The sequence below is a fragment of the Heptranchias perlo genome, chromosome 5 (assembly GCF_035084215.1).
Source record: "Heptranchias perlo isolate sHepPer1 chromosome 5, sHepPer1.hap1, whole genome shotgun sequence".
Classification (NCBI taxonomy): Eukaryota; Metazoa; Chordata; class Chondrichthyes; order Hexanchiformes; family Hexanchidae; genus Heptranchias; species Heptranchias perlo.
The window spans coordinates 95,049,107-95,193,285 of NC_090329.1; the positions used below are offsets into that span (position 1 = coordinate 95,049,107).

A 144,179-nucleotide genomic window follows, 5' to 3' on the forward strand; every position below is an offset into this window, starting at 1 on the left:
GCAATCTGTACATTCAGTTCGTGGAAGCCCTTCCTGTTGAGGAAATGAGGTTGTCTGTAGGAGTTTGCAAAGCAACACGGGTGCCAACTATAGTACCTTGGACCTTGGGAAAGCCAGCAACTCCCCCCATAAAACTGGATGACCCAAGCTCACTGCTGCCTTGCTGTGATGCCACTGAATTCCCCAGCTCTCCTGTAAAGTGTGTCAATCGCCTGACAAAAGCACGCCCATAATACACCCTGAGTGGATCCCTGGGCCATTAAAGTTGAGTGTTAGTGGGCAAAATTAGAGGAAGGGTTAAATTGCATTTGGAAACTTTCGTTGTGGGGGGGTGGTGTGGGCAGGGGGTTATGGAGGAATCAATTTTGGGGTGGGAATGGGTTCTGCTCCAATTTGCTGTCAAGAAAAAGTGTACTGATTTTACACTGAAAATATGCAAAACAAAAGGCATGGAATTTCCAGACCTCCATGTCTTCCTTAAGTCTTTTAAAATGCACCTGTCTCACTGTTTTTCATTATAATCCTCACTCCTAACATTTCACCAATGTTAACAGCTTCAGATCTAGCTGCGTATATTAATCTCAGGCAGCATACCGAAAAATACAATTTCCTGAAATTCCGCTCAATTTAAAAATTGCATTTTCTTATCTAATTTGAGGAGATTTTCTAGAACGAGCTTCTCTCCGGATTTCGAGCTTTGAACATTGAACTCTTCCTCAGCCCAGTCTCGCCTCCATGGAAGGGCCAATGAAAGAATAAACCTACAAGTTCAATGAGTCAACCAGAGAGGAGAGCAGAGAGCCCGCCTGCCCGCCCGCCTATTGGCGCTGCCCGGGCTGTGACTGGGGTCCGGGGGCCGGTGACTGGCCGCCGCACACATCGATCACCCGGCTCGTGAAAAAGGGGGGCGGTGGTTGTTTTCCTTTTGCGGGTGGTCGTTGGATCGCGTTGTGTCTGACTGAGCTGGTGTGGAGAGCAGCAAGAAACAATGCCCAAAATGGCTCACCAGCGAACACATTTAATGCTGGAGAATTACATTGGAGGGAAATTTGTACCGTGCTCTAGACACATAGATTCCTATGATCCTTCCTCCGGAGATGTGTATTGCAGAGTACCAGACAGTGGTAAGGAGGAGGTGAGACTGGTTCCACTGCAGACCATACATTATGTCTGTCAGCTCATATAAAATTGTAATAAAATAATTTAATTATATTGGCAAATAGGATAAGCCGCCCGAAGTTGGTGGCAAAATGATGTCAGTCTGCTCCAGTGCAGGGGTATAACGTAGTTCAGATATTAACTTGATTATTGATTTTTGTAACATACATGATATTTACTGTATCTTCCCAGGAGGTGTTCAGTCTACTCTATTGCAAAGTATTTAATCTTATATATAATTAAGCATTCAATATTAGCTTAAATAAAACACTATGCTTCAGTTGGTATTGAGGAGGTGGCCTAAGTCCATCCTGTACGGAGTATGTAGCTATTTTTAAATATTAACCTGGTTCTTACAGTAATGGTGTATGCAAAACAATGACTAAGAGGGAGTCTGATCCATTATTAAAGTTTGTATTAAAGAGCTTCTAAAGCATGTTAAGATTGAGGGAACATAAATTACAAATTAAAAGCTACGTCAAAAAATGGTGAGATATTTGCATGATTCTGAGGGAATGATAAGGGGTCTGGGATCCTGTTCCATATAAGAATCTGTTGGCATTATACTCGAGGCATGTCAGTCTCAATGCTGTCATCTGACAGGAGGAAGAAAAGAAAACTAGCTGGTGGGGGGTGGAATCCTTTCTGTGACACTCACACATGCTTTCTGGTGTGTTGATCAAGGAATGGCATTGATAATGTGGCACCATCTACCAGCTAGCTGCACTGTCACCAAGGATAATGTAGATGGAGACCATTAATATGATTGACTAACCCACAACCATAAATCCGAATGTCAGCTTTGATGGTTTTCAGCATTCCTCAGCCAGATTGCTGAGTGAGGTACTGAGTTACAGAGGAAAGGCCTGTTGGACTAGACCTAACCTGCAGTCAGACAAAGGCAAAGTATCATTGATGATAGCGATGGAGAAAGGGGTGACTGATCATTCTGGCCAAAAGGGAGAACTTACTGCTGGAATGATGTGGAGATGCCGGTGATGGACTGGGTGGACAAATGTAAGGAATCTTACATTATAGGTTATGGTCCAACAGTTTTATTTGAAAATCACAAGCTTTCGGAGCTTTCCTCCTTCGTCAGGTGTGTGACGAAGGATGAAAGCTCCGAAAGCTTGTGATTTTCAAATAAAACTGTTGGACTATAACCTGGTGTTGTAAGATTCCTTACATTACTGCTGGAAGGCAGTGGTAGGGATATAAAAGCAAATAATGTTTATTGTAATGTAGGAATGAAGGTCTGGATCGAAACAGTTTAAAATCAGAATTTCTACAGGTGGCGAATTCTTTTTTTATTACTCATTCATGGGATGTGGGCATCGCTGGCACCAGCATTTATTGCCCATCCCTAATTGCCTTTGAGAAGGTGATGGTGAGCCGCCTTCTTGAACTGCTGCAGTCCATACTTCTTGAGGAAGTATGAACTCTTCTGGTACTGCTTAATATCTGTGGTCAGGAAATGCTGCAACACTTACCACATTTACCAATTCTAAAGAAATGCCTTAACTGACTATGGAATATCATGTGATATCACATGGTTTGAGCCATAATTTTGAAAGATTATGGTATTGACAAATAATGTATCTATTTGTGAAATGGTACATAATTTAAACCATATGCTGCATTGATATGCAATGGCTTCTCTTCCTGCTCCTGCACCATTACCTCTGGAGTCCTCCAAGGATCTATCCTTGGCCCCTTCGTATTTCTCATTTACATGCTGCCCCTCGGTGAAAACATCAGGTTCCACATGTACGCTGATGACGCCCAGCTCTACCTCACCACCACCTCTCCTGACCCCTCCACTGCCTCTGATTTGTCACGCTGCTTGTCCAACATCCAGCACTGGATGAACAGAAATTTCCTCCGACTAAATATTGGGAAGGCCGAAGCCATTGTCTTCGGTCCCCGCCACAAACTCTGTTCCATAGCTACTGACTCCATCCCTCTCCCTGGCCACTGTCTGTAGCTGAACCAGACCATTTGCAGCCGTGGCGTTCTATTTGACCCTGAGATGAGCTTCTAACCCCATATCCGTTCCATCACCAGGACCGCCTACTTCCACCTCTGTAACATCGCCTGTCCCCATTCCTGCCTCAGCTCATCTGCTGCTGAAACCCTCATCTATGCTTTTGTTATCTCTAGACTATTCCAATTCTCTCCTAGCCGACCTCCCATCTTCCACCTTCCATAAACTTGAGCTCATCCAAAACTCTGCTGCCCATTTCCTAACTCGCATCAAGTCCCGTTCACCCATCACCCCTGTGCTCGCTGACCTACATTGGCTCACGGTCCACTTCGCCTCAATTTTAAAATTCTCATCCTTGTTTTCAAATCCCTCTGTGGCCTCGTCCTTCCCTATCTTTGTAACCCACTCCAGCCCTTCAATCCTCCAAGATCTCTGCGTTCCTCCAATTCTTGCCTCTTGCGCATCCCCATTTTTATCGCTCCACCATTGTCGGCCGTGCCTTCAGCTGCCTAGGTCTTAAGCTCTAGAATTCCCTCCCAAACCTCTCCGCCTCTCTCTCCCCCTTTTAAGACGCTCCTTAAAACCTACCTCTTTGACCAAGCTTTTGATCACCTGTCCTAATATCTCCTTATGTGGCTCGGTGTCAAATTTTGTTTGATAACGCTCCTGTGAAGCGCTTTGGGACATTTTACTACATTAAAGGCGCTGCATAAATGCAAGTTGTTTTGTTTTGTTGTTGTTGTAAATGAAAGCTGGACATTCAGGATAAAAGAAGATCACACTGGTCAGAAGATTCCAGAAACTCACCAAAAACCACATCTCGTCTTCCACTATGAATTTGAAGTTTATGTGCAGTTTTTTTTATAAAAGGAAACATCGTGGCCATGAGAAAGAAAGATGGGACCAAGAAGTGATTGGCACATAATTTTGATTCCAAGCAACACAAAAACATTCAGATTGTAAACATAATTAAAGTTAAATTAAATTATATTCACTACATAACTGGCATCCTTAAAATGCACATGAATATCTGCAAGAAGTAATGGAATTATTTTCAAGTGTTGAAGTAGTAAGGTGGTTAAAAAGGCATACGGGTTACTTTCCTTTATTAGCCGAGGCATAGAATATGTAGGGAGGTTGTGCTAGAACTGTATAAAACACTGTTAGGCCACAGCTTGAGTACTGCGTACAGTTCTGGTCACCACATTACAGGAAAGATATGATTGCACTAGAGAGGGTACAGAGGAGATTTACGAGGATGTTGCCAGGGCTGGAGAATTTTAGCTATGAGAAAAGATTTGATAGGCTGGGGTTGTTTTCTTTGGAACAAAGGAGGCTGAGGGGAGATTTAATTGAGGTACATAAAATTATGACGGGACTAGATAGAGTGAATAGGGAGGACCTATTTACCTTAGCAGAGGGGTAAGTGACCAGTGGGGAATAGATTTGAAGTAATTGGTAGAAGGATTAGAGGGGAGCTGAGGAGAAATTTTTTCACCCAGAGGGTGGTGGGGGTCTGGAACTCACTGCCTGAAAAGGTGGTAGAGGCAGAAACCCTCAACTCATTTAAAAAGTACTAGGATGTGCACTTGAAGTGCCGTAACCTACAGGGCTACGGACCAAGTGCTGGAAAGTGGGATTAAGCTGGATAGCTGTTTTTCTGCCGGCACGGACACGATGGGGCGAAAGGCCTTCTGTGCTGTAACTTTCTATGATTCTATACCATATAAGTCAGTATCTGATAATAGCTAAAAATATGAGCCATATTTATGTAGCCATAACATCAATTGTGAGGGAGTTAAATGCTAACATTTGAATGGCAGACTGTGGTCACACTGAGTGCATGTTTTTATTTACAGATTTCACATGCCATTGGCAGAACAGCTTTGGGAGAAATCCTCAATGAAGCTGCTGTTCACAGGGTCAGGATAGCCCTGTGCATTGGCACCAAATGATGCTCAAGCATTCCTCTCAAGGTGTCCTATGGCTGACTGTATGGCGGTCAGAGTGGTGACATCCTGGTGGGTGAAGAAATTTAATAGAGAATTATAGGTTGTGTGGATTACAATGGCCAGAGAAATGCACAGTGTAACAACCAGACTGCATGGTAATGCTGGACAGTTTGTAAAGTACTTGTGCTTCCACATCTATGCTGCACAGTGGCTACTATGTGTATCCAGCCTCTAACATTTCTAAGTGCTCCCTCCTACTTGTGGTGGGGGATGAGTCAGCACCTATAAACACTGGCCTCTGTGTCATGTGTAGGACCTGGGGCGGATGCCTTCAAAGAAGAGATTGCCTCCCCCCACATGACTGTAGAGTCCCAGTTTGTTCAGCCTCTATGGCTTCCTCAGCCAAATAAGCTGTCCTTGCATTTATGAGAAAGTTGACTGTTGAAATTAGGCAGATATTAAAAACTGATTATGGGCAAGAACATTTACATGTAGTTTGAAGGTGTTGTATATGTTTCAAAATGAATGCTTTAGAATGTTTAATCCTAAAAACTGAGACTATAGTGCCAGACTAATAGAACATAGGATTTGAGCAAACAATATAACACTCACTGGAATCACAGGATGTGTGAGGTTCACAATTCACGAGGTACAATACTGCAGACACCCTTTGTTTTGGCCTTGCTCTGATCTGTTTTGGCATGTCACAGTATCGAATTGTAGGGGTTTCTTTATTTAAAAGTGACCTTTTTTGTCTAGTGCTAAATGGTAAATCATAAATGCATTTTTTGCAGTTTGAAAACTTTTTGATTTTTTGGCAATAATTTAGAAACCAGAATGATTACATTCAATAATGGCCACAGTTTTTGTGTCTGGTAATACACATTGTCATTCTGTAAATTATTCTACAAGGCGACATAAAGCTATTGAAGAGAATTCAGGTTTCACAGAGTGTCTGTCATGGGAGCCATTTTTCTCTATTTACTGACTGTATGAAGTGGAGAAAATTTGTCATTTGTATAAGTTAAGTATCTTCATTCTGATAGTTGAGGGGGCCATTGTGAGTTATTGCAGCTAAATTCTGATTGAATGTCTTATTTTGCCAGATGGTAAATTTTATGCAGCCATGGTTGATGATTTGTTGAAGAATACGGACAGATTGCTTCCTCTGAAACCAATGGAAAATTTTGTTAGGTGTATTTCTGCCAGAATCCCAGATGATATTTCCAATGTTTGCCAGGGATTGCAAGGCCTAATTAGTGCAATTATACTACATATCTTGCAATCTTTGCAAAGTGATTTCTGCTTCAGAGCAATGAGAGATCATAGTATAGCTGCAGCCAGACCACTGTCAGATCAGTATTTGGCAGAGTATGAGAGCACCAGGAGAAGGCAGGTTTGAACTGCTTGAACTTTGCACCAGTTGCAGTACAACTGCAATTGGTGCACAACCAACTTAAACTTTAAAATTGAAGCAAAAAGGATCCCAGCAGTCTGTTGATCCACATTTAAGTTTTCAATGTCAGAAAAGAGCTGAGTGTCTCCTCACTGTCTTCTAAGATTAGAAATTTAACAGGCATTCGGAGACTGTGAATGCAGTTATGTACACATGTACAGAGCCCTGCCTTTCATTGACTGGAGAGTGGTGTAAGCTGGCAGTATAACTCTGATGTCCCTCACACACTTTAAAAGCAGGTGTTAGTGTCAAAAGGTACCTGCAGTATAACTGCAGAATAATTTACAACAACAACAAATTGCATTTATATAGTGCCTTTAACATGGAAAAATATTCCAAAATGCTTTATATAGGCATAATCAGACAAAAATAGATGTTAAGCCAAAGAAGGAGAATTTAGGACGGAGGAGTGACCAAAAGGTAGGTTTCAAGAAGACTTTTAAAGAAAGAGATGGAGGTGGAGGGGGTTTATGGTTTTGCATGGTATTGAGTCTAAACGGCTGAAGGCATGGCCACCAGTGTGGGGTGGAAGGATTAGGGTTGAACAAGAGACCGGAGATGGAGGAACAGAGTGTGGGGAGGGGGCTTGTAGGGCTGGAGGAGGTTGCAGAGATTGAAAGAGAATAAAAGGATTTAAACACGTGGATGAGAATTTAAAATTGGATGTGTTGGACTGAGAGCCCATACAGGTCAGCAAAGATATGAATGTTGGGTGACTGGGACTTGGTGCGAGTTAAGATATGGGCAGCAGAGCTTTGGATGAGCTGAAGTTTACGGAGAGTGGAGGATGGGAGATTTCAGTAACCGTGATCGTTCTGAATAAGTAAGAGATCTTTTTAAGTAAAAATAAGCATTTAAACTACTTGGGTTACTGTTGGTTGTCCATGGGGGAGGAGGTGAACTGGGTGGCTTGAGCAAGCAAATGCATCTGTGATTTGCATCACACATTTGAAGTTATATTTAATTTAAATTTGCAATGACCTCAATGGCAGCTTGAAACAATTTTGGCGCAGGAAACCAAATGGGATTGTGACCTTTCTAAGCACTGGCAGTGCCTTGCCTGGAGTGGAGTTTGGCTGTAGGTCTGCCTTCTGCATGTGATGTAACTCTGTGTCACAGCTTCAGAGCCCCCACAGGCACCGCCCCTTGGAAGAATGTGAGCCTCCGCCTGAAAATTGATGGGTAGGTGCAGAGTGTTTGTGGTGCAGCCTGACCGGCCTGGCATGTCCTCTTATTCCTCCAAAAAATAGGTATAAGAGAATTCCAGTGGAAAGCCTGTTATGGAACTAATAAAGGATTAGAAAACGGCAGCACCATAGCAATTGTCAAAAAGGCTCTTCACAGGCTTCAGTGGCAACAGGAAAATAATTTTTTAAAAAATCAAGAGATAAGCTTCAGCAATAGTCTGATAGTGTGGCAAACTTACTACTTGATGGCAGTAAGTTGAACTGAATTTCCTATGGAGCTAAGCACCTAGAATACTTAAACTTACATAGGTGGACAAATGAAACCGTGTCAAATAGGAAGAAGTAATAAAAAATCATGTGAATGATGTCATGATGGCATTCATTTACATGCCTTCATCTGTAAACTGCCAGATGCCTCTTGGAGTCAGCAAAAATTCAATCGGAGAATCGGACGGGGGCATACATGGGCAGAGGGCCTGACTCCGATTTCTAATTAGGTTTTCCTGATTCACAGGTGTAAGTTGTGCAAACCCAATCGAAAAATTTAGGTTAAGAAGCAGAACTTTGAAGAGCTCCACATGTCCTGGTGAATTGGGGACACTTATTGAGATTCAAAATGGCAGAGTGTACATTTTGTTATCCAGTTCATCATATACAATACACTGTTTAGAAAAACGGGGTCTCATTGATCTAGGTTCTCTCAAGTGATCTGAAGCAATTGACTAATTGAAGATTGTTAAAATAACTTTAGAAAATGCACACTGAAGAAGTGGAGTGTGTTTGAATTCTTGTGACTTGGTTTGTTGTTTTAAACTAATTTTCTTTGAAAGGTGGATGCTGCTGTAAATGCCGCCAAAGATGCTTTCCCTGCATGGTCAGCGAAGAGTCCTGTGCAGCGTTCCCAGATACTTCATAAACTGGCAGATCTGATAGAGGCTCACCTGGAGGAATTTGCTCAAGCGGAATCAAAGGATCAAGGTAGTGGAAGCGCCTGATTGCTTCTGTGAGCACGTTGAGGATTTGACAGTGGGAGAGATGAGGCTAGGACACTATCTGGTAGCATCTGTACAACCACAGTTAGATGAGTTGGTGCAAATATTAACAGGTGGGAAGCAGATAGTGTATCTGCTGATAAGGCAGCTAATACCTCATGGGAAATTTCTGAACTCATCTAGACTCAGCTGAAAACACTGCTGCTTGCCATGCAATCTTCAGCTACTATGCAACCTAAGCTTTTGTTTGATTGTACAAACTCTTATTATTGAAGCCAAGAATGTAAGAAGACTAGAACAAGACTAGGGGCTCTAAATTGGGCCGCATGGCGTCCGTTGTGTAGGCGCTATTCGGACTCCTAAGGACCCAAAATGGTGTCCGGAATGTGCGCGCACGCTTCTGGTTGATTTAAAGGGAGAGATGCGATTATGGAACTCAATGCTCCGGCCAACGTACTGTCTTAACCTCGCACAGCTGAACAGGTCTTAAACAGCTTCGAGGACCCCCCACTAGCGCTATTTAAAGGGATCCTGCAGGATTTACAGGTTAGTTACTGGATTATTCTCCATTAATAATGGAAAATAAGGAAATGGCGGATGAATTGAACAGATATTTTGCGTCCGTCTTCACTGTAGAGGATACAAATAACATGCCAGAAATAATTGTGAATCAAGAGGTGAAAGGGAGGGAGGAACTTAAAACATTTACAATCACCAGGGAAAGGGTTTTGAAAAAAATATTAGAACTAAAAGCTGACAAGTCCCCAGATCCTGACGGACTTCATCCTAGGGTCTTAAAAGAAGTGGCTGCAGAGATAGTAGATGCATCGGTATAAATTTTCCAAAATTCCCTAGATTCTGGAAGGGTCCCATCAGATTGGAAAATAGCGAATGTAACTCCTCTATTCAAGAAAGGAGGGAGACAGAAAGCAGGAAACTACAGGCCAGTTAGCTTAACATCTGTCATAGGGAAAATGCTGGAATCTATTATTAAGGAGGTTATAGCAGGGCACTTAGAAAATCTCCATGCAATCAGGCAGAGTCAACACGGCTTTGTAAAAGGGAAATTGTGTTTGGCTAATTTATTAGAGTTCTTTGAGGAAGTAACAAGCAACGTGGATAAAGGGGATCCTGCGGATGCCGTGTACTTGGATTTCCAGAAGGCATTTGACAAGGTGCCACATCAAAGGCTACTACACAAAATAAGAGCTCATGGTGTAGGGGGTAACATATTATCATGGATAAAGGATTGGTTAGCTAACAGGAAACAGAGAGTAGGCATAAATGGGTCATTTTCAGGTTGGCAAGATGTAACGAGTGGAGTGCCACAGGGATCACTATTTGAGGCTGGGGCCTCAACTATTTACAATCTATATCAATGACTTGGATGAAGGGACTGAATGTATGGTTGTTAAATTTGCTGATGACACAAAGGTAGGTAGGAAAGTAAGTTGTGAAGAGGACATAAGGAGTCTGCAAAGGGATATAGATAGGTTAAGTGAGTGGGCAAAAATTTGGCAGATGGAGTATAATGTGGGAAAATGTGAACTTGTCCACTTTGGCAGGAGGGATAGAAAAGCAGTATATCATTTTAATGGAGAGAGATTGCAGAATTCTGAGGTACAGAGTTCTGTGTGTCCTAGTACATGAATCACAAAAAGTTAGTATACAGGTACAGCAAGAGATTAGGAAGGCAAATGGAATGTTGTCATTTATTACAAGGGGAATGGAATATAAAAGTAGAGATGTTTTGCCACAGTTGTACAGGGCATTGGTGAGACCACATCTAGAATACTGTGCGCAGTTTTGGTCTCCTTATTTAAGAAAGGACATCATTGCTTTGGAGGCAGTTCAGGGAAGGTTCACTTGACTGACTCCTGGGATGTGGGGGTTATCTTATGAGGAAAGGTTGGACAAGTTGGGCCTGTATACACTGGAGTTTAGAAGAATGAGAGGTGATATTATTGAAACATATAAGATCCTGAGGGGACTAGAAGGGATAGATGCTGAGAGGATGTTTCCCCTTGTGGGAGAGACTAGAACTAGGGGCCACAGTTTAAAAATAAGGGGCCTCCCATTTAAGACTGAGATGAGGAGAAATTTTTTCTCTCAGAGGGTCCTGTATCTGTGGAACTCCCCTTCCTCAGAGAGTGGTGGAGGCAGGGTCATTGAATACTTTTAAGGCTGAGTTAGATAGATTCCTGATTAACAAGGGAGTCAAAGGTTATAGTAGGTAGACGGGAAAGTAGGGTTGAGGTCACAATCAGATCAGCCATGATCTTATCAAATGGCAGAGCAGGCTCGAGGGGCCGAATGGCTTACTCCTGCTCTTAATTCATATGTTCGTATGTTATTGCTTCTGGCTGATGATGCATTTCTACCTGTTTTTGGAGGTCTCCTATAATTGAACACCAGGACTAGGGGACATAGCCTAACATTTAGAGTCAGGACTTGCAGGAGTGAAGTTAGGAAACGCTTCTACACGCAAAGGGTGGGAGGAGTTTGGAGTGCTCTTCCGCAAACGGCGGTTGATGCTAGCTCAATTGTTAATTTTAAATCTGAGATTGATAGATTTTTGTTAACCAAAGATATTAAGGGATATGGGGCTAAGGCGGGTATATGGAGTTAGGTCACTGATCAACCATGATCTCATTGAATGGCGGAACAGGCTCGAGGGGCTAAATGGCCTACTCCTGTTCCTATCTTCCTCGAATAAAATTTCAGTACTGTGCAGGGAATGGCTGGCTAGCTGACAGGCAACAGCAAGGGCACTGGTGGAGTGGCAGGGATGGGACAGGAATGCTGTCACCCTGAGAGAGGACAGCAGGTTCATGTTCCGTGGAGCCACTGCCACTTGCTGCCTCCTGTTATTCGCCACCTTTTCCTGCAAGGTGTTTGGATGATGTGGCTGTCATGGTTGGATAGCTGCCAGTATGTGTGACCTGTGAGTTGTGCGGCTTGCAACAGTGGTAATGTGTGATGGTGAGAGGAAGCATCTATTGGAGTTTGTTAGTATGTGGAAAACCTTTTCTCAGACGATGAAATAGATTGAGTAGAATCCATAATAAAGCAAGGTGTAAATGAGGACTGATTTTGAGGAAAGAAGCATTGCTTAATTTAGTTCTGACAAATAACTGATGTGAGAGTAGGAAAATAATTGGAAAATAGTAATCACAGCATATGTAGGTTTAATTTAAGAATAAAAAAGGATAATGAACAGCCAAAGGTAAAGATGCTTGACTGGAAAAAGGCAATGTTCATTGAGATAAGAAGGGACCTGGCCCAGATTAAGGAGACAGAAAAGTTAGCAAACAAGATGATGGATCAGCAGTGGGAAATATTCAAATATGAGATGGATAGAAGAGGAAACTGAGATGTGGACAGATATTTCACAAATGGTAAAATTGGCTCAGTGATAATTTGAAAGAATGGGACTGATGTGGAGGAAGGCCTTTACTGTTTCCATATTTTTAATGTTACCTTTTATCTATTTTTTGTCTGTGTGCAGCAATTCATGTGCAGAGTTAACTGTCACTGAGGCTATGGGAAATCTGCAACTTGCCTATTGGTACCAACATACAATGTTTTCACATGTTTTTGTATTGCCAGCATTATCTGTGTTCAATTTGTGAGACATCTGTTCACATTGCAATTACCTCCAGCTACACCCTGTCATGCAAACATATCCTATGGGTATTTTACTTTTAACAAAGGAAATGCTGCATATTGGAGCAATGTTTGATTTAAGCATAATTTATGGGTCATTTACAAACTGAGAATGAGAAATGGCTATTTAGCCTACCTAGCTCAGCCTGTCCATAATCAGGACCCAGAGATTATGTTTTTCTAATTTTGTTCCTTTTCCTCTCCTGGAAGCATTGACTCCTTACGACGGTATGATTCTGTGTCATTTGTCATCCTCTGGTACCTCACCCAGGTAGCTGTTCTACATGTGTGGGCCTAGACAGCAAGTCTCAGCAGGTTACCCAGCTATAGGAAGCATCATGGCTGAGCCTGGTACTGCCCACAGGGATACACTTCTGGCAGGGGGTACAGGAGGCACTGGATAATGATCAGAAGTGCAAACTGTGCATGACGTATCCCTCCCTAAGCCAGAAGCATTCATGCCAATTGTAATGCCCCTGCTGCTGCTCTGGCTGTGATCAGCCAACATAGAGCAGACTGAATGTGGGAGTTTCTTGGTCTGCGTGGCTGAACCACAGACAATTTACATCTCCCTCCTGGCCTGGCTAAGACTTGACTTATTTGCTTTCTTTGCCTTTAAATGCTTCAACTAAGCAAACCTTCATTCACTCCATTTGGTGGCTGTCTGTTTTAATGATGAATAAATGGAACAGTTGAGTAACTTTAACAGCGAAAGACCTAGAGCCAAGGCCTATAGTGCAGGACACCACTGAGATTGAAAAAAAAGAGATGTGAGCTAAATATGGAGGTAATGAGATAAGTCAGATAGTAATGATTAGGTGATGCACAGGCTGCTCTTCATGTTATGGTAGCAATTGACTTTGGGTCGGTGTTTGTTGTGTGATTGGGTGAAAGTAGAATCGGGAGGAGTAACTGGAACCCAAACATTCTACTCCCTCAAAAAAAGGACAAGGTAATTGACATAAATTGAACAAGGTAATTGACATAAATGTCTCAATAATAGAGTCAAGTTTCGTTTGCTACTCAGAAACAGGAGCCAAAAATGGACATATAGGGGTAAATTTTAACCCCATGAACGGGTGGGTTTGGGGCGGTTGGAAAGGTAAAAATCGTAAAAAAATAAAACCAGATCCCAACCCACCTCTAACCCGCCCACTTCCGGTTTTAACGGAGGCGACTCGAGAGGTGGGTGACCAATCCGCTCTCAGGAGGTGGGTCAGTCAGTGAAATCTTTTAAGGAGGCTGAGGGCCTCCATTTTGACAGGTTTTTTGATTTTTAAATCCTGGGGGCTGGGATTCCTGGACCCTCTGCTTCACGTCTCGTGAGAGGAGGCGAGAAGGCCCAGATCAACAGGTAAGGGCCTTTATTGCACTGCCTGTGGGCCCGGAGGAGCAGGAATGTTTCCTCCAGGCCCAACAAGCTTCCTGCCGCGATCCCACACGTGCGATCGACTGCCCCACCCCTACCCCAAACAATGTGCGACCGACCCCCCCCCCCCCCCCGCCACCAACGGTGTCAGACCGACCCCACCCGCCACGATGTCCGACCGACACCCCCCCCCGCCACAATGTCCGACCGACCCCCCCCGCCACGATGTCCGACCGACCCCCCCCCGCCACGATGTCCGACCGACCCCCCCCGCCACGATGTCCGACCGACCCCCCCCGCCACGATGTCCGACCGACCCCCCCCGCCACGATGTCCGACCGACCCCCCCGCCACGATGTCCGACCGACCCCCCCGCCACGATGTCCGACCGACCCCCCCCGCCACGATGTCCGACCGACCCCCCCCGCCACGATGTCCGACCGACCCCCCCCGCCACGATGTCCGACCGACCCCCCCGCCACGATGTCCGACCGACCCCCCCCCCCGCCACGATGTCCGACCGACCCCCCTCACGATGTCCGACCTCCCACCCAACTTCCCCGCTCCCGCAACGCCCGACCTCCCCCCCACTCCAGGACGATATCCGATCAACCTCCCACCCCACGATGTCCGCCTCCCCCTCGATGTCCGACTGACCAGCCCCCCACGATATCAGACCAATATCCCCCTCCCCCATTGGATGTCTGACCGACATCCCCCCACCCCACGATATCTGACCGACATCCCCCACCCCTAGGATATCTGACCGACATCCCCCCACCCCACGATATCTGACCGACATCCCCCACCCCAAGGATGTCTGACCGACAACCCCTCCCGTGATGTCCGACCGACCCCTCCCACCCCATGATGTCCGCCTCCCCCTCGATGTCCGACCAACCAGCCCCCCCATGATGTCAGACCAATATCCCCCCCCCATTGGATGTCTGACCGACATCCGCCCACCCCACGATGTCCGACTGACCCCAACGCCCCCCCCCCCCCCCGGGTGTCTGACCTCCCCCACATACAATGACTGACCTACCCCTTCACGATGACCGACCTCCCCCACCCCCCACGATGTCCGACCTCCCCCACCCCCCACGATGTCCGACCTCCTTCCCCCCCACGATGTCCGACCTCCCCCCCCACCCCACGATGTCCGACCTCCCCCACCCCCCACGATGTCCGACTTGCTCCCCCCCCACGATGTCCGACCTCCCCCCCCACCCCACGATGTCCGACCTCCCCCCCCACCCCACGATGTCCGACCTCCCCCCCACCCCACGCTGTCCGACCTCCCCCCCACCCCACGATGTCCGACCTCCCCCACCCCCCACGATGTCCGACCTCCCCCCCCCACCCCACGATGTCCGACCTCCCCCACCCCCCACGATGTCTGACCTCCTCCCCCCCCACGATGTCCGAACTCCTCCCCCCCCCACGATGTCCGACCTCCCGAACCCCCCACGATGTCCGACCTCCCCCACCCCTCACGATGTCCGACCTCCTCCCCCCCCACGATGTCCGACCTCCCCCCCCACCCCACGATGTCCGACCTCCCCCACCCCCCACGATGTCCGACCTCCCCCACCCCCCACGATGTCCGACCTCCCCCACCCCCCACGATGTCCGACCTCCCCCACCCCCCACGATGTCCGACCTCCCCCACCCCCCACGATGTCCGACTTGCTCCCCCCCCACGATGTCTGACCTCCCCCACCCCCCATGATGTCCGACCTCCCCCACCCCCCACGATGTCCGACCTCCCCCCCCACCCCACGATGTCCGACCTCCCCCACCCCCCACGATGTCCGACTTGCTCCCCCCCCACGATGTCCGACCTCCCCCACCCCCCACGATGTCCGACCTCCCCCACCCCCCACGATGTCTGACCTCCTCCCCCCCCACGATGTCCGAACTCCTCCCCCCCCCCACGATGTCCGACCTCCCCCACCCCCCACGATGTCCGACCTCCCCCACCCCTCACGATGTCCGACCTCCTCCCCCCCCACGATGTCCGACCTCCCCCCCCACCCCACGATGTCCGACCTCCCCCACCCCCCACGATGTCCGACCTCCCCCACCCCCCACGATGTCCGACTTGCTCCCCCCCCACGATGTCCGACCTCCCCCACCCCCCACGATGTCCGACCTCCCCCACCCCCCACGATGTCTGACCTCCTCCCCCCCCACGATGTCCGAACTCCTCCCCCCCCCACGATGTCCGACCTCCCCCACCCCCCACGATGTCCGACTTCCTCCCCCCCCACGATGTCCGACCTCCTCCCCCCCCCACGATGTCCGACCTCCTCCCCCCCCCCCCCCCCCACGATGTCCGACCTCCTCCCCCCCCCCCCACGATGTCCGACCTCCTCCCCCCCCCCCCCCACGATGTCCGACCTCCCCCCACGATGTCCGACCTCCCTCCCCGCGATGTCCGACCTCCCCCCTGCCACGACGATGTCCGACCTCCCGCACCCATTATGATGTCCGACCCACCCACCTCCCCCCCCCCCCCCCCGCCCTCTTCCCGGCTCCCCATTAAAATTTACCCCTACCTCTCAGTTCTGGTATCATCCCAGTGAATCTTTTTTGCACCCTCTTCAATGCCTCTTTATCCTTTCTATAATATGGAGACCGGAACTGTTCGCAGTACTCCAATGTGGTCTAACCAAGGTTCTATACAAGTTTAACATAACTTATCTGCTTTTCAATTCTATCCCTCTAGAATTGAATCCCAGTGTTTGATTTGCCCTTTTTTTGTGGCCTTATTAACCTGCATCACCACTTTTAGTGATTTGTGTATCTGTACCTCTAGATGCCTTTGCTCCTCTTATTTAGACTTATTATCCAAGCAGTATGTGGCCTCCTTATTCTTCCTACCAAAATGCACCACCTCACACTTACCTATATTGAAATTCATTTGCCAATTACACCAATTGCCCATTCTGCCAGTTTATTAATGTCCTCTTGCATTTTGACGCATTCTTCCTTTGTATTAACCAAACCCCCCAATTTGATGTCGTCCGCAACTTTTAAAATTGTACTTCCGATTCCTGAATCCAAATCGTTAATGTAAATTGTGAACAACAGTGGTCCCAGCACTGATCCCTGTGGAACACCACTTCCCACCTTTTGCCAGTCTGAGTAGCTACTGTTAATCCTTACTCTCTGTTTTCTGTTTTATAACCAACTTGCTATCCATTCTGCTCCCTGTCCCCTGACACCACATGCTCTGACCTTAGTCATGAGTCTACTATGTGGTACCTTATCGAAGGCCTTTTGAAAATCCAAATACATTACATCTACTTCATTACCCTTGACTATTCTTCAAAGAATGTAATAAGGTTGGTCAAGCATGACTTTCCCTTCTGATATCCATGCTGACTGTTCTTTATTATATTTTCGTTCTCAAGATATTTTTCTGTTACCTCTTTGATTAAAGATTCCATTATCTTACCTACCACTGACGTTAAGCTAACTGGTCTATAATTCCCTGGACTTGTTCTGTCTCCCTTTTTAAATATAGGAATCACATTAGCTGTCTGCCAGTCCTCTGGCACTATTCCCTTTTCTAGTGAATTTTTATATATATGTAATAGGGCCTCTGCTATCTCCTCCCTCACGTCTTTTAATATTCGCGGATGCAACTTGACCGGACCAGGAGTTTTATCCTCCCTAAGTTTGATCAGTTTATCAATTATCTTCCCCCTTTCTATCTTAAATGTTTGTATTTCTTTTTTGATCTCTTCTTCTAATGTCATGTCCACCCTTTTAGTCTCCCTGGTAATTGCTGAGGTGAAGTAAATATTCAATATTTTGCTGTCATTACCTGTGATTATCTTGTGGATCCCATAGTGGCCCTATCCCTATTCTGATTTTTCTTTTGTTATTTATGTGTTTGTAGAATACTTTATTCCTTTTTATATGCCTTGCTAATTTAATGTCAGTTTCTCTTTACATGTAAAGGGGAACTGAAATTAAATTGTCCAGGAATATAAAAAGGAATAAAGTATTTTACAGATAATTTAATTTTGTAGTTCCTCTTTGCTTTCCTAATTTTTTTGACTTCTTTCCAAACCTCTTATTCCCTTTTGTCACCCTCTCCTTTATTGTCTATGTACTTAGAGTATGCCTTTATCTTTAGTTTCAATTTTATCCTTACCTCTTTATTCATCCGTGGTGTTTCATTATTGGCTAGTTTGTTCTTGCTTTTCAGAGGAAAATATTCCTCCTAAACTCTGTTGATAACCGTTTTAAATATTTCCCACTGCTGTTCTATTTCTTTGTCTGTCAACATTTTTTTCCAGTTTACTTGCGCTAGTTCCACTCTCATCCCCTCAAAATTAGCTTTTTCCCAATCTATTACTTTGGTCTTTGTCTACTTATGTCTTTCTCAATCATTATTTTAAATCTTACTATGTTATGATCACTATTGCCTAGATGTTCCTCCACACTTACTTCTCTTATCTGCTCTGGTTCATTTCCCAATCCAGCAGTGGTTCCTCTCTTGTTGGGCTTCTCACATATGGGTAAAAAAGGAATCATGTACACACTGTAAAAACTCCATTCCCTTTTCTCCTTCCTCTGTCTCTTCTTTCCAGTTTATTTGGGGGGGTAATTGAAATCTCCCATGATTATTATTCTTTTTTTTACTCATTTCATAGATTTGTCTACATATTTCTTCTTCCACTTCCCTTCCACTATTAGGTGGTCTGTAGAATATACCTATTAACACGATCGATTCCTTCTTATCCTTTGTCTCAATCCATATGGATTCTGTTTCTATCTTAATGTTACTTATGTCCCTTTTTTCTATTGCCATTATGTTTCTCTAATTAGTACAGCTACCCCACTCCCTTCTTCCTTTCCTAACCTCTCTATATACATTATATCCTGCAATATTTAACTGCCAGTCCTGTTCCTTATGTAGCCATGTTTCAGTTATCCCTACCACTCCTGGCTCCTCGCTATGAATTATTGCCTCCAGTTCCCCAGTTTTGTCTCGGGATTACTATCCGAGCAACGTGCTAATTGGCATAGGGATAAACAGATCAGGAAGGTGAATGTGTGGCTGAAAGACTGGTGCAGGAAGGAGGGGTTCCATTTCATGGGACAGTAGCACCAGTACTGGGACAGGAAGGAACTGTACTGCTGGGACAGGCTCCACCTGAACCGGAATGGGACCAGTGTCCCAGCGGAAAGGATAAGTAGAGCTGTTGATAGGTCTTTAAACTAGTTTTGTTTTGGATGCACATTGCTGTACAGGCAATTTAATTTGTTTTTAGTAATTGTTCCCCTCCCTTTATTATTATCAATCATTTTGTGTTTATGTTCTATAACTGTATTTGTTCCCTGACTGTTTATGTTACCCTTATTCCTTATCTTGGTCTGACCTTTACTCTCATTTCCTATTTCTTTTTTCTCCAGACTTCTGTTATCTTCCCCAGATCCCTTCCCCCATCTTACTTGTTTAAAGTCCCATCGACAGCCCCATTTATCCTTTCCGCTGGGACAGTGGTCCCATTCCGGTTCGGGTGGAGCCTGTCCCAGCAGTACAGTTCCTTCCTGTCCCAGTACTGGTGCTCCTGTCCCATGAAATGGAACCCCTCCTTCCTGCACCAGTCTTTCAGCCACACATTCACCTTCCTGATCTGTTTATCCCTATGCCAATTAGCACGTTGCTCAGATAGTAATCCCGAGATTGCCACCTGTGAGGTCCTGTTTTTTTAATTTAGTTCCTAACTTCTGATATTCCCTTAGCAGGATGTCCTCCCTTTTCTTCCCTATGTCATTAGTCCCAACATGGACCACAACAACTGGATCTTCCCCCTCCCTTTCCAAGTTCCTCTCTAGTTGCCCCGAGAAATCCTTTAACTTTGCACCAGGTAGGCAACACACCCGTCTGGACTCTCAGTCGCGACTGCAGAGGACGCTATCTATCCCCCTAATTATCGGATCCCCTTTGACTACAACCTTTCTATTCTGCTCTTCACTCCCTTGGACTACCTCCTGCGCCACGTTGCCATGGTTGGCATTCTGGCTGTCCTCCCCGCAGCCTGCATCCTTATCCTCACAGGTAACAAGTACATTGTGCCTGTTGACAGGACCAGTGTCTGCGGGACCTCCTTCTCTATCTCCCCTTGGTTCCCTCTACTCTGCTGACTAACAGTCACATTCTCCCCTTCTTGTACCTATGCTTTCCTCCGAGGTGTGACTGTACACTGGTGAAAACTACCCAAAAATTCATCCCCCTCCCTTATGTGTCTCTAACTCCCACTTCTGCACTGCCGTTTCTAGTTTTTATTTATTCGTATTAATTTAGTTCTAGATATAATACATTTACTTGCGATCTAGATTATATTTAGCAAATGGATTTAGCTTGATTTCAGATTAATTTGTAGCTAATTAGCCTTGTTTATTAACTTCTTTATTTTATTTCCTTAACTCCTATTTATTAATTTTACATACCAGATTTTAATTTCATGAAACTCAGAACCCTTTAATGTTAGTATCCTCTATTTAGTTACTTTTGATTTTAACCCCTTAGATATGATTAATTAATTAAACATTTTTGCTTGAGTATATAATAAAGTAAATACTTAGCTCAGTTACGTAGTAAATTACTTATTTATATTATGGCCCAGGCCTTACTTACTCTGTAATGGCGTCCATCCCAACCGCCGTCGAATCCATCGGAGCAAGTTCGCGAATGTGCACGTGCGTATTAAAATCCCGAAATCACGAACTTGATCTGATTGGTTCTACGTCGTTTTGACAATCCTAAATTAAAGGGCCAACTACATCACAATCAATACAATCAAACACAATCACCAAACAATCGTAAACTTACCCATCTGCCCAGCTGGAACGAAGATACTTACGCTACGAGAAGGTACACTTCAAAATTCCAGCCCTGCACTACTTTTTAAAGGCGTGGAGGCTTATAATGACTGCAAAACAACAAAAAATTAAATTTTAAATATGTGGAATGTCTAATTATTCCTATTTTAATATTTTTTGATCATTAAAAAAATGTATTAAATAAAAAATTTATTTTTTAAAACTTTTTTAATTCCTGTATGTTTCAGTACACTATAAATCCTTTCCTTGTCATTTTATAATAAGGTATTATGTTAAATTTTTATTTAGACTAACATAAGGAATGTCACTTTAAATGAAAGAGTATTACTTGCCTGCTTGTGGGCGGGGCTTCCATTCTCAGTCTTTGCATGCGCACATGGCCTGCGCTGAACTCGGAGCATACTACTGGAGAAGATTTCAAAATTAAGCAAATGGTCGTCGTGGCCGAGTATATTTGTATTTTTTATCCGCAGGATGTGCGGAGAGCCCTGCCATGCCGGTCGGAGCAAGTTCCGGCCCAATAAATTAAAAACTTTGATGTAATTCCTCGGGCTTTGCTGCTCCTCTGACGTCACATTTTCAGATTTTTCCCTGTGTTCGTTTTACAGTGCTCCGCTTGGCCGCTTCTCCCGAGCTTTATTTTCCGCTCGGCTGCTTCTCCTGCGCTTTGTGCTCCACTCAGCTGCTTCTCCCGCTCTTTACGCTCCGCTTGGCTGCTTCTCCTGCGCTTTATGGTCTGCTCGGCCACTTCTCCCGCGCTCTACTACGGGGCCCAAACTGCTTGTCCGTTCCAGTAGAATCCCACTGTAACTCCAGGGGAGGTCAGGGACTCCCTTACAGTTGTCATATAAATGACATTTTGAGCTCTGCCCCAAGAGTTACAATTTCAATAATTCTTGTAAGTGGGATTTTCTCCCCACAGTCTGGAACTTGCATCTTTTCAGTAATCTACTTTTTGCAGAGATATGTATCCCAAGGATTGATATTACTCCATTATTTTGGAAGAACTCCTAACCAGTTTGAACTGCAGCTTTTAATCTCTTAATTCTCTTAATCTCTTAATTCTTTTGAAGCAGAGATCTTCAGACAAACTTAATATTAAATCACCTATAAAATTGACAAAATATATATATATAAATACACACAGGGCTAGTCAGAATTCACACTATATACAGAAGCAAAGTGATATTTCTATATTTTTTTGGTTGGTTGAGTGTCTGACGTGCAGTCACCATGCTTAAGAGTCTCCAAGGCAAGTTACTGCAAAATCCATAAAAATAGAGTTTATGTTTGCATAATGTAGAGTACACACATTTCCTCATGAAGGACAAAGCCCACTTACCTAAATCCAAAGAGCTTAGGCATACATTGGCAAGAGATCTCCAAATGTGGAGTTTAACCAGCTACAACTGTGTAGCTTTTGAACAAAAAGCACTGGGACATTTTCTGCTGCCAGATTAATCCAAAAGAAAACAGTGCTGTTGTGGTAGAAAACTTGTTTTATTAACACATTGCAACAATAAAGTGCCAGTAATTCAACCAACACAGAGATATTTGGAAATCTGATGTCAGATGGACAGAAATCTGATGACCTCCTGGCATCCTAGGGTCAAAGGCCTCAGTTTGAAAACGTTTGCATTAATGAACCAGACTGGCTGGTCAATCATCAACAGTGCCCTGGAGTACTGCCGGCTTGCTTGGCTCAGGTATCAGATTATTGAGTCTGCTATGGAGGGTTACTCCATTCCAATCTTCCACTGCCAGGCATGATATGTTGGAGACATCTAGGATCCAAAGAGACTCCACCTCCTCTTGAAAGAGAATAGTCACTAGTGGATCATTAAATAGTTGATAAGTACAAGGGTTTGAGCTGTCGCTAAGAGGATAGCAGATGCTGGGATTTCCTCACTAGCAGTATGGTGAAATGTGTAAGTACATTGGCACCATCCCCCAGTCAAAATTAGCATGGATACACACCACACCCCATTGTATAGTGGTTCCACCAGTTGGAGGTGAAGAGCTTCACTAGCAAATGCTTGGTTATGTGCAACCCATTCAGGGTAAAGAAAGAGAGAACTTAAATTTAAATAGTGCCTTGTAATGTCTCAGTGGATGTCGTATATGTGGATTTTCAAAAGGCTTTTGATAAGGTGCCACATAAAAGGTTGTTGCACAAGATAAGGGCTCATGGGGTTGGGGGTAACATATTAGCATGGATAGAGGATTGGTTAACAGACAGAAAACAGAGAGCAGGGATAAACGGGTCATTTTCAGGTTGGCAGGCTGTAACTAGTGGGGTGCTGCAAGGATTGGTGCTTGGGCCTCAGCTATTTACAATCTATATTAATGACTTAGATGAAGGGACCGAGTGTAATGTATCCAAGTTTGCTGACAATACAAAGCTAAGTGGGAAAGTAAACTGTGAGGAGGACACAGAGTCTGCAAAAGGATACAGACAGGTTAAGTGAGTGGGCAAGAAGGTGGCAGATGGAGTATAATGTGGGGAAATGTGAGGTTATTCACTTTGGTAGGAAGAATAGAAAAACAGAATATTTTTTAAATGGTGAGAAACTTAAATGTTGGTGTTCAGAGAGACTTGGATCTTGCCTATGACTGTGGAGATTCATGCACAATTAACAAGTCTCCATTAATGAAACAAACCACAATGCACTAAAAAAAAAGCCTTGTATGTGTAGAATATAGAAGTTTTAGACATTTTCAGTGTGTCATGTTAACAGATATAGGGCACGTACCAGGATTCTCTGAAAGTGCTTCTGTTGGGCGAGGCTCCACACAGGAAGTGCGGTTTCATAAAACGTGCACAATTAAATAATTTCATAAATATTACTTTTTCCCTTTACAAATTTCAGGCAAAACAATAACTGCAGCCAGAAGCATGGAAATACCTCGGGCAGCTTCTAATTTCCGTTTCTTTGCCTCATCTATCCTCCACCACACAACTGAATGCACAGAGATGGATCATCTGGGCTGTACAAACTTCACCATACGGACTCCAGTGGGAGTAGGTGAGGTAACAAAGATTAAATACTAAAGGTCTATAATGTTCTTTTTATTATATATAATTTTAAATTATTTTTGTGAAAATGTACTTAAGTATTTTATTGAGCTGGTGATAACGGCAAGCATGCTTTTCAAGAAATTCTGTCATTTGAAAGAAAATTGAAGACAACAGCATTTCTGCAGCGCTGTTAAGGCTTTATAAATAGGGAGTCATCAAACAAGTTGGTGAGCAATCTCCTTCATCCCACTGCCCAGACTAATGAAAATATTACAATGGAAACTACCCTGTAAATGTAGTAGGATAAAAGGGGTTACTTCCTCTAGGGCAGTTTTGCATTCCTCAAAGAATGGAATTGTTCCCTGGCTTATAACGGGTAGAATTTTGCCTCATTTCTGTTTGTGTTTTCTAGTTATTTTTATGCAGTTACCGTATGGGAATGTGTGTAAATATCCTGCAAGTAGCCACCAGCCAATTTGATTTAACAATTGAAATGACCACGTACTGAATGACTGCACCGTGGTCAACTAGGAGATTATACTTCGGTGAAAAAGGACGAGTGATGTTGATGTCCTCGGTAGATCCTAGATGTGGAACGTCTACAAGAACTGCTGGGGTTCGCTGCTGCTTTCATTTTGATAAGTCCTTTCACAACTGTGATTCATATCCTAAGCTGATACTAAATGAGGACAAAGCAAGTGGTGGTTTGCAGCAGTTTATGAAGTGATTGCTGCTCTCATGCGGAACTGAAAATAACCCAAACTTCACTGCTGTATGCAGATGGATTCCCAGCAGTGGTTATAGTGAAGGGACTCCTCTCACTAAAACAGATCCACCACTGCCTTTTCACTACACTCAGGAGTTAAATAAAAATGTAACTCTCCTTTGCAGTGTACATGAGCGTAAAGAGGGAATGGTTTTATTAAAGAGGGAATGGTTTTATAGGATTAAAGGCAGACTCAGCTGTGATGGGTCCTATGATGAACAGACTGCCATCATTCACTGTCCAGAGTCAAAGATGAAGAATTGCACGTAGGTGAGTTATAAGAGGATGGTTACTATATGGAACACTTCAGCAAGCACATCTTTAGGTGAGGTGTAAGAGGAGAAAATTAGGGGGAGAAAATTAAGATCAAAAGGTGGCATGATGGCACAATGTAACAGAGCACCAATGTATGGCACTATGCAGTGGGAATCAATGTGTAAGCACCAGTCATTCCCACAGCGCTGAGTTCCCAATCTCAGCTGTGTCACTGTGGGGAAATGTCGAGTGGGAAATTGGGTAAATTCTTCTCCACAAAGATAGAGTGAAAATTTTTAGGCTAATTTCATACACTTCCCCATGGCCAGTTTTGGATGGGCATTAGTAGAGGTCTGGGATCGGGGCACCTTCCTGCCCTCTTACTTACAAATGTACGAATTAAGGCCATTCGGCCCCTCGAGCCTGCTCTGCCATTTGATAAGATCATGGCTGATCTGATTGTGACCTCAACCCTACTTTCCCATCTATCGACTATAACCTTTGACTCTCTCGTTAATCAGGAATCTATCTAACTCAGCCTTAAAAATATTCAATGACCCTGCCTCCACCACTCTCTGGGGAAGGGAGTTCCACAGACTCACGACCCTCTGAGTGAAAAAAATTCTCCTCAACTCTGCCTTAAATGGGAGACCCGTTGGGCACTAAATTGGGCCGTGTAGCGCCCGTTGTTTCGGCGCTACACAGCCCCTCCGGCATCCAAGATGGCGTCTTGGATGTGCACGCACATTTCCTGCGTGCGCCAGACCCCATCTCGCTAACCCCGAACGCTGGAAGCATGTAAAGTTGGGAGAAAATGGCTGCAATCAGTGTGCAATGCTGATTTGAAGTGATACACACAATTTTGGACCTTAACACTCAACTCAACGCACTGTCTTATCCCCGACCATCTAAACGTTTCTAACAGTGCCTGAAGGACCCCCCCCCCCCCCCCCCCACACCGGCGCTATTTAAAGGGCCATGCAGGTGTTGCAGGTTAGTTGCTGGATTATAGCTTCTGGCTGCTGGAGGGGTAGGAAGTGTTTTTTGAAGCTCCCTATTCTTATTCAGAGTTCCTACACTATTTTTGAGAGTGCTTTGGCAGGTATTGCCTTACGGGTTGGGAAACTCCAACCCTGGCAACCATGGGCGGTCTGCTAGGGCTCCCGTTGGGCATTGAGCATGACTGAGAGCATGCAGAGAGGTCACGCCTAGCAGGTCAAGCTGCGAGGAGGCGGAGGATGAGGAGGCGCAGGGCACTGAGCAGGAGGCCCTACCCAATGAGGGCCTTCAGGGATCAATTCTCTTACTTCAACCTGACCGAGGAGGATTTCATCTGACGCCTGAGGTTCACCAAGGAAGCCGTCACCAAGATCTGTCAATTGGTGCGGCCACAACTGCAGCCTCAGAGCAGGGCGAGGACAGCATTGCCTGTGGCTCTGAAGGTAACCGTGGCGCTGAATTTCTACGTCTCAGGAGCATTTCAGGCCTCTGCTGGCGACATGTGCAACATCTCGCAGTATGCAGTGCACTGCTGCATAAGGGAGGTCACAGACGCACTGTACCAGATGAGGAACAGGTTCATCACCTTTCTTCTCGACAGAGACAATCAGAACGAGCGAGCAAGGGGGTTCGCCCGCATTGCTGGCTTCCCCATGGTGCAGGGTGCCATGGACTGCACATCAACTCGGCCGTCTTCGTCAACCGAAAAGGCTTCCACTCCCTCACCGTGCAGCTGGTGTGCGACCACACGCATCACATCTTGGAGGTCGATGTCCGCTATCCTGGGAGCAGTCACGACGCCTTCATCATGCGGCAGTCCAACGTGCCAGCTATCTTTCATCCGACTCGGCAAGTCAAAGGCTGGCTACTGGGCGACAAGGGCTATCCTCTCACGACGTGACTCATGACTCCGTTCAGGAATCCACGCACACGTGCACAGCAGGCCGAGAATGAGAGGCATGCTGCCACACGCAACATTGTGGAGCACACCATAGGCCTCCTCAAACAACGCTTCTGCTGCCTAGACTGGTCTGGAGGAGCCCTGCAGTACTCCCCTGAGTGGGTGGGCAGAATCATGGTATGCTGCATGCTGCACAACCTCACCATCATGAGGGGACCAGCCTTTGCCACCAATGATCGGAAAAGACCCTGAGCCAGAGGTGGAGGAGGAGGAGGCTGAGGAGGAAGAGGCGGAGGTGCTGAGGAGGAGCAGGAGGAGGGGGTGGAGCCGGAAGAGGAAGTGGAGGAGGACGCAAGGGTGCAGCAGCAACCACACGCCTTGTCTGCAAGGGCTCTGCGTGCTCGCCTGATCCGTGCCCGCTATCAATAATGTGAACTCCATCCCCCAACTCACCAACACTCCTACATTCCCCACCCTCCCACAAGACAATCAAATCGCCCTCCATCAGATTGAACATTGGTGTCCCTCTCAGCTCAGTGCATGAATAAAAACCAGCACCAAATGCCAAATCAAACTCTCATTTATGGATTAATAAGTGAAAATATGCAAACATAACAGAACTATTCACCCTTGTGCATTCCCTTAGTGCCTGTTGTTCGTGTGCCTTTACCTATCCTAGTGCTCCTATGAGGTGCTTCCCCAGTGGCTGGAGCATGGGTGGTGGGAGGCTGCTGGCTTTCAATGGAGGAACGTCCAGATGGCCTTGGAGGACGACCTTGAGCAGCTCTGGGCCTGGAGGGCCCGGCTTCAGACTGCACCATCTCAGCAGGGGCTGCAGCAGTCTGGCCTGGCTGGCCAACAGGCAACAACAGGGACACTGGTGGAGTGGCAGGGGTGGGAGCAGGAATGCTGTTGTCCTGAGCGAGGATAGCAGGTCCGACTGCCATGCGCCACTGCCACTCTCCCAGGGCGGCGCCTCAGCACTCCTGGTGATTGGCTGGAGAACGGATTGCTGGAGTGCTGTGATACCCTGGGAGCCTCGTTCCACAGTGGTCCCCAGAGTCATGATAGCAGCAGTCTGAGCTGCAAATGCAGCAGTCAGACCTCGGATGGCAGATGTTTGTGCTGCAATGGATGCTGTGACATCAGTCATCAGACGCTGCATCATGGTGGGTTCCACAGGTGCGCTGATGGAGGTGACCACCCGTTCCATATTGGAAAGGATGGGCTCCAAGCTCTGCGCACAGCCCTGTGCCAAGTTGGAGCTGGACTCCTCCATGCCCCTTCTCATTATGCACAGGCTTTCGGGCAGGCTTTCGGGGTGTACGCCCATCAGCCGTCTTCTGTAGCCTGGCCCATCAAAGTCCTCATCTGACTCCTCTGGAGCAGAACTAGTGAGTGACCTCGCCCTCCGGTGAGCTGACACCTATGGTATCCGTTCCCTCCGCCCCAGCTCCTGCGCGCTTGTGCTCGGTGTCTCACCAGGTGCAGATCCCTCCTCTAACCTAACCTCTAAAGGTCACGCAGTGTCGGTCTCTAAGCTGGTGGGAGCAAGTGTCAGATCGAGTGACGGTGTGGCTTCAGTGTCCTCCTCCTCCTCCTCCTGCTCCTCGTGTGCCACCACGTGTTCTTGGGTATCTGCAATGACAAAGGGAAACAGATTGAGTTGTGGAGTGGGAGAGGAGCAAGTAAGAGGTGAGTGCTGGCAGCATGTGCAGCACATGAGTCAAAAATGATTATGGGTGGAGGGAGATGTGGAAAAGGAGAAGGATCATTAGATGTGCAGAGACCCCTTTGACCGGGACCTCCAGTGTGGCACGTTGTAACGGCTGCAGCGACAGCCCGCCCAATGATCCTGAGCACCGTCTCCTCTAGGGGGGTGAGACCGTGTAGACGTGCCCGTCCAGCCTCAGGTCCCTCCTGCTGGCGGGTGTTATACGCCACCTTCTCCTGCAAGACAGAGGACATTGTGTCAGTGAGTGTCCTGCAAGGTGTGTGGGTGATGTGCCTGTCATGGTCGAATGGCTGCCAGTTTGTGTGACTTGAGTGGTGGTTGTGTGGCCTGCAATTGTGGTATTATGTGCGTGTGAGATGCAGCATTGCGTGTGGATGGGCAGTGTTTGTTGGTGGGTGGGTGGATGACGGGAGGTGTCATGCATGGAGTATTGGTGCAGTTGGTAGGATGTGCCACTTGATATTTGCATTCACTCACCTTGATCACTTGTGTCAAGTCATTAAATTTCTTGCGGCACTGCACCCACGTGCGTGCTGCAATGCTCCTCGCATTCACCTCCTGTGCCACGGCCTGCTAACGCCTACGCAGCTGTAGTCTAGACGGTCTCCGGCCACCCTGCGGGTACATGGCGGCCCTCCTCTGGTCCACCCCTTCCACCAGGGCCTCCAGAGCATCATCTGAGAATCTTGGTGCCCGCTCTCTTGCTGGTGCAGCTACTCGTGATGCCATTCTCCCTTCTCCTTCTAGGCTGTGTATCTGCCATTAGAAATGTGCCTGCACCTTTAAGTAGTGCAGGCAGCTGATGACGTGCGCTGGCCACGCCCCACTTTCAACATCCTCATTCTCCGTGCAGCCTCTCAGCAGCGAGGGCTGCGTTTGCTGCACGGAGATTTCAGGGTAAATAGCAGGCAGCACGAAATTCATGTGCTGCCTGCGGAGGGTCCGTTAGGCGCGGGGTGGTAGCATCGCGCTACCATTGCTCAGAACAGACCCTTATCCAATTTTTCCCCCCTTATTTTTAAACTGTGTCCCCTAGTTCCAGTCTCTCCCACAAGGGGAATCATCATCTCAGCATCTACCCCTTCAAGTCCCCACAGGATCTTATAAGGCCCAACTTGTCCAACCTTTCCTCATAAGGTAACCCCCTCATCCCAGGAATCAGTCGAGTGAACCTTCTCTGAACCGTTTCTAAAGCAATTATGTCCTTTCTTAAATAAGGAGACCAAAACTGCACACAGTATCCTAGATGTGGTCTCACCAATGCCCTGTACAACTGTAGCAAAACATCTCTACTTTTATATTCCATTCCCCTTGCAATAAATGACAACATTCCATCTGCCTTCCTAATCACTTGCTGTACCTGCATACTAACTTTTTGTGATTCAAGTACTAGGACACCCAGATCCCTCTGTACCTCAGAGTTCAGCAATCTCTCTCCATTAAAATAATATACTGCTTTTCCATTCCTCCTGCCAAAGTGGACAAGTTCACATTTTCCCACATTGTACTCCATCTGCCAAATTTTTGCCCACTCGCTTAACCTATCTATATCCCTTTGCAGACTCCTTATGTCCTCTTCACAACTTACTTTCCTACCTACCTTTGTGTCATCAGCAAATTTAACAACCATACATTCAGTCCCTTCACCCAAGTCATTGATATAGATTGTAAATAGTTGAGGCCCCAGCACTAATCCCTGTGGCACTCCACTCGTTACATCTTGCCAACCTGAAAATGACCCATTTATGCCTACTCTCTGTTTCCTGTTAGCTAACCAATCCTTTATCCATGATAATATGTTTCCCCCTACACCATGAGCTCTTATTTTGTGTAGTAGCCTTTGATGTGGCACCTTGTCAAAAGCCTTCTGGAAATCCAAGTACACAACATCTGCAGGATCCCCTTTATCCACGTTGCTTGTTACTTCCTCAAAGAACTCTAATAAATTAGTCAAACACAATGGACATGGATGGTACATAGCGCAGAAAGAACTAATTGGAGAAAGGAGAGAAAATAAGTCTTTGGAATATTGTCGTGGGATACGAGTGTACAAACACTTTGTATAAAATTCCTTTATCTGCTATTTTAATCAAATCATTAAGCTGTTTATGTGCCTCGCAACATTAGGGATGATTTTCTGATTTTGTGCACCTGACACAGAGCATTGCATGCTGGAACCCCATATTGGAATATTGAGAATGGAGGATCGCGAGCCCATTACACAGCCCACCTGAGTTTCAATCCATTAAGAGCAAATCAGACTGAGTAATGGGTGCATGATCCTCCCCGTCCGGTATGGAACATAGGAACAGGAATAAGCCATTCAGCCCCTTGAGCCTTTTTCGCCATTCCATTAGATCATGGCTGATTTGTACTTCAACTCTATCCGCCTTTGCTCCATATCCCTCGATGCCCTTATCTAACAAAAAACGGTCAATTTCTGTCGTGAAAACTTCAATTGACCCAGCATCCATTTCCTTTTGGGGGAGAGACTTGCAGATTTCCACTACCCTTTGTGTGAAAAAGTGCTTCCTAATTTCACTCCTAAATGGCCTAGCTCTAATTTTTAGTTTTGGATTCTCTAGCAGAGGAAATACCATCTCTGTATGTATTCTATTGAATCCTAGGTCCCAATAATTTCTATAAATGTGAAGCAAAAGTTGTCCCAGTACAGACCCTTAGGACATATCACTACCCATTTCCTGCCAATCTGAAAAACATTCATTAACTTCTACTCTTTACTTTATGTCCCCTTTCACTTTCACCCTTCCAAAACCTTTCAGAACCTCGAAAACCTGTATTGAATCCCCCTTTAATCTTCTCTCTTCCAATGAAAAAGTTCCAATTTTTCAAGTTTTCTTCATAACTATAACATCTCATTCCTGGGTATCATTCTAGTGAATTTTCACTGTAGCCTTTCCATTGTTCTGATATTCTTCCTATAATGGACTCCCCAGAACTGACCACAGTGCTCCAACTGTGGCCTAACCAATACCGTGTGCAAATTTAACATCATCTTGTTCTTATATTCAGTGTCCCTCTATATGAAACCTAGGATCCTATTTGCCTCTTAATGGACCTTTCTATCTGTATTCCTACCTTTAAAAATCAATTTATCCGAAATCTTCAACCTCTCTGTTCTTCTACTTTGTTAAGAATCTTACCATTAAGAGTATACTTCCTTTCCTCAACTACTGGAGGCTGCAGCTTCCCTTAGGGTGTCTAGGGTGGACGCTGCTATTAATGGGAAGCAGGTGTTTTTTGCCCAGGGCCAGAGGATAATCTGGATTCACCACGCTGTCTCCATAATGTACAAAAGATTTCTCTGTATTGGATTACTTCTGCCACCCATCTGTCCACTCTGCTAACCTATCTATATCCACCTACATTCTTCCTCACAGGCTGTCATTCGCCTAATTTGGAATCATAATCAAACTTCGATATAATTCCTCTGGTGCTTATGTCCCAATAATTTATATAAATGTAAAACAAAAGATGTCCCAGCACAGATCCTTAGGATATATCATTACCCACTTTCTGCCAATCTGAAAAACATTCATCTACTTTTGCTCTTTACCTTATGTCCCCTACCCATCTCTTTATCCACACAGCTACATATTCTATAATAGCATGTGCCTTAAATTTTGTGATGAGTCTTTTACGTGGCACATTGCAAATGTTTTCTGAAAATCCATATATACATCTACCACATTTCCTTTATCTATATACACTCAGTGATTTCCTCAAAAAAATCGAGTTAAAATAGTCAAGTATGAGCTTTCTCTTGAATATTTATTTTCAGTAGTGGCTCGTCCATATCCTTTGCAGGTACTTCTGCAGTCCCACTTTCATCTTCCTCTGTTAAATATTGAAAAGGTGGGGGGAGAGAAATGAGATGCAAAGCATTAAGAGACTGAGAAAAAACACAGTCTTCCCATCTCATCACTGATAATCTAAAACAGCATAGAGCACCAGTCTTCGGATTTTAGGTAGGGTTATATGTGTCACAGTGGGCAACCATTGAACGGGTATTGATTAGTGTGAGCGTATCGGCACCCAATGTGGTGTCCCTGAGTTTTCGAATGAGGCTGGTCCTGGTTTTTAACTTTTCACAAGCCTTTTCCCGATGATCTTTAAAAGTCCAGTTTCTGTGCAAGGTTACACCCAGTATTTTGGATAGGGCTCATTTTGGATTCATTGGCCACAAAATATAATATTAAATGGTTTCTTGGTGGCTTTGTTCAGGTGAAAGGCTGTAACCAAGATTTAGGAGGTGTTGGGACAGAGCTACCAGTATTGAAAGTATTCTGCCAATAACTTCAGGTCGATAGCAAGGGTTTCGCTTATGGTGGTGAGGTCTTTTACCTTGTGTCGCAAGGGCAATGCCATCAGCATAAATAAACTTACATGAAATTGTGTCAGGTAAGTCATTAATGTGGAATAGTGAGGGATTCAGCACAGATCCTTGAGGTAAACCACCATTGAGGAGCTGGACGACATTCTCCACGTGGCGCTCTTGTTACGTGTTACTGATTAATGCAACAAATGTCCTCAAAAGTCTACCAGACGTCAGGTTGTTGAGCATCCGGTATGATTAGCAACGTCACATCTGTCAAAAGTACAGTTAAGGGGATCACAAACTTCTAAAAATGTTGCACAGATGCCTCAGTAATGTAGCATGTTGGTGTTCTAAAGGTGCTGTGTGAAGTAGTGGGCAGCACACATTCCCTTTCCAGGTTCCAGAAAGCCATTGGGGAAGGCACTGAATGGATGTGAGGTGCTTCCCCACAGAACAGGAAAGAATATCAAGGCGAGTTATCCCAGAATGCTCCTAGCAACTGGATACAGAGTAGCAGTTGCAGAAACCTGAGAGCTACCAGCCCCATAGCCACCAAATGGCACGAGGAATAGGGAATTTAGTGAAAGAGAAAAAGGATCATCAAAAAACAGGAGATTCAAAATAAAAATATAACTATATTATAGGCAGTAATATTACCAACTTTGTGAGTTTAATGCCCATGCTGGAGCATTGTGAGGGACTTTTATTTTTTCTTGCCAGCTACGATTTCACATAATGCGGATTGACTAATGTTAATTCTTTACTCTGCCTCTTTAGCTGGCCTCATCAGTCCCTGGAATTTACCACTGTACCTCTTGACCTGGAAGATAGCTCCAGCCATCGCCACGGGTAACACCGTAGTTGCCAAACCCAGTGAATTGACGTCAGTCACCGCTTGGATGATGTGCAAGCTCTTGGATGAAGCAGGTACAGCGAAGCTAACTGATAGATGCGGAATATCTTTGTTGTAACTCCTTTTGCAACTTTTCTTTGAAGAACAATTTGACTGTTCATGGTTACACTCAGATAATTGCTCATTCTTTGCATAAGGTACATTTTGCTTATTGCTGTGGTCAGAATCACTGTGATTTTTAGCTCTGTGTGGTTGCCAAAGGATTGTTACACTGCTTTGAATTGTGGGTAACATGATGTAGTTGGGAGATGTTGCTGCTTCTATAAAGCCCATCTTGATAACGTTACTTTCATGAAAATATCAGTGATTGCCACTCAGATTTTGTTTCCTTTACACAAATATCAGGCAAACTAAATTCCTGCTGCAGAGCATCACTGAACTGTTCCAAAGTAAAATGGCTTATTCTATACCTGATTGCTATTTAGAAATGATTTCCTTCCTTTCTCCTAGGCATTCCACCTGGTGTAGTGAACATAGTGTTTGGGACCGGTCCAAGGGCTGGGGAGGCAATTGTCTCTCATCCCGATGTGCCACTGATATCCTTCACTGGGAGCACAATCACTGCTCAGCACATTCGAGAGAAGAGTGCTCCATACTGTAAGAAGCTCTCCCTGGAGCTGGGAGGGAAGAACCCAGCCATTATCTTTGATGATGCAAACCTTGATGAATGCATTCCAACCACTGTGCGATCCAGCTTTACTAACCAGGTAGAAAGTTTACTGAAATGCAGGCACCAAATCATCCCATGTACAGCAGCTGTGTTTAAAGGTTAAGCACTTATGAAAAGGCCTTGCTCTGAATGAGTTCAGACCATTTTATGGTTGTCCTCCATTGAGGGAAGTTTATCTTCACTTTCTATTTATAAGATTTTTTTTCACTTGTTCTGAGGATGTGGACAACAATGGTAAGGCCAGATTTATTGCTTATCCACCCTTTTCTAGTTATCCTGACAACTGAGTGGTTTGCTATGCTAATTCAGAGGACATTAAAAGGTCAACCACAGAATGTGGGACTGGAATCACTTGTAGGCCAGATCAGGTAAAGGTGTTAGCTTGCTTTCCCTGAAGGACATTAATTAACCAATTGTGTTTCTGTAACAATAGTAATTTTTCTGGTGATTGCCTACACCAGATTTAGTGAAGTCACTTAAATAAGTTGTCACAGTAGGAACTGAATTATGGCTTGCTAGTCCAGTACTATCACCATAACTACTACCCTACCCACTACATACAATACAAAAGAAAACCCATTACACCGTAACAGGGAGAATGACAGATAAAACTACTCACAGTGTAATAACTATAGCAATAAGAAAACCAAACCCTGGAATCATGGACAGAAAAGGTTCAGTGTCTCCTGGATGAAAGCCCTGTACTGCTACTGAAGACAGTGCACTATCTGTATCAAGGTCAGTAAAAGCAGCAAGTCTGAAAGCAACTTGATAACATAGGAAGGGATCCATACTAACCCACCACAGACCATCAAACTACTGTTACAAATAGATAAGAACTGGGGGTGCAACTTGTGTGAGGTGGTGTTACTTCCCACTCTCTGTAGGAAGTCAGAAAACCACACCCTGCTCACAGTCTTATGCTCACAGGCATGCAAGTGTCAAATATGTTCTTAGTTAAGGGAAGATAAAACACTAATGTTGATATATTCTGATCATAGAGGGCAAGGGAAATCTCCATAAGGCTCGTCCTTATCCAGCACTGAGCTTGGTAAACAAACTGTCAAGTACTTTACACATGAGCACTTTAATCAGAATGAATGGATAACAACAGCCACTTGCATTTACATAGTGCCTTTAACATAGTAAAAACATCCCAAGGTACTTTTTTTTTATTCGTTCATGGGATGTGGGCGTCGCTGGCGAGGCCGGCATTTATTGTCCATCCCTAATTGCCCTTGAGAAGGTGGTGGTGAGCCGCCTCCTTGAACCGCTGCAGTCCGTGTGGTGAAGGTTCTCCCACAGTGCTGTTAGGAAGGGAGTTCCAGGATTTTTACCCAGCGATGATGAAGGAACGGCGACATATTTCCAAGACGGGATGGTGTGTGACTTGGAGGGGAACGTGCAGGTGGTGTTGTTCCCATGTGCCTGCTGCTCTTGTCCTTCTAGGTGGTAGAGGTCGTGGGTTTGGGAGATGCTGTCGAAGAAGCCTTGGCGAGTTGTTGCAGTGCATCCTGTGAATGGTACACACTGCAGCCACTGTGCGCCGGTGGTGAAGGGAGTGAATGTTTTGGGTGGTGGATGGGGTGCCAATCAAGCGGGCTGCTTTATCTTGGATGGTGTCGAGCTTCTTGAGTGTTGTTGGAGCTGCACTCATCCAGGCAAGTGGAGAGTATTCCATCACACTCCTGACTTGTGCCTTGTAGATGGTGGAAAGGCTTTGGGGAGTCAGGAGGTGAGTCACTCGCCACCGAATTCCCAGCCTCTGACCTGCTCTCGTAGCCACAGTATTTATATGGCTGGTCCAGTTAAGCTTCTGGTCAATGGTGACTCCCAGGATGTTGATGGTGGGGGATTCAGCGATGTTAATGCCGTTGAATGTCAAGGGGAGGTGGTTAGACTATCTCTTGTTGGAGATGGTCATTGCCTGGCACTTATCTGGCACGAATGTTACTTGCCACTTATGAGCCCAAGTCTGGATGTTGTCCAGGTCTTGCTGCATGCGGGCTCGGACTGCTTCATTATTTGAGGGGTTGCGAATGGAACTGAACACTGTGCAATCATCAGCGAACATCCCCATTTCTGACCTTATGATGGAGGGTAGGTCATTGAAGCAGCTGAAGATGGTTGGGCCTAGGACACTGCCCTGAGGAACTCCTGCAGCAATGTCCTGGGGCTGAGATGATTGTCCTCCAACAACCACTACCATCTTCCTTTGTGATAGGTATGACTCCAGCCACAGGAGCGTTTTCCCTCTGATTCCCATTGACTTCAATTTTATTAGGGCTCCTTGATGCCACACTCGGTCAAATGCTGCCTTGATGTCAAGGGCAGTCACTCTCACCTCACCTCTGGAATTCAGCTCTTTTGTCCATGTTTGAACCAAGGCTGTAATGAGGTCTGGAGCCGAGTGGTCCTGGCGGAACCCAAACTGAGCATCGGTGAGCAGGTTATTGGTGAGTAAGTGCCGCTTGATAGCACTGTCGACGACACCTTCCATCACTTTGCTGATGATTGAGAGTAGACTGATGGGGCAGTAATTGGCCGGATTGGATTTGTCCTGCTTTTTGTGGACAGGACATAACTGGGCAATTTTCCACATTGTCGGGTAGATGCCAGTGTTGTAGCTGTACTGGAACAGCTTGGCTAGAGGCGCAGCAAGTTCTGGAGCACAGGTCTTCAGCACTACAGCCGGGATGTTGTCGGGGCCCATAGCCTTTGCTGTATCCAGTGCACTCAGCCGTTTCTTGATATCACGTGGAGTGAATCGAATTGGCTGAAGACTGGCTTCTGTGATGGTGGGGATATCGGGAGGAGGCCGAGATGGATCATCCACTCGGCATTTCTGGCTGAAGACGGTTGCAAACGCTTCAGCCTTGTCTTTTGCACTCACGTGCTGGACTCCGCCATCATTGAGGATGGGGATGTTTGCAGAGCCTCCTCCTCCCATTAGTTGTTTAATTGTCCACCACCATTCACGACTGGATGTGGCAGGACTGCAGAGCTTTGATCTGGTCCGTTGGTTGTGGAATCGCTTAGCTTTGTCTATAGCATGTTGCTTCCGTTGTTTAGTGTGCATGTAGTCCTGAGTTGTAGCTTCACCAGGTTGGCACCTCATTTTTAGGTACGCCTGGTGCTGCTCCTGGCATACTCTTCTACACTCCTCATTGAACAAGGGTTGATCCCCTGGCTTGTTGGTAATGGTAGAGTGAGGAATATGCCAGGCCATGACATTACAGATTGTGCTGGAATACAATTCTGCTGCTGCTGATGGCTCACAGCGCCTCATGGATGCCCAGTTTTGAGCTGCTAGATCTGTTCTGAATCTATCCCATTTAGCACGGTGGTAGTGCCACACAACACGTTAGATGGTGTCCTCATTGTGAAGACGGGACTTCGTCTCCACGATGACTGTGCGGTGGTCACTCCTACCAATACTGTCATGGACAGATGAATTTGCAACAGGTAGATTGGTAAGGACGAGGTCAAGTAAGTTTTTCCCTCGTGTTGGTTCGCTCACCACCTGCCGCAGGCCCAGTCTGGCAGCTATGTCCTTCAGGACTCGGCCAGCTCGGTCAGTAGTGCTGCTACCGAGCCACTCTTGGTGATGGACATTGAAGTCCCCCACTCAGAGTACATTTTGTGCCCTTGATGCCCTCAGTGCTTCCTCCAAGTGGTGCTCAACGTGGAGGAGAACTGATTCACAGGACTGTTATCAGACAAAATTTGACACAGAGTCACAAAAGGAGATATTAGGACAGGTGAAAAGAGGCAGGTTTTAAGGAGTGACTTGAAGCAGGAGAGAGGCGTCGAGGTTCAGGGAGGGAATTTCAGAGCTTAGAGCGTAGGCAGTTAAAGGCACGACCGCCAATGGTGGAGGGATGAAAATCAGGGATGTGCGAGAGGCCAGAATTGGAGGAACACAGATATCTCAGAGGGTTGTAGGGCTGGAAGAGTTTACAGAGATAGAGATAGGGAGGGACGAGGTCATGGAGGGATTTGAACACAGGGATAGATAAAGGAGCTTTTTCTTTTGAGATGTGGAAGTGGTGGTCTTGTCATGTTTTTGCAGAAATTATAGCTTTGAACAAAAAAATAAAAGTACGTTGTTACTATTTTTGATTTTTAAAAATATTTATTGGCACTGCACAAGACTTAGATTTGAGATTCTTAAAGTGGAAAGAATATTTAAAAAACAATGAGTGTATTCCCACAATGCCTAAGTAAAAAAAAATCATTAAAATATTCCTAATTGGTTTAAATTTCCTACTCCAACAAAGCCCTGCCATTTTGGGTCTTCCTCACACTTTAATATCATAGATGGGGAGAACTGCCTGGGCTGGATTCTCCTCTCCGGGCGGAGTATTCTCTTCTCCGGGTGTGGGACTTCTGCACGACAAGCTCCTGGTGGGATTCCCACTGCCAAGAGGGAGCTGGCCAGTTACTTGGAAAAAAAATGTTTATGATTGTAATTTCTCTGCATATATAAGTACTGGTGCTGCTGTAGTGAGCCCATCGTTGCAGTACCAGAAGAAGCTTTTAAAAGGGCCTTGAAGATTGGCAAATTGTAGGCTCTGGTAGAGACCAAAGCCTACTAAAGAAAGTAAGTGGGGGTGAAATTTGAAGGAGAGGAAGTCTATACAAGGCCTTGGAGGGGACCTGAGGGCCGTTACCATGGTTTCCCAGAGTCTATTGCCATCTTCCACATAGTGGCCCTGAGAAGTGGCAGGAAGTGGGGCCGACACCACTATTTGAATGCAGCGGGTAGGGAAAGAGTGATCACTGGTGGTCCTGCTGGGGGTGGGTTATGGAGGCAAATGCAAGTTGGACAGTGTCTACATTCATTTGAAAGGGAACACTTCTTTGGACCAGATTGTGTGAGCCAGCCAATTTGTTTTTCTGGTCAAGCAGCCCTAGATTACCTTCCAGGCTGATACAAAGTTATAAGCCCCTTGAGGATGGAGACAGCTGCTCCCCATCAGTGATGTCTCCAGAGGGTCTCTGGACGGACGTAGACCCAAAATGGCAGGTCTCCTTTGGGGTAGGAAATTCAACATCTTTTTAAACTTGGAATAAAAATGTTTATGATTGTATTTTCTCTGCACATATAAGTTGTGGGAGTACCTTGTACAATACATTCCTCCTAGACATTTCTTCCTCCGTAATAAGTTTAGACCTTTAATCTATGGATTAATTATTCTTGTGTCCTAGCATTGCCAGTGCTGAACAATATAACTTGATGACTGAATATCCCTAACTACATTATACTGATCCACCTGAGATTCCATGGCACTTTATTGAAAATGTTTCTTTAGAGACATGACTGTTTAATGTGAGCCTGACTTTTATGTCCTTCTACTGAAATTATCACTATTAAACGAAAGCTGTGTTTTATGTACTAAGTTTTCAGATGATTAAAATTTTTAATTCTCTCTCTTCCCCCCCCTCCCCCCACTCCCTATTTATTACCTAGAATAGAGTGCAGCTGAAGAATTTTTCTCTTTCAACAGGGTGAAGTCTGCCTGTGTACGAGCAGAATTTTTGTGCAGAAGAATATTTACAATGAGTTTTTGGAGAAGTTTGTGGAGGGTGCCAGAAAATGGAAGGTTGGGATTCCTTCTGACCCATCTGCTAACATGGGCGCTCTTATTAGCAAAGAGCATCTAGAGAAGGTTCGTATGCACCATTACATGCTGGGGTTTTAATTAAATAGCAAAGTGATTTAACAAAAATACATTTCTTGAAAAATTTAATTTCCTATTTTTGATCATTGATGAATTAATCAAAAAAATAAATATTGTCCTTCAGCAAAAACATGCCTTCTATTTAAGTTGCTTTTTTTAAAAGCATGCCCCTTGAATTTGCCTGGGCCTTCTGGTGTACTTCCTGTCTACTCTTGTGGAAGTGCAGTGGAATTCCCTGGAAATGGGCCAGAACCTGGATCCCGGCCATTGTTAGAAGTTTCCACGTTGGCTTGTCTAAGGTGGAACCTCTGTCTGGCCCATGGTCGCTGCATCTGTGGAGGAGGGGCTGGGCTTTCCCTATGCTGGGAGTTTCCGCTTCCTGGACGTCAGTGGGTCCCAGCATGAGATTGGAGATTTGTACACCCAGTCAGATGAAGTGTACTGGCCTCCCAGAAGGAAATAAATGGACTCCACCTGTATGGGGGGTTCCCAGGACAGGGAAGAGGCCTAGACCCATGAAGTAAAATATTTATTGGGCCACTTACAAAGGAGACTGTAGGGCACCAGAGTTTCCGGACTCTGTGGGCTCGATAACTCAGTTGGCAAAGACTGAGCCACATAGACCACAAAGGCTCAGGTTTGATCCCTGTTCTGTGCTAAATCAACAGATCTAACCCTGTGTGGCAGGAAGCAAGAAGCAAGCTGCAATTGACCTCATTACCTGTGGGCTAGGGAGAGGAAAATATCAACCATGGTATCTGCAGCCAAACACTATTCAGTGACACCTGCTGGAAAGTGCACATGTGGGGAAGTTGGGTGAGGATAGGATCGGCACAGATGCAATACAATATTGGAGAATGTGAGGTTATGCACTTTGGCGGGAAAAATCAGAGAGTAAGTTATTATCTTAATGGCGAGAAACTGGAAAGTACTGCAGTACAAAGGGATCTGGGGGTCCTAGTGCAAGAAAATCAAAAAGTTAGTTTGCAGGTGCAGCAGGTGATCAAAAAGGCCAACGGAATGTTGGCTTTTATTGCTAGGGGGATAGAATATAAAAACAGGGAGGTATTGCTGCAGTTATATAAGGTATTGGTGAGACCGCACCTGGAATACTGCATACAGTTTTGGTCTCCATTCTTGCTCTCGAGGCAGTACAAAGAAGGTTCACTCGGTTAATCCCGGGGATGAGGGGGCGGACATATGAGGAGAGGTTGAGTAAATTGGGACTCTACTCATTGGAGTTCAGAAGAATGAGAGGCGATCTTATTGAAACATATAAGATTGTGAAGGGGCTTGATCGGTTGGATGTGGTAAGGATATTCCCAAGGATGGGTGAAACTAGAACTAGGGGGCATAATCTTAGAATAAGGGGCTGCTCTTTCAAAACTGAGATGAGGAGAAACTTCTTCACTCAGAGGGTGGTAGGTCTGTGGAATTTGCTGCCCCAGGAAGCTGTGGAAGCTACATCATTAAATAAATTTAAAACAGAAATAGACAGTTTCCTAGAAGTAAAGGGAATTAGGGGTTACGGGGAGTGGGCAGGAAATTGGACATTAATTTAGATTTGAGGTTAGGATCAGATCAGCCATGATCTTATTGAATGGCGGAGCAGGCTCGAGGGGCCGATTGGCCTACTCCTGCTCCTATTTCTTATGTTCTTATGTTCTTATACCACGGCTAAATAGGTTGCTGTCACACTGTTTGGGCTCACACTAAGACTGACCAGTCGGTGAGGTACCAGAGAGTGAAATTATACCCCAGCTTGTGTCAGCGCTTTGCAACATTGCTCACCTCTTCCCTTACCTCATTCCACTGTTGCCAACACCCTAATCCAATGCATTTGTCACCTCAAGGCCTGACTTCTTCAATGCTCTCCTTGCAGGGCCCTCGAGCTTCACTCAACACAGACTCCCAACTCGTCCAAATGTCCACCCCTCACATCCTATTCTGTACTAAGTCCCATTATCCTATCGCTTCTGTCCACTTCTAGCCCCATTGCCTAGTATTAAATTCAAAATGTTCAACCCTGTTTACAAATCCCTCTATTCAATCGCCCCCATACCTTTGCGACCATCTTTGCTCTGCTGTTCCAGCTCTGGCCTCCTTTACATTCCTCCTTTCCTCCACTCCACCTTCAGTGGCAGAGCCTTCAGCCGTTTTGGCCCTATACATTGGAACTCTCTCCCATACCCTTCCACCTTGCTACCTCTCCCTGCCTTCAGAAGCCTCCTGAAAACCTGCTTCTTTGATCATGCCGTCCACCTAAACTTCTACTACTACTTCTTGCCCTTGTGAAACATCTTTGGAACATTTTACTGTGTCAAAAGCACTACATAGTTTCGTAGTAGGTACGGCACAGGAGGAGGCCATTCGGCCCATTGTGCCTGTGCCGGCTCTTTGAAAGAGCTATCCAATTAGCCCCATTCCCCTGCTTTTTCCCCTAGCCCTGTAAATTTTTTCTCTTCAAGTATTTATCCAATGCCCTTTTAAACGTTTTTATTGAATCTGCTTCCGACACTCTTTCAGGCAGTGCATTCCAGATCATTACAACTCGCTGCGTAAAAAAATGTTCCCTCACATCGCCTCTGGCTCTTTTGCCGATCACCTTAAATCTGTGTCCTCTGGTTACCGACCCTTCTGTCACTGGAAACAGTTTCTCCTGATTCACTCTGTCAAAACCGTTCATGATTTTGAACACTTCTATCAAATCTCTCCTTAACCTTCTCTGTTCTAAAGAAAACGACCCCAGCCTCTCCAGTCTCTCCACATAACTGAAGTCCCTCGTCCCTGACACAATTCTAGTAAATCTTTTCTGCACCCTCTCTAAGGCCTTGATATCCTTCCTAAAGTGTGGTGCTCAGAATTGAACACAATACTCCAGCTGAGGCCTAACCTGTGTTTTATAAAGGTTTAGCATAACTTCCTTGCTTTTGTACTCTATGGGCATGATTTTAACTCGGAAAAACGGGTGGGTTGGGGGTGGGGGGGGCAGTAAAAATTTTAAAGATCTAAAACCCACCTCCAATCTGCCCATTTCCGGTTTTAACGGAGGCGGGATGAGGGGCGGGCCAACCAAACTGCTCTCAGGAGGCGGGTTGGTCACTAAAAGCTTTCAAGAAGGCTGCGGGCCTCCATTTTAACAGATTTTTTGTTTGGGGGCTGGGATTCTCGGGCCTTCTACTTCACGCCATGTGAGAGGAGGCGAGAAGGCCCAAAACTGCAGGTAAGTGCCTTTACAGCACAGCCTGTGGGCCCGGAGGAGCAGGAGAGCTTCCCCCAGGCCCAACAAGCCCTACCTGCAGCAACCCTACAAACGCGATCACCGACCACCTCCCCACGATCTTTGACCCCCCCACGATCTGCAAATCCCCCCCACGATCTGCGAACCCCCTCACCACGATCTCCGAATGCCCCCACGATCTCCGAACCCCCCCCACGATCTCTGACCTCCTCCACGATCCCTGACCCCCCCCCACACCATCTCCGACCCTCCCTCCCACCATCTTCGACCCCCCCCCAACCATCTCCGAACCCCCCCCCACCATCCCCGACCCTCCCCCCACCCCCCGAAATCGAAATTACATCAAAATTATAAGGATGTCTGGGAAACCCATACTTTTGGGTTTCCCGCCAGGAATTCCACCCCCCACCCTTCCCGGCTCCCCGATAAAATCATGCCCTATGCCTCTATTAATAAAGCCCAGGATCCCATAAGCTTTTTTAACAGCCTTCTCAACTTGTCCTGCCACCTTCAAAGATTTGCACCCCCAGGACTCTCTGTACCTGCACCCACTTGCAACTTACATACTTGCAAGTTGTTATTGATTATGTTTAACAGTAGGTTTTACTGGATGATTTGTATATCAATAATGAAATGAGTCCTTTTGACAATAATAATGAATCCACTGTTTTCCTGAACAGGTAAAGGGCTATGTCGATCTAGCCAAGAATGAAGGAGCTAAAATTCTCTGTGGAGAAGGAATTGATTCCTTGGAAATTCCCAATAAAAACAAAACGGGCTATTTTCTATTGCCCACAGTAATCACAGAAGTAAAGGATGGCTCACGCTGTATGCAAGAGGAGATCTTTGGTCCAGTGACCTGTGTAGTACCCTTTGAAACTGAAGAAGAGGTCATCCAACGAGCAAATAATGTTAAGTATGGCTTGGCTGCTACCGTGTGGTCACGAGATGTAGGCCGGATACATCGGGTTGCCAAGAAGCTTCATACCGGAATGGTATGGACCAATTGCTGGCTTATTCGTGACCTGAATTTGCCATTTGGTGGCATGAAAGCCTCTGGCGTTGGCAGGGAAGGGGCCAAAGACTCATTTGAGTTTTTCACAGAGGTCAAAACCATTACTATAAAACACTGATTCTTCACACATAATGAGTGAGTGATATATTAACTTTAAATAATTAAAAAAGAATTGTTTTAAATGCAAAAAAAATTTATAGGAACAAATTATTTAAATTATATCCATCAGTTGTAATTGTGTGGAATGGAGTGCCATTCAGGATGCTTAGTGATGGTAGACTGCCTCACCTGGGGAGATGGGGAGAGAAACAATCGCCATGCCTCAAGTGTGTGGCCATCCCATGAGTTGAGCACAGAGCAACACTGACATCAAAGTCTTCAAGAAGTGCATGGTCTCCAAGAGGATAAGCTGACATCTTCTTGCTCTCCGAGCCACCTCAAGGGGACAGACAGGGATGGATCAGGGGAAGAAATGCCATTAAACAATAATTCATATCTAATAGTAATGTTTTATCAGAGTGATGTTACTGTGATTCTTCAGGAGCAAATACAGCCTTATAATTGTGTTGTACTAGTGAGGTACTGATCTGCAGTATTGTCAAAACATTGTGATGAGAGGCAAAGCCTTAAAAATATGTCATATAGTTTATCAGCTGAACACCTTTCATCTGAATATGTTAAAATATAAAATGTAATTTTGAAAAATAAATTGAATTATGAATTATATTGTCCTGATTTCATTTAATTTATTACATTAAAGGTGCTATATAAATGCAAGTTGTTAATTTAAGTTGCCCAGTAAGGTGACTGAGAATAAACTCTGATGGGTGGCACAGTGGTCAGTACATTGTCCTTTCAATTTTGATATGATAACTGAAGTGATAAAAGACTGATGTGATATGATAAAAGACTTGTGCCTCTGCTGACAATGGTCCCCGAAACAAAACGAGTTTGGGCTTTCTTGACTCTATTCCTTGTACGCAGGTTTGCAACTATGTCCTGTCAGCAGAAATTAGTCTGTTTCTGCACCCAGGGCTATTCTTGCTGGGTAGTGAGACTATTTATTTACATTAGTCATTGGCAAGAATCTGGCATTTTGCCTTGAAGTTATGGTTCCTCCCACTGGTGGGTGAGTGCTCTGACATCTGGCCTAGTGCTCTCCCTGCGCCTGCATGGTGAGGCCCGAGGAGCTCCCGATATTGGGTCTCAGACCTCATCAACATCAAGCCGGTGCAAACAGACAGCCGGGGAAGAGTAAATGAAGATTTGGCCTCTGCTAGCCTTGCAACGAGGGCCTGGAGATCAGAGGTCGGAAAGGCGGAGCGGAGGCATAGGATTGGGAGATAGGTGGCTGTTGAGGGGGATCAAAAGACGTACTTGGGGGAACGGTGGTCAAAGCAGTGGTCTGCATTCTTTAAATGCCACTCTTCCAGGCTCCACATTCAGGTAAGTAAATTTCAAGAATTAACCTTTTTGGTAGCAGGTGGACCCATGGTCTGGCTTTATTGTGTGCAGCCTGCAATAGTGCCGGCTGCCTCGGAACAAGCCAATCTTGCAGGGGGGGCCTCAAACAGGTATTAGGCCCCTTATTTGCATATGCAAAGGGCCTAACACCTGTTTCAGGCGTGGACACTGTAGGACATTTTATTTTCCTTTCCCAATATGACAGACAGCGCACTTTTGGCTGTAAATGCTTGCGTGCTTTCTGCCCGCCATGTTGTGGGTTTAGTAGACCAGATAGTGCCCAAAAAGTGGGGGCTGTGCGGCTGAATTTATAGGCCTTTGAATAGTGATAATGACTTTCTTGGGTTACTCTGGAAACCATTCTAAAACTAAGTGCAGAAAATCAGGGAGCAAATTATCTATCTAATGATATCTCCTCGATTTATATGAAATACCCACATTGGGCTAAATGCTCCCGTGGGAACAGAATGCAGGCAAAAGTTGCCACTATAAGTTGTTAATGCTGTGGTAAGCTTTCTGCAGGTATGTAGATGGATTGTGTGCTGATTATAATTACAGCTTAAGCTCTTTTCAATCTATATTCTGTAGCTGCTTATATGAGCAATTGTGTATACCTACGGTATGCATAAGAATTATTAAAGTTTTTTTGTTGCCAATTTAATAAGTCGTTTTCATTTCCCAGCTCTCTTTATAAGTCAAAATATGGGAGAAAATCTGGGGGAGAAAAACGATCCCTAAAAAACCTAAGTAAATTTGGAGAGAGTCAGTAAAAATCGGTATTAATTTGAGACATTGCTAAAACTAAAGAAGACAAAGGACTGAAAAAAGACACAGTTAAGCTAAGTGACAACCCATAATTATTTACACAGTTCATGGACACCATTTTTATGGCACTCAATAAAAGCTATTTTTAAAATACCCTGTTTAATTATTACTTCCTTAACATAAGATCAAATCTAATGAGCACTGCCATCTGACGCTTTGCCAAATAATTGGGGTTTGCTATATAGCAGCAATAAAAATACATGAAGGATTCTGAAAATTCTATATCTGATGGGACGCACTTGGAGCAGCCGTAAATATGTTTCACCTTGCAATAAATCCAGACTTGATGCACTCTCACCTCTGAGTCAGAAGGTCGTGAGTTCAAGCACCACTCCAGAAACTTGACCATCTAATCTAGGCTGACACCAGCGCAGTACCGAGGGAGCGCTGCTGGAGGCACAAGGGATACCCGCTACACACGTGGCGCATGACATCCCTCTTCAACCTCACTATAATTCCTTGAGTAATTCCTTGAAAGCCCCAATATGTTTGCTTCACCAATCTGAGCAATACAGGTATAATAAAAGCCAAGGGATTATCAAGATCATTATTGAGCACACCATAGGGATGCTGAAGCAGAGGTTCAGGTATCTCGACAAGTCTGGGGGTTCCCAACAATATGGCCCACAAAGAACCTTGCGTCATAGCGGTGTGCTGCACCTTGCACAACCTCGCCATGCAGAGTGGCCCGCATTTGGAGGAGGTACAACAGCAGCGGTCCTCATCGGCCAAGGAAGACCAGGAGAAGGCGAGGAAACAGGAGAAAAAGGAGGGACACCTCAATGCTTTGCGGTAAGTGATATCAGAGATGAGTTAATTGCTCAGTGATTCTAGTAACATGCTCGTTTCCCTGCTCTGAAAACTTACGCAGAGCCCGTACGCATTAACAGTCCTTGTTACATCCTTCACCACTCCCTTAATCTTGCATTAAAGAACATTGAAACCATTCAGGCAGCTTCTATATCAATGAAATACTGACAATACAGACTCAGAAGCTGTTAAAAAATCGCACTGCAGACCAAAGTGCCAAATGTGATAAAGGTGATTAATTTAATGCCAAACATAATAATTGCCTTCCAGACATTTCTCACCCAAGTGTCAATGCATGGTGGCTTTCTTATAAGAAAGTTTCCTAACTCTACTACTCCTACAATGTTTTCCCCCAGTGGCCTCAGCAAAACTGCTGGAAGGTTGCTGTTCCTCATCTGGGGACCCTTGACATGCTCGTGGCCAGTGACTTCTGGGCGCTCAAGCCTGTGAGGGTCCAGCTTCAGACCGTTGCACCTTGGCTGCTGCCGGTGCTGTCCGGCCCAACTGGGTATTTGTTACCATGGTGGGTATTGGTTGAGGGAGTGGTGAAGGAGCAGACATGCTGACATCCTGAGAGAGGGCAAAACGTATTGCTCCCATTGCGCCACTGCCGCTCCCGTGGGGCTGGGGCTCATCCCCTTCACTGAACTGTAGGAAAACAGACTGCAGAAGATGAGTGATTCCTTGAAAGCCCCTATATGTTTGCTCCACCAATCTGTCCAAGATGTCTGCCATTCCAATCTGTCCAAGATGTCTGCCATTCGAGGACTTCATTTCCACATCGTTCACCTGAGGAAGGAGGTAGCCTCCGAAAGCTTGTGAATTTAAAATAAAATTGCTGGACTATAACTTGGTGTTGTAAAATTGTTTACAATTCCAAAACAGAGCACAGGGTTGAGCCCAGAGCCTGCGTGACAGTAGTTTGAGTTTCCACCAAAGCTGCAAAGTCTGGTGACACTGGGCTCAATTTTGAAAGGGCGGTGGGATGGCAGCGAGGGGGGGGGGTCAATGGGAACGCAGCAAACCTGGATAATAAAAACTTACCATTGCCCACGCGGTCGTGAGTTAATTGGTGGCCCTTAACGTGGCTTCCGGGTTTGCAGTCCGAAAGCTGCGGAGTGGGCGGACTGCGCACCCACATGACAGGCTGTCAGCTGAAGCGTCTAGATTTAAAGGGCCATTGCTCCAATGGCTTTTTTTGGAGCAAAGACCAAGAACACACAATATGGAGCAGCACAGGGGCAAGGCTGCTCCAAGATTTAATGACGCCTCACTCCAGGTGCTACTGGCCGGGGTGTGGAGGAGGAGGAGGGAAATTTTTTTACCTGCTTGACAGGAGGAAGTGGCCTGCCTCTGCTACCAAGAAGGCCTGGCTTGAGGTGGCAGAGGAGGTCACCAGCAGCAGCAACATATCCCGCACCTGGGTCTAGTTCTGGAAGCACTTCAATGATCTAACTAGGTCAGCCAAAGTGAGTACACTTATTGATTCTCCTACATTCCGTGTTCCACATCACTGCATCCCACCCCCCAACTCATTCTGCACTGCTGAGATTACTCCATCACATCACTCCTCACACCCACTTAAGGCTCATCCTCAACTTACCTTCACTTCCTCAGCACTTCCTCACCTCCCGATTTGTGACCCCACCACTACCACTCACCCCAATCCTCATCCAATGTGATGTCTCTGTCTCATACTCACCCTCTGATGCACCTCTTTCATGGGCAGCCTCACCCAAAGCAATGCATTCCTCAGCTGACGACCTCACTATCACTCACTCACATCTGTACTTTCTCCCCTTGTAGGAAAAGAGAGCTCAGAATGCACACGAAAGGGTGAGGACTGGAGGGGGGCCACGGGAAATAGTGGGCCTCACAGATGCGGAGGAGGAGGCCCTGGAGATCAGATCCTCGAGTGCCTGTCCATCCGGGACGCTGAGACTGGCACCCCACAAACGTTTGGTGACACAACTTTAACATTCATCACACACAACATGAATTGAGGTTAACAATGATTGGCATGTTGAACACCTCAGTATGGCCATTGCAACATGACGCATCTGTCATGATGCTTAATATTGCCTTCTGTTCTCTTACAGGCCATTCAACGACCGTAGTGACGGCAGAGCGCGATTCCTCAGAGGAGCTCCAGGCCTCTGAGGGTGCACCATCACAGTGTAGCAAGCCATCCACCAGCACAGATACTCACATCTCACTGGGTCCTAGTAGTCAGTTAGTTGGGTTGGCACCTGGTGAGTCGCCACGCACAAGTGAGCATGAGCAGACACTGGTAGCAGGGGCAGCTGTGGAGAGTCCGCCTCAGTGGGTGCACTCCTCTCCAGGCTCTGCTCAGCTAGGCGCAGATGCTGAACCCTGGGGGCCATCCTTTAAAAAGAGAATGATCGAGGGACAGCAGCACATTTGCAAGGTACTGGAACAGGTGCCACGCACACTCTCCACAATAGCGCAGAGGATGGAGGAGTCCAACTCCTGCAATAGTGGAATGGTGGCACAGGTACGGGAGGGAATCTCTGAGATAGTGTCACAGGGACGTGAGCAACTGTCTGAGATAGTGTCGCACATAACTGCTGAAATGTCTGAGATAGTGTTGCAGGTAAGTGCGGGAATGTCTGTGATGCAGAGAAGGCTAGCCCCTATTGAGCTTCAAGCACGGCTCACAAATGAGTCCATTCAGGCCCTGACAACGGTCATTCAGACTCAGGGTCTTTGGAGGGACCCTCACGGGCTCCAAAACCCAGAGAGCGTAGGCTGAAAGCAGCTAAGCAGTCCAGCCATGGACAGGAGCAACCTGTCACTACCTCTGCTGCAGCCACAGGGGACGCACCACGTAGAATAGAAAGGCTAAGGATTTGTGATCATGAAGGGTGTGCACAAGGGTTTCTGACAGACTGTCATGTTTTTCAATTATATTTGGTTTTTGTTAAGGTCACATTAAATGTCATCATTCTCATCACTATGGCCACGTCTTGCCCATTCTTGACTGGCTTTTGTGATAGCGCCCTTTCACGTGCTTCACCATGAACGGCAACACTTGATGCCACCCAGTGGGTCACTTTACAGTGGGTGTATGTGTAGTTGCAGGACTGTTTTGTGCAGTGAGTGGAGGGGGAGGTGGGCTGGTGTTGGTGCTTCTTTCCAGGTGGTGTGAGGACTGGACTCTTCTCACTTTCTGATCTTACGAGAACCGTTCACATATGAGAGACTCCCTGGCCTCACGAGCAGCCAGGTGAGCCACTGCTCTGCCCATGGGTTCATCCTCCTCCTCCTGCTCCTGCTCCTGCTCCTCCTCAATGTGAATGGTAGATGTGGATGAGGGGATGGGGCCTCCTCAACCGGTACCCCTCTCTTTTGCGCCATGTTGTACAGGACACAACACACTACTATAATTTGACCCACTCTCGCTGGTGCGTATTGAAGCGCTACCCCAGAATGACCGAGGCACTGAAATCACATCCTCAGCAGTCCTATCGCATGTTCAATTATAGACCTGGTGGCGATGTGACTGTCGTTGTATCGATGCTCTTCCTCTCTGATGGGGATCCTCAGAGGTGTCATGAGCCGTGTGTGCAGGGGATATCCTTTGTCTCCGAGGAGCCAACTCTTAAGGGTGTTTGGTGTGTGGAAGAGGCCCAGGATGTCGGATTCCCTCAGAATGAAGGAATCATTGCAGCTGCCAGGGAATCTGGCGCACACGTGAAGAAATCTTTTGCGGTGGTCACAAACGAGCTGAGTGTTGATGGACTGATACCCCTTTCTGTTGATGATCAGTCCTGGCTCGTGTGGATGTGCTCGTATTGCTATATGCATGCAGTCGATTGCACCCTGTACACGTGGGAAGCCAGCCACAGAGTGGAATTCCACTGCCCTCTCCGTCTGGCTGAGGTCGTCCATGGGGAAGTTGACGTATTGCGAGGCTCTGCGAAACAAGCCGTTTGGTGACTTGCCTTATGCACTTGTGGGCAGACAACTGAGAGACCCCAGTGATGTCACTGGTGGCATCCTGGAATGATCCGGAGGTGAAGAAATTGAGGGCGGTGGTCACTTTAACTGCAATGGGTAATGGGATACCGCCAGGCCCAGCCGGGAGCAGCTCGGCATGAAGGAGGCTGCAGATGTCTGCAACCACCTGGCGACTCACTCTCAGCCTCCGAATGCACTGCTCCTCAGAGAGGTCCAGGAAGCTGAGCCTCGGTCTGTAGACCCTCTGATGAGGGTAGTGCCTCCTGCGATGTCGCTCCCTCTGATGTTCCCCTCTGTGCTCTTGTGCAGGTCCCTGTGGCACAGCACTGTGTTGTGGAGCTGCAAGTGGCGGAAGTTCACACCGTGCCTGGCGAGGATGGTGATGTTCCTCGTCCTCGGATGTACTGGTGAATGCAGCCATCACGCCCCCCCATCCTGATGGTGTCAGTTTGAGGGGGTCCGAACAATTCTGAGTGTGAACCAAGAATTTTCAGTCTAAACACAAAGATCTCCCAGCCAAAAGTTTGTCTGAGAGAACTGAGTGCCCTGCTGCAATAACTCACCTTTTATCCCCATCTGTCAAACAGGGATTTAAATGTCCTAATGGCTGCCGGCTGAAACACGACTCCTTCACCATGGAGTGTTTCACACAGGATGGGAAACACGCTGAGGCAGAATGAAAATCCTTTCCCTGCCTCAATCACCATAAAATTAAGTACTTTAACAACTTTAACTATCTTAATGACTGCTTTAAATATCAGAGCCGGTGGGACTTCTGGATTCCTAAAGTGCGCACACACAGATGCATCTGCGTGAAAGGCAGAAGTCGGCAGGTTGGAGCCAACTTTCTTTCCCGCTCTGGATTTTCCCGATTTTTGTTGCCCCCCCTGCCCCCAACGCACCCAGACTTCCATTTCAAAATTGAGGCCACTGTCTCCCTTTGTGAGGGATCGTCTGCAGCATTCTTAGAGGTGGCCACACCCTCAATGGTAGACTGCAGGGTGTTGATGCCATTAAAGATGACACCACACAGGCTGGAAGCAGACTCCTCCATACATTCAGCCATAGTGCTGAATCTTCTTGGCAGGCCTTCCAATACCTGGTATAACTGCTTGTGTGAGGCAAGCAGTTTTCTTTTCATGGCTGGTTCCCTGAAGTCCTCATCTCTGTCCTGCTTAGCAGAGTTGAGGTGGGACCTTGCCCCCCAGCGAGCTCTCTCCTGGTCCATCCCTGCCACCAGTACCTACTACTGCTCTAATGTGCTGGATATTTCATCACATGCAGACCCCTCTGGCTCACTATCTAATCAATGCAGAGTGCCAATGTCTGTGCTGGTGATTGGGAGGGATGGAGTGCATGATGCTTGCGTCCCCAGGAGGATTGTCCTCTTATGAGATGTGTTCTTCTCCAGGGTCTATATGTTGAGAAGGTGCTAGAGGAAATAGAAAAGGGGCAAGAGTTAGGATGGCATTGAGAGGGCTGGACATTAGCAGGTGACAGTGTTGAGAACGCAGCTTGAAGTTGTGAAGCTTGCTGAATATTTGCTGGGGTGAATGAAGGGTAATATGCAGACACCCATTGCATGTCAGCTTTAGTTTCCTTTCAGCATTTTTAGTTAGTGTTTTGTATAATCATTCCTTATGTCATAATTTTATATTTATTTGAATCTAGATGTCAGTGTGACAGTGGAGTTACAGAGACCTTGACAAGCTGCCTTTCATTTTCTGTAGCCATATTAACTTTCAGTATGAGTGACATGTTGTGAAAATTATTTACTGCTTTTGAGTGTCTTTCAGGATTTATTGCGTGTTTGAGGAGTGTCAGTTCATACTGGAATTGATTTGAACCATCGCTTACCTGTGGCTCTTGTACTGGGAAGACTTCCCTTTCAGGGCAAAAAAAGAAAGATTTACTTCAGGTCTTCTGAAGCGTTATTCACTTTATCCGCAACGTCTCTGATGAGTTTGCCGATTTGAAGATTAAAGCTGTCGCAACATCCACTGCACCAGTCTTGTTCTGATTGCTGGGAAACTTCTGTCACTTCTGCCATGTTTAATGTTGTGAGGAGAGCTGAGGTCTGTAGAGTAGGTAATAACAAGTGGTTTTATGGAGCTAGTGATGGGTGGTAATATGGAGCTGGGAATATGGAGAGTGCTACAATCTGTTGTTAACAATTGATTTGGGGGAGGGCAGTTAAAAATCATGCTCTCACTGTGTAAAATGTGTATGTCACTCAATTCTGGAGAGAAAATAAATTCCTGGGTTAGAAATAATCCATCGCAAATAAACTCCTTGATCTTCAGTGTGCTCGTGTGGCAGAATTCTGTTTATTTAACAAGTTGGTGAATTTTAGTATTTCTTTCCGACATTTTAGTAGTGTTTGGTTTACGCTGCAGGGAGCAGGCAAATGGTGGGTGTTTATTTGTGGCTGAGTCTAAGGTTTGCACGTATGTCTGGGCTAGTGTGTGGAGCCCTGTGTGCAATATGCCACGCTCTGCAGTGCAGCCATGGGAATCTCATGACGAGGCTGTTAGCAAATAGGTCGTACAAGTGTGATTGAATGGTTTTGTAGATTACACATATAGAGTAAATAGCACTACAGTTCTGCCCAGGAAGAACTAGCACATGTAAGATTCATGGGATTCAAGTTATTTTTATTAGTCAGCTGGGTGTCTGACAAGCGCAAGCAATCCATCGCCCGTCTCGATGTTGTCCCAAAGAACTATCTCCGATCAGTGCCTCAAGTACACTGGTTGTTTCAGAGGCCTGTGGAGGAATCAGAAAAGAACTGGCTTGATTTTATTCCTGCGAAGAATACGTGAGGCAGGGTGTAGCTTTACATTAGAATGCCATACAGCTTTCATCAATTTCCATTAGGTCTTTGATCTAGTGTCTCACGCATCCCTCATGAAGAAGTTGGAAGCTACAGAAGTCCATGGTCAAACCCTACATTTTATCTGAGATGGGTACTCCAGTTCCAAAATCCATGTGAGGGTAATGCCAAAATTCCTCCAAACTCCACATATCTTTTCTTGTGCCCAGCGCAAAGGACTGCTTCCATAGACAAGCCCATACTCCCTACTCCCACAGAAAGCTACCTTCTGCATAAAATAACCTAGGGAGTAGCATTCCCATGGTGAAAAACGTTTCATAACCTCCAGACCTTATTGAAAGACATGTAACACTTTGACAGATTCAATGGATGGATCATGCAATGGTTGAATCACACGGGCACCCACTCACTGAATTATTGGGCATGAATGACTAAGGCCCACAATACAGAGTTGTGAGTGCAAAGGGGGCTAGGAGGCTACACTCAGCTGTGCTCTGGGCTTAATAGGCCCTTGACCTTAACAGAAATTCAGCAGCTACCCCATAATGCGACTGGAGTGCCCTAGCAATGTTCCTGCCGCACAGGCTATTTGGAATGGGCACTGAGAGGGAGGCCATCATTAAATGATTTTTAAAAATTTAGTCAACCTTTCCTCTTGGCATTCCTGCCCCTCCCCCAATGCCCTTTACGTGTCCTACCCCAACCCTTGTCAGGTATCCTTCCTGCCATGGCGGACAATTGCTCATTGTACAAAGGGCAGACAGCACCCTTTTATTAGCTGGCGCTGGAATTCTGGCCCTTGAGCTCCCAGTGCCTCATGAGAGACGTGCCTAGAGCACCACAAAATTATGCCAATGAACTGGCCTCGGCCTATTTGTGTACAAGCACATGATAATGTGGCTCACCTTACCACTTGTTAATATTATTGGCAACTAATATTCGTTAAATAGTCTAATGCAACAGAGTTAACTCAGTTACTCCTTCAAAGTGTGCAAAGGGTAGATTTTCCTGGTCCACAAAGGCTTCAGTTTCAAATTTTAGTGAAAGGGCCACTGTGGACTATGGTATACTTCACATATACTGCACCTAGCAAGGAGCTGGAACACTTGCTTCAATCTCTGAGCTGTGAGATGATTTATAAATTGGATCTAGGACATTTGGAATGGTGATGAAAAAGTGCAACAAAGTGGAGATAATTTGCTAAACAATTTATCTAAAAAATTCTAGAAAATGTGCTCGAGATAGAATGTGTAATTGACTAAGTGAGAATGTAAGGGAGAGGTTGATAAAAAATATCTGATAAGGTTCCCCAAATCTTCCTCTTTAACACACACCCATGTCATTGACTGACCAAGAGCACAGCCGCAACCCCCTTGCTGCGGTCTGCGGTTCCACATTCTCATCTCACCATCTCTGAGGTTCACTGAGGTGAAGGTGACAAACCAAGGAAAGGAGGTGGCTTGTGTGCAATCAGATCGACATAACAAGTTGTCAATATGGTGAGGTAGATTTCTGACTTCTTTTGTAGCAGTATAAATTGGTTAACTTGTGTAAATGTCACTGACCTAACATTGAAGGACTGCGGCTTTATATGGGAACTGGCTAGGGGCAAGCTCCAGTTTTTCTTCATCCATTTTGTGGACATATGGCACCGTGCTGCCACTGTTACAGTGAAAGAGTTTGCGTGCTTCTATACTTCTATGTGGGATTCTGCTGTCTGCAACTATGATTTTGTTTAAAATCGAACGTAAGAAAAGCATGGTTTGTTAGATTACTGCGATGTACTTCCCTGCTTCTTATGGAGGACTAGTCAATATATTATGTCTGAGGGTCTACATGCCTGTTGCTTTAGGGGTGTGTACTCGATTTTCAAGATACTTTGTTGTTTATGCAACTGAGGTGTCTGATATTTGGTAGTTTGAGGGTGGGCTCAGTATCTGAGGAACCTGATCTCTGTAACAGCAGGGGGGGAATCAATTTGGGAGAAATTCGACTTCCGCTCAATATGGACGTGAAATCGGTGGTGCAGTTGCTCCACCCGTCCGTTCGTGCCGGCGTGAGGCCGGAACCAACATCAGGTTCATGTCTTATTACCATGACGAGCTGTGGGTGCCAAACAGGTGTCCTGATGCAGTTCGCCGGCTCTGGGCAACGCAATATTGGGTACCCAGAGGCCGGCAGGAAAGTAGGCCCGCGGTGGTGGGGGGCAGGAGGGTTGGTGCGACCCATCACAGAGTGAGTGGGGGTGGTGACCGGGGCAGCGATGGCCTACATTATTCTGGTGAAGCCTGTTGGAGCACTGATACCAAACAAAAATAATTTTTCACTTACCTTTTTGTGATCTCTTCCTCTTCACCGCCTGGTACAACTAGGCAGAGTGTGCATGGTGCATGCTCCACCCATTTGTGCCTGAATTTTTCAATCAGGGTCCTACAACCGATGTTGGGCCTGGCTTTGCATATTTAAGCAGCCTTATGCCTGTTTTAGGTGGGTAGGCTGCTCGCCCATTTACATTGCATCAGGTGGGCCATGGGCACCAAGGGGGCAGTCGAGGTTCTGGCACAAAATGGGTGGCCATGATTTGAATTTCTCACCCACTATGTTTCTGACAAATATGAGAGATTTTGTGGACTTAAGAAGTCTGTACATTTTCTTACCTTGTGTCAATAGTACGGTTTATTGTCTCATATAGTAGAACTGACTCATGTTCGCTGTACACACCGAAAGAAAAAGAAAGATTCGTATTCATATAGAGCCTTATCGGGTGCCAGAAACATTACACAATACTTTACCTACTGATATCAGATTAAATGTAAGAGATTTATGACAGAGAGCAGGAGAAACTTTTTTACAAAGAGGGTTCTGAGGGCTGTGGAGTGCACGACCAGAGTTAGTTATTGAAGCAGAGACCATATCCACATTTTCCAATTGGTTAGATAGCTGAAGGAAAGAGGAATAAAAGGATATGGGAACAGGGTGAGCATATGGGCTAAGGTCTACTGCTTGTGTGGAGGGTAAAGACCAACACTGACTGGTTGGGTTGAATGACCTCCTGTTTCTGTGTTGTAATTTCTATATTACCTACAATGAACTACTTTGCGTTGCAATGTATGTAAGCAGATTGAAGCTTCTGAAGGATTACACCATCAACATTGAGATAGAAACCTTTGAATACCTTTACAAATTCTTCTTTAGCTTTCAAATAAAAAAATGATATTGAACATAAAGCACTTCAAAGAAACAAATAAAGAAAACCCTCAGTAATAGTTCCCAAAGAACACAAATGACTGATAATTTATCCTTTTTTACTGGTTTGAGGTCAAACTGTTGCGTTATCATGGAGTTATACTAATGTTCATGAGGCTGTTAACCCCTGTGCAGTGGCCTGAAGGTTAGAGAATAGGCTACTGGTGGACTAGGCCTGGATGCAGAGAAAATGTTGAATGGAAGACCTGACGAAGGAGGAAGCCTCCGAAAGCTTGTGAATTTAAAATAAAATTGCTGGACTATAACTTGGTGTTGTAAAATTGTTTACGAATGGAAGTAGGTGAGAGGAGTATAGAAATATTGGATGATATTCATTGAAAGGGGTTTATGCTGTCGTATAAAATGAGTCAGCCTGTTTGTAAAATACCTGTGCAAGAAGATGACATTGTGTCACCTAATATATGTGGCTGGTTTGTTTTGTTATTCTTTTTGAGGATTTTTTTATCATTCGTTTTGCTTTTGTTCAGTTCTTAATGAATATACAATTTCCATCGAGGAGATGCTTGCATTGTAAACCAAGAATTTATTATAGTGAAAGCTGGTCTGCTGAGGAAAACTCATGCTGCAGGAGAAGGAGCTGGTCCATATTTGCTGTACTAGACCATGATCTGTTGTATGCTGAGGGTCCTAGCAGGGTCACAACAAAACAAAAGTACATTTTCACCCGTGTATTAACGTAGTTTATTATATTACTCTGTTAATAGGAATGTGGGAACAGGAGTAGGCCATTCAGCCCCTCGAGCCTGTTTCGCCATTCAATCAGATCATGGCTGATCTGTATCTTAACTCCACCTACCCGCCTTGGTTCCGTAACCCTTAGTACCTTTGCCTAACAAAAATCTATCAATCTCAGTTTTGAAATTTTCAATTGACCTAGTCACAACAGCTTTTTGAGGGAGAGAGTTCCAGATTGCCACTGCCCTTTGTGTGAAGTGCTTTCTGGCATCACACATGAACAGCCTTGCTCTAATTTTAAGGTTATGCCCCCTTGTTCTGGACTGTCCCACCAGAGAAAATCCCTCTCTGGCAGTTCCTCAGGATCAAGGATGACTTGGTGGAAGATGCCTGTGCATGGATTCTTTTAACATGGGAAGGTCATTGCACACCAACCACCACACAGTCCCAGCAAAGCAAAGTCTTGGCCTAATAGCAGGGAAGTCCAAGACAATTGGAGACCAGGCTCTGCTGTAGGACAGGGACTGTGCAGCACTTCACTGGAATATCAGCCTAGATTTTTGTGCTCAAGTCTCTGGAGTGGGACTTAAACCCACAACCTTCTACCTCAGAGGTGGGTGTGCTACCCACTGAGCCACAGCTAACACTGACCAGAAAAAATAGTCTCTCTCTATCTACCCTATCAAATCCTTTAATCATCTTAAACACCTCAGTTAGGTCATCCCTTTATCTTCTATATTCAAGGGAATACAAGCCCAGTCTATGCAACCTGTCTTCATAATTAAACTCTTCTAGCCCCAGTATCATTCTGGTGAATCTGCACTGCACACCCTACAAAGCAAATATATTGTTTCGAAGTGCAGTGCTCAGGACTGAATGCAATACTCCAAATGGGGTCTAACCAGAGGTTTGTACAGCTGTAACATAACTTCCACTCCTCTTGAGATAAAGGCCAACATTCCATTAGCCTTTTAAATTATTTTTTGTACTGTCCACTAGCTTTTAGTGATTTCTGTACTTGGACCCCTTAATCTCTCTGCTCATCCACAGTTCCTAGCTTCTTGCCATTTAGAAAATACTCTGATCTTCTTTCTTAGGTCCAAAGTGGATGCCCACACATTTTCCCATCTTTATTACAAGTCCATTAACCATTACACAGGTTTCTTTTGTAATGTATGTTTATGTTTATTAAAACTATAATTACGATGCCAAATCCCAGTAGCTTTGCATACTTGTCCACATGCATTGCGGTGCTAGCTTATACATAACTTTACTTTCTCTACTGCTAAATGGAGCATAAACTATTAACGTCTGAGCTTTTAACCTTCACATTTGTTCAGCCATGTATTGTACAATTAGACTGTAAATTAAAAGTGTATTGTCCAAGTAAAGTGTAGCTGGATGAGTAACTCGTACTCTAGTGGAATCGATGCTGTAGTCAGGTAAACATGTTGGTTATTGTGAAGATGAAAAAAATAAATTTTGAACTCCATCTGCCACATTTTGCCCACTCACTTAATCTATCAATGTCCCTTTGCAACTTTCTGCTCCCATCTACCTATTTACTGTGCCATCTTAGTGTCATCAGCAAACTTAGATATGCGGCTCTCTATTCCTTCATCCAAGTCATTTATAAATATAGTGAAAGCTGCAGCCCCAGTACAGGTTCACTAGGTTGATTCCAGGTATGGAAGGGTTGTCCTATGAGGAAAGATTAAACTGGTTGGGTCTATATTCATTGGAGTTTAGAAGAATGAGAGGAGACCTTATTGAAACATACAAGATTCTGAGGGGACTCGATAGGGTAGATGATGAGAGGATGTTACCCCTCATGGGGGAATCTAAAACTAGGGGGCATAGTCTCAGAATAAGGGATGGAAATGAGGAGGAATTTCTTCTCCCAGAGGGTTGTGATTCTTTGGAATTCTTTACCCCAAAAAGCTGTGGAGGCTGAGTCATTGAATACATTCAAGGCTGAGTTAGACAAATTTTAGACAAATTTCAGCAAGGGGGTCAAAGGATATGGGGAAAAGGCGGGAAAGTGGAGTTGAGGTAAAAATCAGATCAGCCATGATCTCATTGAATGGTAGAGCAGGCTCGAGGGGCCGAATGGCCTACTCCTGCTCCTATCTCTTATGGGCTTATGGTCTTATCCCTGGGGGACACCACTAGTCACATGCTGCCAATTTGAGTACATACCCATTATCCCTACTCTCTCTCTCTCCTATCCCCTAACCAATTCCCTATCATTTTTGAGAATAGTCTCTTATGTGGAACCTTGTCGAATGCCTTCTGGAAGTTCATATAAATAACATCCTTAGACATTCCCTTATCGATCACGTTAGTTACCTCCTCAAAAAATTCAACTAGGTTCGTTAGACTTGACTTACACTTTACAAATCCATGCTGGCTCTCTCTGATCAGCTTATATTTGTCCAAATGCTCACTCTGTCCCGAATGACAGATTCTAGTAATTTCCCCACAACTGATGTTAGACTAATAAGCCTATAATTTCCTAGTTTATCTCTCTTACCCTTAAGTAGCGGAGTGGCAATAGCAATTTTCCAATCCAAGGGGACAATTCCTGAATCGAGAGTTTTGGAAGATCATGACTAACACATCAATAATTTCCTCACCTACTACATTTAATACCCTGGGGTGGAATCCATCGGGTCCTGGAGATTTGTTTATCTTTAATCTCATTAGTTTCTCCATCACCATGTTTTTACTTATTTGGAATCTAGTTAGTTCCTCCCCTTGATTTATTTTTATTTTTCCTTGTATCTCCGGTATTTTATCCTCATCCTCAACTGTGAAGACCAATACAAAGTAACTATATAGTAAGTCTGCCATTTCCTGATTTCCAATTACAATATCACCTGCGTCTGTCATGAAGGGGCCCACATTACACTTAGCCACCCCCTTTCTCTTAATATATTTATAAAAACTGTTAGTGTTGTCCTTGATATCCCTCGCAAGCATTTTCTTGTATTCCTTTTTGCAGCTCTTACCACTTTCTTTGTATCCCTTTGCCGTTCTTTATTTATCTCCCAGTCCACGGGATCTCTACTATTCTTTGCCTTCGTATAAGCCCTTAATAAGGAATGCTACTGCTTAAGAGAGTGCTGACATGATTAGGTTTATATGAAGCTATGGATGAGTAAATCATAGTGGTTAGTGATGTAGAAGAAGGAACTTGCATTTATATAGCACCTTTCATTACCTCAGGATGTCCCAAAGCACTTTACAGCTAATTAAGTGCTTTTGAAATGTAGTCACTATTGTAATGTAGGAAATGAGATAGCCAATTTGTGCACAACAAGGTCCCACAATCAGCAATGAGATAATGACCAGATAATTTGTTTTAGTAATGTTGATTGAGGGATAAACCTTGGCCAGGACACTGGGGAGAACGCTCCAGATCTTCTTTGAATAGTGCCATGGGATCTTCTACCTGAGAGGGCAGATGGGGCCTCCGCTTAACATCTCAGCTGACAGTGCAGCACTCCCTCAGTGCACATGAAAAGACAAGTAGGCCTGACAAGTCCATCTCTTTTTCAGAGCCTAAGTTTGGAAATCTCTTCCTGCAGTTCTCTGGCTGACCAGGGGTGTCACTATACACAGACATTAAACAGCAGCAACAACAGAAATATAGATGATGGTTCAGATGTGACATGGAAGAGGCAAAGAACTTGGAAAACACATAAAATGAACAATTTGGAAAGAATGGATTTAAGAAGAGTGGAAAAAATACATTGTTTGAGGAATGGACACTAGAAAAACAAAGAACAGAGGTGGGTCGGAAGAAACAGACATAGAAGTTACATGAGAACATAAGAAATAGGAGCAGGAATAGGCCATCCGGCCCCTTGAGCCTGCTCCGCCATTCAACAAGATCATGGCTGATCTTCTACCTCAATGCCATTTTCCTGCACCATCCCCATATTCCTTGGTGCCTTTAATATCGAGAAATCTATCAATCTCTGTTTTGAATGTACTCAATGACTGAGCCGTCACAGCCCTCTGGGGTAGAGAATTCCAAAGAATCACCACCCTCTGAGTAAAGAAATTTCCCCTCATCTCAGTCCTAAATGGCCTACCCTTTATTCTGAGACCGTGACCCCTGGTTCTAGATTCCCCAACCAGGGGAAACATCCTCCTTACATCTATCCTGTCGAACCCTGTAAGAATTTTGTATGTTTCAATGAGATCGCCTCTCATTCATCTAAACTCTAGAGAATACAGGGCTAGTGTACTCAATCGCTTCTCTTACGGTAATCCTGCTATCCCAGGAATCAGTCTGGTGAACCGTCGTTGCACTCCCTCTATGGCAAGTATATCCTTTCTTAGGTAAGGAGACCAAAATTGTACACAATACTCCAGGTGCGGTCTCACAAACCCTATATAATTGCAGTAAGACATCTTTACTCCTGTACTCAAATCCTCTAGTAATAAAGGCCAACATACCATTTGCCTTCCTAATTGCTTGCTGCACCTGCATTTTAGCTTTCAGTGACTCATGTACAAGGACACCCATGTCCCTTTGAACATCAACATTTTCCAATCTCTCACCATTCAAAAAATACTCTGCATTTCTGTTTTTCCTACCAAAGTGGATAACTTCACATTTTTCCACATTATATTCCATCTGCCATGTTCTTGCCCACTCAGTCAGCCTGTTTATATCCCCTTGAAGCCTCTTTGCATCCTCCTCACAACTCACATTGCCTCCTAATTTTGTGTCATCAGCAAACTTGGAAATATTACATTTGGTCCCCTCATCCAAATCATTGATATAGATTGTGAATAGCTGGGGCCCAAGCACTGATCCCTGTGGTACTCACTAGTTACAATCTGCCAACCTGAAAAAGACCTGCTTATTCCTACTCTCTGTTTTCTGTCTGTTAACCAATTCTTAATTCATTCTAGTATATTACCCCCAATCCCATGCACTCTAACTTTGTTCATCAACACCCTGTGTGGGACTTATCGAAAGCCTTCTGAAAATCCAAATAAACCACATCCACTGGTTCCTCCTTATCTATTCTACTAGTTACATCCTCAAAGAACTCCAATAGGTTTGTCAAACATGATTTCCCTTTCATAAATCCATGTTGACTCTGCCAAATCCTATTATTATTTTCTAAGTGACCTGTTATCACATCCTTTATAATAGATTCTAGCATCTTCCCTACTGCTGATGTCAGGTTAACAGGTCTGTAGTTCCCTGTTTTCTCTCTCCCTCATTGCTTAAATAGCGGAGTTATGTTTGCTACCCTCCAATCTGCAGGAACCGTTCCAGAATCTATAGAATTTTGGAAGATGTCAACCAATGCATCCATTATCTCTATAGCCACCTCTTCCAAAACCCTGGGATGTAGATCATCAGGTCCTTGGGATTGATTGACTTTCAGTCCCATTAATTTCTCTTGTACTATTTTTTTACTAATACTAATTTCCTTCAGTTCCTCATTCTCTCCAGATCCTTGATTCTCTAGTATTTCTGAGAGGTTTTTTGTGTCTTCTTCCGTAAAGAAGTATTTGTTTAATTTCTCTGCCATTTCCTTATTCCCCATTATAAATTCTCCCGTCTCTGTCTGTTAGGGACCCACATTTGCCTTTGCCAGTCTTTTCGTTTTACATACCTATAGAAGCTTTTACAATCCGTTTTTATGTTTCTCGCTAGTTTACTCTCATATTCTATTTTCCCTTTCTTTATCAATTTCTCGGACCTCCTTTGCTGAATTCTAAAATGCTCCCAATCCTCAGGCTTACTGCTTTTTCTGGCAACTTTATATGCCTCTTTCTTTGATTTAATACTATCTTTAATTTCTCTTGTTAGCTACAGTTGAACCACTTTTCCTGTTGGGTTTTTGTGCCTTAAAGGAATATATATTTGTTGTAAATTATGTATTAATTCTTTAAATGCTAGCCACTGCTTGTCTATCATCATACCTTTTAATGTAGTTCCCCATTCAACCATAGCCAACTTGCGCCTCATACCTTCGTAGTTTCCTTTGTTTAGATTTAAGACCCTAGTTTTGGACTGAACTACTTTCAAATTTAATAAAGAATTCTATCATATTATGGTCACTCTTCCCGAAGGGCTCCTTTACAACAAGATTATTAATTAACCCTTTCTCATTGTACAATACTAGATCTAAAATAGCCTGTTCCCTATTTGGTTCCTCAACATACTGATCTAGAAAACCATCTCGTATACATTCCAGGAATTCATCCTCCACAGTATTGTGCCAATTTGGTTTGCTCAATCTATATGTAGATTAAAGTCCCCCATGATTACTGAATTACCCTTGTTACATGCACTTCTAATTTCCTGCTTCATACCATGCCCTACATTACCACTACTGTTTGGTGGCCTATAAACAACTCCCACCAACGTTTTCTGTCCCTTGCTGTTTCTTAGCTCCACCCAAACTGATTCTACATCTTGATCTTCTGAGCGAAGATCCTTTCTCACTATTGTACTGATCTCATCCTTTATTAACAGCGCTACCCAACCTCCTTTTCCTTTTTGCCTGTCCTTCCTAAATGTCGAATATCGTTGAATGTTCAGTTCCCAGCCTTGGTCACCCTGCAGCCAAATCTCTGTAATGGCAATTAGATCATACCCATTTACTTCTATTTGTGCCGTCAATTCATCTACCTTGTTACATACTAACATACATACGAACATACGAATTAAGAGCAGGAGTAGGCCGTTTGGCCCCTCGAGCCTGCTCTGTCATTTGATAAGAACATGGCTGATCTGATTGTGACCTCACCCCTACTTTCCCGTCTACCTGCTATAACCTTTGACTCCCTTGTTAATCAGGAATCTATCTAACTCAGCCTTAAAAATATTCATTGACCCTGTCTTCACCGCTCTCTGGGGAAGGGAGTTCCACAGACTCACGACCCTCTGAGAGAAAAAATTTCTCCTCATCTCCATCTTAAATGGGAGACCCCTTATTTTTAAACTGTGGCCACTAGTTCTCTCCCACAAGGGGAAACATCCCCTCAGCATCTATCCTTTCTAGTCCCCTCTTATATGTTTCAGTAAGATCACCTCTCATTCTTCTAAACTCCAATGTATACAGGTCCAACTTGTCCAACCTTTCCTCATAAGATAACCCCCACATCCCAGGAATCAGTCGAGTGAACCTTCTCTGAACCGCCTCCAAAGCAATTATGTCCTTTCTTAAATAAGGAGACCAAAACTGCACATAGTATTCTAGATATGGTCTCACCAATGCCCTGTATAACTGTAGCAAAACATCTCTACGTTTATATTCCATTCCCCTTACAATAAATGACAACATTCCATTTGCCTTCCTTGTTGTGAATGCTGCGTGCATTCAGATAAAGTGCCTTTAATTTTGCCTTTTTGGCATTTTTTTCCTATTTTGATCTTATTTGCTGCTCGTCTTTGTTTCCGCTGCCTTCCAATTTCATTTACTACTTTTCTGCCTTCCACTTCCAGCTTTGTTACTCTCCCTTCTGAATCTCCTATCAGGTTCCCATCCCCTGCCAAGTTAGTTTAAACCCTCCCCAACAGCACTAACAAAACTCCCTGCAAGGATATTGGTCCCGGCCCTGTTGAGGTGCAACCCGTCCGGCTTATACAGGTACCACCTCCCCCAGAACCAGTCCCAATGCCCCAGGAATCTAAAGCTCTCCCTCCTGCACCATCTCTCCAGCATTCATCTGCTCTATCTTCCTATTTCTATACTCACTAGCGCGTGGCACTGGGAGTAATCCGAAGATTACTACCCTTGAGGTCTTGCTTATTAATCTCTTTCCTAATTCCTTAAAATCTGCCTGCAGGACCTTCTCCCTCTTTCTACCTATGTCGTTGGTACCGATATGGACAACGACCTCTGGCTGACCACCCTCCCCCCCAGAATGTTCTGCAGCAATATGGAAACAGGCTTTTTGGCCCAAACAGTCCATGTTGATGTTTATCTTCCATAAGCAGTCCTAATCCCATGTGCCTGCCCTGTTCCCATATCCCTTTATTCCCATTTCATTCAAACACCTATCTATCCTATATTACAACAGTGACTACATTTCAATAGTACTTCATTGGCTGTAAAGCACTTTGGGATGTCCTTAGGTCATGAAAGGTGCTATATAAATGTAAGTCTTTCTTTTATTCTTAAATGTTGAGATGTGTCCTCAATGCATTTGCGCTCAGAAACCTCTTAGCCCCTCTCACAACATTCTTTCATACAACAGATGGTGAAGGGCACAAAAGCAGAGGGGCACAGTGAAACATGAGGCATATGAGTTCAAAGTTCAGCTCACAAACAGTACTGCCAACAGAAACATCCAATCTGTAAAGTCTTGTAACCCAGGAGACAGGTGATTGGGGCGTAGGAGGTGCTGTTTTAGGAGCTCAGGTAGTTTTTATCATCTTCTTAAATGTGTTCTACTTACAGGCTGAGGATGTGCACAACCACAGGGAGAGAACCAGCATGTGTAAGCAGTTGAACCAATATGGGGAGAAGGTCCTTGTGTCTTTCAGACCAGAGCTTGTGGAAGGGATTAACGGGGGGAGGTTTGGAGGTGTCCCGCCACCAGCTTGGCTCTGTGCCGCTGGTAGGACCTTACAAAATTTACCCTTTGAAGTAATTCATTTCATGAAGCACTTTAAGACATTTTGACATGATGAGGAGCTCTACAAGTGCAAGTAGTATCATTATAGTTTGTTTCAATGGCGGCTTTACACAACTGTTAATGATTCCTAACATATCGGCCAGAGGGACCGGGGTCAGTATTGGCAGGCTATTTGACTGTGTAGGACATTATATTTAAAACTGATTCTGGCATCTACACATGTGCATTTTCCAAAAGATCACTGGATAATGGTTAGGACTGGGAACCCTGACTAATTTTTTCTCCTCCTTTGCCTCAGGCAATGAGGTCAATTGTAACGGCCCAGTAGAATTTAGACTTGTCTGGCCAGTTTAAAAGTATCAACTTGTCTATTGATACAAATTTTGAGTTTGTAAAATTTACTAATCTGAGTGAGCTTGACATAAACTACAGTTAAACTGCAGATTCTGTGTCAGTGCAGTCTCAACAGCATGACAAGTTGATGCAAAATCTGCAGCAACTGGCCTTCAAAATACCCACCCTGGGTGGATTACAGTGGGAAGATTTAATTATCTGCTAACTGTTTTAATGTGTACATTACCATCCAAGAGGGAAAAATGCAGAACAGGAAGAAATGTTTCATTCAGATCAAATAGAACCTTGTTTACAATTCTAGAGATTTTACTAGCTGTTTATATATCTGCTTACTTGTTGAAGCAGAGCTGAGGTAGACCAACTATGCAAGGAATTCAGCTTGTGTAAATGCCATGCCCACTGAGTTAAAAAGCAATGAGGCAGAGAAAGGCTGCACCCGCTGTACAGTTTTCAATGCTTTTAACAGATTTAAAGCTACCATGTAGATGCTAGTGGAAGTCTAATGGATCAATATAGAAGAGGGAAGGTTAAAATGCATTGCTTTAATTACTTTTTGACTGATTTCTACATGAATTGTTCAGGTAAATTCACTGATTCCAAGCTCCCAATGAAGAGCCATGATTGAAGGAAGTGCAGGTTGAAGAAATTACACTATAGTATTGTAGCCTTAACTTTGACCTGCACTCCCTTTAGACCTGCACTCCTTATAGACAGTTTCCTAGAAGTAAAGGGAATTAGGGGTTACGGGGAGCGGGCAGGAAATTGGACATGAATTTAAATTTGAGGTTAGGATCAGATCAGCCATGATCTTATTGAATGGCGGAGCAGGCTCGAGGGGCCGATTGGCCTACTCCTGCTCCTATTTCTTATGGTCTTATGGTTCCCTGTATGGGAGCACAGGATTGGTGAATTTATCCTGTTTTGAAACAGTTTAGGTTTATTGTTATGTGATTACGCTCTCACCTATCGCCATCAAACTCGCTCTCCATTGCAATCTTTTTTGTGTCTATCTTATCAACATAACAACAGTCATTGAAAAGAATAGTCATTGCTCCTCTGAATTTTCCTCTCAGATTTCTTGAGCTCCAAAATTATAAACTTAGGAATAAGAAGTGAAGGTAAGTGGTCCTTTGCACCCAAAGGACAATAAAGAATAAGAATAATGTGGAATAAGTTACTGTATTAGGGAAGGCCATTGAAATAGACAGTATAAATGGGCCCAAAAGACTTTTCTTTTCAGGAGAGAAAAGATTTCACCCCCACCCCCTTCCTTCCCCAGTTCACATTCTGCTGTGCTGCTGCAACAAAGATGGAGCAGAACCTCCGATGCACTGGAGGTTTGTGTGTTCTGCCCCTGTTGGAATTCCCAAGGTGAATCAACGAGCAGGTATTGGCAGTATTGGCACAGGTGGGGCAGCTGGTAGGCTGGGGTTAGAAATATGTAGCGTTGGCTAGCTGCATGGGAGCAGAGCTGGCAGGTCCGGCTGAAGGTTATACATAAGAGATAAAAGGGGCCCTTTCTAGGAAGGACACTTTCAACCGAGCTAATAGCTGGTTTACTTGGCTTCCCAAGGTCTTGCAACTGGCCTTAAACAGTTCTCTTGTCGGCATACAGTACGTTGTGGGGCACCAGAGACAGGACTAGTGGGAGGTTTAGCAGGTTATGCCATCCTGCTAGGTCTACCTCTATATTCCTGAAGTCCAGCTGCAAGGGGGCAGACATAAGGACCGCTTATTCTCATCCTCACAGGAAACCTCATGGAATGGGATGGTGACGCAGCATAATCGGGTCCAACCCAATTTCCAGCCCACTTTCCCCGCTGATACCACTGCCGGTTTGCTCCTGTCGCCAAATTCAGAGCCTGTGAATTCCTATTACTGATCACATTTCTCAGCTATAATTAGATGTTGCCCATGGCTGTGCTGAACAACACAAACAGGACCATCCCTGAATATCGTCAGTGCTGAATGTTGTGACATAAATATCATTTAGTCATGGATGAGCAGACCAGATGCTGCCATCGGCTAGCAATTTATCTTTTCACCTCTGGAACCTGGTTTGAATCTAGCCCAAACTTAAAGTCTCCTTCCTTTCTCCCTCTCCCTCTCCCTCTCTCTCTCTCCCTCTCTACCAGCTTTAATGCGTCCAAGAGAAACCAGTTTGGCCAGACTGAACCCAATTTATCGTGGCGTCAAATGACAATTTAAATTACACATAATTGGCACAAATTGGACAGTCTCAATCAGAAGCCAAAATGGCTTAGGGCAGAGGAGGGGGGCTGGTAAGAGGTCCTTCTTTTGAGTTTGGGGTCAAGGTAGGGTAGCTTTGTTCGACATCTGGGTATGACATACCTGGCCAAGGAATATTTGAAAGTTAACCGTGGGCATGAAAAGAAATCATTGCAGTGTACCTGTAACAAAATAAGAACTGGAAACTTTTCCCCTGTAACAGAGGTTGGTCAGTTTTTAAAATGTCATGAAATGGCAAACTTGCAGTAGTGCAGGGTACAGTGCATAACCATACAAATGATTGTTAAAAGAATTAGACATGACGCAAAAACCAAAATTAAAGGTTTTATTTCAGTTTAATTGGCACCCTTTCCCCTCCTCCCAGGGCTGGTATTAGAGCAGGAAGTACAAGCGAACAGTACTGCTGATTGTTCCTGAAACTGAGAGAGAAAAACGTGACTTCTTTTCACACTGACCAACCGGGATGCTGAACCGACTGAGGACTGACAGTTCCCTTTGAGGAGTGTTTGCTGCCCGTTATGCTTCTTGCTGATGTTTGTATATTTAGGGGGCAGCAGGATTTGTTCCTACAATGAAACTGTTTCACTATTATATTATGATTTTTTTTCAAATTGCATACAAAAGTCTTGTGACAGCACTTCAGCTCAGCACCATCTTAATGAATTGAGCATGCCTGGATACATGAAAATCATGGCAAAATATCAACTACCCACTGATAATAAACCTCTGAGATGAGCACTTTCATACTTGAATTAAAACTAAGGGCAAAGATAACACTTAACGGAAAAATAAGCTACAGGGAGTGCTTTCAGTATAGACTATTTCCCCATGTTAAAAAAATAGAGTATTGTAACTGCAGGAGATATCTTTACCTACCTGGGGCTCTGTGGACTAATTTAATGATGTATCATGGATAACCATAGTTTTCTGAAGCTGGTTGATTGTCTTCGTGCGACGGGGAAACATTCCCTAGAGATTTCCTCAAATTGGTCTCGTTTTTTTTCTTCTGTCCAGCTGATAGCATTGGCAGCGACTGGGGATAATGGTACACAAGGACAAGGTGAGTATTGATAAGGCTGTTAGTCTTTTCTCACCCTTCATTTCATATGTTGGTACATATCTCTGTTTTGGTTATTCATCTTCTCGTCCATGGAAATCCGCCATTTTATGCTTACAATCACATCAGGACTCACTGGGGGTAATTTTGACTTTGGCCGATAATGTAAAATGGACGACATATTGGATTAGCCCCTCGTTATCCATCTTTCCCCATTTTCATTTCCACTGAAGTCAACAGAAATTAAAATTGGAGAGATGCATAACGGCCGACTGATCCGATATCGCCCGTTTTACACTATCGCACAAAGTCAAAATGATCCCCACTCTGATGACATATCAAAACTAAAGTGGACTGTGTAAAAGATACAGAACAGCCCCTATGCCTCACATGTGCTATGACAGGACAGCTTTGTTTGCACATCAGCAGAAATTGGACGTAAGGAACCAAAATGTATCCGATTTTACATCAGCAACACACCGCCTAATTACTACCAGTACATCTTTACGCCAGTCAAAAGCTCAGTTCTGTCTCTTTGAGGGAAAATTACATCACTGGTGTTTAGAGGGTTGGAATCAAGATTTTACAGTAATAACAGTTGTCTAGATGGCTGACGCTGAATGTCAACTCTCTGATGTTGACTCCTATCTCCCTCCAGACCAGGGCCCCATGACAGAACACAGAGTAATTATTTTCCAAACAAATACTGATCTCATCTCTTCCGGACATGCTGTAATGGAACACTGATTGTTTCAGCTTGCTCTTGTCCCACCAAAGTAATTTTCTCTTATCTTGATTCTACTCTTTCTTTCCATCCTTATCCAGTCTCTACCCACCAATATATGTGACTCTTATGGTGCCTTCTGCCACTTTGATGAGTTCAGGTTCTCCAGCTCCAATTGTCTCCTTTTTACCATGGCGGTATGTTAGAATTTGCTTTGTGTCTCATCAAAGTTAATCACATCTCAATGTGATTATCAGAGGTTAGCTGGAACAATGGAGGCCAGCCTGTCATCACATTATCTATCTGGGATGCCCAAGGCATCTCCTGTCCCTTTGTATTGCCAGGCAGGAGACATCAGTTAAACTGATTAGCAATTAAACTATCAACATGGCCATTATGTTGGGGCGTGGAGGAACCTCACTTCTATATACATTCTGGGTGTGAAAGCGGAAGGTTCTGGACATGGAAGGGGAAGATACAAAGGAACAAGTAGCAGGCTTCTTAGTTGAGCTCATGGGACGGTTGGAAGCCCAACATCTATGGGGGCCAAGTTTGATCACCGTGGATCTGCAGGAAACCAGGTTGTATGAGTCTATTGTATAACTGTAATAGTTATTATACTATTGGTGTCCAAGTAATAAACTTGCATTTGGACAATACCATCGAGCCCGAATCATGAGGAATCATTTCATTGAGTTTAAGAGATTTCCTTGTAGGGTATAGCTCCTTTACACTCCATCCTTCTAAGTGATCTCTGGGCCATCTGCTTCTTCTTTGAATGGCGGTACAACCAATTCCCATCCACCTCTACCCTCCTCCACTTGGCTGAATTGTTCTTACTCTGAATAAGTTTAACTCTACTCACTTCTTCCAAATGAAGGGTGTCATGATGGAAACCCCTATGGGTTGCAGTTATGCCTGTCTTTTTGTCGGATATATGGAACAATCTTTGTTCTGATCCTACTGAGGAGGCCCCTCCCTGATCACTTCCTCCATTACATTGATGCCTGTGTTGTTGCTGCTTCCTGCTTTCTCTGATTTTGGGTATTTCATTAATTATGCTTCCATTTTCCACCCAACTCTCACCTTTACATGGTCCATCTCTGACTCTTGTCTTCTCTTTCTGGACCTCTCTCTCTCTATCTGATGATGCGCTTTCCACAGACATTTATTAAAGTCCAATGATACCCACAACCACCTGGATTATGCTTTTTCCTGCCCCATCTCTTGTGAAGTCTCCATCCCTTTTTCCCAGTTTCTCCATCTCCATTTCATCTGCTCTGATGACTCTAACTTCTGAATAAAGGTTTCTAAAATGTCCTCCTTTTCACTCTGCTAAAGACTTCCTTCCACAGTGATCAACAAGACTCTTAACCAGGTCTGACCCATTTCCAATGTTTCTGCTCTCACCTACTTCCTCTCCTTTCACAACTGTGATAGGGTCTCCTTATCCTCACCTTCCACCCCACCAACCTCTACATTCACCTGATCATCTTCAACCATTTCCACCATCTACAACATGATCCCACCACCAAAACATCTTCCCTACCGCTCCCTTTTCTACTTTCTAGAAGCTCCATTCCTTCCACAACTCCCCCATTCACTGTTCCACCACCCCAATTTCTAGCTGCCCTTTACCGGCACCTTTCAGTGCAACACCCGTCCATTCACCTCCTCCTATCACCATTGTCCAGAGGCCCAAACAGTCCTCCTGCGAGAGACAGTAACTTATGTGTACTTCAACTAATCTAATATACTGTAAACGCTGCTCACGGTATGGTCTCCTCTATAAAACACTGATTAGGTGACTACTTTGCTGTCTGCAAGTGCAACCCAGAACTATCTGCGGCTTACCACTTTAACTCCAACTCTGACCTCTCCATCATTGTCCTTGTACACTGTACCATTGAAGCTCAATTCAAACTCCAAAATTATCTTTTGGTGTCTTATCCAAAGTATTTTATCCTTCTCCTAGGCACTCTGCAGTTCTCTAGTCTGAATATTGACTTTAGTAACTTTGGACCTCTATTTTCTTTAAAGCAGGGGATGCTGATGATGTGTGCTAGGTCTATCCCTCTCCTGGTTAGGACGCAATTAGCTGGAAATATATCATATAATGTATTTCTCTTATTTGCATGATCTCATAATACAGCCATCCATTTGCGGCTGGATATATTACGTGCCCAGCACCACATTTCCACTGGAATTTCTATTGGGAATTCGGAGTAAGGGGTCCCATCTCAAACTTTGGCCCGGCCTACCCAGAAACCATTAGTTTGAGGCCATGCAATTTTAGCCTCTTTATTTCTAAATACATGAATCTGTCTCCCTATCTTTTACTCTTACTCTTAAAGTTAACTTTTTTGGGGTTAACCCACTAGCAGATGTGCCCACAGTAAGAAAAGAGTGAGACACTAGACCAAGTAAGAACTAATCGGATAAATGGACTGTTTAATGAGAAACAAGAAGTTGGAAAAATGTTAGATGTACTGAAATCCAGATACACATGGGGCTGATTTTCAGATGGTGGAACGGGTGCATTGGGTGCTTGTAAAATGGCAGAAACCCGGAGTGGGTTCGGAGCCCGGCTCCAACCCGCTGACTTCCGGGTTCCCCAGTGACGCGTTCGGGTGCGCGCCGAATGCGAGACTCCCACCGGCAATTAAAGCCGGCGGATGATAATTTATATAGTTAATCAGATAGTTGAGGTACTTGAGAGACCTCATTGAGTGGACATTTTGGCAGGGGTGCAATTTTGAAGGATCCTCTGCGTGTTTCCCGTGCTGTGGGAAACACTCCCTGTTGGAGCAGACGTGTTTCAGCCAGCAGCCAATGGGAGATGCAAAGGATTATTTGACTGGTGGAGGGAAATCCTCATTTATTGCAGAGGGCACTCTGTCACTTCAGACAAAGTTTTGGCTGCAACACCTTTGTGTTTCCACTCAAAATTCTTAATTTATACCCTAAACTCTGCTGTGCAAACACATTTACCTACTTTGTGGACCCCCTCAAACTCACACCGTCAGGATGGGGGATGCCATGGCTGCATTCATCACTTCAACCGAGGATGAGCAACATCACCAGCCTGGCCAGGCACGGTGTCCACCTCCGCCACGTGGATTTCCACAACACAGTGCTGCATCACAGGCACCTGGACAAGTGCACGGAGGGCAACAACAGAGAGAGTGACGTTGCAGGAGGCACTACCCTCGCAACAGGGTTTACAGACCGAGGCTCAGCTTCCTGGACCTCTCTGAGGAGCAGTGCATACGAAGGCTCAGAGTCAGTCACCAGGTAGTCGCGGACATCCGCAGCCTCCTTCATGCCGAGCTGCTCCCGGCTGGCCCGAGCAGCATCTCCTTACCTGTCGCTGTCAAAGTCACCACTGCCCTCAACAGCTTCGCCTCCGGATCATGCCAGGGTGCCACCGGGAAGATTGCCGGGGTCCCTCAGTCGTCTGCACACAAGTGTATAAGGCAGGTCACCGACGGCTTGTTTCGCAGGGCCTCACACTACGTCAACTTCGCCATGGACGACCTCAGCCAGACGGAGAGGGCAGTGGGATTCCATGCTGTGGCTGGCTTCCCTCGGGTGCAGGGTGTAATTGATTGCACCCATATAGCAATACAAGCACCTCCACACGAGCCAGGACTGTTCATCAATAGGAACGGCTATCACTCCATCAACACTCAGCTTATCTGTGACCACCGCAAGAGATTCCTTCACGTGTGTGCCAGATACCCTGGCAGCTGCCATGATTCCTCCTGGAGTCCAACATTCTGCCCCTCTTCCACGCAACGAACACCTGCAAGGGCTGGCTCCTCGGGGACAAGGGATACCCCCTGCACACATGGCTCATGACACCTCTGAGGAACCCCACCACCGAGCCACAGTGTCTACCAGGTCTACAATTGAGCAGGCTATAGGGCTGCTCAAGATGCGCTTCAGGTGCCTTGATCATTCTGGGGGAGCACTTCAATGCGCACCACACAGAGTGGGACAACATGGCACAACAGAGAGGGGTGCCGCTGGAGGAGGCCCCATCCACATCTGCTACCCACATTGAGGAGGAGGAGGACGAGGCAGAGGAGGAGGAGCAACCCATGGGCAGAACAGCGGCTCACCTGGCTACTCTTGAGGCCAGGGAGTCACTGATATGTGAACGGTTCTCCGAACATCAGACAGTGTGAAGAGTCCAGTCCTCACCACCTGGACAGAGCAGCGGCCACACCAGCAAACCCCCCGCCCCCTGCACAAATCAGTCCTGCAACTACACATTGACCCACTGTAGAGTGACCCAATGGGTGGCATCAAGTGTGGGTGTTCATGGTGAACCTCATGAAAGGGCCTTATTACAGAAGCCAGTCAAGAATGGCTAAGATGTGGCAGTAGTGGTGACAATAATAATATTTAATGTGCGATTAACAAAAAGCTAATATAAATAAAAAACATGACAAACTGTCAAACACCCTTGTGCATCCCCTTTGTGCTCACAAAACCTTTGCGTTTCGCTTACGAGTACTCCTACGTGGTGCATCCCCTGTGGCGCAGCAGAGGTAGTGGCAGGTTACTCTTGTTCATGCCCTGACCGATTAGATGCTTTGGGCCTATGCCCTCTGGGTTTCGGTGCCTCGGCCACCTGGAGAGGAGGCAGCATTGTGGGTACTGGTTGAGAAGGGGGCAACGGGTGAGACATGGGGGCGCTTTGAGTGGCATCCCCACTTCCATGTCCCCTTTCACCATCTTCCCTCCCCTGGGCCAGGCCCACACCACTCCTACCACTCTGCTGGATGACAGTTTGGAAGACATGTGTGAAGCCTTGTAAGGCCAATGCCAGAGTATCTGCCTGCCTGTTTAAGGCGGCAGAATGTTGTTCATCCCGAGTCCGAAGGGCCATTGTCAGGGCCTGAATGGACTCATTGGTGAGCTGGGCTTAAAGCTCCATGAAGGCTAGCCTTCCCTCCACCACAGACATTCCCGCACCCACCCACGACACTATCTCAGAGATGCACTCATGTCCCTGTGACAGTATTTCAGAGATTCCCTCCAGTACCTGTGCCACCATTCCACTCATGCAGGAGTTGGACTCCTCCATCCTCTGCGCGATTGTGGAGAGTGCGCGTGGCACCTGTTCCAGCACCTCGCAAATGTGCTGCTGCCCCTCGATCATTCTCCTTTTTATGGATGGCCCCCAGGGTTCAGCATCTGTGTCCAGCTGAGCAGAGCCTGGAGAGGAGTGCTCCCACCGACGCGGGCTCTCCACAGCTGCCCCTGCCACCAGTGTCTGCTCGTGTTCACGTGTGTGGTGACTCACCATGTGTGACCCCAACTAACTGAGGACGGGGACCCACTGAGGTGTGAGCATCTGCGCTGGTGGATGGCTCGCTCAGATGTGATGGTGCCCCCTCAGAGGCCGGCAGGTCCTCTGAGGAATCACCCTCCGCCGTCACAGCGGTCACTGAAGGCCCTGTGCGGGAACAGAAGGCAATATTAAGCATGATGACAGATGTTGAGATGCTGAAGATGGCAAGGTGTGTTAGTATCAATTGCTATTGTGTGTGCTGAATGTTAAAGTTCTGTCACCAGACGTTTGTCAGGTGGCAGTCTCGGTGTCCCTGACGGACAGGCACTCGAGGGTGCGGCTCACTTCGAGAGCCTCCTGCTCTGCGTCTGTGAGGATGACCAGATGTTGCGGCCCCCTCCAGTCCTCGCCCTCTCCTGTGCACTCTGGGCTCTCTTCTCCTATAAGGGGAGAAGGTAGAGAGGCATGAGTGACTGATGGTGACGTGGCCAACCGCTGAATGCATTGGTTCGGGTGCGGCTGACCATGAAAGAGATGCATCAGAGGGTGAGTATGAGTCAGAGCCATGACATTATATGAGGATTGGGTTGAGTGGTGGTGGTGGGATGAGTACTGGGGAGGTGAGGAAGTGGCGAGTAGGTGCAGGTAAGTTGAGGACAAGCTTTAAGTGGGTGTGAGAAGTGAAGTGATAGAATAGTGTTGGCAGTGCAGAATGAGTTGGGGGGTGGGGGTGGTGATGTGGAAGACGGAGTGTAGGAGAATGAGTAAGTGTACTCACTTTAGCTGACCTAGTTAGGTCATTGAAGTGCTTCCTACACTGGATCCAGGTGCGGGAGACGTTGCTGCTGCTGGCGACCTCCTCTGCCACCTCGAGCCAGGCTTTCTTGGTGGCAGAGTCAGGCCACTTCCTCCCGTCCGCCGGGTAAAATACATCCCTTCTCCTCCTCACCCTATCCAGTAGCACCTGGAGTGAGGCATCATTAAACCTGGGAGCAGCTTTTCCCCTGTGGATGCTCCATTGTGTAATTTTGGGTGTTTGGAGCAGCATTGGAGGACTGGCCCTTTAAATAGGGCTCCTCCAGCTGACAGCTTGTGATGCGGGTGCACAGTCCGTCCGCTGCGCAGGTTAAACCTGGAAGCCATGTTAAGTGGCTCCAATTTACCCGTGATTGTGTGGGGAATGGACGGATTTTACTGGGCGGGTTACCGACGCGCCCAGTCGCCCCCCCACCACTGCCATCCCACCTCCCCGGTAATATCGGGGCCTAAGATCAGAAGGGAAACTACTCATCAGGGAAGAACTGGGAGTGCTGGAGCAGGAAGATCCAGATTCATTTTAAGAACATAAGAAATAGGAGCAGGAGTAGGCCAATCGGCCCCTCGAGCCTGCTCCGCCATTCAATAAGATCATGGCTGATCTGATCCTAACCTCAAATTTAAATTAATGTCCAATTTCCTGCCCGCTCCCCGTAACCCCTAATTCCCTTTACTTCTAGGAAACTGTCTATTTCTGTTTTAAATTTATTTAATGATGTAGCTTCCACAGCTTCCTGGGGCAGCAAATTCCACAGACCTACTACCCTCTGAGTGAAGAAGTTTCTCCTCATCTCAGTTTTGAAAGAGCAGCCCCTTATTCTAAGATTATGCCCCCTAGTTCTAGTTTCACCCATCCTTGGGAACATCCTTACCGCATCCACCCGATCAAGCCCCTTCACAATCTTATATGTTTCAATAAGATCGCCTCTCATTCTTCTAAACTCCAATGAGTAGAGTCCCAATTTACTCAACCTCTCCTCATATGTCCGCCCCCTCATCCCCGGGATTAACCGAGTGAACCTTCTTTGTACTGCCTCGAGAGCAAGTATGGAGACCAAAACTGTATGCAGTATTCCAGGTGCGGTCTCACCAATACCTTATATAACTGCAGCAATACCTCCCTGTTTTTATATTCTATCCCCCTAGCAATAAACGCCAACATTCCGTTGGCCTTCTTGATCACCTGCTGCACCTGCAAACTAACTTTTTGATTTTCTTGCACTAGGACCCCCAGATCCCTTTGTACTGCAGTACTTTCCAGTTTCTCGCCATTAAGATAATAACTTACTCTCTGATTTTTCCCGCCAAAGTGCATAACCTCACATTTTCCAATATTGTATTGCATCTGTGCTGATCCTATCCTCACCCAACTTCCCCACATGTGCACTTTCCAGCAGGTGTCACTGAATAGTGTTTGGCTGCAGATACCATGGTTGATATTTTCCTCTCCCTAGCCCACAGGTAATGAGGTCAATTGCAGCTTGCTTCTTGCTTCCTGCCACACAGGGTTAGATCTGTTGATTTAGCACAGAACAGGGATCAAACCTGAGCCTTTGTGGTCTATGTGGCTCAGTCTTTGCCAACTGAGTTATCGAGCCCACAGAGTCCGGAAACTCTGGTGCCCTACAGTCTCCTTTGTAAGTGGCCCAATAAATATTTTACTTCATGGGTCTAGGCCTCTTCCCTGTCCTGGGAACCCCCCATACAGGTGGAGTCCATTTACTTCCTTCTGGGAGGCCAGTACACTTCATCTGACTGGGTGTACAAATCTCCAATCTCATGCTGGGACCCACTGACGTCCAGGAAGCGGAAACTCCCAGCATAGGGAAAGCCCAGCCCCTCCTCCACAGATGCAGTGACCATGGGCCAGACAGAGGTTCCACCTTAGACAAGCCAACGTGGAAACTTCTAACAATGGCCGGGATCCAGGTTCTGGCCCATTTCCAGGGAATTCCACTGCACTTCCACAAGAGTAGACAGGAAGTGCACCAGAAGGCCCAGGCAAATTCAAGGGGCACGCTTTTAAAAAAAGCAACTTAAATAGAAGGCATGTTTTTGCTGAAGGACAATATTTATTTTTTTGATTAATTCATCAATGATCAAAAATAGGAAATTAAATTTTTCAAGAAATGTATTTTTGTTAAATCACTTTGCTATTTAATTAAAACCCCAGCATGTAATGGTGCATACGAACCTTCTCTAGATGCTCTTTGCTAATAAGAGCGCCCATGTTAGCAGATGGGTCAGAAGGAATCCCAACCTTCCATTTTCTGGCACCCTCCACAAACTTCTCCAAAAACTCATTGTAAATATTCTTCTGCACAAAAATTCTGCTCGTACACAGGCAGACTTCACCCTGTTGAAAGAGAAAAATTCTTCAGCTGCACTCTATTCTAGGTAATAAATAGGGAGTGGGGGGAGGGGGGGGAAGAGAGAGAATTAAAAATTTTAATCATCTGAAAACTTAGTACATAAAACACAGCTTTCCTTTAATAGTGATAATTTCAGTAGAAGGACATAAAAGTCAGGCTCACATTAAACAGTCATGTCTCTAAAGAAACATTTTCAATAAAGTGCCATGGAATCTCAGGTGGATCAGTATAATGTAGTTAGGGATATTCAGTCATCAAGTTATATTGTTCAGCACTGGCAATGCTAGGACACAAGAATAATTAATCCATAGATTAAAGGTCTAAACTTATTACGGAGGAAGAAATGTCTAGGAGGAATGTATTGTACAAGGTACTCCCACAACTTATATGTGCAGAGAAAATACAATCATAAACATTTTTATTCCAAGTTTAAAAAGATGTTGAATTTCCTACCCCAAAGGAGACCTGCCATTTTGGGTCTACGTCCGTCCAGAGACCCTCTGGAGACATCACTGATGGGGAGCAGCTGTCTCCATCCTCAAGGGGCTTATAACTTTGTACCAGCCTGGAAGGTAATCTAGGGCTGCTTGACCAGAAAAACAAATTGGCTGGCTCACACAATCTGGTCCAAAGAAGTGTTCCCTTTCAAATGAATGTAGACACTGTCCAACTTGCATTTGCCTCCATAACCCACCCCCAGCAGGACCACCAGTGATCACTCTTTCCCTACCCGCTGCATTCAAATAGTGGTGTCGGCCCCACTTCCTGCCACTTCTCAGGGCCACTATGTGGAAGATGGCAATAGACTCTGGGAAACCATGGTAACGGCCCTCAGGTCCCCTCCAAGGCCTTGTATAGACTTCCTCTCCTTCAAATTTCACCCCCACTTACTTTCTTTAGTAGGCTTTGGTCTCTACCAGAGCCTACAATTTGCCAATCTTCAAGGCCCTTTTAAAAGCTTCTTCTGGTACTGCAACGATGGGCCCACTACAGCAGCACCAGTACTTATATATGCAGAGAAATTACAATCATAAACATTTTTTTTCCAAGTAACTGGCCAGCTCCCTCTTGGCAGTGGGAATCCCACCAGGAGCTTGTCGTGCAGAAGTCCCACACCCGGAGAAGAGAATACTCCGCCCGGAGAGGAGAATCCAGCCCAGGCAGTTCTCCCCATCTATGATATTAAAGTGTGAGGAAGACCCAAAATGGCAGGGCTTTGTTGGAGTAGGAAATTTAAACCAATTAGGAATATTTTAATGATTTTTTTTTACTTAGGCATTGTGGGAATACACTCATTGTTTTTTAAATATTCTTTCCACTTTAAGAATCTCAAATCTAAGTCTTGTGCAGTGCCAATAAATATTTTTAAAAATCAAAAATAGTAACAACGTACTTTTATTTTTTTGTTCAAAGCTATAATTTCTTGGAAGATTAACAAAATCAATGAGGCAAGAATCATGTTGAATTTAATTATTGTACACTGCTGATGGACCAGTGCTTTTCTGCTGTGGGTTAATAGAATTTCACTTTGGAGATGTGTGATTGTTACTGAAGGGCTTGTAAAAAAGCAGATGAAGCCAATTAATGTTCTTGAAACTCATCTGATAATCACTTTAGTTTGCAGTGGGCAACAAAACCAGACATTGTAGGCCATATAAATTACATTTTTAAAAAATGACATTTTGGTTAATGTTTACATAACTGGAAGCTGACAGTAAATGGAGGGGAATGAATCAATGAAGAGAAATTGACACAGAACAGAGCACTTATATTATCATTTATTAAAACAAAACCAAAAGGCCTCTAGCCAAATAATTAAAGGTCAGCCTAATTTCTGTCAGTAGAAGTAACTTTTGATGAGACATTTCCAATTTTGACCGCAGCCAAAATTTGTCTGAATAGGATTCCTGAAGCCCATTTTAAATGAGATGTTATCTGCGGGAATTAAGGGAAATTGAATCCCATTTGACTAGTGATTGATGAGTTGGGGATTGAAAACCATTTTGCTGCGACTGAGGCCTAGAGCTTCACCCATCAGTGTGAGGGATTAGGACTGGGACTGAAAATTAGGGAGAAAAAGTTTGGAGATCTAATGTTCCAAGGGATAAAGAGATACTTGCGTTCCCTGTATTAAAAATAGCACACAATTCTATTTGATGTCTGTCTGATAATTTTAGGTGACGAAGGAGAAAGCCTCCGAAAGCTTGTGATTTTCAAATAAAACTGTTGGACTATAACCTGGTGTTGTAAGATTCCTTACATTTGAACTAGTCAACTGAGCTTTGCTAAATTGGTGAGAACTTGGATTTTGGGGAAACAGTGATGGTGAGGCTGAAAGAGCCCATTTAAAATGTTGGCCTATTGCTACCAAGTGGTGTGCAGCAGGAAACAGTTGTGACTGCATATTACAGCCCCGTTGCCAAAACAAATAATTACAGTCTTAAAATCATGAGCAAATGCATTAACAAGCTGAATGATGCAGTTATTTTTGTTCAATTGTGACTAAAGCTTAAAAAAGATCACCCAGCTTTTACAGGCTAGCGCCAACACTTAAGGTCAGCAGTGGGACCCACAGCTGTGTTGTTAGGGTGACCTTAACGGGCTATGGAAGCAACAAACTGATTGTCTTAAATTCTTGCTGTTACTGTTCAGACACTTTTTCTATCAAGGATATTTCTCCCTCAATTTCCCACCCTTTTCTCCTCTCCTGAAGGTGCTGATTAATCCTATGGTTACTCACATGCGCTGGCAAACTTCTAGTGCCTCAGTCAAGTGGCCTATTCCTCAAGTCTCAGTCTAGCTGTTGAGTAATGGCGAGTGTCGGCCGGCTGGTTAACCACACCGGAGGTGGGTATCATGGCCAAGCCTGGCACTGCTGATCATTCAATTTGCGGTGCACTGGAAGAGTGGAATTCAGGCTGGGGTTTGGGGATGAAGCATGCTTTTCTGTAGTACAGTTAGATCAGCTGACGTTAGCCAGCCAGCCAGTGCTGCTGCTGCTTTCTCAGTGGCACAGTTTAAAACAGGACAGTTGAGAGGTACGCCATGTTGTACTCACCCATCTGTCAACACACAAGTACTTTCCAGCGGGGGTCACTGGATTGTAATCAGTAATCAAGGACCCTGGCTGGTCTTTCCCGAACCCAAGGTTACTGATGGCAGTTGTAGCACACTTCCCACTATCCTGGCTGAGATCAACAACCTCAGCCCAGACGAGGGATTGAACCTGTGATGTTTCTAATGTGTATCACAAAGTACACATAACGCAGTGAAGTTATCTTACAGGGAGAGGAGCACATGCACCTGCTTTTAACCCAAAAATCATAAATGAGTGGCAATTTCCATGGATATTCCCCAATTAACATGATATACCCATATGTGAAGTTACTGATTGCTTGGGTACCAAAGGGAAAATGGCATATTAGGCTGAGTTTCTGGAACATTATGGAAACATTGACCTGCACTGACACTGCCACCTGCAAATAGGGCATAACAGCATAGCTTTTCCGATTGGGTCTCTGATCATGCATTAGTTACACAGAAATAGAGAAACATAGAAAATAGGAGCAGGAGTAGGCCATTCGGCCCTTCAAACTTGCTCCACCATTCAATATGATCATGGCTGATCCTCTATCCCAATACCATAGTCCCACTCTCTCCCCATGCCCCTTGATGCCTTTTGTGTCTAGAAATCTATCTAGCTCCTTCTTAAATATATTCAGTGACTTGGCCTCCACAGCCTTCTGTGGTAGAGAATTCCACAGGTTCACCACCCTCTGAGTGAAGAAATCTCTCCTCATCTCAATCCTAAATGTTCTACCCCGTATCCTGAGACTGTGACCCCATATTCTAGACCCCCCAGCCAGGGGAAACATTCTCCCTGCATCCAATCTGTCTATCCCTGTCAGAATTTTATATATTTCAATGAGATCCCCTCTCATTCTTCTAAACTCAAGTGAATACAGGCCGAGTCAACCCAATCTCTCCTCATACGACAGTCCTGCCATCCCAGGAATCAGTCTGGTGAACCTTCGCTGCACTCCCTCTATGGCAAGTATATCCTTTCTTAGGTAAGGAGACCAAAACTCCATACAATACTCCAGGTATGGTCTCACCAAGACCCTGTATAACTTCAGTAAGACATCCTTGATCCTATACTCAAATCCTCTTGCAATGAAGGCCAACATACCATTTGCCTTCCTAACTGCTTGCTGCAACTGCATGTTTGCTTTCAGTGACTGGTGTACAAGGACACCCAGGTCATTTGTACATCAATATTTCCCAATCTATCACCATTTAAATAATACTCTGCCTTTCTGTTTTTCCTTCCAAAGTGGATAACTTCACATTTATCCACATTATACTGCATCTGCCATGTATTTGCCCACTCACTCAACTTGTCTAAATCGCCTTGAAGCCTCTTTGCATCCTCCTCACAACTCACAATCTCACCTAGTTTTGTGTTGTCAGCAAACTTGGAAATATTACATTTGGTTCCCTCATCCAAATCATTGATATATATTGTAAATAGCTGGGGTCCAGGCTCTGATCCCTAGTCCCTGCTTGCCACCCCGAAAAAGACCCATTTATTCCTACTCTCTGTTTTCTGTCTGTTAACCCAATTTTCAATCCATGCCAGTATATTACCCCCAATCCCATGTGCTTTAATTTTGCACACTAACCTCTTATGTGGGACTTTATCAAAGGCCTTCTGAAAATCCAAATACACCACATCCACTGGTTCTCCCTTATCTATCCTACCAGTTACAGCCTCAAAAAAACTCCAGTAGGTTTGTCAAACAAGATTCCCTTTCATAAATCCATGTTGACTTTGTCTAATCCCGTTGATATTTTCTAAGTGTCCTGTTATCGCATCCTTTATAATAGACTCTAGCATTTTCCCTACTACTGATGTTAGGCTTACTGGTCTATAATTCCCTGTTTTCTCTCTCCCTCCTTTTTTAAATAGTGGGGTTACATTTGCCACCCTCCAATCTGTAGGAACTGTTTCATAATCTATAGAATTTTGGAAGATGACAACTAATGCATCCACTATTTCCATGGCTACCTCTTTTAGTACTCTGGGATGCAGATTATCAGGCCCTGGGGATTTATCGACTTTCAGTCCCATTAATTTCTCCAGCACTATTTTTTTACTAATACTAATTTCCTTAAATTCTTCCTTCTCACTAGTTGGATGTTGTGTTACTGCACTCACCAGACCATTGACCCTGAGAGATTTTTTGGGGTCAGCTTTATTTACATTAATGTGGGTGAACTCCAGGTGTACATTGGACTTGGCTCTGGGAACTCGCCAGGGTGGGGAGTCGTGGAATTGTGGGGAAAGAGCTGCTTACAAGGGGTGATAGGCAAGATTAAAAGAATGCAGATATTTATCGGTAAGTGTTTGCATATGAGGACTAATTCTGGGTTTAGGCCAAAAGTTGTCCTGCACCCCCGGCACAGACATGTGCAACTGCACTAATAGAGTGGCATCCCCTGGTGGTGAATTAACATAATTTAAATAAACCCTGCAGAAGTGGCAGACAAGACACAGGAGTAGCCAGCCAGTGCAGACAGAGGTATTGGCAATAGAGACAGGGCCATCTCATGACCCAGCGGAAACAGGGCATTCGTCATAATCACAAGGCCCCCATTGAAATGCAGCAGCGTGCTACCACACTTGCTGCTCCCACTGAGCTGGCACTTAGACAGTGCAGGAGATTAGGAGATAGACAACACATGCCTCACTCTTACACCAAGGGCAAACAGCAGGGAAGCAAGCATTGATGCAGGGCCACACACGTGGAGCTGAGAAATGAACTAATTGCACCTTTCTTGGAATGATTGGTGATGATTTGTTTTCCAGAAGGAACATATATAACTCTTAATATTCGGTCAAACATGTAGGGATGGGAAGTGGGGGGGGGGCGGTGGAATTGACTCAACATGGTGGTATAGAGCGAGTGGGGTACAGAGATTCCCATAAGTTCATGTAGGGGCTGCAGGGCGACTTTTAACCAGAAGTCCTGTCAATCCTTGTTTGATGAACCAGCCATACATCAGCTGGGGGCCACTTCCATGTCCTCCTCCTTCTCCTCCTCCCCCTGCAGACAAGGGTGGGAGCTCACTTTCCAGCCCTTCTAGCTGCATGGTTCCCTCTTCTAATGGTAAAGTTTTGCATGTACTTTCTTTTTATTGATATGTTCTCGGGGCTCTAGACTAGGACACCAGACAATCTCTCCAGATGTTGGAATTGCTCCTTCAACATTTGCCAGTATGTTCTACTGGAATTCGGGTCGAGGTGTGAGCCTTGTCGTATTTTCTTTGGTATTGGTGGGGGCGAGGGGGGGGGAGTGGGAGGGGGTGTCAAAGGTCAGTGCAGCAAGGGTATTTCTAGCAGCCATCCGTTCATTTACCCACTCCTTCAAGTAATTGTGATACCATTGACTGTCGCAAGGTGAAAACATCATGGTTGCTTCTGGGACTGCACCATCTGCAGTCACACTATTCACAACATTCTCCGCCAACACTTTCCTTCACCTCTCCAACCACTTCACCCTGGCTCCTTCTCCTCCTACTCACTCACTCTGCACCTCCTACTCTCAGCGCTATTACAACCCTCACTTCCCCACACCTCACATCTCGCACATAACATCCGCACTATTCGACCATGACAGGCACATTCTCAAAACAGCTCACAAGACTGTCACTAACACACGTCCTTCTTTCTTGCAGGAGAAGATCTCGTACAACATGAGGCAGCAGACTGGAGAAGCCCGAGGCCACCTGCACACCCTCTGCCCACTTGAGGAGGACATGCTGGACACCACGGGCAGGGGGTGAGTCATAGCCCTGCAGAGTGGCATCGCTGGAGGAAACATCGCACCGGGTTTCTTCACACCTTATTCTCTTTTTCCCCTCTTACTTCTATCTAACAATACACACACTGCATAACAAGCTGCAGAGGCTTTCACTGCCCACTTCTCCATCTCTGCTCTCCCTTCACATCACAAGCTAACCTTTGCCCCTCAGGTGCAGAAAATGTAGAAGCCTCTGTGCCACTTGAGGAAGAGAAGACCCGCCTTCCTGAAGATGCACTGTTATTCGATCTCACCCTCCCAAGTACCAGCTCAGATACTCACGTGTACTTTAGAGGCTAGGTTAGGGGAGGTGTCTTCACGTGGAGAATCACTGGGCACAAGTGTGCAGGAAGTAGGGCAGGGGGATAGGATGCCACAGCAGCTAGCTCGCCAGAGGGCGAGACCGCATACTACTTCTGCTGCAGATGACTCTGATGCTGATGGTAGCAATAAGATCCTGAAAGGTCTGAGAGACAGCAGCATACATGGTGACCACCATGGTTTGGAAGCTGCTCTGCAGGCTGCTCTCTGTTCTCTCCCCTATTGCCACCAGAGCTGCAGTCTGTGCTTCAGTGGAAATGGAGGTGCCAACTGGTCCCTAGATGCTCTTTAGGTTACAGTCTTCTGCAGGTTCCATTGAAGCTGCCACTTGCTCCATTGGCACCTGCAATGAAGCAAAAGCTTCCCTAATGTTGTCGCCTTTGAGAGCTGTAAACTCGAGAATCACACCTGCCACATCCTTAGAGACTGACCTCAGAGCCTGCATGTAGGTACAACGTTCCTCGAACATCCTTCTTTTTAGGTGAATACCCATGTGGATCTCATGTCGCTGAAGCCATAGGCAGCCTTCTACTCGGCCTCCGCTGGGGAGGTGACACATCTCCACTCATGTGTTGGAGGCGATTGGAGCAGAGGAACAGGGGGCAGGAGATTGGTCCAGGAACTCATGAGTGAGTTTCAGTCCGCTTTCATCTCCCTCTTCACCATGATCCTATCGGTCATCATCTTAGTTGTCCATGAGGTAATTAAGTCTCTGTTCTTCCTCCTCCTCTTCCTCATCATCATCTTCCTCCTCTTGTGCCATCCCTCCCCCCATTGCTACAGTGTATTTGCAGAGGAGAGTCTAATCTAAAAATAGATGAGCATTACCCTCTTGGGTTAAGGATACAGAGGAATGGGTGAAAGGTTGTGTCTTTATGGTGATTCACAGGAATGCCAGGGTGACAGTGTAAGTACTCAGTCACTAATCTGGTGCTCAACATCTCCCACAGCAAGAGCAGAGGGCCTTCCCTTGAGTTCCATGGCTTTTTCCTCATATGCCAGGTGGTACGAATGACAACCCTGGCAGGCTTGCTGGCACGGACACCCAGGAGTCTGTACCTCCTTAATTCAATTTCCTTGAGGAGGCCTGATTCAGAAACATTCTGCGTTCTTCTTCTGTGCCTTGGTGCAGTGTCCAGCTGTTCTGTTTGGCTGCTTGGTCCAGGGGGGCCTGCTGTGGACATTCTTGAGAAGCATCATAAAAAGATTGATGAGACATGCAGTGAACTTATCTGAGAGTCAAGTGAGTCAAGCACTGCTCCTTCCTAACCTGGTTGTCCCCTAGCTTGCTGCTACAATGTTCGGGCTGAACGGTCTTTCTAAAGGCTGCACTCCTATTTCCCTGCACGCCAGCAGCTTACACCCATTTTACTTGGGATTAATGCCAATCACTACTCCAGTGGGTATGTAATTAAGCTGACCCAGGAACCCCTTGTGTAAATACCTCTCCAGACCATAATTGGCATCACAGCAGTGCAACTTATCATGTGCTAATTCACCCTGGAAATATTTAAGGTAATTTCTCTTGCACCTCCTTGTGGGCGGTTATAGAGTTGCATTGGCAGTGATCTGGGAGCTGTTGACTATGTGCCCTGATAACCATGGACAGGGACTTCAAAGAGGGGGAGAGGGGAGAAAATAAATGAAATATCCTAATTTTTTTTTTGAAAGGCATTTGCATGTCACAAATGAACAACAATAAATGTTTTCTCCTTACAGATACAATGAGGCTGCAAAATGTTAGCAGTCCACAGGAGGTGCTGTGGATCCAGCACATTACTTTGGAGTGCAACCTTTTAGTTTCTTGTTTGCTTTAATTTTCAACTGCTTAGCCTGGCACTGTGACAACTAAAGCTGACTGATGACAAGAATTGTAAAGATACTCAGGTATCAGGGTTTTAGAAGCTTCAGTCCTGTCTGTTATAGTGTTCATTTCATTTACCAAAGATACTAGGCTATTAAAGCCTGGGCGGGCAGCAACATTTGAAAGGAGTCCTACTTTAGTGTGATGGATAAACCTTACTGCAGTGTAGAGATAAACATAGTGTTCAACCAACATAGTATGAGCCTGTTGTACATTGAAGAACATCGGAGTGGGCTGGCCTACCATATGTTTAATAATTTTTTCAAGTTAGAAATTAAGTTTTTTTTAAGACAACCCAATGACATATTTTCTATAAACTTAATCCATCAGGATCCTACAGAAGCGTAACTGGTAATTACTGGTAATTACTATCTTGCGTGACTGGATCTTGGTGCTTCTGTGCTCTAAGTGGACTAAAAAAATCAAGTTATTCACTTTCTCACGAATATGAACGCTATTGGACGGTAATTTCACAATATCATCAATAAAATTCTTAGCCCCTCAGATGAATAAACTGTGTCAGTCATACAAAGGGAATGTCATTTATATAGTTGTTGATTTCTTCCAAGCCAGAGGCACCTTTACTTTTGCTTAAGCCAAGCTCCTTTGTGTAGTTTCCCCATTTATTTAGTTTTCTCCTATAATTTACTGCAATAACTGAGAAGTGCAAAATACAAAAACAAAATCACCACTGAAATAAAAGTTCAAACAAGAAAAAACATTTATTTCACAATATGTAAAAAATATGGCAAACAAAACTCAATATTCTGTAGCACATACTAAGAAAATGTATAATTCTGGTAAGTATGGAGTGTCACAATGGAATTCACCTCACAACAGAAATGACATTATGCTCCTGAAAATGGGCACACACATAAAACTTTTCAATAGAACTGACTGATGGAAGAAAGTAGGGGTGTAAGAGCTAATCTCATCTCTTGATCCGTTCTTCCAGTTCTGTTTTATTCTGTTGACTAGTTTAATAGTCTTGGCCATTTTGTGGGGAATAACATAATTTCCACTGTGGTTTTAATGTTTTATCGTGACTCATTGCTATTTCTTGCAGACTTACTGATTTGTGTTGCTCAATACTGATCATTTCTGTGGAATTTTTCTCTGCATTGGTTTGTTCACATATTCTTATTTTTAAAAGAATTTTCTATTTTGAAAACGTTGAACGGTCACAGTACATCACTGTACTACAATATGGCTGGTAACGCACTTCCACACATTCCTGCAACTACCGGGATTGTGTTCCTTCCCATCTGGTTTCTATAAAGACTCCGGGGGTCACATTCGTCTTGTGCGGAAACACAAATTAAGCAGCTTGGTCATTTACAGTCTGCCAAAATCAAGCAAAGTGTAAAACGGGTTGCTGATTCGCTATCACTCGTTTTGCACTACTGCCCGAGACAAATTTCACCCCCTCCACCTCTTTCTCAATCTCTGTCGTATTTGCTTTAATGATTCCAAATTGCACATCAGAACTTTTACGATGTCCTCCTTTTTCCTGTTCACTTGGCTGTGGTGGACAGGGCTCTTGATTGTGCCTGCACCATTTCCAGCACCTCTACTCTCACCTCTTATAACAACAACAAGGTCTCTTTTGTCCTCAGATTCCACTCCACTATTCTCCACATTCGCTCGATCATTTTATGTCACCTACATGATCTAACCAACATGTGCATCTTCCCTTCCCCCTTCACTTTCTGCAAGAACCATTCCTTCTGGGATACCCTTGTTAATTTTTCTATCACCATGACTTCCTGCTGCCCTTCCCCAGCACTTCCCTGTGCAGCCATAGCGGATGCACCACCTATTCATTCACCTCTTCCTACACTGCTGTCTAAGGCTTCAAACATATAAGACAGGAATTTACATGTACTTGATCAATTTAATATACTGTATTCACTGCTCATGGTGCAATCTCCTCTATACCGGGGAAGCCAAATGCAAATTAAGCGACTGATTTTCCAAACACCTCCACTTTGTCTGCAAGTGTGACCCTGACCTCCCTGTCACTCATCATTTCCGTTCCTGCTCTGGCCTCTATCTTTGGCCTCTTACGTTGTTCAAGCCAAGCTCAATGCCAACTTCAGCAATGGTATTGCATCTTTCTCCTGGGCACTCTGCAATTATCTGGTCTGAATATCGACTTTAACAACTTGAGACTGTAGCTGCCCCACCCCTCAATTCTCAGAGCAGCGGGTGCTGGAGTTGCACCTTAGGTTCGATGGCATCTGGTGGGAGGAGAGGCGGATTGACATTTTAGGTGAGGATCCTTCAAAGAACACAGTTCTGGCAGGGGGTTATGCACCCAGACATTGGCCTGCCTATTCACTTTCAGGGTGCCGACACATCTGCTGTGTGTTTTCACAATTTACTCTTTTCATTTCAGGTTTCCTACAATTTATTTTCTATTTGCTTTAATTAGACCTATTAAGGGGTTTGCTTCTCTTTCAGTTTCTGGTTCCGATGAAGGGTCTGTGAAGGTGCATTTTTATGAATAATGAATCATGATATTGGCTTCTTGCTTTCCATCATGGGATATGTTTCTCTGCATCTCTGACCACGGCCCTCGACGATTCACACAATCCATTCTTTCTGCCATGTTCATTGCATGCATGCTCTGAACTTCTCTCTTCACAGCCATCAATTCAATCTACATCATAGATGTCCTGGTCTTCAGTTCCACATCATGTTTCACCTCAAAGCATGCAAAAACTTTTTTTCCCCCTACTTTCAGATAGAAAGGACTGGAAGCTCAACCATCTCTTGGATGCCAGCCAATCCCCAATTGCTCTTCCCTTTCCCTTCCCCCTTATAATTGCTGATAGCAATATGTATGGCACAGTATAACAGCTGTGAGCTTTCCTTCTGTGTTTTGAATTCCTCATATACTATACTTGATAAAAAGTACAGTAGTATGTCTTCATCTTTTGGTGTTGTGTTAAGAAGATACAAGCATTACATACTAACAATTCCATCAAACATAGAAAATTAGAGACTCTTCCTTATCTGCTGGGGATGTATCATAATAAATTTAATAGCCTCTTAGTAATTATGGAATAACTCAGCCTTATCAATGAAGAACCTTCAATAATACACAGGGAGAAGAATTCCTCTTTGTTATTCATAGTGAAACTGTAAACATTTGCATGAAGAACATTTTTACAATTTTACTACAAATAATGAGCAGAAGAATTTTCCTACGACGGTCATAAAAATAAGTTTGGAATACTTTATCTGTTTGGGAAGGGGAAAGAGCTAGAAACTGTGAACCACATCACAGTATCATGCCCAAGTGGTGTACTGGGATGTGATTTCCATCGTCACACCTGGGAACGGACTTTCCTCATTTGTGATTAGGTGTAAATAATCGCCTGAGCGGAGCATGCAGTGGAAATGTAGGCTGAGTCCCGCACGCCCGCAACAGAGCCACCAAACTTTATCCATTTAAATGAATGGACAGGAAATTGGGTGAGATCTGTTAGTGGCGTGTGAGTGATCCCCATCTGATTTTCCTCTATGTGTTCTACCCAGACGATTATTCATCCCCAAGCATAAAAGAGGAAATTCTGCTCCCATATGTTTGCTAACAAACAATGAACGGTTGGTTAGTCACTTCTTCATGAAGGTAATGAGCACAGACAAGGGGTGGAATTTTAACTTCCCCTGCCTGGTGGGATGTAAATGAGGCCCAGGAGTTAAAATAGCCCAGGCCTCAAATTGGGGGAGGTGGGAGTGGTTTGAGACTCACCCTGCCCCCCGGTCCCCACCCACCCGAAACCCACTCCCAGTTAAAATTCCCACCGACATTTGACTGGGGGAGGTGGTGAAGGTATAAAGTTATCATCACAACCGCATCTGACAAATTATTTACTTGTGATAGGCAAATTATGTTTTCTTTTCCTGTTGTATTTGTTTTTTGATTGAAAGCGTGATTGAGATTAGAGCCTCAAAGGTCCTGAAAGCATTACACTACAGACTTTGTAAATTTCCACTCTGGACTGGTATATTTCCATCAATGAGGTTTTCAGTGTCCTGGTAATTAGAGGAGAGTCAGTACTCACAAGTAAGTTAGAAAAATCATCATTCAGAAAATAACTTAGGTATTCCACTGTGTGTTTTAAATAAAATAATTTTGAAACTGAGCGGGTTGTACAGATTCACAGTTGTCCTCTCTTCTCCCCTCCCAAACAAATAAAGAGCTGCCAGGTCAGTGGTAAATCTATTATTTAAAAATATTTGTTTCAGTTGTTTTAAGATGGAAAGGAAGAAAACTGCTGGCAGAATGGGAGAGAGGGGCACCTTGTTTAATGGCATTTAACCTCCCCTCCCTTTATCTCGGTGGCATGCAGTAAAGCTCCTCTGAGGAAGCAACGCCACCATCTCCTATAAGGCAGGTCCCTCCGAGCTTTTGTTGTTGTGGAGCCTCAGGGGACACATATAAAGTTTAAATCCATCTTTCAAATAACTTGCACACATCTCATGTTGCTGAAACTAACAGATCTTGGTGTTCTGATTTAGGATTCTGAGTTAACAGCACTAAGAACTCCAGATCCACAAAATTCAAACAGGGAAACCAGCAAATAAAAAAATCTAAGTATAAATGGGATTGAGTTGTCTGAAAGCAAGAAAGAACTTGCATTTATATAGCACCTTTCATGACCTCAGGACGTTTCATAGCATTTTACAGCCAATGAAGTAATTTTGAAGTGTAGACACTGTTGTAATGTAGGAAATGTGGCAGCCAATTTTGTGCACAGCAAGCTCCCACAAACAGTTCATGACCAAATAATCTGTTCAGTGATGTTGGTTGAGGGGTAAATATTGGCCAGGAATCTGGGGAAAACACCCCTGCTCCTCTTCAAAATAGTGTCATGGCTCTTCTACATCCACCTGAGAGGGCAGATGGAGCCTTAGCTTAACGTCGCATTTGTAAGACAGCACCTCTGACAGTGCAGCACTCCCTCAGTATTGCACTGTCAGCCTAGATTTTGTGCTCAAGTCCCTTTGAGTGGGGCATGAACCCAGAAATGACTGAGTCATGTGGTGAGAATGCTATCACTGAGCCACACCTGATACAGTCTGGGCTTCGAGGTTCAACTGGCCAGGGCTGCATGTGGCCCGAGGAACTCAGATTGGGCACTATGTTACAGGAAATCACTTTTTTTCAAAAAGGGGGAAGAATTAAGTAACAGAATTATTTTTGCCGCCTTTATATCATTCCTAATTGTAAAAATGAAGAGCAGATGACTGTTCTGCTGTCCCAGACCAATTACCCTATTCTATCCACACAGGCGTTGACCCATTACTGTGGTTATGCCTGAAAAATACAAAATGTTTTCCCTGGCACAGGTCAGTAACCAGAGTTGTTTTCAGCATGAAATGATGGCCCTGAAATTATATCATGGGCTACTAATGTATGAACACTTAATGCATTCATCTGAAACTCCTCTCTATGCTTTTTTAAAATTCGTTCATGGGATGTGGGCATCGCTGGCGAGGCCGGCATTTATTGCCCATCCCTAATTGCCCTTGAGAAGGTGGTGGTGAGCCGCCTTCTTGAACCGCTGCAGTCTGTGTGGTGAAGGTTCTCCCACAGTGCTGTTAGGGAGTTCCAGGATTTTGACCCAGCGACAATGAAGGAACGGGGATATATTTCCAAGTTGGGATGGTGTGTGACTTGGAGGGGTACATGCAGGTAGTATTGTTCCCATGTGCCTACTGCTCTTGTCCTTCTCGGTGTTAGAGGTCGCGGGTTTGGGAGGTGCTGTCGAAGAATCCTTGGCGAGTTGCTGCAGTGCATCCTGTGGATGGTACACACTGCAGCCACAGTGCTCCGGTGGTGAAGAGAGTGAATGTTTAGGGTGGTGGATGGGGTGCCAATCAACCGGGCTGCTTTGTCCTGGATGGTGTCGAGCTTCTTGAGTGTTGTTGGAGCTGCACTCATCCAGGCAAGTGGAGAGTATTCCATCACACTCCTGACTTGTGCCTTGTAGATGGTGGAAAGGCTTTGGGGAGTCAGGAGGTGAGTCACTCGCCGCAGAATACCCAGCCTCTGACCTGCTCTTGTAGCCACAGTATTTATATGGCTGGTCCAGTTAAGTTTCTGGTCAATGGTTACCCCAGGATGTTGATGGTGGGGGATTCAGCGGTGGTAATGCTGTTGAATGTCAAGGGAAGGTGGTTAGACCCTCTCTTGTTGGAGATGATCATTGCCTGGCACTTATCTGGCACGAATGTTACTTGCCACTTATCAGCCCAAGCCTGGATGTTGTCCAGGTCTTGCTGCATGCGGGCTTGGACTGTTTCATTATCTGAGGGGTTGCGAATGGAACTGAACATCAGCGAACATCCCCATTTCTGACCTTATGATGGAGGGAAGGTCATTGATGAAGCAGCTGAAGATGGTTGGGCCTAGGACACTGCCCTGAGGAACTCCTGCAGCAATGCCCTGGGGCTGAGATGATTGGCCTCCAACAACCACTACCATCTTCCTTTGTGCTAGGTTTGACTCCAGCCACTGGAGAGTTTTCCCCCTGATTCCCATTGACTTCAATTTTACTAGGGCTCCTTGGTGCCACACTCGGTCAAATGCTGCCTTGATGTCAAGGGCAGTCACTCTCACCTCATCTCTGGAATTCAGCTCTTTTGTCCATGTTTGGACCAAGGCTGTATTGAGGTCTGGAGCCGAGTGGTCCTGGCGGAACCCAAACTGAGCATCAGTGAGCAGGTTATTGGTGAGTAAGTGCCGCTTGATAGCACTGTCGACGACACCTTCCATCACTTTGCTGATGATTGAGAGTAGACTGATGGGGCGGTAATTGGCCGGATTGGATTTGTCCTGCTTTTTGTGGACAGGACATACCTGGGCAATTTTCTACATTGTCGGGTAGATGCCAGTGTTGTAGCTGTACTGGAACAGCTTGGCTAGAGGCACAGCTAGTTCTGGAGCACAAGTCTTCAGCACTACAGCCGGGATGTTGTCGGGCCCATAGCCTTTGCTGTATCCAGTGCACTCAGCCATTTCTTGATATCACGTGGAGTGCATCGAATTGGCTGAAGACTGGCTTCTGTGATGGTGGGGATATCGGGAGGAGGCCGAGATGGATCATCTACTCGGCACTTCTGGCTGAAGATGGTTGCAAACGCTTCAGCCTTGTCTTTTGCACTCACGTGCTGGACTCCGCCATCATTGAGGATGGGAATGTTTGCAGAGCCTCCTCCTCCCGTTAGTTGTTTAATTGTCCACCACCATTCATGGCTGGATGTGGCAGGACTGCAGAGCTTTGATCTGATCCGTTGGTTGTGGAATTGCTTAGCTCTGTCTATCGCATGTTACTTCCGCTGTTTAGCATGCATGTAGTCCTGAGTTGTAGCTTCACCTGGTTGGTACCTCATTTTTAGGTACGCCTGGTGCTGCTCCTGGCATGCTCTTCTACACTCCTCATTGAACCAGGGTTGATCCCCTGGCTTGTTGGTAATGGTAGAGTGAGGACTATGCCAGGCCATGAGGTTACAGATTGTGCTGGAATACAATTCTGCTGCTGCTGATGGCCCACAGCACCTCATGGATGCCTAGTTTTGAGCTGCTCGATCTGTTCTGAATCTATCCCATTTAGCACAGTGGTGGTGCCACACAACATGTTGGATGGTGTCCTCATTGCGAAGACGGGACTTCGTCTCCACGAGGACTGTGCGGTGGTCACTCCTACCAATACTGTCATGTACAGATGCATTTGCAACAGGTCAAGTAAGTTTTTCCCTCGTGTTGGTTTGCTCACCACCTCCCGCAGGCCCAGTCTGGCAGCTATGTCCTTCAGGACTCGGCCAGCTCGGTCAGTCGTGGTGCTACCGAGCCACTCTTGGTGATGGACATTGATGTCCCCCACCCAGAGTACATTTTGTGCCCTTGCTACCCTCAGTGTTTCCTCCAAGTGGTGTTCAACATGGAGGAGGACTGATTCATCAGCTGAGGGAGGGCGGTAGGTGATAATCAGCAGGAGGTTTACTTGCCCATGTTTGACCTGATGCCATGAGATTTCATGGGGTCCAGAGTCAATGTTGAGGACTCCCAGGGCCACTCCCTCCTGACTGTATATCACTGAACCGCCACCTCTGGTCGGTCTGTCCTGCCGGTGGGACAGGACATACCCAGGGATGGTGATGGAAGAGTCTGGGACATTGGCTGAAAGGTATAATTCTGTGAGTATGGCTATGTCAGGCTGTTGCTTGACTAGTCTGTGGGACAGCTCTCCCAGTTTTGGCACAAGTTCCCAGGTGTTAGTGAGGAGGACTTTGCAGGGTCGACTGGGTTTGGTTTGCCGTTGTTATTTAGAGTGTCCGCTGTGGCTCAGCTGGTAGCACTCTCACCTCTGAGTTAGAAGGTTGTGGATTTAAGTCCCACTCGAGGAATTTGAGCACAAAACTCCAGGCTGACATTTCAATGCAGTGCTGAGGGAGTGCTGCACTGTCGGTAGGTGCCGTCTTTCGGATGAGATATTAAACCGAGGCCCTATCTGCCCTCTCAGATGGATGTAAAAGATTCCTTGGCACTAGTTTGAAGGAGAACAGCGGAGTTCTCCTCAGTGTCCTGGTCAATATTTATCCTCAATCAACATCACTAGAAAACAGATTGTGCGGTCATTATCTCATTGTGGGACCTTGCTGTGTGCAATTTGACTGCCGTGTTTCTATCATTACAACAGTGACTATACTTCAAAAGTACATCATTGGCTGTAAAGTGCTTTGGGATATCATGAAAGGCATTTTATAAAATACAAGTCTTTCTTTCTTTATTTAAATGGCGGCATTAACCTGTTTGTTTTAAATGAGGTTAATGCCTCCACTACAATAAAGAGGGGATTTTCAGCGGAACACATTTTACGCTGGTATCCCACAGTATAATTTCAGGGTCATTTTTGATTTCTAGTTTAATACAGCTTTTGCAGGGTTACCACACGCCACTTTGTGCATCATTTCCTTCCTTCCCCTCCCACCTCCCAGTCAGCTTAAGAATCACGTTAGTGATTTAACAGGGAAATTGCATGTGTTTACTGAGGTGATTTAGGTCCAAGTGAATATTGTAGAAGGTGTGCTCCTCCAGTTAAACGTTACATAATTCAAATGGTTAAGAAGCTCTGGCGTGATCTGAAATGAACATTATGTTCTACTTGCCCCTGCACCAGTACAGGATATCTGAATCATGTGACTATAGCATGATTCTACTTGCGTCAGAAGGTACTAACAAACTCAATGAACCACAGCAATTTATCCAGAAAGGGTCAATGAAAACTAGTTAAGAGTCAACTAAACGAGGAAGGCTTGATACCAACATTAGCAAAAAGCATGCTCCATTAATTCTTTGAGTTAGCATATAGTTGTTGAAAAGTAGGTCAGTGCCAGCAGCTTTTTGATTGATATCGAAGACAGCTATCCGTACCTAATGGGATTAGAAGGGATCAATTCATGTTTATAATTATTTAGTTCCTATTTAGCGTATTGCACTCAACAGATTTTTTTTTAAATCAGAAAAGCATCCATCCAAAGGGAAGCTTCTTTAGTAAGGGTAGTGGGCAAAGGTTTAACCACTGGCTTCATTGGTCTATTAAGATAACCTCAAATATACCTGTTACAAACTGTGCAAGCCCAGGATGGACAGGATACAGTGAGCTCTCATAAGATAGTTCCAATGAAAGAGGCCTTTCAGCTACGTTTGATCTCAAGTTTTCAGAGTACCAACCCTACTATCTTCTCAACATAGTATCTGGCTGTTCCTTAAATGAATCCAGTGTTATAATGTCTATCCTAATCTTGCAACCCTGCACTTGTGTCCTCTTTGTCCTGGTGCTTTGACGTACCTGAAAGTATTTTTCAGGTCTTACTTTCTCTCTCCCATTAAGCATACAATGCCTCTAAAAGGCCCCTTTCTCTAATATACTGATATATGCAGCATGCTACAGTAAAATGTCTATACTGAGTGAATGGCTTCTTATCCTCTCACAAAAAATGATATTTTAACCGTATTCCAGGGTCAAACATATTTGTTACTTTGCATTTGTCTCATTGTTCTTAACTACAGTGTCTTTTTATGACTTTTTAAAACTTGCTGCTTATCCCTGGTGGTGGGGGCTACTTCAGAGAGCATTAAGAATCAACCACATACTCTGGGACTTAGTCATGTGTAGGCCAGACCAGGCAGAGGTGGCAGGCTCCCTTCCCTGAAAGACTTTAGTGTGAAGAGTGGAACATTAAACCAGCAGAAAAAAATCAAGGGTCATGCTTTTCAAATTGGCTTGAGTAAAGAACTTAACCATACTGGTTTGCTGAAGCATAAATCAGAAGGTGGTCTACAGGTTTTTGAACTAACTGAATATGCAGCCATATGAATAATATTATAAATACAAACAAAACATAAAATATTGCTCCAATATCTTTAAACTTATGCATAAAATTAGAAATATTACTAATCTTGGGGAGAGGAATCCCCCCATAGAGGCCTACATCCCTGAGGTTTGCACCTTGAATTCTGTTTCAATCTCAGAGCTGGGAGTTTCACCTTAGTCTGGGTGCTGGGGATTCCAGCTCCTGCGGATAAATTCAATGTGTGTGATGGAGAGACGTATCAGGGGAATTAGGGTTTCACCCCATTCCTGTGAAGTTACAATATGCAGAGTGCACACAGAGAACTCAGGTCACATGACAACCATGGATCCTTTAACTGGGTCAGGGATTTCCAGCTCCTATTGGCAGATTCTATGGGGTAAATTTTAACTTCAAGCTGGGAAAGGAGCAGGGGTTGGGGTGGGGGGAAGGATTTTCGGATGGGAAACCCAGAAGGTAAGTGGGCGGGTCACGATAGGTAATGAGGCCAATAAATTTTATTTCCAGGTTGACAGGCTGGCTGGCTGTTGGGCAGGAAGGACTACTGCAGGAGGGATCAGAGGGAGGGATTATGGGCTGCGAAGAAGATCGGGGGGCCGGGAAGATGATCGGGGGGGGGGGGGCTGGGGAAGAGATCGGGGGGTGGGGGGCCAGGAAGAAGATCGGAGGGGGCCGTGGAGGAGTTCAGGGGGCTGGGAAGAAAATCGGGGTCTGGGAAGAAGATCAGGGGGCCGGGGAAGAGATTGGAGGGGGGCCGGGAAGAAGATCGGAGGTCACTGGAAATCGCTTGAAGAGTCGGAGGTAGGTGGGGGTCCACCATGGCGGGGGCGGGGGGTCCATCATCGGTGGGGGGGGGGCGGCTGATCGTGGGGGTCCTGTCGGCCAGGTGAGCTTGTTAGGCCTGGATGAAGTGCTCCTGCTCCTCTGGGCCCACAAGCAGTGCAATAAAGACACTCACCTCATGGATCTGGCCCTTCTCACCTGCTTTCACCTAACGTGAATCGGGAGCGATGGGAAACCTGAACAGGTAAGGCTAAATTTATTTTAATGTTCCAATACACAAAATATAAAGTACCTCAAGTATCTCGATGAGGTACATTGCCCTTTTAAGTATCGGCCCACTGGCTTTAAGTGGGGGTGGGACTTCCTGGTGTTTGCTCTCCAGATGCAGATAAACCTGCCTGGATTAAACCAAGAAGTGGGCGAGTTGGAGCTGGGATGCAGATCCCACTCCAAAAACCTGTTATTTTAACCTCCCACCCGCCCCAACCCACCTGTTGTTGGGGGTTAAAATTTACCCCAATGTGTGTGGGAGAGAGGTGTATCATGGATGTTGTATTTTATCACCCAGATTGTGTGGAACTACAATGCCCAGAGTGCACTATGACAACCCTTTTATTTCCATCCCTTCATTATTGCCCCTCACTGTTTCCCTCCTCCTCATTCCCCCTTTCCCCACACCTAGAATCTCTCTTCTCCCCTTTCCCCACACCCAGTCTCTCTCTTCTCCCCTTCCCCACACCCAGACTCTCTCTTCCCCCTTTCCCCACAACCAGACTCTCTCTTCCCCCTTTCCCCACACCCAGACTCTCTCTTCTCCCTTTCCCTACACCCGGTCTCTCTCTTCTCCCCCTTTCCCCATACCCAGTCTCTCTCTTCTCTCCCCTTCCCCACACCCAGTCTCTCTTTTCCCCCTTTCCCCACACCCGGTCTCTCTCTTCTCCCTTTCCCCACACCCAGACTCTCTCTTCCCCCTTTCCCCACACCCAGTCTCTCTCTTCTCCCCCTTCCCTCGCCTCCCACAACATTTTTCACTTCCTCCTCTCCTCACTGCTGGCACTCCATTGGTCACTCTTCTTTCCCTTTTCTTCCATTCTTAAGGTCAGCTTTCTCCTTTCATGGCCATTTGCCACAGTGACCCCGGGCTCATTGGCTGCCATTTGCCACAGTGACCCCGGACTCATTGGCTGCCATTTGCCACAGTGACCCCGGACTCATTGGCTGCCATTTGCCACAGTGACCCCGGACTCATTGGCTGCCATTTGCCACAGTGACCCCGGACTCATTGGCTGCCATTTGCCACAGTGACCCCGGACTCATTGGCTGCCATTTGCCACAGTGACCCCGGGCTCATTGACTGCCATTTGCCACAGTGACCCCGGACTCATTGGCTGCCATTTGCCAGTGGAAACCGACTGTTCACTTTTAAAGTGCTCATTATGCTTATAATATATCAGGGGAGTCATTTTTACTTGGATATACTAGAACTGAAATGAGTGCTTTAAAAGTGAACAGTTGATTTCCCACTGGCAAAGAGCAGCCAGTAAGCCTGGGACTGGCGATGTACAGGTAAACATTGTCAGCGCTATTCACGCTCTGGGGTGAAAAGCTAGTCAGACGGATGGAAATGATCCCACGCCATTATTCGAAGAAGAGCAGGGGAGTTCTCCTGGTGTCCTGACTGATATTTATCCCTCAACCAATACCTAAAACAGATTATCTGGTCTTTTATTTCATGGCTGTTTGTGGGACCTTGCAGTGCGTAAATTGGCTGCTGCATTTCCGATATTTCCAACAATGACTACACTTCAAAAGTATTTCATTGGCTGTACAGCGCTTTGAGAGGTCATAAAAAGCGCTTTATAAATGCAAGTTTGTTCTTTCTTTCCCCTAGTAAACTGCTGCAAATGATCTGCAGGCCTGGGCGTGGTCAAAGACTGATGTCAGGGCCAATCAGGCCAAGGATGAACAGAGTACCTGGGGGGGGGCAGGGAGGGGTGGTGTCAGTGGACTGGAGGCCACTGCTTTTCATCTGGTTTCCATCCTATATCCACTCCTTTCCCACTTGGCTGGCTGCTGCTACTTTCTTACTAAACTTGTCCTACCAGTTTGAATTCCCAGGTCTTCAGACTGCGGGTAGCTCCCTCCCTGTGCTGTTATGGGTGGATTTAGGATAATCCATCAATAGCAGCACAGGGACCACTGCCTTCTCCCCCCAGCCCGAAGTCCTGGGAATTCAAACAGGTAGAACAAGTTTGGTGAGAAAGTAGCTTGAGCCAACAGCATGAGAAAAATTCACATTTCTCATTTGCAAATTTATAAAAATGTGAATTTTTTTTCTAGGATGTCCACTCCTGAGTTATGATGTGGAGATGCCGGTGATGGACTGGGGTTGACAATTGTAAACAATTTTACAACACCAAGTTATAGTCCAGCAATTTTATTTTAAATTCACAAGCTTTCGGAGGCTTCCTCCTTCCTCAGGTGAATGTTGTTCCAACAACTCCTGAGTTATGAGAGTGGACTTGTTACATTGATAGGAAGGAAGATTTTGAACGTGTTAGGGTTGATTAAGTTGGAGAGGAGTAGACGGGTGTGCAGTCCAAATGGTATGTCTCACATTATTTTCTATGATGTTACATCAGTGCGACCATACAGACTGATTGTGTGGAAATGGCTAATATTTATGTAATTACAATATAATACCAAAATAGATAAATGTGTTCATGAACTCATCCCCTGCTTCTTTAGAGGGAGGAGAACAATCACACAGCACCAGCCACCAAGACCCACACTTGCACTAAGCACCAACTCTGATACAATCATCTTGTTAAATGTAGATAGCAATGTGCTTGAGGAAAAACTGGGGTGAAACACTGGAACTGAAGAGATGGAAGACATGGAGCATAGTGAGAGGTGACAGGCATAGAATGGATGTCCTGCATGCTTCCTGACACTTCTTCGTTATCTTGGGATATTCATTTTTAAATCATAGATTAAGCAATTAGCAATTCTGTGATTGAAAATATGTGTATTTGAATATAATAATCGAAAATTATAGATCTCACTTAAAAGAACTGGATAATGAGACCCTCATGGACCCGCCTCCATGAATACAGTGCCTGGCTTGCTGCCAGTGCCGATATGTTCCACTGTAGCCCTGTCTGTCATGGCTTACTGCTGCTTCTCGTTCACCACCATCACGGAAGCCAGTCTTTGGCCATTTCGATTCACTCCACGTGATATCAAGAAATGGCTGAGTGCACTGGATACAGCAAAGGCTATGAGCCCTGACAACATCCCAGCTGTAGTGCTGAAGACTTGTACTCCAGAACTAGCTGCGCCTCTAGACAAGCTGTTCCAGTACAGCTACAACACTGGCATCTACCCGACAATGTGGAAAATTGCCCAGTTATGTCCTGTCCACAAAAAGCAGGACAAATCCAATCCGGCCAATTACCGCCCCATCAGTCTACTCTCAATCATCAGCAAAGTGATGGAAGGTGTCGTCGACAGTGCTATCAAGCGGCACTTACTCACCAATAACCTGCTCACCGATTCTCAGTTTGGGTTCCGCCAGGACCACTCGGCTCCAGACCTCATTACAACCTTGGTCCAAACATGGACAAAAGAGCTGAATTCCAGAGGTGAGGTGAGAGTGACTGCCCTTGACATCAAGGCAGCATTTGACCGAGTGTGACACCAAGGAGCCCTAGTAAAATTGAAGTCAATGGGAATCAGGGGGAAAACTCTCCAGTGGCTGGAGTCATACCTAGCACAAAGGAAGATGGTAGTGGTTGTTGGAGGCCAATCATCTCAGCCCCAGGACATTGCTGCAGGAGTTCCTCAGGGCAGTGTCCTAGGCCCAACCATCTTCAGCTGCTTCATCAATGACCTTCCCTCCATCATAAGGTCAGAAATGGGGATGTTCGCTGATGACTGCACAGTGTTCAGTTCCATTCGCAACCCCTCAAATAATGAAGCAGTCCGAGCCCGCATGCAGCAAGACCTGGACAACATCCAGGCTTGGGCTCATAAGTGGCAAGTAACATTTGCCCCAGATAAGTGCCAGGCAATGACCATCTCCAACAAGAGAGAGTCTAACCACCTCCCCATGAAATTCAACGGCATTACCATCGCCGAATCCCCCACCATCAACATCCTGGGGGTCACCATTGACCAGAAACTTAACTGGACCAGCCATATAAATACTGTGGCTACGAGAGCAGGTCAGAGGCTGGGAATTCTGTGGCAAGTGACTCACCTCCTGACTCCCCAAAGCCTTTCCACCATCTACAAGGCACAAGTCAGGAGTGTGATGGAATACTCTCCACTTGCCTGGATGAGTGCAGCTCCAACAACACTCAAGAAGCTTGACACCATCCAAGATAAAGCAGCCTGGTTGATTGGCATCCCATCCACCACCCTAAACATTCACTCCCTTCATCACCGGCGCACTGTGGCTGCAGTGTGTACCATCCACAGGATGCACTGCAGCAACTCACCAAGGCTTCTTCGACAGCACCTCCCAAACCCGCGACCTCTACCACCTAGAAGGACAAGAGCAGCAGGCACATGGGAACAACACCACCTGCACGTTCCCCTCCAAGTCACACACCATCCCGACTTGGAAACATATCGCCGTTCCTTCATTGTCGCTGGATCAAAATCCTGGAACTCCCTTCCCAACAGCACTGTGGGAGAACCGTCACCACACGGACTGCAGCGGTTCAAGAAGGCGGCTCACCACCACCTTCTCGAGGGCAATTAGGGATGGGCAATAAATGCTGGCCTCGCCAGCGACGCCCACATCCCGTGAACGAATAATAAAAAAAAGTTCACGGTTAGGCCTCTATTCATGGCAATACAGCATTCTGTTACAATTTTCCCATCCTCTTGGTGGGTATAAAGTTAAGCCCCGAAATACCTGCTTAATGAGACCCCTGGTTTGTCCACATGCTTCATCATATTTCATCTCTGGGGGATGTACAAAGATAAATAGTTGCACCAAGCAGCCAATATCTCTGAAGATTCAGCATTCTAATCTTCCTCCTCTTTTGAAGATACAAATAAGAAAGAGAAAGAAGATACTTGCATTTATATGGTATCTTTCATGCCTTCAGGATGTCCCAAAGTGTTTCACAGCCATTGAAATACTTTTCAAGTGTAGTCACTGTTGTAATGTAGGCAAACGCAGCAGCCAATTTGTGCACAGCAAGGTCCCAGAAGCAGCAGTCAGATAAATGACCAGATAATCTGTTTTGGTGCTGTTGGTTGAGGGAGAAATGTTGGCCAGGACACTGAGAGAGCTCCTTGCTTTTCTTTGACTAGTGCCATAGGATCTTCTGCATCCACCTGAGCGGGCAGATGGGGCCTCATTTTAACGTCTCATCTGAAAAACTGTACCTCTGACAGTGTGGCACTCCCTCAGTATTGCACTGAAATGTCTGCCTAGATTATGTGCTCAGGTTGGAGTAAAACTTGATTGTCCCAGAATGAAAGCATCACAGGAATAATTTTCTGACTTTGCCTTTCCTGCTGATCACTCATATCAGAAATTCTGGTGCGTGCTGTGCATGATATTCTGATCATAATTGAATATAATAGTTGGAAAATCTTTGACAACATGCATTTGAATCTCCGATATGCGTTCCCCTGGGTGTGGCTCCCCACTGCTAATGAAATGACAGAAAATGTAACCTTAATCATAATGCATTAATGGTTTTATTTAGATCAGTATGTTCTTGTGAGGTGGTATGAAGCATTCAGCACCTACTCTTGACAGCATCGCTACGAATAAAAACTTGTTACGTGTTGAGCCTTCAACCTTCGTCCCATCCTACCATTCTATAGCTGGATAGAGGAACACTAACACACTCTGTCACCTGCCACTTCTTGTAATGAGTGTTAACTCTACTCATATTTAATGGTTTACTGTGCCCAAAATAGATTGGATGAAATAAAATTGTTTCATGCACCATTGACTCTTTGCTGGCTTGCTGATTAATCTGACTGACATGGGCAGTATTATACTCTTCTGAACACTGACCAATAACTTGGCCACAATGGAATGGAAAGTTGTATCCTGTTATGATGAATGACTATCGTATTTCCTGGAGAGAGATTTCAAGCTTTATTGATGTTTAGGTTAAAATCTGATTGTCAGCTGTGAGGAGAGTTTAAAGAATGTACAGTTTAGAAAATAAAACCTTCGTCTTAAATGAATTAACAAAATAATGCTTTACTTACCAAAGGCACAAATGGAAAGTTAGCTGAAAGAGGATGTGACATCCTCCTGTACAATGGTCACAAGTGTAATGTCTCAGCCAAGAATAATGCAATTGGGTCAGCTGTTATTACAGAGGAGCCTTTGAGACTGGTCAGGCATCTTTATGGATGGGTGGAGCACATTGGTAGTTAGCCTCTGTTCCTGTTACCCACTTGGCACACTCATTCATTCAGTCATTGACTTATCTCCTGCGCAGTCATTTACAGAATCTCATGCAACAGTTGAAATCATTCAGAATGCAGTGCTAGGATATTGTTTAATTCTTTACAAAATTGCATTTAATACTAGAGTCAGTACACACACACACACATCTCTTAGCTGTGCAAAGGAAAGTGGCCAGTTTTGGACGACTGCAGTTTGTAGAGTGCTAATAGAGCCAATCTGCTCCTCTAACTGTGCTCAGCCAACTTGCATTCTGTGATGCAGGAATATTTTGTTCCTATCCAGCTGGTTTAATGTATCTACACAGCCTCATTACATTTTCAGTGCTTTAAGGCCTCTCTTCTGCTGTCTCAAGATTGGGAAAGGGGGAGGGTTTGAGGGAGGAATTCCAGACCTTCTTTAAGAAAAATGGAGTTTTTTTTGGCTCAAGATTAGAATAGGAAATTAAACACTTTTGTATTTTAGGCTGTTAGCGTCAGGATTAAACATTCGCAGGGCAAGTACAGCACAATTAGTAAAGATTGCTGTTCCTTGCCTTAGCTCCAATCTCAGAAGATCCCCTATTGCACCAGTGGAACATTTTCCATTTCCTATTTCAACTCTTCCGTTGTCTTTTTGAGGGAGGGTGCCACTTTTGCGCTGTTGGCCTATGCTCACTAGGAGCTAGATTGAGTTGTCCAAATTCATTTCAGCCAGCAGACAAAGGAGACTTCATCCCATCAATATGAGCTGAATTCAAATCCAGGTCTTAGAGGGAAACATCTAACTCACTGCATCACCCAGTTTCTCAATAGTTCCTTCCCGATCTCTATGTCTGAAGTGGCCCTCATGTTTTGTAAGATATAAAATTAGGATTTATGAAGCTGCATCATCTGGAGTTCTGTATTGGACTTTATGGAATTCCAATAAGAGTGGGTGACAAGCATATGTATATTGTTACTATGCGCCTTCTCATGGGGTTTTCTTGTCCTTTGATTCTCAGCTATCAAATCCTCTCCCCCATATAGCCTTGGCAAAAACCGTAAACTTATCTGAAACATTTTTTTGAGCCTTTAAAAAGGCTCCAATATTTCTTAATCTTCATTGTCAGCAACTTACCTCAAGGCTGAAACTGTGCAGGGAGCATATTTAAATAATATTCACGAGTTAACCCCACAGCATCTAATGAGAACAGCTCATAATTGGGTTTTGTGCAATGGTCCCAGTGGCATTTTAGCTGGCATCACTGAGCCAGGCTTTAAATCCATTGTTAAAAAAAATGATGCTCCTAATCCCCGAAAGGCAACTTACTACCATTGTTTCTTTAGTTTTGTATGGCACTTTTCCACTTTTACTGCTAACAGGAATTAATTCATTAATTAACAAAGGTCAAGTTCCTCATTTTCAATTGTTAAAGGTTTGTGCTATTGACCCTTTGTGACCTGGTATAACTCTAGGTTCAATGATGCTGGAACTCCTTGGCCTCATGGGTACCTGAGGTGATTAATCTGCGGAATAGCTTCTCCCTTGGTAATAACCTGCTGGCTGTTCGCTAATTGTTATGCTCATTAGCTCATGGTTGTTTTGTTTTTCTGCTACCTAGGCTGCAGTCCTGTGCACCCCAGCTGCATCCTGAGCATTGTTGCAGCAGTTATTTTTCTCCCTTATGCTATTGGTAAAACATTCGAAACTGAGCAACTTAAAAAACAGTTTGCATTATTACACTACATTCATGTTAAACACAGAAAAAAATAAAGTTTTACAGCTTGGTGGTAACCATGTATAATTACTACACAGTTACCACCAAAGTAACCTTTACATCTGCAGATAGCACAATTCTGGCCCAAGTGTACGCATGTGAAGGAGAGCCACTTTAAGGAACATACAAGCAGCAAAGAAAACTATTTATCCCTCTTTTTAATAAATTGTATTTTGTACAAATGATGTTTCTGTCATCATTAAGGAAAGACATTTATCCAGTAAGTTAATTTGTTCTAGGACATTACATTAGTGAAACAGTTTATGATATTCTGAAAGAAGATTTAAGTCTCTTAAACTCATTCATCGCACACTGCGAGCGACAGCCTTTCACTGTACTCCACAGCTGTAATAAAGATTGCCGTGGATCCATGCCCAACAGTGTCATCTGCAGGGAGTAGATGAATACTGATGAAAATATTCCAGTATGCTACATTTTGAGCATTTCCTGAACTCTTGTTTGGAATATGCATATGCAATGATGCAGAAAAATAACATATCTGGACTAATGCTACTTTGTTTAAACATGGGTGTCGATCAATACCTGTCCTCCAATACTATTTGCCAAGCTGAGCTACACCACCTGTTACACCCACTAACTGTTAGCAAATCATCTGTGCGAACATTAATCCTGGCCGGCACAGAAAATGAGATAAGAATGTCCAGTAATACTTCACTGTGTGCGTTCTTATGGCCATGACCTCCTTTAACCAACTGCAAGTTTACATGCTCTGAGAGAGAACAGTAAGGCACACAATCTTATTTTAATATTTGATTTACAAGACTCACCCCACACACACCTCCAACAAAAAAGTTAATCTGCAATTTTCCACATGGCAAGCTCTGAAACAGACTGTCAACAGGTTACATCGAGCACAGGCTATGTAATTTCCATAGGGACGAAGGGAAATGCGGAGCGTGAGTCAATCAGGCTGTTCCAGTGCTCCTCTTAGCAGCTGATTACACAGTAGAATTGGCATTGGTCTCCTATAACCCACTTACTTTATATAGTTGCTTCTGATGGTAACCCTGTAAAGTCATCAAGAAGGGTCACTAGCGCTGTCAGTGACATCAGGTTCCCCACGGACAGGGTGCCACCTGGAAGTGCCTCCAGCACTGGATGCTAACAGAGTTAAATATTGACTGCAGCCAATGATGGCATAAGGCCGTACCCACCCTTTCCAGTCTGGCTATGGGTGGCCACAGTCCTGGCCAACAATGCACTTTTGACCTTATTAGCATCTACAATTCTTTTCCTGACACCTGGCAAGTCTTGGCCAAACTGGCAAAACTGTAAAAATGAACTTTGCAATAACTGTACGTGTAGAACCTCTGCACATACCCAGTTGCTTCATTGTTATACTTGAGCACTTGTCCAGTGTTGCTAGAGCCATTCCACAGTATAAATGGGGCAGAGTTTGTAGCAAGGGGACTGGATTATGTTACGGAACCATTTGACGTCAGAACCATAGCTGACATTAATGTTTTATTGAAGCAAACATGACCATCCTGCCTGTGACAAATATGGCCATCCTGAGTTTATAGTACAAATAAATAATAAGATTTTGCATTCAATCTTTCTTTTGTGTACTTACCAGTCTACAGCCTTCTTTGCAACTCGGTGCACTGATACAATTTATGGCTATCATCCTGCTTACAATGAAAGTGGTTCTGGTGTATAAATGATGTTTCATCTATCCATCTATTTATGGGGCTCCACAAGGTGCAGGACAATGGGAGAAAAAAGAACACAAAGAGGAGATGAAATAATTAAGGAAGAAGTTAATAGCTCATTTGTCACTTAGGAGGGAGAAAAGCTTTGCTTTCACCTTGTAGTCAGAAGGTTGAATTTTCAAGCTCCAATCCAGAATTTGAGCTCAATATCTAGGCTAATGCTTCTGTGCAGTACTGGGGGATGCTGCATTGACAGAGATGATATCTTTTAGATGAGATGTTAAACCAAGGCTCTGTCTGTCATGTCAGGTGGACATAAAATATCTCGTGGCAATATTCAAAGAACTGCACTTTCAGTGACCTGGCCAACATTCCTCCCTTAACCACAAGCAGATTAACTAGTTGTTCATCCCATTTGTTGTTTGTAACATTTTGCTGTCTGCAAATTGGCTGCTGTGTTTGCTTATGTAATAACAGTAGCTGTACTTCTAAATTAATTAATTGGATTACTTTGGGATGACCTGAGCATGTGATGAAATGTTTTATAAATGCTAGTTCTTTCTTTTTGTTGTGATAATATCACATGCACCTATTTTCGTGATGCAGTGTTGTGTTTTGATGCAAACTGCGTCAATACCTTGGCAATGTTTGGCAAACAGAGAAAGGGTTTGCCAAGCACTTGTTATGTAAGATGTTGGTTCTTTAAGCACTTGCTTTACTGCAGTCACATGTTTGACTCTCATCAATGACTACATTCAAATACATTAGCCATTTTGTTGATGCATGTCTGGATTGTTGTGTAGAAGTGAATTACTTTCCTCTGTTCTACAAGCTCTTCCAGCTAGGAAGACAGGACAATCAATCCCATACATTGTAACTTGGACAGCAGAATTCTCCCTTTTCTAAGAAAAAATGGACAATCAAACCACTTTGGTACATAATAATAATGATAACGATTCAAAAGCTGTTCCCTGGCTGTGAAGCACTTTGGGAAATTAAGAGGACATGAAAGGTGCTTTATGAATGCAAAGTACTTTCTATCTGTCTTTCCGTTCAGCTGAGAACATATGTATTACACCTATCTGAGGCAGGTGAGCTTGAGTTCCAGGAGCCCTGGAACCATCTCATTCGATTTGAGTGTTCATGCAAGCTATACAATATAGGATTTGCACTGCAGTAAAATAGGGCCGATTCTGCGATTCCACGCTTCCAGCAGGGAGCAGCAATCATCGGGAGCACTTCTCAGAAAATCCATTAAAATTAATGGATTGCACCCGCAATTTTCTGCAATGCTCTTTCTCTGGGAACGGAATCAGCCTTTCAGATTAATAACGATTATATAATATTAATTTACCTGTTATCTTTAGAAGCTTTAGACAGTTTCTGAATTTTTGATACTAGCACCATTGACTATTACGGTAATAACCGAACCTGCCACTAATTCAGATACTTAGTCAGTAATTCACTTTGTGCCAGGCCTTAATGATCTTGACAGAAGTGAGGAGCTTTTCAAAGTGTGTAGGACATGATCGCATGGTAAAGCAATTTGCTATCCAGCTGAGGTTCTAGGTGTGGAGCAGTAATTTCACTGAGAATGTGAAAATCACAATATGCTGTATATTTGGTTTATTACACTTATACTTAGAGCTTAGGAATTTTTGGAGTAATTATTCTATATTCGTAGAAGAAAACACATTTATAAGACTGAAAGATCTAGACAGTGACAAATCTGAAGGCATCTTGCCATTTGCTGCTTGGGATGCAAATAATGAAAAGTTACAAAGAGTTTATCAGAATCATATTGATTTGTTCAGCTATGGTCAGGATGAAAGTAAACACACTCAATCTGTAGTTTTTGTTTTACTCAGTCAGAGGCACTACAGAAAAATTACTTTTTTAATTTGAACACTGCAATTTTTAAAATATTCCTTGTTTTCAGTAGTTAGTATAAAACTAGGTACTAGTAAAGGATCTGCTAATGAAGTGGAGCAAATCCAAATCAGAGTAGAATGGCTGCAGCTGATACTCCTCCATCTATTTCAATTGAAAAGTGGAAAGTTGGCTCAGCTCCACATTTCTGATGAACATTAACAGAAGAAAATCGTATGGTCAAACTAACCATGTACGGTTCTAAAAGGGTGCAATAAGCTTTGATATGGGCCTTTTCTGGATCAAGATCAATAATTGCCCTTGCCCATTATTAGTTTCAGCCTTTGCATTCTAATTGATAAAAGGTCAGAGTATTTTATTTACAACTCACCCCTTTTATCATTTAAAAGAATTTTGTGTTAAGAATCAAGTACTTTCTTGCTGAATGTTTTCATTTTTAATATATAAACTTGCACAAAGGTAAGAAATATTATTGACCGGACAAATACACGTGGCAATCTAAATAGATTGATACTACCCTGGAGACATTAGGAACACTGTTCCTTTCCCAGCAGTGACTGGGAGCAATGTGTGCACAGTGACCATATCCTCATTGCCAAATGTTCTCATTGGGCCTGTTTGCATTTCTCAGGGGCACACCAAGCAACTAAGAGAAAGTCTGGGCCTTAAAGGCAGCAGCAACCTTAAAGGGGCAGGTCAAATGGAAGGCTCATGAGAGAGAGAGAGAGCGCCAGAAGATCTTTGAATTATAAAGGTACTTTAGGATTTTCCTGAGGACAGGTTCTAAAAACTCACGGTAAGTTTTTTAATTCATTTATGCCTTGTGATTTGCATGTTGGTGGTTTTAACATTTATTTAAAGGTGCTGTCTTCTGTAAAAGAGGTTTGGGATGCTGCTGTCCAGTTGCTGGAATGGCAGCAGCATCCCAAGCAGAAGCCTCGCTTCCCCTGCTGCAGTCTGCCTTGGAGGGAGATGGTAAAAGGGCAACACCATTGTGCCACGGAGTAGGTGGAGAAACAGGAAATACAAATATAGGCATGAAGAATGATAGCGCAGAAATAGAATGGGAGTGCTGGTTTGAGTGTGTGGCTTCTCAATGTATTTCAGATGGGATGAAGTATTTGTATTGTCAGAAGGAGGTTGCATTCTTGCTCTGTGGTAGGGAAACAGTTACTTTGGAGAGAGCCTGGTGAATTACTTCAACAGCTGTCAAAGGGGCTTTGTGGTTATTTCCCTAAAACCTAGTGGACAGGTACAAAGAATAATTAAAAAGGATAATGGAATGTTGCCCTTTATCTCAAGAGGGTTGGAATGAAAAGGAGTAGAAGTTATCTTACAGTAATAGGAAGCTTTAGTTAGACCCCGTCTGGAATACTGCGTTCAGTTCTGGGCACCGCACCACAGGAAGGAGATATTGGCTTTGGAGGGGTTACAGTGCAGATTCACCAGAATGATACCTGGTCTAAAAGGGTTAATTTATGAGGACAGGTTGCAAAGACTAGGCTTGTATTCCCTTGAGTATAGAAGATTAAGGAGTGATCTAATTGAAGTGTTTAAGATGATTAAAGGAACTGATAGAGTAGATTGAAACTATTTCCTCTGGTGGGAAATCCAGAACAAGGGGGCATAACCTTAAAATTAGAGCTAGGCCATTTAAGGATGTTGTCAGAAAACACATCTTCACACAAAGAGTAGTGGAAATCTGGAACTCTCTCCCCCTAAAAACTATTGCGGTTAGGTCAATTGAAAATTTAAAAACTGAGACTGATAGATTTTTGTTAGGCAAGGCTATTAAGGATTGTGGAACCAAGGCGAGTAGATGCAGTTAAGATACAGATCAGCCATGATCAAATTGAATGGCAGAACAGGCTCAAGGGGCTGAATGGCCTACTCCTGTTCCTATGTTCCCCTCATCAGCTTCCAAATAAGCAATATTTCAAAAAGAGGGGGGAGAGACACACAGTATTAAACACTACCTCCATCACTGAGTCTAAACAACTAACAGCATTCTGTCAAAGACAACATCAGACTGTTCCTTAAGACAGAAGGCACTTCAAGGACAGCAGAATCAGGTGTTTAAGGGGCAGTCTGCCCCTGACCCTCCCCTGGCTCTACTAGAGGAAATTTGTTTGTAGAACCATCTGACAGCATGTGATTTACATTGCTGCATCCTCTTCTGGGACAGTCAGGTGCAGCCACCAGAACAACCATAGAGCATGTTCAGCTGCATTGTTTTCTCACGAGCATATAATAGGGGTGATTTTCCTCTCCCCTTCATCCAAATACAACCCATTTGTCCTCTCATTGCACCTGTTCTCTTTGGGGTGTTACTTGGAAGCAGGGTGGAGGAAAATCTACCCTATTTTATTTAAATGTCTCTTAATAGGATTGTGCCAATTAAGAAGCTAAAGGTCTGGATTTTAGTTTAAGAAATAACACCCATTTTCAAGGGGCCTGACAAATAAAATGGGGTGAAGGCCCTCCGCTCCTAAAAATGGTTTCCGCGATTTCCCTCCTGTGACCCTGATCTGCCTGCCAAAAGTGCACCCCGCTGAAGTTAAATGAAACAGGGGCATAGCCAAGTGCCCAACCTCCGAGATTTCCATACATTAACCGCCATCTTCCCAATCTCTTCCCACCTATGGGGCACCATACTGGCTCTGCAATGCAAGATGGCATTGCAGAGCCAGTATGGTGCCCCATAGGTGGGAAGAGATTGGGAAGATCACACAGGACTGCAATTCTGTGGCTGTGCCTTGGAACCTATTTCTACCTTTTAAAGGCTTTATATAAATGCAAGTTGTTGCTGTTGTGAAAGTGACAGCAGCTCTTAACTTTGGTGACATTAGACACCTCAGTCAGCTCATTGCTGTATTGGACACGTCACAGACGTCCTGTTCAAGCACAACGTTTAAGTTTATTCAGTTTCACATGGACCCAGCAGAGAGAGAGAGACAGCAGCAGTCGTCTACTCCTTCCAAGTGTCTAGACTCAGGTTCAGAATGTCCTGTCTGCAGACAGCAGAAGTTCACAGTTGTGTACGCACATGATCATATTACTAACCTGAGCCTGGTGGCCCTCTGATTTCCCGACATAGGCTGTGGCCAGGTGCGGATTGGGGAAAATCTCCTCTTATAAGCCTGAAGCAGTGAAGTTGATGCTGTATAATGCTCTGGCTAGGCCACACCTAGAAAATTGCTAGTACTTGCGGCACAAGGGAAACACCCAAGCAATGGAAGTCTTACAGAAGAGGTCCATGAAGGCTGATCTTTATTGTCAGAGGATTGAGTTATTAGGAAAGGTGAGGAAAATTTGGATGCTTCAGCCTTGAAAGGAGAGAAATGAGAGGGAACCTTATAGAAGTACACAGATACTAAGTTGAATAAGAAAAGTTAATCTTCAGCGCTATTTCTGGATAGGGTAGTTTAGGGAAAAAAAACATTTGATGGGAATTTCCTCGGAGCTGCTCCTGCTCTGCCACCCTTCTGGCAAAGTTACGGCGGCGGAGCGGGAGCAGTTACGAGGAAATTCCTGACCATTGGATTCATTCAGGAGGCAGTTAGATACTGTGATGATGGGGCGGGCGGCTGATTGTAGGTTTCTATGGAGGGAAAAGCCAGATAGGCTGAATGTTAACCAGGAGGACTGCTGCCAACTCAGCATATACTGAAATAGTTCACCAGGCCACTCCTACAGAATGCTATGAGTGAAAACTGTTCAGGGAGACACCACTGAAACCAGTCTTGCTCTTCTCTTTTTATTGGTGTGCCACAGGAAGCCAAATCCAGGCCCCAGTACATCCAGGCAAGCCAGCACTTCACAGCACACACTGTCAATCTCTATCCCTCCCAAACACCAGCTCACATACATCCACCCTGTGGGAAATTTAGAAAGTGAGCCAAAGGGGAATGCCTTTGCCAACACGCACACAGCATGAGTAAGCAGGAGCAGCTGGTGTTGGTGGAGGAGAAGGAGGAACTTCTTGTCCAGGGGGCCAGCTTACATCCTGCCTTGGCTAATGAACTTGGGGATTGGGACTTCACGGCACTTGTTTTTGAAAGAAGGATGTCTCTTGAGCATCAAACATTGGGAACTGAGCCAAGCAGTGTGCTGCCGATGGCAGCTCACGTGGAGGAGTCCACTAGCCATGTGTGCACTTAATTGCAGGGCAGTTTTTCAACACTACAGTCCACCATGGAGCATGTGGCAACTCCATGGACATCTGCACTGGACCATCATGACCCTTTAAACTTTAGACAGGATGTATTGCAGGATGCCCCCCTAAATTGCTGCTATAACATGTCATGTGTTTGATGATTACTCAGGTGGAGGCATGCGGCTCTTTCCACTTGTGTTCAACTGGCGTCCTGGGATACTGCAGCGCTGTCATGAGCTATGACTGCAGAGGATTGTCTTGAGCGGCCAGGAGCCACCCTGAGACCTGCCTTTTATCGGTCACAGCTGATTGCCTAAAAATAAAAACATCGTGACAACTGCGTGGGAATTGAGTATTGACTTGATAAATGCAGTGCTGATGGTTACAAATGAAGTGTACGCTCATAGAAGGGAATACTTTCCCATTCACATAGGCAGTTGCACTGTGTGAGGGAGCACATGGAGCCATGTGAGTGTAACGTACGGCTCCTGGATCTTCAGCAATCCTGCCGTTCTGTAACATTTCCCAGTATTCTCCCATGCTGCTGTCAGTTGTCCTTGGAGAAGGAGCTGAGATTGCCTGCTGGAGAAAACATTAGCATTGGTCATTTGCTTTAAACATTTACGTGCAGCTGTTTGGCTTATGTTGCCGACGTGCCCAGTGCTAGCCTGGAACGAACATCAAAGCATAAACATTATGGACATACGTGACTTTGATAGCTATTGGCAGTGCTGTGCTTGTGGAGACTTTTGGCTGCAGATCAGCTTGAAGTGCACGCCACAACTCTCTCACAGTGTCCCTTGTAAATCACAACCTCTGCACTCATTGCTTCTCTGGCTAAGAGGTGGGTGCATTTGCCTGTAAATTCTGGTGTGGGGGGTAATGGTGGGTGAGTGTATAGCACTGAAGGAGGCCATTTAGCCCATCAAATTCATGCCGGCTCTGTGCAAGAGCAATCCAGTTGTGCGCAATCGACGAAGATCTGGGCCTAAATTTTAACCCAGAAGAATGGGTGGGTTGGGGGAGGGGGGCAGTAAAAATTTTAAAAATCTAAAACCCGACCCCAACCCATCTACAACCTGCCCACTTACGGCTTTAACGGAGGTGGGACGAGGGGCGGGCGACCAACCCGCTCTTAGGAGGCGGATCGGTCACTGAAAGCTTTCAAGGAGGCTGCAGGTCTCCATTTTTTATTTTTCACCCCTGGGGGCTGGGATTCCCAGGCCTTCTACTTCATGCCACGTGAGAGGAGGCGAGAAGGCTCGAAACAGCAGGTAAGTGGGCCCGAAGGAGCAGGAGTGCTTCCGTCTGGTCTAACAAGCCTACCTGCAGTGACCACACCACACCCCCACCCACGATCTCCGACCCCCCTACGATCTCTGACCCCCAGATAACCCCTGACCCCTTCCTTTGACCTCCGATGACTCCAGACAACCCCTCCCCTCGATGACTCCTGACCCTCGATGACTCCCGACCCCTGATAACTCCAGACCACCCCCCGATGACTGCCGACCCCCTCGATGACTCCTGATCCACCGATGACCACCGGCCCTGATCCCCAATGACTCCCAATGACCCCCGACCCCCCCCCATGACCGAACCCTGCCCTTCTCAGCCCCCCATCTAAGAATTACCTTCTCGCATCCGCTTCCTTCTTCTTCCCCTGTCCGACTGACGGCCAGCCTGTCAATCATGTTGGCCTGTTGGGTGGGAAACCGGCAAAAAAAAAGACGTCCTTACGTCAAAATCGTAAGGATGTCCGGGAAACCTGTACTTTCGGGTTTTCTGTCAGGAATCCCCCCACCATCTTCCCAGCTCCATGTTAAAATTTAGGTCCTGATCTGACGGATCTCTGATGGGTAATGGCAATTTACTCCTGAAAATTGGGAGTTACTGAGTGGAAAATCAATGTTTCTTTAAAATAGTTCTCTGGTTATCTCTAAGAGGCTGATTCGGTGCCTGACAAGTACTGTGCTGCAGTAGATTGTGCTAAAAAGCTGCTTTTTGCACTAATTCCTCAGTTTATGAATTTAACCTGATTAGGACAATTACTAACTCCTGATTCTTGTCTACCTAGCTCATACTTACTTTCATTGTTATGCCTAAGACCTGTTTACTGGAAGTGAGCTGTTGATTCAGTATAATCCCTGAGCTACTTTCATTTCTGGAATGATATTAGACTAAAACCTGATTTACACCCAGTGCGATACAGTTTTATTCACATGTGATCAATGACTCTTGACTGTTCTCTATGCGAACTTGAAGTGGAAACCTCACACAAGAAAGTAAACTTACTTCAAAGGTGGTGGAAGGAATCAAAAATGTATTCATAATACTTCTGTTGCAAACATGGCTCTTATAGGTTGCACATAGCCGAGTAAGACTTCATTGTTCAGAGAAACTGCAGCCTGTTTGCTCAGCCTCCTGGATGAAAGAGGGTGCATGCATAAGGAGCAACAATGGTTTAGTTTTCCAAAGCAAATTTATGTAGAATTTTATAAAGGAACTAAACATGGGCTGCGTGATAGATTCTGGCATTTCTCATTCATGTTATTAATAGGTACTGTACTACGATGTAAAGAGGCTAAATTAGAAATATTGATGATGTGGAGATGCCGGTGATGGACTGGGGTTGACAATTGTAAACAATTTTACAACACCAAGTTATAGTCCAGCAATTTGTTGGACTATAACTTGGTGTTGTAAAATTGTTTACAATTAGAAATATTGAATGAAGTCTTTCTCACACACGCACAGAAGTAACCCCTGCATTTAACCCTGTTTTTGGAGCTACCCAAAGCTGAGTATTTTCACACTGTGAAAGATGCACTAGGTATAAAGAGTAGATGTTCCAGGTTCAGACAGGCATGAATCTGATTCTAAAATATTAAGGGGGTGATTTTCATTTGCCTACCACCACATACACACTGAAAAACAGGGCCATGGGCAGACAACAGTTTCTTTAAAAAAAACTATAGCTCAATGGCCGCCGGGCTCAATTTTCGTGCGGGCCTGTAAACGGGGGGGAGCCTTATTAAAATATTTGATTCGAGGTCCTTTGTCGGACCCTGCTGCAATTTTGTTTTTTCCACTGGGTGGAATGCATGCTCTGCACACTCCATCCAATGGAACTGAGCTGTGAGTAACCAGACCAGTGACCCTTAAAGAGAACGCTGCAGGCCGTTCCGAAAAGGCCAAAAAGAAAGCTGTGCCATTGATTTTTGTGGGGCCAGGAGGAGCATGAATTGAGAAAAAAATCTTCCCACAGCACAATGTCAATACGAGCTCTGCTCCCCTCTTATACTTTAAACAGCTGTATTAAATTATGCATATATTTCCGATCTTGTTTTTTTTTCATGACCCTGCTCTGAACTCAGAAATGCCATGAATGTAAATTCTTACACCAACCGAGAAGCTGCAGTTTAATCTGAATTCAATTAACCTCATCAGGAAAGTGGCAAAGCAAAGTCTGAACCATTTTAGAACTGGAGCTAAGAGACATAGTCTCAGGATAAGGGGTCGGCCATTTATGACTGAGATGAGGAGGAATTTCTTCACTCAGAGGGTTGTGAATCTTTGGAATTCTCTACCTCAGAGAGCTGTGGATGCTCAGTCATTGAGTATATTCAAGGCTGAGATAGATAGATATTTGGACTCTAGGGAATGAAGGGATATGAGGATCGGTTGGGAAAGTGGAGTTGAGGTCAAAGATCAGCCATGATCTTATTGAATGGCGGAGCAGGCTCCTGCTCCTATTTCTTATGTTCTTATTGTAAGTAAAGGGAATTAGTTGTTGGACACTGTGTACTCGCAGTTAATCAGAGCTGTTCAGCCGTTAGAATTGCTTTGCAAGCCATGTTAATAGCAGCTTTGTTGGGTTCTAGAGTCAGCTCTTGCAACTCGATGTGACACACAAATATTCACTCACATCTTAAAGAGCGCATTGGCACTGGAGAGTTTGCAGGTTGAAAGCCTACGGCCCTGGCTGCTGCAACACAGCTCAAACTTCTGTAGCATCTTTTCCGTTACATGTCAATATGAATTTTTATACACACTTTTAACAGTGGTACTATCAATGCCATTAGTGAGGTATCGCCAATGTTTTTTGTGCCTTGTTTAAGTACATTGTAGCACATTTTATCAGATTGGTTTTCAAACTGAATTCGGCGGGTCTGAGGAGTTCTGTGTTAGGATTACAAGAAGTCATCAGATTTTTGTCCATTCGGGGCCAGGGAGACCTACACGTAGTGTCTCAAAAATGATGGATACTATGCTGCTGATATTCCTCCCCCCTCCCCCCTCTACTACAGCATTGGCTAGGAGCAGTGCACCTGAAATGCGCTACACCTGTTTGGCTCTAGGGGCCGTGGGATGTCCTCTCCCAGGCCACTAACACAGCCCAGAGATGACCCGCAGCATTGGCCTATCCCTTGGCAGGGCCTAGCACTGGCAACAGGGGAAGGAAATTCAAGCACAGATTCGGCCAGAAGGCCCCAAAGATCTGCTGAGTAAATTAAAAAAAACATTAAGCCCTAACTTCTGGGGTTCTCTTCGGCTTGATGCTGGGCCAGACCGTCCAGTTTGGAGATGGGGTTCCTGGCGTAAACCCAACACCAGCTTCGTAGGGGAGGGGATGCCCAGAGCCACAACGATAGAAGAAAGAGAGGGTGGGGGGAGGCTGTTAATACCTGCCTCATTTACATTACAGTGATCGGCCTCTGTCTATTGCAGGTGTAGGAGCTGCTTTGCCTACCCTAGGAAAACCTCAGTAACATAAAGGGAAGGAGACCCAGTGAAATAAGTCTTGACCTCCTTTTTCCTGACCATTGCACCCGTGAAAAGGATGTTTCCTGGAGGCAAAGGTTAGTAAAATTGGCTTCTATATTTTTTTCCATTATTTATGTTCAATCATTGAGTATATTCAAACTGAGATGGTTAGATTTTTGGACATTAAGAGAATCAAAGGATGTGGGGCTAGGGCAGGAAAGTGGAGTTGAGTTAGAAGATCAGCCATGGTCTTATTGAATGGCGGAGCAGGCTCGAGGGACCGTATGGCCTTCTCCTGCTCCTTCTTATCTCCTGTCTGTTGCTGCACAGTAATGAAAGCTGTTTTCTGTAGCGATTAAACTATCCGATAAATTCAACAATGCTGAGCCTCATTCGACAGTTCGCAAAAGCAGCTTTAGGATATTAAGAGCCCTCCTGTTGAATGAGGTTCTATGATGGAGTGTAGTGTTGCTGAATTTACCCGTTTTTTCCTTTGGTTAGCTGACACTGTCTTTTGGCGTTAGAATAGAGGTCTCTGGCTTTGTGTTGATATTTAGCACGCACCCCCTGTCACCACCACACCAAAAAAAGCTTGAAAACCGCTCCTTTTTCAGATTGCAATGACCTTTTAATATAGTAACTGAAATAGAAAATGATCTCCAGAAATATTGCATCCCCCATTATTTAACTGAATTTTGATGTAATGAATTTGCAGCAAATATCTCGTGAGCTGCTGCTTTGGAACAATATTTCACTGCAATAATTAACCTACAATTAATGAGTGATTATTGGAGAGAATCGCATGGCCAGACTTGTGGAGGAGTTAAGCTGAACTCTATGGTTCTTTCCGTTTCAAGGCCGCTCTGAAGAGCCATGAAAGGGGTTCTCAAGCTTCGTTTAATCAATCTGTTACTCTAATAATAAGAAACTATTTTCAATCTACATTCTTGAGCTGTTTTTCCTGTAGTGAAAATAATAAGGAACAACAGCCCTGATTTTGCAATCCAGGCAAAATCAGGACACTGGATGCCCCTGACGTGGACGAACCTGTACCTGCATGGGGAGGGGGCGGGGTGGGGGGGACAGGCTATGCTGAATTTTGTGAACAAAGGCCGTCCTCATTCATTTGATCAGGCTCAGAAAATTTGCCAAGAGTTTGGCCTGTAGTACTCCTGGCTGGGAGTGGAAAATCTGATGAAACAGCAGTTCTCATAGGGCTAAAGCTCACCAGAAAAGGGAAAGTTATGGTAATGGCAGAAAATTGGACTAATTTTATTAGCATAACTCTTTGATAGCCTGTTCTGAGAAGTGGAGGTGGCAAAGACAGAATTCCTCTGATATGTCCAGCTACAGGTCTTGGTGCAATGAGGGATTTGACCAAAATGCCCGAGGCGTTAATTAAACCGGCATTTATTACTCCCTCACAAACTCCTTTGCCCCATTTGCATTTGCAGTGTGTTTGGAACCCCAAGTGATACTCATCCTTACCTCTTTGTAAGGTGGCAGGTCAAAGACAGCAATAAACAAGAATAATGGCGGGGAAATCCCCCAAAATACAAGAATGTAGGATTGTCCAGCAAAACCATCTAATACATGGAGCAAAGGGTGCAAGACAAAGCAAAAAAACAACAACAAACATTTTTTCAAAAATCCATATTCAGGAACTGGGACTGCAGAGCTCCTGGTTTGTAAAATTCAGTTGCCTCAACTTTAAAAGGGGATATTAATATTTAAGTGATGCCATAAAAGCCAGTAGCACGACATTATTATTTATCCCCAAACTCCCCGTCAGAAATTTTGTTGGCCAGTGAAACGGTCTCACAGGGTTGGGCACCTGATTTTCTGAACCATGACTACTGGATGCGAGCCACCACTAGTGACGCAGTGTGCAAGGAGTTTAATATCAACCAGGATCACCTTTTGATGTTTCTTAACAATTATCAGTAACATGCCTTTTGTTCCAACTTTCTGTTGTCTCCTCTCCAGATAGTGCTGACTCATACTGACGCACTGTTCCTCAACTCTCTGAGAACCTTACCCAGCTGCCCATTCTTACATTCGCTGTCCGTGAGCACAAGTGAATAGTCGTGTGTGGGAGGTATCGCAGCTGAGGCTACTCTGGCCCTCATCCAACTGCCAACGTGTGTGCACTTTTCAGCAGGGACAATAGGATGGCGATCAGGAGCAGGGATCCTCTGGATGATTTTGTCCCCCTCCCTAGCTCAAGCACAGTAAGACCAATTGCTTTTTTTTATTCGTTCATGGAATGTGGGCGTCGCTGGCAAAGCCGCCATTTTATTGCCCGTCCCTAATTGCCCTTGAGAAGGTGGTGGTGAGCCGCCTTCTTGAACCGCTGCAGTCTGTGTGGTGAAGGTACTCCCACAGTGCTGTTAGGAAGTGAGTTCCAGGATTTTGACCCAGCGACGATGAAGGAACGGCGATATATTTCCAAGTCAGGATGGTGTGTGACTTGGAGGGGAACGTGCAGGTGGTGTTGTTCCCATGTGCCTGCTGCTCTTGTCCTTCTAGGTGGTAGAGGTCGTGGGTTTGGGAGGTGCTGTCGAAGAAGCCTTGGCGAGTTGCTGCAGTGCATCCTGTGGATGGTACACACTGCAGCCACTGTGCGCCGGTGTTGAAGGGAGTGAATGTTTAGGGTGGTGGATGGGGTGCCAATCAAGCGGGCTGCTTTATCTTGGATGGTGTCGAGTTTCTTGAGTGTTGTTGGAGCTGCACTCATCCAGGCAAGTGGAGAGTATTCCATCACGCTCCTGACTTGTGCCTTGTAGATGGTGGAAAGGCTTTGGGGAGTCAGGAGGTGAGTCACTCGCCGCAGAATACCCAGCCTCTGACCTGCTCTTGTCGCCACAGTATTTATATGGCTGGTCCAGTTAAGTTTCTGGTCAATGGTGACCCCCAGGATGTTGGTGGGGGATTCGGCGATGGTAATATCGTTGAATGTCAAGGGGAGGTGGTTAGACTCTCTCTTGTTGGAGATGGTCATTGCCTGGCACTTGTCTGGCGCGAATGTTACTTGCCACTTATCAGCCCAAGCCTGGATGTTGTCCAGGTCTTGCTGCATGAGGGCACGGACTGCTTCATTATCCGAGGGGTTGCGAATGGAACTGAACACTGTTCCAACATCATCGAACATCCCCATTTCTGACCTTATGATGGAGGGAAGGTCATTGATGAAGCAGCTGAAGATGTTTGGGCCTAGGACAATGCTCTGAGGAACTCCTGCAGCAATGTCCTGGGGCTGAGATGATTGGCCTCCAACAACCACTACCATCTTCCTTTGTGCTAAGTATGACTCCAGCCACTGGAGAGTTTTCCCCCTGATTCCCATTGACTAGGGCTCCTTGGTGCCACACTCGGTCAAATGCTGCCTTGATGTCAAGGGCAGTCACTCTCACCTCACCTCTGGATTTCAGCTCTTTTGTCCATGTTTGGACTAAGGCTGTAATGAGGTCTGGAGCAGAGTGGTCCTAGTAGAACCCAAACTGAGCAAATAGTTCCCCATCTGCCATACTGACTGAGATCAGCTAATTCATCACAGAACAGAACTATAAATAAGAAGTAAAACACACATTCATTTCAAATTAGGAAGTCTTTAAAGAAACATGAAAGAACTTGCATTTATCCAGCGTCTTTCACAACCTCAGGATGTCCCAAAGCGCTTTACAGCCAATGACGTACTTTTGAAGTGTAATCACTGTTGTAATGTAGGAAACGCGGCAACCAATTTGCGCACAGCAAGCTCGCACAAACAGCAATGTGATAATGATTAGGTAATCTGTTTTTAGCAGTTGGTTGAGGGATAAATATTGGCCAGGACACCAGGGAGAACTCCCCTGCTCTTCTTCGAAATAGTGACAAGCAATCTTTTATTTCCACCTGAGAGGACAGACAGGGCCTCAGTTTAACATCTCATCTGAAAGACGTTAAGTAGAGACTAGAGGGTAGATTTTCCTCTTTGTTGCGCTTGGGGAATGCTCAGTCCCCAGTTACAGCAAAGGAGGACAGAGAACAGTTACCTCAGGTCCTTGCCTCCCATTTAGCTGCCCTGCAATTTCCGAGGTTTCCCAAGATTATTGTAATTGGGCCCTGGTGGGGACGTTCCTGTCCCTCAGGCCTCACTATCCTCTGAGTGCCCCTGCTGGTGGTAGGACTGCTGCCTGGACCTCCACAGACCACAGGCTCTGCAGGAGTTCTGAGGGCAACCAAAAGATCAGTGGAGACAAAACATTATTTAAGGTGACAAAATTATGCCCTGCTCCACCAGGCAAATCTTGGGGCCACTGATGCCGGCCTTTCAGTTCTGCAGCTATGCTCCTGTTTCCACCCTCTGGTTCCAGCAAAGGCCCTGCTAGGGGGAAGGCACTGTAGGGCATCCGGGCTATGCACATGGCCCAGGTCAGGAAAATCCTGTGGCCTCCTCGCCTTGCAGGAGTAGCGCATCTCTGGTACGCTGCTCCTGCTAGGTGCCCAGTGGGGGCTGGAGAGAAATATCAGCCCATATTTATTTAACCTCTAGTGTTCTTACAAACTGTAACTGTAAGTTTTAGTCCCAAGAGATAAGTCTGCAATCAGCAGTGTCACCATTTCTGTCAGAAATGTCAAAACTTTGGCACTAACTGGCTAATGATAAACAGGGCACCTGCTCCCAGAGGACAAACATGGTTAGAAGTAATTTAGTCTATTCTAAATTCCTTTGTCGGTGGCATATTATTCTAGAAAATTGCAGTTTAGCACCTTTTTGGATGCAGACCAGCTGAACCAGTTTCATTTAGTCTATTCGTCAGCTGTTTAAACAATTAGTTGCAGCTTACTCTGGACTTTCTTTCTCCTACATGCCAGAAAGCTTTTAAATTAAACAGTCACTGGTCTCTCTCATTGAAACTAACACCCCCAACTTCCTCTCAACATTTTTAGAATTTGCTACTTCCTTTGTGTGTTTTCACAGGTGAGAATGCTCAATTTTAGTCCTATTCCACTAAGTGCTTTTGTATTAGTATCAGCCATGGCTCAGTGGTAGTACTCTGAGCTAGAAAGTCATGGGTTCAAGCCCTACTCCAAAGACTAGATTGTATAGTTTATGCTGACACTTCAGTGCAGCATTGAGGGAGTACTGTATTGTCTGAGGTGCTGTCTTTTTGATGAGACGTTCAACTGAGGCCCCGTTGCCTTCTTAGGTGGGTGCAAAAGATCCCATGGTACTTTTCAAAAGAAGAGCAGGGGAGCTTTCCTGGTATCCTGTCTAAGATTTATTCCTTAACCACCAAAAGTATATTAACTGGTCATTTATCTCATTTACTCCTCATAAACTCTTTGCTTTTGTACCCTATGCCTCTATTTATAAAGCGCAGGATCCTGTATGCTTTCTTAACCGCAAGATATATTAATGACTTGGACTTGGGTGTACAGGGCACAGTTTCAAAATTTGCAGATGCACAAAACTTGGAAGGGTAGTGAACAGTGAGGAGGATAGTGATAGACTTCAAGAGGACATAGACAGGCTGGTGGAATGGGCGGACACGTGGCAGATGAAATTTAACGCAGAAAAGTGTGAAGCGATACACTTTGGTAGGAAGAACGAGGAGAGGCAATATAAACTAAAGGGTACAATTCTAAAAGGGGCACAGGAACAGAGAGATCTGGGATATATGTGCACAAGTCCTTGAAGATGGCAGGGCAGGTTGAGGAACTGGTTAAGAAAGCATACGGGATCCTGGGCTTTATTAATCGAGCCATAGAGAACAAAAGCAAGGAAGTTATAATGAATCTTTACAAAACACTGGTTTGGCCACGACTGGAGTATTGTGTCCAATTCTGGGCACCGCACTTTAGGAAGGATGTGAAGGCCTTAGAGAGGGTGCAGAAGAGATTTACTAGAATGATTCCAGGTATGAGGGACTTCAGTTATGTGGATTGATTGGAGAAGCTGCGGTTTTTCTCCTTAGAACAGAGAAGGTTGCGAGGAGACTTAATAGAGGTATTCAAAATCATGAAGGGTCTAGACAGAGAAGATACAGAGAAATTGTTCCCATTGACGAAAGGGTCAAGAACCAGGGACACAGATTTAAGGTGATTAGCAAAAGAACCAAAGGTGACATGAGGAAAAACTTTCTTATGCAGCGAGTGGTTATGATCTGGAATGCACTGCCCAAGGGGGTGGTGGAGGCAGATTCAATCGTGGCCTTCAAAAGGGAACTGGATAAGTACTTGAAGGGAAAAAATTTTCAGGGCTACAGGGATAGGGCGGGGGAGTGGGACCAGCTGGATTGCTCTTGCAGAGAGCCGGCACGGACTCAATGGGCCAAATGGCCTTTTTCTGTGCTGTAACCATTCTATGATTCTACTGTTTGTGGGACCTTGCTTGTGCAAATTGGCTGCCATGTTTCTCTACATTACAACAGTGACTACACTTCAAAAGTACTTCAGTTGTGAAGTGCTTCTGGACATCCTGAGAATGTGAGAGGTGCAATATAAATGCAAGTTCTTTCTTCTCATTCATTACAATGCACGCACACACACCTGAAGGAACAATTCAATTTGGAGTTGCAATGAGCCAATCAATAAGTCTCTAACGAGGTACTTAAGCATTATAAGTATTGGCTTGTTCCTGAATAATAATGTTGAGTGTGAAATCTCAGTAAAAATAGAAAGAAGGAAACGTAGGAAAATTGGTTTTGAGGATGATATCCTTCAGGCATTAGATGATGAAATAATGGACTGAAAGAATGTTACATTTGGGTTGGAGGCTAATCCAAGAACCCACAGATGGTACAACCAGGCAATAGTGCAAGGTGGCAGTAGAGATAAATGCAGTCTCAAATATCTGCTGCATATGGACAAGGTGCTCAAAATGTGTTCTGACTTTGGAAAAATTGCAAAGGAAGCAGAACTATTTGTTTGGGTAGATTTTCTGACTGGTAGGATTGTTCTTGCTGGTGTGATTGTGCATTTAGCCAGAATTGTGCTACATGAGAGCTTCCAGCCAGCCTTTTAGGAATGTATGAAAGCTTAATTTAAATGGCAGATTTAATATTTAGATAGAAATGAGTACTTGTGGCATTTGTTGATCTTCTCACGGTTAAAGTATGTGTTCAGTTCACTCCTTTAAAATGGGTGATAATAGCTTTATTTTAAAGTCTGTGTATGGGAATTGCCATGATTGTTCCTCTATGATTGATGGGTGTTTTTGGAACGAGGAAGAAAGGAAGGTGTTAGGCAGATTTGTTTGGACAATAGATGAACTGTCTGCACATGGGATATCCAGTGGGCCTAACGCCTGTTTTAGGCAGCCACCCTGGATGCCTGAAAAATGTCCGACCCCTTTCAGACATCCTTTGGGCGCAGGATGTTGGTCCTTGAAATTGGCGCTCATTGTGCCCATTTTACACACAACAACAATACGAATGCAGTGAAGATCACAACAGAACTGAAACTTTATGCCATAAAAAACAAAATTTCTGGAAAAAACTCAGCAGGTCAGCCAGCATCTGTGGAGAGAGAAATAGAGTTTACGTTTCAGGTCAATGACCTTTCATCAGAACTGGAGGATGTTAGAGATTTAACAGTTTTTAAGCCAGGGAAAATAGTGGGGGGAGGAAAGAACAAAGTCGTAGGTCTGAGATAGAATGGAGGGCAGGAGTGATTAAATAACAAAAGGGATGATGGTGCAAGGCAAAAGGAGATAGTAATGGGACAAGTAAAGAAACAAAAGGTGGGTCCAGCGGAGGTGTAAATGGTTACAGCAGAACTGGTGGTTATCATTTCCCAAACACATGACTTTGCAATTGACCCCATTATATGACATCTGCCACCTGTCAGCCCAACTTCCCAATCTATCCAGGTCTTTCTGTATTGAACAGCCTGTTCCCTGTTGATTGTAGTCTATCCCAGTTTGGTATCATCTGCAAATGATTTACATACATTGTACACAGCAACAGCCCCATCATTGATCCTTGAAGCATTCCACTAGTTACATCCTTCCATGCTGACCCAACCCTACGTACAACTATCCTTTGCTTCCTCTGCTTCAGACAATTTCTGCTCCATTTCGGGAGCACTGCACCTAACCTTGTGAACCAGTCTCCAATGTGTGTTGCTGTATCGGAAGCCTTGCTGAAACCGAAATAATCAATATCCACCAGTTCCTCAGTCCACAAGGTTTGCCAGCTTCTCAAAGAAATCCAAGAGATTTTTCAGGCACAGGCTCCCTCTCAGATGGTTCATCATCTGTTCCTTCAGGATGCCTTCCTGTACTTTTGACATTAATCTGTAGCCCCACTTCTTTTGGTATTTTGATTGACATGAGAGCATAATGCACCATTGTGAATTTACTCTTACCCATAAGACAGAGTTTTACTCTATTTAGCGTTCATTTGGTCTTAGTCTAACTTGGAGATATCATAATGGCAGAAAACCTCTAAATTACCAGGATTCATGCAAGTATTCTCCTAATTATTTCATGACTTGCATTGTCTTTGATTGAAGCAGGCTATGGTGGAAAATGTATGGGCCATATGGCAGTAAACTCACATTTGATCCCTGATTCAGGCCGGGCTCGATAGAAACTCCTCAATCAAGTGTGTACACATACCTTGATTATGTGCTTGTGTGGAGCATTTTGGACTCTGCCAATGTGTGGAATGATCCTTTCAGCTGAGGTTTTGAAAGTTAGAGGAGGGGGAGAGGAAGAGATTTGAAACGTTAGGCCTTCAGAACTCTGCTGGAGTTGTGGGGAGGTCGGCCCCACTTCTGTGCTTGTTGTTCGAGCTCCTCACTTTTTTTTGCGTATAACCACACCTTATGACAGTCTGTACTAAGCAACCATAGCTTGTTTCATTATCTGATAGCCAAGCTTTTCTCCCTGATCACGTCCTGAACCCTACAAACACAATTCTGTTTCTGAGAGTGTGCACGGACCTTTCACTGAGATCCCCACAGGTAGCGTTTACATGCTGCAAACCTTGCTGTCCTGTACTATTCTCTACATTCTTATAGTTAAATGTCTGCCCTACAGATATATTCAGAGAAAGTAAATAATTACTGCACAGCTTCTGACCAAACTGAACAGGCATAGAACAGATCTAAAGTTTCTCAGAACAATCGTCTAAGATACCAGGGTGAATGAACTTAGAGAATAATGAGAGGAATATAAGACTAATTGAGAGGAGATTCAGTTATCATCATAAACTAAAGGAGCCTCACCCACCGAGAGACTAATTGGATAGTTCTTTCAACACCAACCATTTAAAATAATGGTCAGAAATTTGTACACGCTGGCATTTCTAATATGTTCTCTTGCTGGGCAGGGGTCCTCTCTAAAAAGGCGAAATCAGAAAATTACCCCTACTGTTAGTGATCAGGTTACAACCTTTAAATCATTCCTCTTTATTATTATTTTTAATATGTATTAAAAGCTTTAGTACGCCATAAATGCTTGGAAATTGTTGAAACACTTAACATATTCACATCAAGTTCCTCTCCACTAGTTTATTTCAAGTAATAATCCATTTAAAATACAGCTCAACTCTTCCATTAAAATAACAGAGTGGGGATTTTCATATGAGGGCATTATGTGTATATATAAAATCCTCAGTGATTTCTGTCCTTAAGTTTGTTAAAGGTTATTATTTTAGGCTTTGGTCCTATATATGGGATCTGTGCGAGGGAAAAAAAACTGTCTCTATATATAATGCTGATAATTATCAAAATGTTTTAAAATGTTTTTTAGTATAATACTTGTATTTGTGGATAAAAATATCTCTTCTCTCATGGGTAACAGTGGCAGAAAAGGTGCTTGCTGCTGCTGAGTTTTTTTATATATTGAAATTGGTCCTAATTTTATTTTCCATGATCCTAACTCTGGAACTTGAAAAGGAGAAATTTGCAGGGCTATGGGGAAACACCAGGAGAGTGAGACTAATTGGATAGGTCTTTCAAAGAGCCAGCACGGACGTGATGGGCCGAATGGCCTCCTTCTGTGCTACGTGATTCTGTGATTCTGTGATTCTATGAACACTCGTTTCATCGTTTCTTTAAAATTCCATAAATGCTGCAAGCGGAATGATCCAGAATTCACCAGCAGTTCAGCGGTACTTCCTCCAATGTTGGTGCTTGAGGTGATCATACTCCCAGATGTAACTGATGATGATTGAGCTGGCCAGCAACATGGCGACACCACCAATCCCTTTCTTTAATGCCAGTACTTTTGATGGCCACAATATTGGGCCTGGTGGGTTTCTGTGGTAACTTGATAACAGTCTACAGATCTACAGTGTGATCTTCCCAGCAGGATAGTACGCAAAAAAAAATAAGGTCACTTGCAGAGCCATTTTCTTCTTGGTTCATGTACAGGATTTTCCTATTGTCTGGATGCAAAGCAGAAACAAAAAGGGGCAGAGGTCCGTTACACCAGCACTTCCAGTGTATGCCCCGGGCGTGGGCAGACAGCTCCTACCTGAAATAGGCAGGAGTGTTTGATTCATACCTCAGTGACACGGGAGTGATATCAGAATGACTCTGGTGTCATTTCTTTCTGCATGATGGAGGCAGAAAAGCTGGAGTGCTCACTGAAAGTGGGTCCGAGAGCTTGTGTCCAGTCCACTCAGATTGCAGCATTGCAGAAGCCAACCTCCTCCCACCTCTAAACAGATAAATGTTTGCTTTTTAAAAAAAAGTACTAGAGAAATTAATGGGACTAAAAGCCGACAAATCCCCTGGACCTGATGACCTACATCCTAGGGTTCTAAGAGAGGTGGCTGCAGAGACAGTGGATGCATTGGTTATGATCTTCCAGAATTCCCTAGATTCTAGAACAGTCCCAGTGGATTGGAAGGTAGCAAATGTAACTCCGCTATTCAAGAAAGGAGGGAGAGAGAAAACGGGGAACTACAGGCCAGTTAGCCTGATATCAGTCATCGGGAAAATGCTGGAATCCATTATTAAGGAAGTGGCACCAGGGTACTTAGAAAATCATAACATGATTAGGCAGAGTCAGCAAGGTTTTATGAAAGGGAAATCATGCTTGACAAATCTATTAGTTTTTTGAGGATGTAGCTAGCAGAGTAGATAAAGGGGAACCAGTGGATGTAGTATATTTGGATTTTCAAAAGGCATTCGATAAGGTGCCAAATTAAAGGTTATTACACAAGATAAGGGCTCATGGGGTTGGGGGTAATATATTAGCATGGATAGAGAATTGGTTAACGGACAGAAAACAGAGAGTAGGGATATTTTCAGGTTGGCAGGCTGTAACTAGTGGGGTGCCGCAAGGATCAGTGCTTGGGCCCTAGCTATTTACAATCTATATCAATGACTTACATGAAGAAACCGAGTATAATGTATCCAAGTTTGCTGATGATACAAAGCTAGGTGGGAAAGTAAGCTGTGAAGAGGACAAAATGGGTACGATTTTAACTTTGAAGTCTGGGTGGGTTGGGGGCGAGGTGGGAAACAAAATCAGGCATTTCTGGAGCGGGAAGGAATCCAACCTGGCAAAAAATGCGCACAACCCAGACCCATCTGGGTGCACACGCCACTCCCAAACACCCGGAAGTCCCGCCGGCAATTACAGCAGGCGGGACAATATTTAAACCAACAAGTGAAGTACTTAAAGTACTTGAAATCTGCCTTAATATCATTAATCATGCTGGCAAGTGATTTCAGCGCTGCCTCAACGTGTTTCCTGTGCTGTGTGAAACACGCCATGGGAAACTAGGCAGGTTTCAGCCGGCAGCCATTTGGCCATTTAAATCCCTGTTTGACAGATGGGGATAAAAGGTGAGTTATTGCAGCAGGGCACTCAGTTCTCTCAGACAAACTTTTGGCTGGGAGATCTTAGTGTTTGGACTGAAAATTCTTGGTTCACACTCAGAATTGTTCTGTTTACACATATTTACCAACTTTTTGGACCCCCTCAAACTATCACCATCAGGATGGGGGGTGCGATGGCTGCATTCACCAGTACATCCGAGGAGGAGGAACATCACCATCCTCGCCAGGCACAGCGTGCACTTCCACCACTTGCAGCTCCACAACACAGTGCTGTGCCACAGAGCGGAGAGGGGAACAACAGAGGGACTGACGTCGCAGGGGGCACTACCCTTATGAGAGGGTCTACAGCTCCCTGGACCTTTCTGAGGAGCAGTGTCTATGAAGGCTGAGAGTGAGTCGCCAGGTGGTTGCAAACATCTGCAGCCTCCTTCATGCCAAGCTGCTTCCGCTGGGCCTGGTGGCATTGCATTGCCCATTGCAGTTAAAGTGACCACTGCCCTCATCATCTTCGCCTCCGGATCATTCCAGGGTGCCATCAGTGACATCGCCGGGGTCTCTCAGTCGTCTGCCCACAAGTGTATAAGGCAGGTCACCGACGGTTTGTTTCGCAGGGCGTCCCAATACGTCAACTTCCCTATGGACGATCTCAGCCAGATGGAAAGGGCAGTGGGATTCCACTCTGTGGCTGGCTTCCCACGTGTACAGGGTGCAATCGATTGCACTCATATAGCAATCCGAGCACCTCCACACGAGCCAGGACTGATCATCAACAGAAAGGGCTATCACTCCATCAACACTCAGCTCGTTTGTGACCACCGGAAAAGATTTCTTCATGTGTGCACCAGATTCCCTGGCAGCTGCCATGATTTGTTCATTCTGAGGGAATCCAACATCCCGGCCTCTTCCATGCACCAAACACCCTTAAGGGTTTGCTCCTCGGGACAAGGGATATCCCCGCACACGTGGCTCATGATATCCCTGAGGAACCCCATAAGCAAGGAACAGCGTTGATACGACAGTCACATCGCCACCAGGTCTGTCATTGAACATGCGATAGGACTGCTGAAGATGTGATTTCGGTGCCTGGATTGGTCTGGGGGAGAGGTTCAATACGTACCATCGAGAGTGGATTGCATTATAGTCGTCTGTTGTGTCCTACACAACGTGGTACAACAGAGAGGGTTACCGATTGATGAGGCCCCATGCCCTCATCCAGCATCCACATCTGCCATCAACATTGAGGATGAGGAGGAGGCGGAGGAAAGCATTGGCAGAGCAGCTGCTCATCTGGCTGCTTGTGAGGCCAGGGAGTCACGAATATTTCAATGATTCTCATAAAAAGATCACAAAGTGAGAATAGTCCAGTCCTCACACCACCTGGGAAGAGCAGCACCAACACCAGCCCACCTCCCACCGCACAAAACAGTTCTACAACTGCACATACTCCCACTGTAAAGTCACTCACTGGGTGGCATCAAGTGTCGCCTTTCATGATGAAGCACATGAAAGGGCGCTATCACAAAAGGCAGTCAAGAATGGGCAAGACACGGCAGTAGTGGTGAGAATGATAACATTTAATGTGAATGAAACATAAAACAAATATAAATGAAAAACATGACAGTCTGTCAAACACCCTTGTGCATACCCTTCGTGATCACAAAACCTTAGCCTGTCTCTTCCTACTACTTCTACGTGGTGCATCCCCTATGGCTGCAGCAGAGGTAGTGGCAGGTTGCACATGTTCTTGCCCTGACTGCTTAGATGCTTTTGGCCTACGCCCTCTGGGTTTTGGAGCCCTTGAGGGCACTGGCAAAGACTGGTTGAGAGGGGGACAATGGGTGAGACGTGGGAGCGCTTTGAGTGGCGTCCCCACTTCCATGTCCCTTTCACCATCATTCCCCTCCTGGGTCAGGCCCACATCACTCCGATCAGACTACAGTATGGAGGACATTTGTAATGCCTTGGAAGCCCAGTTGTAAAGTTTCTGTCTGCCTGTTTAAGGCGGCAGAATGTTGTTCACCCTGAGTCCAAACGACTGTTGCCAGGGCCTGAATGGACTCACTTGTGAGCCGTGCTTGAAGCTCAATGGAGGCTAGCCTTCTCTCCATCACAGACATTCCCGCACTTACCTGTGCCACCATTCCACTAATGCAGGAGTTGGACTCCTCCATCCTCTGTGCTATTGTGGACAGCGTGCTTGTCACCTGTTCCAGTACCTCGCAAATGTGCTGCTGTCCCTCGATCATTCTCCTTTTAAAGGACGGCCCCCGGAGTTCAGCATCGGCATCCAGCTGAGCAGAGCCTGGACAGGAGTGCACTCAACGACGCAGGCTCTCCACAGCTGCCCCTGCCACCAGTGTCTGCTCGTGCTCACTTGTGCGTGGTGACTCACCAGGTGACACCTCAACTAACTGAATACTAGGACCCATCAAGTTTTGAGTATCTGTGCTGGTGAATGGCTCACTAAGATGTAACGGTGCACCCTCAGAGGCCGGGAGCTCCTCTGAGGAATCGCCCTCTCCACTCACTGCAGTTGTTGAAGGGTCTGTAAGAGAACAGAAGGCAATATTAAGCATCATCACAGATGTGTCATGTTGCAATGAGGATACTGAGGTGTTCAACATGCCAAGCATGTTAAAATCAATTCGTGTTGTGTGTGATGAGTGTTTAAGTTGTGTCATTAGATATTTGTGGGGTGCCAGTCTCAGCATCCCCGACGGACAGGGACTCGAGGGTGCGACTGATCTCCAGGGCCTCCTCCTCCGCCTTTGCGAGGACCACCACTTGTTGTGGCCCCCCTCCAGTCCTCGCCCTCTCGTGTGCATTTTGCACTCTCTTCTCCTACAAGGGGAGAAAGTACAAACGTGTGAGTGAGTGATGGTGAGGTCATCAGCTGATGAATGCATTGCTTTGGGTGAGGCTGCCCATGAAAGAGGTGCATCAGAGGGTGAGTATGAGACAGAGACATCACATTGGATGAGGATTGGGGTGAGTGGTAGTGGTGGGGTCACAAATGGGGAGGTGAGGAAGCGAAGGTAAGTTGAGGATGAGCCTGAAGTGGGTGTGAGGAGTGATGTGATGGAGTAGTCTTGGCAGTGCAGAATGAGTTGGTGGAGGGAAGGTGGGGTGATGTGGAACACGGAATGCAGGAGAATCAGTAAGTGTACTCACTCTTGCTGACCTAGTTAGGTCATTGAAACGCTTCCTGCAATGGACCCAAGTGCAGGATATGTTGCTCCTGCTGGCGACCTCCTCTGCCACCTCGAGCCAGGCCGCCTTGGTGGCAGAGGCAGGGCGCTTCCTCCTGTCGGCCGGGTAAAATAGTTCCCTCCTCCTCCTCACCCCGGCCAGCAGCACTTCAAGTGAGTCGTCACTGAATCGTGGAAGTTGGCTTGCCCCTCAGCTGCTCCATTCTGCATTCTTGCTCCTTGCTTCAGCAATAGCCATTGGTGCAATGGCCCTTTAAATGCAGACACTCCAGCTGGCAGCAGGTCATGCAGGTGCACAGTCCGTCCGCTGCACAGCTTTCGGACGGCAAAGGTGGAAACAATGTTAAGGGCACCAAATAAGTTGTGATTGCATGGGGAACGGTAAGATTTTATTATTCGGGTTTGCCCCACGCCCATTGACCCCCCCCCCCCCCCTTTATTAAAATCGTGCCCAGTGAGTCTACAAAGGGATATAGACAGGTTAAGTATGTTTGCAAGAAGGTGGAAGATGGAGTAAAATGTGGGGAAAACAGAATATTTTTTAAATGGTGAGAAACTATTAAATGTTGGTGTTCAGAGGGATTTGGGTTTCCTTGCACACGAAACACAAAAAGTAAACATGCAGGTACAGCAAGCAATTAGGAAGGCAAATGGTATGTTGGCCTTTATTGCAATGGGGTTGGAGTACAAGGAGGTCTTATCATAATTGTATAGGGCCCTAGTGAGGCCACACCTGGAGTACTGTGTACAGTTTTGTTCTCCTTATCTAGGAAGGATATACTTGCCTTAGAGGCGGTGCAACGAAGGTTCACCAGATTGATTCCTGGGATGAGAGGGTTGTCCTATGAGAAGAGATTGAGCAGAATTGGGCCTATACTCTCTGGAGTTTAGAAGAATGAGAGGTGATCTCATTGTAACATCTAAGATTCTGAGAGGGGTTGACAGGGTAGGTACTGAGAGGCTGTTTCCCCTGACTGGAGTGCCTGGAACTAGGGGGCATTGTCTCAGGATAAGGGGTCGGCCATTTCAGACTGAGATGAGGAAGAATTTCTTCACTCGGAGGGTTATGAATCTTTAGAATTCTCTACCCCAGAGGGCTGTGGATGCTCAGTTGTTGAATATATTCAAGGTTGAGAGCGATAGATTTTTGGACTCTAGGGGAATCAAGGGAAATGGGGATCGGGCGGGAAACTGGAGTTGAGGTCGAAGATCAGCCATGATCTTATTGAATGACGGAGCAGGCTCGACGGGCCGTATGGCCTACTCCTGCTCCTATTTCTTATGTTCTTATGTTTAAGTGTCAGCAACGAGAACCTGTTTTTGGACAGTAGCTAGGATTGCCAACATTGGTTGGACATATTCTTGGAGGTGTTATCACATGACCTTCTGCCTCCAACCGCTCCGCCCCCACACTCCTGCCATTGGTCACTCGACATGTCCATACTCGTGGAGCACTGCTTTCCCACACTAATTGAAAAGCGAATAGGCACTTCATTGCCCAATTGGATGAATCTTGAGTGTCAGACAAACAGCATTTTCCCCATGTACAATATTTTTATAACTGGTAAACAAAAGCGTTCAAAGAAAATTTTTAAAAACCACAATTTTTTATCACCCCATTTTTTTCTCCTGTGTTACTTTCAGCAGTGTCATGGAGACATAGAAAATAGGAGCAAGAGTAGGCCATTCGGCCCTTCGGGCCTGCTCCACCATTCAAAATGATCATGGCTGATCGTCCAACTCAGTCCCCTGTTCCCGCTTTTTCCCAATATCCCTTGATCCCTTTAGCATTAAGAAATATATCTATCTCCTTCTTGAATACATCTAATGAATTGGCCTCCACTGCCTTCTGTGGTAGAGAATTCCACAGGTTCACCACCGAGTGAAGAAATTTCTCCTCATCTCGGTTCAAAATGGCATACCCCGTATCCTGAGACTGTGACCCCTGGTTCTGGACTCCCCAGCCAGCGGGAACATCCTCCCTGCATCTCGTCTGTCTAGTCCTGTTAGAATTTTATATGTTTCAATGAGATCACCTCTCATTCTTCCAAACTCTTTTGAATATAGGCCTAGTCGACCCAATCTCTCCTCATACGTCAGTCCTGCCATCCCAGGAATCAGTCTGGTAAACCTTCGTTACACTCCCATCATGGCTAATCATCTAACTCAGTACCCTGTTCCCGCTTTTTCCCCATATCCCTCAGATAAGGAGACCAAAACTGCACACAATACTCCAGATGTGGTCTCACCAAGGCCCTGTATAACTGCAGTAAGACATCCCTACTCCTGTACTCAAACCCTCTTGCAATGAACGCAAACATACCATTCGCCTTCCTAACTGCTTGCTGCACCTGAATGCTCGCTTTCAGTGACTGGTGTACAAGGACACCCAGGTCTCGTTGCACCTCCCCTTTTCCCAATCTATCACCATTCAGATAATAATCTGCCTTTCTGTTTTTACAACCAAAGTGGATAACCTCACATTTATCCACGTTATACTGCATCTGCCATGTTCTTGCCCACTCACTCAACTTGTCTAAATCACATTGGAGCCTCTTTGCATCCTCCTCACAGCTCACATTCCACCCCAGCTTTGTGTCGTCTGCAAACTTGGAAATATTACATTCAGTTCCCTCATCCAAATTATTGATATATATTGTGAATAGCTGGGGCCCAAGCACTGATCCCTGCGGTACCCCACTAGTCATTGCCTGCCACCCGGAAAAAGACCCGTTTATTCCTACTCTCTGTTTCCTGTCTGTTAACCAATTCTCAATCCATGCCAGTATATTCCCCCCAATCCCATGTGCTTTAATTTTGCACACTAACCTCTTGTGTGGGACCTTATCAAAAGCCTTCTGAAAATCCAACTACACCACATCCACTGGTTCTCCCCTATCTATTCTACTAGTTACATCCTCAAAAAACTCCAGTAGATTTGTTAAGCATGATTTCCCTTTCATAAACTCATGCTGACTTTGTCCAATCCCGTTAATGCCTTCCAAGTGTTCTGTTATCACATCCTTTATAATAGACTCTAACATTTTCCCCACTACTGATGTTAGGCTAACTGGTCTGTAATTCCCTGTGTTTTCTCTCCCTCCTTTTTTAAATAGTGGGGTTGCATTTGCCACCCTCCAATATGTAGGAACTGTTCCAGAGTCTATAGAATTTTGGAAGATGACCATCAATGCATCCACTATTTCCAGGGCCACTTCCTTTAGTATTCTGGGATGTAGATTATCAGGCCCTGGGGATTTGTCAGCCTTTTGCCCCATTAATTTCCCGAGTACTACTTTTTTACTAATATTGGTTTCCCTCAGTTCCTCTCTCTCACTAGACCCTTGGTTCCCTAACATTTTCGGGAGGTTATTTGTATCCTCCTTTGTGAAGACAGAACCAAAGTATGTGTTTAATTGTTCTGCCATTTCTTTGTTCCCCATTATAATTTCCCCCATTTCTGACTGTAAGGGACCTACATTTGTATTCACTAATCTTTTTCTCTTGACATATTTATAGAAGCTTTTACAGTCAGTTTTTATGTTCCCTGCTAAATTACTCTCATACTCTTTTTCCCCTCTTAATCAACCTTTTTGTCCTCCTTTGCTGAATTCTGAACTGCTCCCAATCCTCAGGCTTGCTGCTTTTTCTGGCAATTTTATATGTCTCCTCTTTGGATCTAATACTATCTTTAATTTCTTTTGTAAGCCACGGTTGAGCCACCTTTACTGTTTTATTTTTGCGCCAGACAGGCATGAATAATTGTTGCAATTCCTGCACACGTTCTTTAAATATTAGCCATTGCCTATCCACCGTCCTCCCTTTTAGTAAAGTTCCCCAATCTATCATTGCCAACTCACACCTCATACTTTTGTAATTTCCTTTATTTAGATTCAGGACCCTAGTTTCGGATTCGACTACTTCACTCTCCATCTTAATGAGGAATTCTGTCATGTTATGGTTGCTCTTCCCTAAGGGATCCTGCACAACAAGATTGTTAATTGATCCTTTCTCATTGCACAATACCCAGTCTAGGATCGCCTGTTCTCTAATTGGTTCCTCAACGTACTGGTCTAGAAATCTATCACGTACACACTCCAGGAATTCCTCCCCCACAGTATTATTGCTAATTTGGTTTGACCAATCTATATGTAGGTTAAAGTCTCCCATGATTATAGTTGTACCCTTCTTGCATGCGTCTCTAATTTCCTGTTTAATGCCCCCCCATACATCTCCACTACTGGAGCCTATAGGGTGCCTATAGACAACCCCCACCAATGTTTTCTGCCCCTTGGTGTTTCTTAGCTCCACCCATACAGATTCCACATGGTGATTTTCCGAGCCAATATCCTTCCTCACTATTGCATTGATTTCCTCCTTTACTAACAACGCTACCCCACCTCCTTTCCCTTTTTGCCTGTCCTTCCTAAATATTGAATACTCCTGGATGTTCAGTTCCCATCCTTGGTTACCCTGCAGCCATGTGTCCGTAATCGCAACTATATCATACTGGTTAATATCTATCTGCGCTGTTAATTCATCTACCTTATTGCGAATGCTCCGCGCATTAAGACACAATGCCATTAGACTTGTCTTTTTAAGATTACTAGTCATCTGTGTGGCCCTATTTGTTTTTCGCCCTTGTTTTCTCTGCCTTCCACTATTGCTTCTTCCCTTTCTGTATTATGTTTCTATCCTTGTTTCCCCCTCCTCTATCTCCCTGCTCAGGTTCCCATCCTCCTGCCATTCTAGTTCAAACCTTCCCCAACAGCACTAGCAAACACCCCCGCGAGGACATCGGTCCCGATCCTGCTCGGGTGTAACCCGTTCCGCTTGTACAGGTCCCACTTTCCCCGGAACCGGTCCCAATGTCCCAGGAATCTAAATTCCTCCCTCCTACACCATCCCTGCAGCCACGTATTCTTCTGGTCTATTCTCCTGTTCCTATACTCACTAGCACGTGGCACTGGTAGTAATCCTGAGATCACTACCTTTGAGGTCCTGATTTTTAATTTATCTACTAACTCCTTAAATTCACCTTGCAGGACCTCATCCCCTTTTTTTTTTACCTACCTCGTTGGTACCGATATGGACCACGACTACTGGCTGTTCTCCCTCTCCCTCCCCCTCCAGAATGCCCTTCAGCCGCTCCATGACATCCTTGACCCTAGCACCAGGGAGGCAACATACCATCCTGGAGTCACGTTTGCGGCCACAGAAATGCCTATCTGTTCCCCTTACAATTGAATCCCCTATCAATATAGCAGGCACTCTTATTCCTCCCCTCCTGTGCATCAGAGCCACCCGTGGTGCCACGAACTTGGCTCTTGCTGCTTTCCCCTGATAAGCCATCTCCCCCAACAGTATCCAAAGCGGAATACCTGTTTGTGAGGGAGATGATCCCAGGGCACTCCTGCTCTACCTGCCTAGTCCTTTTAATCTGCCTGGCGGTCACCCATTTCCTTTCTTCCTGCGTAATCTTTACCTGCAGTGTGACCACCTCACTGAACGTGCTATCCACGATAATCTTAGCATCGCGGATGCTCCACAGTGAATCCACCCGAAGCTCCAGCTCTAAAATGCAGTTAGCCAGTAGCTGCAGCCGGACACACTTCCTGCACACATGGTCACCAGGGACACCTGTAGTGTCCATGACTTCCCACATAGTGCAGGAGGAGCATATCATGGATGCGAGCTCTGCGCTCACCTCTCGGACTCTCCTTTTACACTGCGCTCACCTCTCGGACTGGAGTGGTATGTTGCCTCCCTGATGCTCGGGTCAAGGATGTCACGGTCCTGGAGTTTAGTCTCTAATTCCTGGAGATCCAGGGCATTCCTGAAGGGTTTGCAACTGTAAAAGCAGCTTTAAGGCCCTGTAGTGAATAGCCATGTCCACTGCTGCAGTCTTCTCAAGCCTGAAGAGATTGATACCTGGGTACATGCCCATTCCAAGGGGCTTTCTTGTGCCATGCTAATGACTTGAACCCAAAATACTGATGCTAAAGTCCACCTTGATGGCCAGATCCAGCATGAACAAGTTGTGTTAAAATATTTCACTTCTTACTGATGGTAGCCGTTTACAAATACATCAGTTTTATTGATTGGATTTGTCGGTAACATTGCCAGGAGTGACCATTCTGGAATCAGGGCTCGTAGGTGCTGGGCAATTCAATTGTGTATTTGGTATACAGCTGCAATCATCCATTTAAGAAAGATAGAAGAGAAAGAACTTGTGTTTATATAATATCTTTTACGACTCAGGACATCCCAAAGCGCTTTACAGCCAATTAAGTACTTGTTGAAGTATAGTCACTGTTGTAATGTGGGAAACATGGCAATCAATTTGTGCACAGCATGGTCCAACAAACAGCAATGAGATACTGACCAGATAATCTGTTGTGGTGCTGTTGGTTGAGGGATAAATATTGGCCAGGGCACCAGGAGAACTCCCCTGCTCCTCCTTAAACAGTTTTTTTTTATTCGTTCATGGGATGCGGGCGTCGCTGGCAAGGCCGGCATTTATTGCCCATCCCTAATTGCCCTTGAGAAGGTGGTGGTGAGCCGCCTTCTTGAACCACTGCAGTCCATGTGTTGAAGGTTCTCCCACAGTGCTGTTAGGAAGGGAGTTCCAGGATTTTGACCCAGCAACGATGAAGGAACGGCGATATATTTCCAAGTTGGGATGGTGTGTGACTTGGAGGGGAACGTGCAGGTGGTGTTGTTCCCATGTGCCTGCTGCTCTTGTCCTTCTAGGTGGTAGAGGTTGCGGGTTTGGGAGGTGCTGTCGAAGAAGCCTTGACGAGTTGCTGCAGTGCATGCTGTGGATGATACACACTGCAGCCACTGTGCGCCGGTGGTGAAGGGAGTGAATGTTTAGGGTGGTGGATGGGGTGCCAATCAAGTGGGGTGATTTGTCCTGGATGGTGTCGAGCTTCTTGAGTGTTGTTGGAGCTGCACTCATCCAGGCAAGTGGAGAGTATTCCATCACACTCCTGATACAAAAATTGGTAGGGTGGTAAATAGCGAGGAGGATAGCCTCAGTCTGCAGGACGATATAGATGGGTTGGTCAGATGGGCGGAACAGTGGCAAATGGAATTTAACCTGGAAAAGTGCGAGGTGATGCACTTTGGAGGGACTAACAAGGCAAGGGAATACACAATGAATGGGAGGACCCTAGGCAAGACAGAGGGTCAGAGGGATCTTGGTGTGCAAGTTCACAGATCCCTGAAGGCGGCGGAACAGGTAGATAAGGTGGTGAAGAAGGCATATGGGATACTTGCCTTTATTAGCCGAGGCATAGAATATAAGAGCAAGGAGGTTATGATGGAGCTGTATAAAACACTGGTTAGGCCACAGCTGGAGTACTGTGTGCAGTTCTGGTCGCCACACTACAGGAAGGATGTGATCGCTTTGGAGAGGGTGCAGAGGAGATTCACCAGGATGTTACCAGGGCTGGAGCGCTTCAGCTATGAAGAGAGACTGGGAAGATTGGATTTGTTTTCCTTGGAGCAGAGGAGGCTGAGGGGGGACATGATTGAGGTGTACAAAATTATGAGGGGCACAGATAGGATGGATACTAAGGAGCTTTTTCCCTTCGTTGAGGGTTCTATAACAAGGGGACATAGATTCAAGGTAAAAGGCGGGAGGTTTAGAGGGGATTTGAGAAAGAACTTTTTCACCCAGAGGGTGGTTGGAGTCTGGAACTCACTGCCTGAAAGGGTTGTGGAGGCAGGAACCCTCACAACATTCAAGAAGCATTTGGATGAGCACTTGAAATGCCATAGCATACAAGGCTACGGACCAAATGCTGGAATATGGGATTAGAGTAGACAGGGCTTGATGGCCGGCACGGACACGATGGGCCGAAGGGCCTCTATCCGTGCTGTATAACTCTATGACTCTATAACTCTATGACTCTATGACTATGACTTGTGCCTTGTAGATGGTGGAAAGGCTTTGGGGAGTAAGGAGGTGAGTCACTCGCCGCAGAATACCCAGCCTCTGACCTGCTCTTGTAGCCACAGTATTTATGTGGCTGGTCCAGTTAAGTTTCTGGTCAATGGTGACCCCCAGGATGTTGATGGTGGGGGATTCGGCAATGGTAATGCCGTTGAATGTCAAGGGAAGGTGGTTAGACTCTCTCTTATTGGAGATGGTCATTGTCTGGCACTTGTCTGGCGTGAATATTACTTGCCACTTATCAGCCCAAGCCTGGATGTTGTCCAGGTCTTGCTGCATACGGGCTCAGACTGCTTCATTATCTGAGGGGTTGTGAATGGAACTGAACACTGTGCAATCATCAGCGAACATCCCCTTTTCTGACCTTATGATGGAGGGAAGGTCATTGATGAAGCAGCTGAAGATGGTTGGGCCTGGGACATTGCCTTGAGGAACTCCTGCAGCAATGTCCTGGGGTTGAGATGATTGGCCTCCAACAACCACTACCATCTTCCTTTGTGCTAGGTATGACTCCAGCCACTGGAGAGTTTTCCCCCTGATTCCCATTGACTTCAATTTTACTGGGGCTCCTTGGTGCCACACTCGGTCAAATGCTACCTTGATGTCAAGGGCAGTCACTCTCACCTCACCTCTGGAATTCAACTCTTTTGTCCATGTTTGGACCAAGGCTGTAATGAGGTCTGGAGCCGAGTGGTCCTGGCGGAACCCAAAGTGAGCATCGGTGAGCAGGTTATTGGTGAGTAAATGCCGCTTGATAGCACTGTCGACGACACCTTCCATCACTTTGCTGATGATTGAGAGTAGACTGATGGGGCGG

The 144,179-nt window shown here is 45.1% G+C and overlaps 1 protein-coding gene and 1 long non-coding RNA gene across 4 annotated transcripts; one reads left to right on the forward strand and one right to left on the reverse strand.

Annotated features, from left to right (window-relative positions):
- The first annotated feature begins 858 nt into the window (after positions 1–858).
- On the forward strand, positions 859–44,892 carry aldh8a1 (aldehyde dehydrogenase 8 family, member A1). The gene is made up of 7 exons (XM_067984850.1): positions 859–1,135; positions 8,568–8,715; positions 23,502–23,657; positions 33,423–33,572; positions 34,009–34,265; positions 39,739–39,900; positions 43,834–44,892. Exons 1-7 carry the CDS (start codon positions 989–991, stop codon positions 44,284–44,286), a joined length of 1,473 nt encoding a protein of 490 aa, XP_067840951.1. The 5' UTR covers positions 859–988; the 3' UTR covers positions 44,287–44,892.
- Positions 44,893–53,897: 9,005 nt separating this feature from the next.
- Positions 53,898–80,825, reverse strand: LOC137321463 (uncharacterized). 3 transcript variants are annotated; one of them, XR_010962821.1, is made up of 5 exons: positions 79,680–79,964; positions 79,340–79,501; positions 70,123–70,279; positions 56,739–56,792; positions 53,898–54,014 (listed from the first exon to the last, which is right to left on the reverse strand). It is a non-coding gene; the product is annotated as an uncharacterized lncRNA (long non-coding RNA). The 3 variants fall into 3 exon arrangements; XR_010962822.1 differs by lacking the exons at positions 56,739–56,792; positions 79,680–79,964 and adding an exon at positions 79,971–80,825 and having other exon boundaries at positions 53,901–54,014; XR_010962820.1 differs by lacking the exon at positions 56,739–56,792 and having other exon boundaries at positions 53,901–54,014.
- Between the last annotated feature and the right edge of the window lie 63,354 nt (positions 80,826–144,179).

What these genes read in the sequence shown, in the direction of transcription:
- aldh8a1 (XM_067984850.1), top strand. Translation starts at nt 989, where the DNA reads ATGCCCAAAATGGCTCACCAGCGAACACATTTAATGCTGGAGAATTAC. An exon ending in AGCGGAATCAAAGGATCAAG is followed by an intron (nt 8,716 to 23,501) that starts GTAGTGGAAGCG and finishes TACAAATTTCAG; the next exon opens with GCAAAACAATAACTGCAGCC. An exon ending in CAAGCTCTTGGATGAAGCAG is followed by an intron (nt 33,573 to 34,008) that starts GTACAGCGAAGC and finishes CCTTTCTCCTAG; the next exon opens with GCATTCCACCTGGTGTAGTG.